Source organism: Chanodichthys erythropterus, chromosome 18, assembly GCF_024489055.1.
Source record: "Chanodichthys erythropterus isolate Z2021 chromosome 18, ASM2448905v1, whole genome shotgun sequence".
Classification (NCBI taxonomy): Eukaryota; Metazoa; Chordata; class Actinopteri; order Cypriniformes; family Xenocyprididae; genus Chanodichthys; species Chanodichthys erythropterus.
In genome coordinates, this window is record NC_090238.1 from 3235287 (window position 1) to 3379465 (window position 144179).

General features: G+C 38.8%; 5 protein-coding genes and 1 pseudogene across 8 annotated transcripts; 4 read left to right on the forward strand and 2 right to left on the reverse strand.

The window, feature by feature from the left end:
• Positions 1–22190: 22190 nt before the first annotated feature.
• Positions 22191–32185, forward strand: LOC137007127 (macrophage-expressed gene 1 protein-like; annotated as a pseudogene).
• A 14205-nt stretch (positions 32186–46390) lies between these two features.
• Positions 46391–73447, forward strand: spred1 (sprouty related EVH1 domain containing 1). Its single transcript, XM_067367760.1, has 7 exons — positions 46391–46525; positions 46655–47421; positions 59636–59816; positions 62005–62173; positions 66062–66111; positions 68285–68428; positions 70718–73447. The coding sequence occupies exons 2-7, from the start codon at positions 47393–47395 to the stop codon at positions 71348–71350; spliced, it is 1206 nt and encodes a 401-aa protein (XP_067223861.1). The 5' UTR covers positions 46391–46525; positions 46655–47392; the 3' UTR covers positions 71351–73447.
• A 7158-nt stretch (positions 73448–80605) lies between these two features.
• On the forward strand, positions 80606–87576 carry fam98b (family with sequence similarity 98 member B). The gene is made up of 8 exons (XM_067367399.1): positions 80606–80769; positions 83286–83434; positions 83546–83674; positions 83748–83920; positions 85473–85553; positions 85675–85791; positions 86850–87017; positions 87105–87576. Exons 1-8 carry the CDS (start codon positions 80732–80734, stop codon positions 87330–87332), a joined length of 1083 nt encoding a protein of 360 aa, XP_067223500.1. The 5' UTR covers positions 80606–80731; the 3' UTR covers positions 87333–87576.
• Positions 87577–93582: 6006 nt separating this feature from the next.
• LOC137006480 (gamma-aminobutyric acid receptor subunit rho-1) lies at positions 93583–110806 on the reverse strand. Its single transcript, XM_067367278.1, has 10 exons — positions 110691–110806; positions 103628–103678; positions 103230–103336; positions 102299–102366; positions 101847–102070; positions 100490–100572; positions 100194–100334; positions 97753–97905; positions 96508–96704; positions 93583–93879 (listed from the first exon to the last, which is right to left on the reverse strand). The coding sequence occupies exons 1-10, from the start codon at positions 110804–110806 to the stop codon at positions 93583–93585; spliced, it is 1437 nt and encodes a 478-aa protein (XP_067223379.1).
• A 6521-nt stretch (positions 110807–117327) lies between these two features.
• On the forward strand, positions 117328–133095 carry vash1 (vasohibin 1). 4 transcript variants are annotated; one of them, XM_067367392.1, is made up of 8 exons: positions 117328–117501; positions 118193–118570; positions 123038–123126; positions 124440–124496; positions 125367–125441; positions 126183–126564; positions 131724–131833; positions 131908–133095. In XM_067367392.1, the coding sequence occupies exons 1-8, from the start codon at positions 117466–117468 to the stop codon at positions 131969–131971; spliced, it is 1191 nt and encodes a 396-aa protein (XP_067223493.1). In that variant the 5' UTR covers positions 117328–117465; the 3' UTR covers positions 131972–133095. The 4 variants fall into 4 exon arrangements, with proteins under 4 accessions (XP_067223493.1, XP_067223494.1, XP_067223495.1 ...); XM_067367393.1 differs by having other exon boundaries at positions 118196–118570; XM_067367394.1 differs by having other exon boundaries at positions 117367–117560.
• A 1486-nt stretch (positions 133096–134581) lies between these two features.
• LOC137006545 (nuclear factor 7, ovary-like) lies at positions 134582–141112 on the reverse strand. Its single transcript, XM_067367391.1, has 6 exons — positions 140506–141112; positions 138743–138838; positions 138309–138539; positions 138209–138231; positions 138009–138127; positions 134582–136842 (listed from the first exon to the last, which is right to left on the reverse strand). Exons 1-6 carry the CDS (start codon positions 140887–140889, stop codon positions 136340–136342), a joined length of 1356 nt encoding a protein of 451 aa, XP_067223492.1. The 5' UTR covers positions 140890–141112; the 3' UTR covers positions 134582–136339.
• Between the last annotated feature and the right edge of the window lie 3067 nt (positions 141113–144179).

Sequence of the window (144179 nt, forward strand, 5' to 3'; positions counted from 1 at the left end):
GTGGACTCAAGCTAGTGGTTAGTATCCCAGCCTTATCGTCTTTTAAAGCCTCCTCTGAGAGCGTAAGATACTTTATGTGATAGCTGCTGAATTATTTCATAGGCTGGATTTAACATCACACATAATACATTCAATCTTTCCGTTTCCCAAGAACAATTTCAACAAGAAGCTTACAGTAAGCGGGCATTAAAATGAACACTTATATTTTCAGTCCGGCCATCAAGCGTCAGCATGAAGGGGGGAAAAGTTAATAATCTCATTTCATTTTCAGCGATTGCAGTGTTGACTGTGTTCGCCGTGCTCGACCAAAATTACTGTTCACAGAGAGTGCCCAACAGGCAAAGACAGTCAAAGCCATCGCTGCCTCACAAAGATGATTATTTGTTTAGTAAAGCAGCCATGTTGGACTGTTCTCCCACCGGTCCACTTTAGAGCTTCCTAGACGGAGAGCAGAAAGATGGAACTGCCAAGTGAAGCTTTATGAGGACAATTTAACATAATGGTCAAATAAATACTGGTGTTAAAAACACGCCATTCCAGCCATTACCATATATCTGACTGACGTCTTCACTGCGTTCCACTGATTTCACTATGTTTGTCTAAAATGGCTGTAAAAATGCTTTTGTCTTGCAAACAGTGATACTGAATCCTCATGTCCAGTTTTCAACACTCTAAAAAATCTTAGGTTATTTTTATAAGTCTTTTATAAGTATTTTTATAAGTCCTGGGTTGAGTTTGGGGTTTGGGTCTTTTTTTTTTTTTTTGGTAAATTTATTTTCAGTGTTTGGGCAGTTTTTGTGTAACTCAGATCCTGGGTCAGACGTAACAACCCAGCGTTTGGGTAGTTTTGTGTTACCCAGATCCTGGGTCAGCTGTAACAACCCAGTGTTTGGGTAGTTTTTGCTTTACCCAAATCCTGGGTCAGATGTAACAACCCAGCGTTTGGGTAGTTTTGTGTTACCCAGATCCTGGGTCAGCTGTAACAACCCAGTGTTTGGGCAGTTTTTGTGTAACTCAGATCCTGGGTCAGACGTAACAACCCAGTGTTTGGGCAGTTTTTGTGTAACTCAGATCCTGGGTCAGACGTAACAACCCAGTGTTATAGTAGTTTTTGCTTTACCCAAATCCTGGGTCAGCTGTAACAACCCAGTGTTTGGGTAGTTTTTGCTTTACCCACATCCTGGGTCAGACGTAACAACCCAGTGTTTGGGTAGTTTTGTGTTACCCACATCCTGGGTCAGCTGTAACAACCCAGTGTTTGGGTAGTTTTTGCTTTACCCAAATTCTGGGTCAGATGTAACAACCCAGTGTTTGGGTAGTTTTTGCATTACCCAGATCCTGGGTCAGACGTAACAACCCAGTGTTTTGGTAGTTTTTGTGTTACTCAGATCCTGGGTCAGACATAACCCAGTATTTGGGTAGTTTTTGTGTTACTCAGATCCTGGGTCAGACGTAACAACCCAGCATTTGGGTAGTTTTTGCATTACCCAGATCCTGGGTCAGACGTAACAACCCAGTGTTTTGGTAGTTTTTGTGTTACTCAGATCCTGGGTCAGACGTAACAACCCAGTGTTTTGGTAGTTTTTGTGTTACTCAGATCCTGGGACAGACGTAACAACCCAGCATTTGGGTAGTTTTGTGTTACCCAGATCCTGGGTCAGGCGTAACAACCCAGTGTTTGGGTAGTTTTGTGTTACCCACATCCTGGGTCAGACGTAACAACCCAGTGTTTGGGTAGTTTTTGCATTACCCAGATCCTGGGTCAGACGTAACAACCCAGGGGTTCAGTTATTTATCAGGGGCTTTTTGCGCCCCCTTCAGGAGACAGCAGTGCATCTCTGTCAAATTGCTGCATGTCTTCGGTAAAATACAGCTTTGTGTATGTTTTATTTGATCTAAAAAATTTTTATTGTTCTGTATATCATTTAATTTTATGCAAATCAACATATAGGGGCGCGATGTGAGTCACCTAAACGAGTGTCGCATCTTGTCTTTTCACGTGATGGAAATGCCTGATGCCTTGCATTTTATGATTTTATTCAAAAAGATACAGAATATAAATATTTAGGATGTTAAAATATGTTCTCAGAACTGTACACTGTTTGTTTATGGACAGGTTATGGAGTCAGTCACAGCATTTTTCGGCTACGAGTGAAACGCAGGATGGCAGTCTGAAGTTAGCATTTCCACCACCAAACGCGAGCCATCTCTGGCATGAGATCAAGCGCCATTATGGTGGAAACAGGACTGTATAAAAAATGATATAAAATATGCTATACTCATAAATAAAGGAATTATCATGCAAACCAGTGGTTGTTCATTAATTAATGTAAAAAATAAATAAATACATAAAAAGCTAGTATTAAAGAAAAAAATGAATCAATCCATTATGTGGGGTTAAATAAACAGCTCAATTTTCTGGGTAAAATTAACCCAACATGTGTTCTGTCCTATATTTACCCAGCCCAACTCAAATAGTGTTGTTTTTAACCTAGTGTTTTTTGAGTGAACATTCTACATAAACTATTAGATGGCATTGATATAATGTTTACACTGGGGATGTTCAGTAAAGAGATTATGAGATCGGCACTTACGCTTTTCAGATCACTGATAAAGTATGATTATCACACAAACTCTTTCTTGTTCTTATCGGGAAGTTATTTTGACTTTCTCTGCTCTCATTGGCTGCTGTGTGTGTCACCTGACAGGTGTGCTCGCTGTTCTATTGGTTGAGTAACTGAATGCTTGCCCAGTTCATAATAACATGCACCATTTCATTGTGTTTGTCTTACTAAAGGTTCTCTGAGGTTGTGTGTTTTGTGAGGCCATCATCAGACAGTCCAAACCTGAGACTGCTGAAGACATCAGAGGCTCAACCCATTCCTCAAAGCCCTCCTTTTCTAGTGGCGGGTCTAATTTACGAGTGCGAACGATGCCAACTCGCTCTCTGAGGAGGGCCAATTTTAACACCTCAAATGCTTTAATGCATCCCAGCTGACCTTAATTATAAAAACACAGAGCTCGCACACTCCGAGCGCCTGGGTACCTGCCGCAAGCTCCTCTGGAACACGCTCAATGTTAATAGCTGCATCCTGTGAAGAAATCAATAAGACTAGAAAGGGTGAAATCACAGTATCTAGACACCCTCTGCCCTTCCTCAGAGGAACGTGTCTCGTAGAGTCCGATCCAAACAGGCGCCATGTGTCGATTACACCTGCCCGAGAGGACGGATCAGCAGACCTCCAATAATCCAGCAGCAGCATCCTTCAGCGGCTAAGGACATTTGAGAATCGGCACGCTGGGCCCGTTTTAAATTGACCCATAATGTTGAGTTATTGCTCGTAAGTCCCAGGCGTGGTGTGGAACGTTCCGCCATGGCTGCGCTGATAAACTGCTCAGACAATAGATAACTTTTTATGTACCTCCTCATGCAGAGCACAAATATTATCACTAGTTCATGAATTAACTCTCATCCACTCAGCTGCAGTTAAGAGAGGCTTTAATTAAAGATCAATACTGTCGTGCCGTATATTCGGCAGGGGAGAATCCCAGGAGATCCACGCCTGTCCTTATTGAAAGGCTGCTCTACTATTTATGTATTGCAGCAAATGTTGGCATCATTATGCCAATAATGACATTGGTGTGCGCAGCTACTTCAGCGGCGCGGGTCGGCTGTATCCGTACCTGGAGAGCGGGGTGGAGCTCGATCAAAGCTCTGGCCGCTCTCCAGTCACACACCTGAGGCTTGTGTTTATGGAGCAGGAGGCAGCGAGCGCAAGTCACGGCCGCGGGCTGCTAAACTCCCCTCAGATCTGTGTAATCTGCTCGGACTGTGTTTGACAGAACAGAGATGCACCTGCTGATTCTGAAAGCCTCACTCATCTCGCCGGTACAGGGTCCCTCGCCCGCCACCCCGCAGCTAAGCTGCTTCTCCAAAGCCAAACGATTTGGTTCATGGGTTAATGAAGTCTGCTCATTGTCTTCAGTAAAGTTGCAGCCTGCTGTTGAGAAATTTGTGAGACCTGGGAAGGAAAAAAGAAAAAGCAGTGTAGTTTTGGACTGCTGTAGACGCAGCGCTCTGTATTCATGTGAAAATCGCTGACAACTAAACTTTTTTAATGGTATTACGACATGATGTTGAGATACGACTGCATCAAGTCGCTCTCATGGGATACGCTCTGTTTGTACACATTCCGGGGGTGTTTGATCCGATAGCCCACGCGACCCGCTCTTATCGACGCCGACTGGCTCCGGTTCAACCCGCCCGGGTCTCGGAGGGCCTGTTGACCGGCTCGCCCCCTCCTACCAGAGTAAGCCAGGTTAAACAGTTAAACGGCAGCAGCAAATCCCGCCTTGCCCTGTGGGAAATTTGTCTTTAATCCCAAACTTATAGGCACACAATCAAAGGCAAAAACCCTGAGCAACAAATCTGATCTCCCGACCCCCCCAAGACCGCACAATCCGCGGCCTCCTGGGAAAGCAGCGGCGGACGAGGCCGAGATGGATAAATAGCTAAATGATGAGACAGTCGGGGGACGTGGGAGCGCTGTCTGGCTACGGCCGTTCACCTCCAATTTGGCAGCCGTGCAAAGAAAGGCAATTGTGCGGCGGGTCCCGCGCGGCAGCCGGCGCGTATCATTACAGGCTCAAGTGCGGCTTCAGGAATGATTAATGACGTGTCGGGCATGAAAACAAAGCACCGAGTCCACCTGCTCCTGCAGGACAGGTAGGGAAAAGGGCACGAGCCGAATAGAAGTTCATGGAGGAACATTGAGAGAAGGTGGCATTACCTGCGTCTGTGCCATGAATAAACAATCAAACTACTTACACTGAACACATACAATGCCAGAGAGTTCACATATCTGCAGATATACACAAAGTATATCTAAGGTAAACTGCCTTTCAGATGTGTGTGTGTAGGTAATCGTCATGTGAGGTGTGAGAGTGTCTGGCCTGCAGATCTGTGTTTGTTGCATGCATGCTGCATTGCTGTGGACATGTGTGTGATGCAGTGTGAGAGGCTCTGGACTGTAATGAGGCGGTGGTGCAGACAGCTGAAGCGCAGACAGACAGCGCCATCCAGAGGACTCCTCAAGAATCACACATCTTCACGTTCATTATTCCCATTTGCCTGAGGAGCATTTGATGTGTGATGCCACAATACACACATGCACTGCAGTCTAACAGCCAATAAACCTGCTTTGCTGCAGGTTTTACACTGTTGAGACTCAACACAGTACCAAAGTCATCATACCAATGTAAACAAAATGGTTCATAAAATTAAACATGATTTTTATTAACACTACAATGAACTTTGAAGCCCCAACAATGTTCAAAATTACTAATGTGACAGACAGGAAGGGAAAACTATTTGTGCATTTTGTAAAAACAACAGCAGTCTTAACATCATATCCTGTGCAAATCACTGACTCAAACACTTCTGCGTGTAGCTTCAGTTTGCTCCATTAATGTTATATTATTTGCATTTGATTTCAGTATTTTAATATTTCTTATTTTAATTTAATTTTTATTTTGCTCTAGAAACCACTGAGAAATGACTATTTCTGATTTTAAAAAGTAATTGTATTTTGACTATTAAATGGAAGGCAAATTCATTTTTTATTTTTTTATTTTATTATTTTATTTTATATTTTTGTCTTCTTCCTCCAAGATATGTAATATCTCACTTAAAAAAATAGTGGTAGAGAAAGAAAATAAAATACAAAAACTACTTATCGAAAGATTAATAAATTACATGAAAAACTGATTTGAAAACTACATTTGTTTGATCAGAAATACAGTGAAAACAGTGAACTATTATTACAAATTAAAATAACTGTTTTCTATGTGAAAATATAGTAAAGTGTAATTTATTCCTGTTTTCAGCATCATTACTCCAGTCTTCAGTGTCACATGATCCTTCAGAAATCATTCTAATATGATGATTTGATGCTCAAGAAAGATTTCTAATAATTATCAATGTTGAAAACAGCTTTATATTTTTGTGGAAACATTGATGTTTCTTCAGGATTCTTTGATTAACAGAAAGAACAGCATTTATTTGAAATAGAAAATATTTTGTAATTCTTTACTTGATCTTTAATTGAATGCTTCCTTGCTGAATAAATTTTAATTTTATTTAAATTTTATAAATTTCATAAAAATTTTATAATTTCTAAAAAAAAAAGTTACTGACCCCAAACTTGAATAAATGTTTGTGTGAATATTTTGTGTGATCAAATCAAGGTGATTATTGATGAATCACTGACTGAAGACAGCAGCGCTTTCTTATAATCATCTCCTCCTGTGTGTTACAGTCTGCAAACATTTAAGATATATTTTGGAGACAAAACAGTTGATTCATGCAGATGCTGATACACATTTGAATAACACAATGACAGATGTTTTTTTTTTTTTTTCAGTTGAAAAGTAGTTTCAATGAAATGTCTCTTCAAAATGTGCTGTCATCTGATTCCTCAAAGTGCATCACGTGTAAACAAAAACACAACCAATGTCTTTCACCTCTTACAGTGTTTTAAAACCATAGGACACATTTTTCAATACTCATGACACTTTTTCAGAACACCTCACACAATGATCAGAGCATCAGTTTATGTGAGCTAAACTGTGAATCATTTATCATTGCTTTGGCATAAAATACATTCAATGACGATATACAAACCCGATTCCAAAAAAGTTGGGACACTGTACAAATTGTGAATAAAAACACAATGCAATGATGTGGAAGTTTCAAATTTCAATATTTTATTCAGAATACAACATAGATGACATGTCAAATGTTTAAACTGAGACAATGTATCATTTTAAGGGAAAAATAAGTTGATTTGAAATTTCATGGCATCAATACATTTAAAAAAAAGTTGGGACAAGGCCATGTTTACCACTGTGTGGCATCCCCTCTTCTTTTTATAACAGTCTGCAAACGTCTGGGGACTGAGGAGACAAGTTGCTCAAGTTTAGGAATAGGAATGTTGTCCCATTCTTGTCTAATACAGGCTTCTAGTTGCTCAACTGTCTTAGGTCTTCTTTGTCACATCTTCCTCTTTATGATGCGCCAAATGTTTTCTATGGGTGAAAGATCTGGACTGCAGGCTGGCCATTTCAGTACCCGGATCCTTCTTCTACGCAGTCATGATGTTGTAATTGATGCAGTATGTGGTCTGGCATTGTCATGTTGGAAAATGCAAGGTCTTCCCTGAAAGAGACGACGTCTGGATGGGAGCATATGTTGTTCTAGAACTTGGATATACCTTTCAGCATTGATGGTGCCTTTCCAAATGTGTAAGCTGCGCATGCCACACGCACTCATGCAACCCCATACCATCAGAGATGCAGGCTTCTGAACTGAGCGCTGATAACAACTTGGGTTGTCCTTGTCCTCTTCTGGATCATGTTTAGATATGGCTTCTTTTTTGAACTATAGAGTTTTAGCCGACAACGGTGAATGGCACGGAGGATTGTGTTCACCGACAATGTTTTCTGGAAGTATTCCTGAGCCCATGTTGTGATTTCCATTACAGTAGCATTCCTGTATGTGATGCAGTGCCGTCTAAGGGCCCGAAGATCACGGGCATCCAGTATGGTTTTCCGGCCTTGACCCTTACGCACAGAGATTGTTCCAGATTCTCTGAATCTTTGATGATATTATGCACTGTAGATGATGATAACTTCAAACTCTTTGCAATTTTTCTCTGAGAAACTCCTTTCTGATATTGCTCCACTATTTTTGGCTGCAGCATTGGGGGAATTGGTGATCCTCTGCCCATCTTGACTTCTGAGAGACACTGCCACTCTGAGAGGCTCTTTTCATTCCCAATCATGTTGCCAATTGAGCTAATAAGTTGCAAATTGGTCCTCCAGCTGTTCCTTATATGTACATTTAACTTTTCCGGCCTCTTATTGCTACCTGTCCCAACTTTTTTGGAATGTGTAACTCTCATGAAATCCAAAATGAGCCAATATTTGGCATGACATTTCAAAATGTCTCACTTTCAACATTTGATATGTTATTTATATTCTATTGTGAATAAAATATAAGTTTATGAGATTTGTAAATTATTGCATTGCTTTTTTATTCACAATTTTTACAGTGTCCCAACTTTTTTGGAATCGGGTTTATATTTTAATTTCATTTATATTAATTAATTTCTCACTTAGACACAAACACCACCAAAACTTTATGAATAGCTCTTTTCAATACTGTTAAACATAAGTTCATAACCTAACATAAAAAAATAAAAAAAAAATTTGGTTTTCATTTTCCAGGACTTTTAGTTTACATCCTGTTTCCTTTGTCCTTAGTTTCCCCCCATCATTAGTTTCCATGTTTATTCAGTGATTAGTTCACATGTTTGTATTCAGTGTGTATTTACACCCTTCAGATCCTTTTGTTTATTTGTCTGGTGTTACGTTGCTTTATCATGCCCGAATATCTGCTTTTGTTTATTTTGATTAAAGTATTACCTTATTTGTACTTTCATCATCTTCTAATATTCCCCTTTCGACTCTACATGTTACAGAACAGCAGACCCAAAGAATGAGAAGAAAGATGGAAATCGCTGCCATCAATGTGGCACCACAAATCTGCTTGGGACCACATGGAGGAGTTATTTTTGTCTTCCAAGGTGCCCGATGTTTGGAGCAGAGGTCACGTTAACCGAAAATTTTCCATCATTGACGGAATACAGGTATTTCATGCATTCTGATTTATTTACACTGTTAAAGAGTTGCATTCACATGCTAAACATGGCCAAAGTTTCAAAACACAAGTTGGACGTATGACTAACTCGGTTTAGCTTATCTATCTTGTATAAATATGATAAAACTAAAGACTTTTCAGAGATGCATTATTACTCTATATGTACTCAAGATTAACATGAGATTGGCAGAACCTGAAGAGAGGACAGTGCCAGCCATGGCCCTGGAGCCCGAGCTCCATAAGGAGTTTGACCAGGTGTGTGAGCTGGCACCACCGTGTATTGCCATGGGAAGTCTGGCAGAGTATGAGGGTATGGAGAAGGACTCTGCCCACTTCCCTCTTCAGTCCTCAGTCTCCACATCATCACCACAGTCCTCAGTCTCCTTGGCCCCACCTCCATCCCTCATCCCGTGGGCTCGCCATGGTCTCCTAAGCCATCAGAGTCATTCAGCTCCTTCAGCTCTCTGTCTACACCCTAGTCTATTCTGCCAACAGCTCCATCTCCATCTGTCATCACCATGGTCCCTTCAGCCAAGCCACCAGCATGACTCTTCCCTCCATCGACTCCGCCATGGGCTTTCACCCTGGCTGTGCTCTGGATCCCAGTTTGGCTACTCCTCCTATCAAAGCTATCTTGGATGCTTCTGCCAACGGCTTCTCCCTGGAATCTGCAACCATTTGCTCCTTCCTGGTTCCACTCATCTTCTCTCCTCATTCTCTCCTCTCCTCATTCACCATTCAGCTCATTCCTCATACTGTATGGCATAATGTGTGCAAAGAGCGCCCCCTTTATAATGACTAAAAAGCTGACATCTCAGTTCATTCTCTGTGTCATAATAAAAGTCCCGCTGTTAGTGAGGCGTTTGTTGCGCAATCGCTCCAGCGGCCTCGTTCAGCTCCCACAACACTCGCACCTGCTCTTCTTCATACTAGAGAAACGTTAATAATCGCATCCATGAACATGATTTCTGCCTGAGTCCTATCCCGATTGTTTCCAACGGCTGTGAGGTGAAGACCACATGTCCCAAGATTCCACGTGCTCAAAATTGCCGTCATCAAGCCACGCCTTTGTTTTGAATAGGCCTCCAGCGACCTCTAGCAGACATAAAATTTTACATATTGCACCTTTAAATTAGTAAGGCTTACTAATTAGTAAGGCAACTGTTGTGACATTGCACATGTAATAAGTCAAAATAAAGTGTTACCGTACATAGTACTGAACGATTTTTTATGTAAGTACATAGTAGGTACATAGACACCTGGGATTATGTATTTTATGTAAGTTGTTATATTTTTATGTCTGGTTTTGTTGATATTGTCAGAAAAAAGTAACTGCAGATGAAACATTTTAATTGTTTCTTAACAGAACATGCATTTTGTTTCTAAAACTGAAGGCCTTCCATTCTTACGACCCTTGGAGTCATCTGTGAGTCTAAGACTGCATAAGCTCACCCTTGCAAAGGTCAAAGGTCAGAGAGCTTATACTTCCACCACCCTGTGATCTGCACTGCAACTCTCAAGATGATCCAGAGCATTCAAAACACACTCCAGTCTTCCTCAGATCGCTCAAGGGCTGAAGAACTGATGGATGCTGTGACTGTTGACTCTGTGTGTGTGTGTGTGTGTGTGTGTGTGTGTGTGTGTGTGTGTGTGTGTGTGTGTGTGTGTGTGTGTGTGTGTGTGTGTGTGTGTGTGTGTGTGTGTGTGTGTGTGTGTGACTTAGCTAGAGTTTGGGGACATCTGGGGACTTACTCAGTTGGGAAAATGATTCATAAAGAAAAGTCAATCATGTTTTATGTGCTTAATTGTTTTAAAAAAGGAAGGATTAGAACTGGGTTAGTCTGTAGTCACTATCATCAGTGCACACTTCAGTGATATAATGCTGGAAAAGTACATGGAAAAGTGCTCATCAATGGCGCTTACAACCCACCAGAAACCTTCAGAGACAAACGGGACAGTCTCGGCCCACAACAACACATAAAGTACACCATTTGGCCACAAACATGCCTTGTTTTAATGTAAGAGCAGATTGATTGTGGCCATTTGTAACTTGAATGTGTTGAGGCTTCCAGTGTCATTCGCTTCAAAGTTATTTTATCTGTACAAAGTCTGTTATGCTGCTTGATACTGCAAACTGGTATTTATTATCAAATTATTTTAATTTATTACCACAATCATAAACACACTGGTTTGTAGCGCAGATGTGCAGACTGGAAGAGTTATACCTGTAGAAGTCTCGCACATTCACAGAAAAAGCTTACTGCATACACTTGCATACAAAAATATTCTCAGAACGTTTTGCTGATGTTCCCATTAAGTTATCAAAACATTATTTCAGAATGTTACCTGAACATTCAAAACATCCAGTTTTAAATGTTTTTTCTTGGATATACTGTACAAACGTTAAGGGAACATTCCATTTTACAATTATGGAAACATTATGAGAATGTTACTTTTGAGAACATTAGTAATAACATTCAAAAAACATCATGAGTGATGCATAGCCTGGTTTTGAGAACATTATTAAGATTTTGAAACAAATATTCTGTTAATGTTACTGGAGGAACCTTTGTTCGTAACTTTGAGAGAACCTTGCCAGAACATTCCCTGTTAGCTGGGTTCTGTTTTCTCAATGGTTCCATCTAATGGATAATGAGAAGATGCAGATGATCTCTGCTCCTCTAGACAGCGGCGGGACTTCCAGAAACACTGAGCGGGATCGTGGGTCTTTGAAGCGATTAGTCGCGGCAGCTTCCTTTGAGTGTAGCAACTGGAAAAATCAAACCCAAGATGACAAAGCCCAGAAGAATACCTGAAAGAGAACAATATGTGCTGCCACATGTATGTGTTGCTTTACACATCCCGGCTGTTTCATCCTCTTCCGATAGCGAGCGTGTCTTCCTGTGAAGCTGAGCGTTGCGTCTGGAGAGTCTTTCAGCGGAAAACTGGAGGGTACAGCAAACGCTCAGAGATCTCAGACGAACAGCTCAGGGACAAACGCGAGTTGTAGGTCCCGCTTCCCCTTGTAGTCCCACTCTCAGACAAGTGTGCGTTTAGCGGCGCCGCGCTCAGACGTGCGGGCCGGTGGGACGCGCGCGGGTGTGTGTTTATCAGAAGAGAAGCTTTCCTCTGGCGCTCTTCTGGGTGAAGCTCAAGTTAACAAAGCCGTCGAGTTTCTGCAAAGGAAGCCGATGAATTACGGTCCCCGAACAAGTTTTAATGAGGCTCCTGGGTCAGCGGTACGCCTTATCGTGCTCCTGTGTCGGAGACTGCTTTAGTATTTCAAATAAAACGGGTTACATTTTAGTTTGGTGTTCTGTGGAAATCAGACGAACATTGATAGTGTGGAAAAAGACAATCATTGTTCATGAACAGATTTAGTTGAGATCAGACCTGGTTAATGTGTTTCACACTGAAAGCAGAAGTAAGTTAAAGTCACTATGAAATCAAAATGGACAATTCTTGTTTATTCTAAATGATTTGCTCCCTCTTGCAGCATCTTTTCTCTTCTCTGATTATGAGGGTGGGGCAACCTGTCACTCACATGAGATCCACAAATAGCAAACCACAATCATCCAATCAATTCCCCACAGACAAAACCAAGCCCCGCCCTACATTTGTTCTTGTTCTGAAACGTTTCACACGGATATATGCCACAATAGGAAGGAAACTTTCATTTTATGACTTTAATGCTTCTTTCTCCAAATCAAGTTCATGCACAGTGTGATATGGAAGAGATCACACTGGTTTGGTGGAAATAAATAGTGAACATGGAAAGAAAATGAACTTTCAGTGATATTATTGACACTGACACTATTGGACGAAAACAAAATTTGAACTGAATTGATCTGAATAATGACTGAATAATAATTTTCTAGCTGCTTTAGCTGAATTGAACTCATTACATAACTGATGAATTTTGCATTAACAATACTTATTTTGAACAATCTGCATTGTATAAAGCACTATAGAAATAAATGCAACTTGAAAAGCCCTAAAACAAAGAAAAATCAAAACATATTTTAGCTGCATTCTATCTTCTGTTTAGATAATTATTGTTGGCATTGATGTCTTCATTTCGATTAGACAGTGAACAGGCTCAGAGAGAACTGATTCAAACTCTGATGTTACAGATATAAGAGCTCATAAGCAGCTCAGTCCTCATGAAATCCTTGGTAATATGATAATTACCAATGTATTATATGCTTATATTGTTTGCCATTTGTGTTCTTTAAATGTCTAAAATCTAATGAAAATAAATGAAATCAGCTGATAGAGAGGCTCCAAAAACAGTAGATTTGGTACTTTATTTTTCTTCCTTGCAGAAAAACAAAAATACTGTTGTGCTGGAAACGAGATGTTCCCTCTTAACTTCATGAGGTGCATTTGATAGCCATAAAGAAGCTTTCTGAAGTCATCAAATCACTTTCTGAAGTGCATGATTAAACTCATGGATGCTCAGCTCTTCTGCGCCAGTCATGTAAATGTCATCATGTGTACAATGACTCTAGATGACATCATGACAACACTCTATTTTAGAAATAGTGTTTTTTTTTTCTATGGCCGCTATAAAAAAACTTGTTGCTGCTACTTTTCTTCTTGTTCTGGATTATGGAGATATTTTACACAGGAAAAAAGTCTTTCATCACTACAGATATGCAAAAGTTGAATGGCCTGCTGTGTTTTTTGTTTTGTTTTTTTCTTGTTTGTCATTTGTGGATGTCCATTTGTGATTAGAAACACCTGGCTGTGAATATTTAAATGTCTGTTTGCTATCTATCAAGGTGTGTGTGAAGTTGTTCTGTTGTTTTTGTTCTTGCTCTTGCAGGAATGGGCACAGGTGGCAGGTGCCCTTGGTTTGGAACTTCTACACCACCAGATCCTTGCTATGTTCTTCTGTTTTGTGGTCATGGATGCGATCGTCCGCGTTTGAATGTTTCTTCTTTTTTTTTCTTTTTTTTTTTATATATATATTCTAGATATTTATAATAAAATATTTTTGCAATGTATTTCTTTTGTGATCACCTTTTTTTGCTGCAGTTATGAGCCGAACTGTAACAAAATTGGGGGCCTTTCGGTATCTGAACCTGGGACCTATCTGCCGCTGTACTGTATCTCTCTGGTTATCTGGGAGGTCTATAAGGGCTTAAAGGAACTTTTAGTTGAAGCACGAAGCTGGTCAGCGCCAAGTAGCCGTTATCTGATTGGCTGGAGTAGTCGGTGGGTGGAGTCGACCTATTTGTGGATTTGTCTGAGGTCTTGACGCTAGAATGTGTCAGAATCCACAAATGCGCAGGAAGAGATCCACAAATGCACAGGTGGTGATTCACAAATAAATGCAGGCAGAGTTGTGCTTGTGACATAAAAACATATTTGTGAATATGTTGTTTATTAGCAAATGTCATTTTATTTATTTGTGAATTTAATTAATTTTTGTGAAAGTCCTAACATATATTTGTGGATCTCATTCTATTCATTTGTGTATATGATTATTTTTTGTGAATATCTTTACATTTATTTGTGGATCATAATCTATTTATTTGGTATTTTGCTACAATTCTATCTCCATAGAAGTCTGACACACAATATATGACTTTCAAATATGCTGCGTCCCAATTCGCCTACATCTACTACGCCCTAAAAGTATGTACTCTTTCTGTGAACAAAAAGTACTTACTTTTGAGTGTGTAGCAAAAGAGTAGACAAGCTTTGGGACATACTGTCACGCCATACAATTGTGTTTTTGCTCTCTGTCGCATCCTGTCACCGTAAACTGGCCTGTCAATCATCTTACATCCTCCACATTTCATTTAGTTCATTTCCTACCGTATCGGAGAGAAATGCAGCACGTTGATCTGCTGTCGCGGGTCTTTCATGTGGAGAACTCTCCTCATATTAATGCATAATGATGCATTTAAACTCTCACCGTCAGTCGCGCATATCCGCCATGTTTTGTAGTTTTTTTTAACACTTTTTACTCGTGTTTGTAGTTCTGAACTGAATCCTCGTCATAAGCGCAATGGGTTGTGGGCAATATTAGCCTTTATAGTGTGCACGGATCCACACTTCGAGGATCTACCGGAAATAGTAGACCATCCGGGGACTTTTGACATACTATGCTTGGGACACACTTATTTTAATCTCACATACTAATTAGGATGGATAGTACGGACATTGGGACGCAGGGTGAGTCCTCTTATAAATGCCTGTGTGCATCATGCAGTGTTTTCCCTGAGCCAGCAGGTGGCACTGTGTGCTTAGGCCTGTCATCACTGCTACAGCTATAAATCATTTTTCTTCATATTTCACCAGAAATATTATTATTTTATTTTATTATATTATATTATATTATTATTTATTTTCACTAAGAAATCTTAAATTGAATTTGCACTGCTATTGCAGTTTACATATTGGAATGACAAATTCATTTGTTTATCAATCCATGTGCTGGGTTGAAAATGAAAGCATCAATGAATCAAATGAGTATAATTGCTATTTTATATTTCTGTTTACTGGGTTACTGAAATATGGTAGGGGTCAGATGGGATCTGTTATATATTTAATATGGGCTTGTTATGTCAAGATGGTGTGATAATATGTACTAAAACCTTCATATGCAGGTACTCAGCTTTCACTTGTGACTTTGGAAAATTACGGACTTGAGAATATATATATTGTGAATATCTAGAAGTGCTACGCAATGAATTGTGGGCCATGATCAGTTACCCTTTGACTGGAAACGGACTCTAATCATCATCAATCATGTTCACTTCACTACGAGCCCCAGACCTGCAAACTTGGGAATAATATCCCTCTTTTTCTTGCAATTCACTTCTTTGACTATAAGATGATATATGTTTTTGTCTCACAATACCAACTAAGATCATTTCATTGTGCAACTGACAGCAGACGGGCATTACTTTAATCGCAGTGATGTGAGAATGTCTCTGCCTAGTTCAGATGATCTTCTGGCCAACTGTAGCTCAAGTCCAGATCTGATCCCGCCTGTCCTGTGGTGGAGACACTCTCCAGTTCTTCCTTTACTGTTTACAAGTGGAAATCAGGTGGAAATTGAAGTGGATATCAAAGAACATGAGACAATAAAGTTGTGTCCTAATTTGCATTCATAATATGCACTATAAATGATGTACTTCACTGGTGATATGAAAGTAAACTGGGGTACAAAACTCAAAACGGGAAACATGTGCGATTCAAACATGGAAATAAACAACAACAAAAAAAGAGAGAACAAAGAAAGATTCTGCACTATTTGTAGTCAAATAAAAGTAAATTTGTGACACTGATCATGTCAACTTCTTTGAACAAACTTGTAGAGCTCATGAATCCCAAATGCTTATTGAACAGGACGTTAAAGGCCTGTTCACACCAAAATCACTAACTATAAAGATAACTATAATGATAAGCAGACGATATTGTTCTGTTTATTATAAGTGCAATGCGGTTTTGTCGTCTGTTGCTTTAAATGCTCAAGCTCTTTAAAGTCTGGTGGATTCTGATTGTTAATGGCCACTCAGCGACACCGATCAGGCAGTACATTATGAGCACCTTCCTAATATTGTGTTGGTTCCCTTTTGCTGCCAAAACAGCCCTGACCCGTCGAGGCATGGACTCCTCTAGACCCCTGAAGGTGTGCTGTGGTATCTGCACCAAGATCTTAGCAGCAGATCCTTTAAGTCCTGTAAGATGTGAGGTGGATCCTCCATGGATTGGACTTGTTTGTTCAGCACATCCCACAGATACTCGATTGGATTGAGATCTGGAGAATCTGGAGGCCAATTCAACACCTCAAACTCGTTGTTGTGCTCCTCAAACCATTCCTGAACCATTTTTGCTTTGTGTCAGGAGCATTATCCTGCTGAAAGAGGCCACAGCCACCAGGGAATACTGTTTCCATGAAAGTTTACATGGTCTGCAACAATGCTAAGGTAGGTGGTACGTGTCAAAGTAACATCCACATGGATGACAGGACCCAAGGTTTCCCAGCAGAACATTCCCAAAGCATCACACTGCCTCGGCTTGCCTTCTTCCCATAGTGCATCCTGGTGCCATGTGTTCCCCATGTAAGAGACGCACACGCACCCGGCCATCCATGTGATGTAAAATAAAACATGATTCATCAGACCAGGCCACCTTCTTCCATTGCTCCGTGGTCCAGTTCTGATGCTCACGTGTCACTGTTGGTGCTTTAGGCGCAGGACAGGGGTCAGCATGGTCACCCTGACTGGTCTGCAGCTCCATACGCAACAAACTGATGTACTGTGTATTCTGACACCTTTCTATCAGAACCAGCATTAACTTCTGGAGCAGTTTGAGCTACAGGAGCTCGTCTGTTGGATCGGACCACATGGACCAGCCTTCAATGAGCCTCGGCCGCCCATGACCCTGTCACCGGTTCACCACTGTTCCTTTCTTGGACAGGAATAACTAATAACATTATAACTAAAACTGCTGCACTTTTGGACATTTGTTTATTTGATATATCTCATTTGTTTATGAGATATATACAATCATATACAGTTTTACAACATAAACGCTGCTCAGGTTGCATTATTAATTCTTGAAGAACGATGTTGGAGAGCAGATCATTTGAAGAAATGTGATGCAAACAATGGACAATATATCAATATTTCATGGATTTAATGCTTTTGTAGACAAAAAGTACTGTTTTTTGTTTTTCAGTGAACACTCATGGACATTTTACCCTAGTGCCACGAATAGGATTCACCTCACGATCGCTATTTCATTATATGGTTTGAAATCCCATTATGAATTGCCTTCAGTTCCATAAATCTGTATTTTTATAACATTTAAAGCTCTTTTCATGTAGTCATGATGGTGTACTCTGTGTCATGTTTATCAAAATAAAACTGATAAAAACATAGACCCCACTACACTGGTATTTAAATATGCTTATGTTGAACTTTATTCTTGTAAAAACAAACACTATAAAGTATTAAATGAAAATGTCTCTGAAACATTAGTGTATTAGTCAAATACTGCATTTATTTCACTTAAGCTGTGATAAAGAATGCAAACGCAGCACACAAGTGTCACTACGAGAAGCAGAAATTGTCCGTTTTCACGTCTTCGTTTTCAGCTCCTCCACGCCTGTACGCGGATACTCTCGCCAATCGGTTGCATCCAGCCACAGTCAATATCAAACAATGCTGTTTTCAAAGCTTTCCATGTCTTTTCATGTATAGAAAACAAGAAATAGGTATGTCTTTACTATTTTAAAAATAAGACAAGAAACATGAACATGAGCACAAAACCAAAATTATACATGACAAAGACATTGTGCTTGTTTACTTTGAAAGTTACCCCAAGGCTTTATGTCTTTTTTTTTTCTTTTTTTTTTCTTTTTTGCAACTTATTTCAATATTGTGATAATATCATATACTGTGATAAAAGCTTAAGCAGTTAATTGCAACATGAAAATGTGATACCGTCACATGCCTACCTACCTTTCTATGTATTTTACAGCATTGGCAGAACCTTGTGAAAAAATATATTGAACATACTGAAATGGAAAGTAATTACAGATTGACAATTTCAAATGTTATCTTTTCTCAGAGAAGAGTTTTGTGCAGTTTAAGTAAAGGAATAAACTTCTTTGAACAATTTTATAAGAATTGTATTAGTATCCTACACTTTTTGTGGAGTCTTTCAAAGTAATTAATAAAATGAGATCACATCTAATCAGTCACAAGAGAGTTCCAAGTACACATATACAATAAGTTGTCGTTACTTAATTTTTTTCAAGGCAACAGGTTTCCTCAATTTAATTAAGTAGACAGCTCAGAAAAATCTATTAGTTTTAAATAGATTGACATTTAAGTAATTGCAATTTAATAAGATTAAGTTAGTCTGACTCACAGACTAATGTTATCACAACACAGTTTTCTGTTGTTTCAATAACTTTTACTTGTCAGAGTAACTTGGAGTTGTCAAGTTTACATAACTTAATTTTTTCAGTTACACATAGTTAATGAGTTCAGGGTTTTTTTTTAAGCAAAGTCAACTGATCACTTTTTACAGTGTGTAAGTTGTATATGAAATATACAGGCAAGCAGGAATAAAACACTGACTTCATCCCATGCAGCAAGAAATATGTTCTTAGAATGTTTTGCTAACTTTCCATTAATTTATGAAAACTGAAGTTTGCTGCAACACAACTGCATTTTTACTGCTGTTGAACTTCAATGTACTGCAGTTGTACTGTGATTATACTTCATTGCAAATCTATGGTTGTGCTTAATTATACTGCAGTTATACTACTTTACTGCAGTTGTTACTCTAGTTGTCAAAAGCCTCCAAGTGACATTAATTTCACACCTGTTGATAATGTTCTTATTCATTTCACAGCCACCTGTCATCTACTGGAAAAATCCCAGACTACACAAAATGTGCTTAGTGGCCAAGATAATTTCATAGATATGTTTGATCCTTGTAATCACTGTCACGAAAGCCATGAGGCCTTCTGGCTTTTATAGTAAGCAAACTAATTATACAATTGTTTTTTATAGGATAAATAAATATTTATTCACAGCCTGCAGACCAGAGCCGGGCCGCACAGGTCGCTCCGCTCCATAACTACTCTGATTGGCTTGATCGTTTTTCATTGGCATATAGAAAATGTGTTTGTAGGACGGAGCATATGTCGTTCAAATCTATATGAACTGGAAAAGCTGTGCAGTTTCACAAAGACTTCATAATACACAGAAGACAAAAAAGAACTGTGTCTCGCAATGTCCCTGAAATTATTGTTTTGCTAAATTAAGCTGGTCTTTAGGCTAATGCATGAACAACCCCACAACATTTAAAGCTGCTGTCCATAACGTTTTTGGTTAAAAATGTTCCAAAATCAGTTATTGAGCAAATACATAACAAGCCAGTGTTCAAAACTATCTCCTTATCTTAGCCCGATTCACAACGGTAAGCTTGTGATAATGTTTTATAATAAAATCGATACTTATTTGGATCAGTATTCTAAAGTGAAAAGCATAACTCTCTAGTAACTACTGAAGTCTTTGGAAACTTTTGAGGTTTTTGTAAAGTATTGGATAGTAATAACTCAAGAGTTCCTATATAACTCTAAAGTAACTACTTCTTATTTGGATCAGTATTCTAAAGTGAAGATCATAGTAACCCACTAGTAATTACTTAAGTGTTACCAAATAAATCATAAGGAATTACTGTACAAAAACATCAAAAGTTTACAGTGACTTCAGTAGTTACTAGAGAGTTATCATATTTCTCACTTTAGAATACTGATCCAAATAATTAGTAATTCCTAAGTATTTGATAATACTTCAGTCATTACTAGTGTGTTACCAAGACCTTTACTTTAGAATTAATTATACATTATGCATTATTCATGAACCTGTATATAGTAGTTCTTAGTAGTTCTCTGGGAGGAATGAAAAAACAGTTGATTAATTAATAGTGAACTACCACGTTTAACTGAGCACTATTACTTATTAATTCATTCATCAGAGTTACTTGATAGTTAATAGTAGTTACTAGAGTGTTAATAATGCATTACTCATTTGTGTGTAGTTATTCATTAATGAAGGATCAATATTTCTAAAGTGTTATCGATTAAACTTGCTGCAGTTAGCAAGCAAGTCAAGTGAACAATAAACACTTAACACATTTGGTATAATGTCTGAATGTCTTTTAAGCGCTCCTGTGAAGTTCACTTAATTTTTAGGATTTAACTTCAATTTTACTTTAGCTGCACGTTTAATCTGACTCCAATTTCAAATGATTATTACTTTTAGATTGTGTTTCTAATTAGGAATTAATCATAAATATTGGTTATGTATTCATTTACATATTTGATTATTCTGGGTATCCCGTATTTTCAATTATTGACTTAATGACGTAATTTTACTCTTATTCTTAGATTTAAGAAAAAGTGTGATTTATAAAAGTTCCTAAGTGTCAAGACTAGGTCTCAGCTCCTAAATTATTTAAGAGAGCTGTAGAGGTGTCTTAACCTAGTTAGGAGTAGCAAGATAGCAGCAAAGAAGAGGAGACACGTGCTTTCCAATGAAGATATGATGTATTGGAGTTATATGATGACATGGAGTTGATAAAATGATATAAACTTGATTGTCAATTCTTTTTGTAACTGACCTAATAAGACATGTAATAACTTTAAATAAATGTAATAAAAATTACTTAAACAATAATTAATATGTTTAATACATTTTAATACATTTAAATGTGCTGTATGTGATTTCTCAAATTTGTTGTTGAACGCTGTTGATATCTGAAATCAACCCAAACAAACACACCCCTCTCTTCATTGCGCCGCCACCAAAACTCACACTCCAATCCTAACCAGCCTGTCTCAAACCCCAGCTGAAATTTAATTTCATTATCACATATGAAACAATTGACTCCAAGCACAGCTAGTTGATGTGCTTACATCTTTTAACACATTTTTAAAAGTTGAATTAAGGTTGAAGATGTCCGTTTTCACATGGCTGGACATCACTCTATGGCAGTTCATTGACTGTCTGACTGACAATCAAACCATGCAGCAAAATCAAGCCACTTTTATGTTGACTGTGGGCTTCCCTGGAGTTGTTGGAGCGTTGATGAACTCATGACACATCATTGCTCTAACTGTAAATGAGGAGACATACATCAATAGAAAAAGATTCACACCATCAATACTAATGTGTGATAATTTTGCACAATGCAAAGCTATTGCTTTTAAATCAATTTAAATTAGATAACGTTTGCGTTTTTAAATTATTATTATTGTTATTATAGTTTTTTATAATAACATTGAATGACTGGTGTTGTGCTGCTGTGACTTCACCCTTCCAGGCTCTCTATTGGCTGATTCAGAGGTTAAGGGCGGCCATTTTGAATTGACATCATTGTAGTCCTTAGTTCACAACACTTAAGTCAGCACTTAAGAATCCGTCTTACACTTTACTAAAAGTTGCTTTTAGCTTCTTTATAAAAGTCTCGTACTCTTAGAAAACTCCTACTCTTTACTAAGAATTTTTTGACATTTAAGTCAAAACTTAAGACTATTCTTAAGAGCATTTCTGAGATGTTTTATACATACGGGCCCTGATGTTGACTTTGATCATCACACGTGTATCTCCTTGATTGTTGTCCTTCCTCAAATAGTGCAAATTAAAACAATAAAACAATCTTGGCAAAGAGAGCCTGCTACAAATTTCCCCAAATGGCTGCTCTGCCACCTTCCCTACCCAGACCAGAACAAAAGGAATGTAAATATTTACTACACAGACACCTAGTTTTGGGGAAGAAGAGAGGGTTATAAAATATTACACTTCCTATCATGTATGCCTGTGAAAGACAAGCCAATAAGAGCATGTATGGGGTGGAGGGACACGTGCCCTGCCCCATTCTCAATAAATTCTGAGGAGCACTGCCATCTCACAGAACATACATGTCAATCATGGTGTCAAGAGCATTGTTTCGGCTGATTCTCTGCTGTTTTATCGATGTCTCCTACCTTTATCAACCCATTCATCCCAGTAATGGACTTGGTGTGTGTCGTAAGAACTCAGGTTTGACAGCGCTGGAGGTTCTACCAGGTGGAGGCTGGGATAACCTGCGCAACATAGACATGGGACGGGTGATGAATCTGAGCTATTCCCAGTGTCAGACCGCAGAAAATGGTGTCTATCTCATTCCAGATGAAGTCTTTGTTATTCCACAGAAGGTGAGCGGAGTGGAGACAAACTCTGAGATCATCATGTCATGGCTGAACCAAACAAGCTCTACGTCAAGCTCCATTAACGCTGATGCTTCTTTCCTTTCTGTGCTTAACGGAAAATACTCTGAAGAAAACAAACGCATGAAAATCCACCAAGTGAGGGATAAATCTGTAACATCACGGGTTCGGGTAAGTCAAAACCACAATATTTGGCTATTGTTTACTAATTTTCTTATTAATTTGCTGAAGATAAATTTGTAATAACTTTACATTTTTTTATGCCAGCATTGTGTTTTAATTTCAAATATGCAGTATACTTAGAAACCAGTGGTGTGCAGTGGTGTTCTGAAATGAGGAGGCACTTTTTTTATGAATCAATGTAAATTCATGTGCATTACTCTTAAAATTGACACATCTTCCTTGTTAAATGAACATTACATTACAGTACATCAAAAAAGAAAAAAAGAAACCAAATACAATTCTCTTTTGAATCTCATCAATCTCATCAAGTTAGTGTTTTAACCATTTCTACATTAATTCCAAAATCATAACTAAAGGCAATAATAATTTAAACAATATATTTTATTTGTGTATTTCGGTTTTTCTTTTATTTTGGATCATCAGTCATGCTCCGTAAACACCATCTGTCACAGACACAAATTTAATTTTTAATTTCACCAAGGTCATTGCACTAAAAACCCCGCAGTCATGTTTTCAGTCCATTTCAAGTTTAATTTTGACGTGACATAAAGCAGTGATATCTAACTGTGATCTGTTTACACTGTAAAAAAAATTTTGTTCACTCAACTTATATTTTTTAGCTATCTTTTTGCTTTGACTCAGTTAAGTTTTATTGACTTAATCTACTAAGTATGTTCACCTTAAAAAATTTAGTTGACACAGTGAAAATAGTTGGCCCAACAACTTATTTCAACTAACCTGGACTTGTAAAGATTAGTTGAAATACGATAACTTAAATTTTCAAGTTATCTGTACTAAAATTTATGTTCATTCAACTAAAATTTTTTCTCAACTTGCAACAGCACATTCAACCAAATAATTAGATTTTTCCATACAAACGATTTTATTTTCCCTTAAAATTCAATAACTGTTAAGGGCAAACTCAGTTAACATTCAAAGGATTACAATGAATTTTTTTGTAAAAACTTAAAATATTGCGTAAACTTCTCTTAGTAGAAATTCGAAACAATTCTGAATATTTTCAAATACAAACTCAAAACTACATTATACATTACAGAAAAATAATTTAATTTCAAAATAAAACAATCTGTCAAATAAAAAGGTATTGCAATTTCATACATTTTAATGGTGAAAATGCATGGCAAGTGTATTCATGTATTAAAAAAAAAAAAAAAAAAAAAAGTCTCAGTTCACACAAAAAATGGTAATACCATTGTTAATTGATCACTCTCATGCCATCCAATACCCGTAAAGACTTGCCTTTGTTGGAAGAAGAATTAAGATACTTTTAATGAAATTTGTGAGCTTTCTGTCCCTCCTTTGACAGCCTACGCAACTCGCACTTTCAAGGTCCAGAAAACACATCCTTAAAGTAATCCAAGTGATTTCAGTGGTTTCAGCTCAGTTTTATGAATCATTAGTGTTTCATACCATTTTATTTATTAAATAGTTTTCTCCATCGCATGTTTACAAAAACATGACAGTACATGCTTCTTGTTAGGGCTGGGCGTTATAACGATATGATCATGCCCATCTAGTTAGTAAAGCCGCTTCCGTGATTACGAAATCGCCATCACCTGCTTTCAAATGGAGCGGCATTTAATAGACAGAGCCATAGATCACTGACAAGCGATGCAATATCGCGTTCATTATCCCAGATGAATTGCCTTCGATAATGAACGAGATATTGCGTAGCTTATCGTACTCTAGTTCAGTGAACTTACAGACTAGTTTAGATAGTAAAAACCTAACATGTTAAGTTGAACGAACAAATTCAGAAACTACAAGTTGTATCAACTTACAAAATTACATTGAACAAACTAAAATGCGGAATCATTTTTTGCAGTTACTTTTCAATTAGTCTTTCCACTGACGCGCGGAACGCGCATGTCAACAAGAGGCGGGATTTATCACACAATCCAGTTATATCCAATCATAACCAATTACATCCAATCATTGCGCGATGGAGACATTGCCTCCTCTCACGTGACTTTCCCCCATTCATTCTCAATTACCCCCCACAAAACTCACTGCACGCCGGGGGTTTGATGATTTTCTATTGTTTCTATTGTTTCTATTGCAGTGTTCCTTAAGAAATACGCATGACTTGCGCTCTTTTTAATGTCATAATTTGTAATATTTGTGTTGTTTTATATGTAATATTGATTGATAATTTCTCATCCTATTTTTTTTTTTTTTTTGAGGAGGCTCTGCCTCTGCCTACTCGGAGGAAATGCCCCTGTTAGAAACATCTTCAGCTACAAATAAACAAAATACTATTCAAAGTATACCAAAAGTTATTTTTAGTATTTTTACATACATGTACAGACATCAAAGTTGATACTGTGGCTTTATGTGATCATATAACTGCATGTGGCATTAAATTATTACCATTTTACCAAAATTTAACTTACAGGTTGCGAAGTTTATTGTCTGTAGTGGGGGATCAGTTTTGCTGTCATTTGGCTAAAATCTCACATTGTAAAAATATGATGATATATAGGCTATGACTCCTGGCTACGTCTACACGTGGGCAGCTATTTTCATAAATGGACATTTCAATCTCTCTGGTTTCAAAAATAACATTGTGCACACATGTCAGTTTTCAGAAAAGTGTTCATTTACATGTACCCGTGTATATATGCCATCAAGAGCATGCCAAACCTGTAGGTGGTGGTGTAACGAGAAGCTCAAGCCGACGTAAGTCAATCAGAATCCCGAAAATAGCAACGAATAATACACGAGAAGAGTTTGCACCAACATAAATGCATAAATAGCAATGAATAACATAAACATAAATGCGACTGCTACTCTAAACGCTTCCATGATCACATGTAAACATAGGTCGCACTTTTGACGTAGGTGCGAGCTCTGCCGCATCCTGTGACGTTGGCTGCCTAAACACCCGTTTGTCTCCGTTTACATGCAAACGTGCAAACGAAGATTTTCAAAATCTCCACTCTGGCTGGAGTTTTTAGAAAGACTCATTTTCTGGGGCGAATTCTCCATTCGCGTATAAACGAAGGGCGCAAACGAAGGGAAATGTCTCTGTTTTCAAAATAACCATGTACGTGTAAACGGGGCCTCAATGTTTTCTCCGTGAGTCATCTGTTCCACGTCTGCCCGCATCATCATTATCCTGGAGTGACGATCAAGACAAGTATCACTGCCTTGATAACCATCTGCTTAGAACTTTATCTGCATTCCTGCATACCTGCACTCTGCTTTAACTCTCTGGTTGTTCAATAAACATCATATACGATTAACCTGTGTCTCCGTCCCCTTCTGTGTGTAACAGAAGACTGGACCTACACAAACAACCAATATGAGTCACCCGGATCCATTTCAAGACCTGGTCGATGCACTTCGTTGCACGCTTATCAGCACTTCCACCACTGCACCTCCAGCGACCACTTCCACATTCACCGCTGCTTCTCCTGCACCCGTTGCAACTGCTAGATCCCTGGCCAAACCGGCGCCCTTCTCTGGCTCGGCGGAGGACTGCAACGGATTCATTCTGCAGTGTTCACTGGTCCTGGAGATGCAACCACACTTGTATCCCGACGATAATTCCAAGGTGGCTTTTATAATCTCTCAACTCGATGGAAAAGCGCTTCGCTGGGCGGAGACGCTTTGGACATTAAAAAGTCCCATTGTACAGTCTCTGTCAGGCTTCATTTCACACTTCAAGGAAGTGTTTGGAAAACCAGCGTGGGACTCACCGATCGGTGAGAGATTATGTAAGTGGTTGGAATGAACAAGCTTTGATCACAACCTATCGTCAGGGCCTCGATCCACGTGTGCAGTTGCATCTCGCTGCATACGAGGATTCCATCGGGCGGACAGGAGAGATCCTGAAGTGGGGTAACAAATGTTTCCATGAATGTTTTCCTGAGTTTCCTGTTCCTGATCTTCCAAGTTCCAAAGAATTCCAAGTCTGTACTCCTGAGTTTCCTGTTTCAAGTCATTCAAGCTCCAATGATATCCAAGTCTGTGCTACTTCCATGGAAAGCCCACTAGAGAAACATTCAACTGACATCCCCGCATGTTATTCCCACTTCAGTGATGTCTTCTGTCCGAAGAAAGCCTCCAAGCTGCCTCCTCATCGGCCATGGGACTGTGCCATCGACCTTATTCCAGGTGAGCCAGTGTCCAGAGGAAAGATATACACACTGTCAATCCCTGAGGAGAAAGCCATGGAGGAGTACATCAACGAGGCATTATCACAAGGCTACATCCGCCCGTCTACTTCCCCTGCTGCTTCCAGCTTTTTCTTCATGGCAAAGTCGGTGCCGTGACGGAGGCTTGTGGCCTTGTATCGATTACCGAGCCTTAAACAAGATCACCATCAAATTCAGGTACCCAATTCCTCTCGTTCCAGCAGCGTTGGTACAACTACGCGGCGCCACTGTGTTCACTAAGATGGACCTCAGCAGCGCCTACAATCTCGTCAGAATACGTGAGGGGGACAAGTGGAAGACAGCCTTCGTGACACCTACTGGCCACTATGAGTATCTCGTCATGCCGTATGGACTGGTCAACGCCCCCTTAGTATTCCAAGATTTCATGCATGAGGTGCTCCGGGAGTTGCTGCACAAGTTTGTCCTGGTCTACATTGATGATATTTTAATATACTCCCGGAGCATGGCCGACCATCGCCGCCACGTTGCGGAGGTCCTCCAATGCTTGAGGGCTCACCATCTATTTCTCAAAACCGAGAAGTGTACCTTCCACCAGCCCTCAGTGCAGTTCCTGGGTCACATGATTGATCGCAGTGGTGTCCACACTTAGGAAGATAACATCTGTAACAAACTGGACCATTCCCATGTTCCTGAAAGAATTGCAAAGGTTCCTGGGTTTTGCAAACGTTTATCGAAGATTCATCAAGGGTTACAGTTTCATCACCAGTTCTCTCACCATTCTGCTAAAGAACAAGCCCAACTCTCTGTCCTGGACTCCAGCCGCCACGGAGGCCTTTGACACTCTCAAGGAAGCCTCTATGACCGCTCCCCTCCTGGCCCATCCTGATCCAAACCTCCCATTCTTTGTTGAGGTGGACGTCTCCACCACAGGAGTGGGAGCGGTATTGTCACAGCAGCAGGGGAATCCACCTAAGCTCCATCCATGTGCCTTTTTCTCCTACAAGCTCAACCCGGCAGAGGTTATCTATGACATCGGGAACCGGGAGCTTCTGGGCATCAAGCTTGCCCTGGAGGAGTGGAGGCACTGGCTTGAGGGAGCTAAACACCCATTCACAGTTCTGACAGATCATAAAAACCTTGAGTATTTACGTGATGCCAAAAGACTAAATCCCCGCCAAGCTAGATGGGCTCTTTTGCTCACAAGGTTCAAGTTCACCATCTCTTATCTCCCTGGGTCAAAGAATGTAAAAGCAGATGCTCTGTCATTTATCTACAGTCCTGAAGAAAACCTCGAAGATCCAGAACCGATCATTCCTGAGAAACTCTTTGTAAGCGCCATTACTTGGTCTGCCGAAATGCTCCCCGAGCCACCAACATCCCGCTGGGTTGCCCCCAGCGATTGCAGTACATCCAATGAACACGGCGCACTCCCCTGATTCACTCCACGCACACTTCACTGGGCATTGGCCACCCAGGGGTCAATGAAACCCTTTCGCTGCTTAAACAGTGCTTCTGGTGGCCCAACATGGCATTTGGCTTCAGGAGGTACGTACAGGGGTGCCGGGAATGTGCTGTCTCCAAGAGCCTGCGACTTCCCTCTGGGAAACTTCAACATCTGCCCGTTCCAAACCACCCATGGTCACACCTAGGAGTTGATTTCATAACGGATCTTCCAGTCTCCAATGGTTGCACCTGCATTCTAGTGGTTGTGGATCGATTCTCCAAGTCCTGTCAACTAATTCCCTTGCCTGGATTACCAACAGCGATGGATACGGCAGAGCTCATGTTTAACCATGTATTCAGATATTATGGACTACACAGAGATATTGTATCTGACCGTGGTAAACAATTCACCACCACAGTATGGAAGGCCTTCTACAAGCTCCTAGGTGTGACCGTAAGTCTCTCCTCTGGCTACCATCCCCAGACAAACGGGCAGACAGAGAGGAAGATTCAGGAGACGTACCTTCTGTCACGGCCACCAGGACTCCTGGAACCAGTTTCTGGGTTGGGCCGAGTTTGCCCAGAACTCCCTCCGTCAGTCAACCACTGGTCTCACCCCATTTCAATGTGTACTCCAACCACTTCAAATGTGTTTCCAACCACCACTGTTTCCCTGGGATAGGGAACCATCGGACATCCCTGCAGTAGATTACTGGTTCCGGGAGAGCTGGGTCTGGGACTCAGCTCATCTCTAACTCCAGTGGGCCCTACGCAGGCGCAGGACAACAGCAGTCCTTTGGCGCCAATCACCCGATTACCAGCCAGGGCAGAAGGTCTGACTGTCGACCCAGGATATCAGGATGCGCCTGCCCTGTAGGAAGCTGAGTCCTAGGTTCATTGGCCCTTTCACCATTTGGAGGATCAACCCTGTCACCCGCAGGTCCCTCCTGAGTATAAAATTCATCCAGTTTTCCACGTGTCCCTGTTAAAACCTCACGATCCCTCTGTTCTTCCCTCCACAGAGCCTGGCGAAGCCGAAGAACACCCCCCCCCCCCCCTCTACTAATCGTGGACGAAGGGACGGCTTAGACCGTGAATGACATCTTGGACTCCCGGCGTCATGGTGGACACCTGGAGTACCTGGTCGACTGGGAAGTATACAGTAACAGAGAGTGGTCATGGGTCCCCAGAAATGATGTTCTAGATCCCAGTCTCCTTGATGACTTCCATGCCAGACATCTTAATCATCCTGCTCCACGCGGCCGAGGTCGACCACCATGACGTCGGGGTCCACAGTCCTCAGGAGCAGACCGTGGAGGGGGGGTAATGTCACAGACACGCCAGGCTCTTCACTCAATAAATCACATCGCACTCCCTCTCCTGAGTACTACTAGCAACACCTGACACTCATCAGCACTCATCACCACTGCAGCATAAAAGACACTTCAGAGCACTCAGTCACTGTCCGATCTCGTTAAGACATACTTCCTGTTATGCTTACCTTACGGACTACTTACCTGTCTCCATTGTCAAGATCCCTCGTGTTCTCTGTGTCTTCAGTGAGTTTCTACATGAGTCATCTGTTCCACGTCTGCCTGCATCATCATTATCCTGGAGTGAAGATCAACACAAGTATCACTGCCTTGATAGCCATCTGCTAAGAACTTTATCTGCCATCATTACATCAGGATTCAGGACTCTGTTATTCAAAAAATAACAAGGCATGAAAAGACATGTATAAGCAAAAACAATTTTTATTCACCAATCAATTTTTAGGTTTCTTTAACCAAACATTGTATAAAGATGATTCTCAACTATGAACAATATAACAGAAAGATTTTATATACTAATTGACTTTTTGCAATATGTGTGTAAAATTACCATAAATGGATAGTCCCATTCTAATTTGCATATTAATGTGTTCTTGGGGCAAAATGTAATGAAAAAACAGTGTAATAATGTAAGTAATAATTGGCAACATTTTTATAAGATTTTCTTATATAATTATATAATTTCTTTCACTATTCACTTATTGTGTCTCCCAAAATGCCTGATAAACATACTTTTAGTCCAATGTCATCTACAGTGGACATTTATGAAATCAATGTACTGTTTCATAACAGAAAGCTTGATTTGAAACCCCATAACAATTTCCTGAGATGTTGATTTATGTCAAACGATTTTAAAAATCAGTCAGGTTTAAATGGTAATTAAAAATATCATTTTCCATAACAGTGCTACATTTCATAATTCAATTAGTGTCAGTCATTTTTAAAGGCAGGGAAGAGAGATGTGTCATGGTGAAACCTGCAAATATTTGGTATCTTACAGGACATCCAGACTTAAAAATGTGTCATGAACAGTGTCCGAGAAATTTGCTGAAATATAATGTCCACTACAGTGGACAAAAGTCTATGCTTGGGTCTCAGGAGGATATACACAAACACACACAAACACACATTCCTTTTGTTATTTTTCTCAGGTCCGTAACCATCTGTACACAGTAAAGGCGTATCCTGACTTCACTCTGGACTCCCGCTTCACTCAACAGGCAGTGGAAATCGCAGATGCTATTGAGAACAATCAAATCAGCCTAGCAATTTACCTGTCAGAGAAACTCATACTTGATTATGGTACCCATGTCATTACAAGTGTTGATGCTGGTGCTACTTTGGTGCAAGAGGACTATTTAAAAAAGTCTTTTGTCTCCAGAAGTCAGTCTGATATGTCTTCTGTTTCTGCATCAGCAGCCTTGAACTTTTTCGAAAAAGTTCAATTTGATATTAGCAGCAAGGAATCCAAAGAAAGTTCACAAACTCAGGGGTATCAGAGTAACATTACATATTCTTTAATTCAGAGCCATGGTGGAGCTTTATTCTACCCAGGCATCACCCTGCAGAAGTGGCAAGAGAGTACGCTCAATAATCTGGTGGCTATTGACCGCTCTGGACTGCCGCTGCACTATTTTCTTAATCCATCCACATTCCCAGACCTCCCAGCACTAACAGTTAACAAAATGGCTTCATCAGTTCAGCAGGCTGCAGAGCGATACTACAACATAAACAAACGTCCAGGGTGTGTAAATCCAGATTCCCCACATTTTAACTTCCAGGCAAACATAGATGATGATTCCTGTGAGGGTCCAGTCGCCAATCTTAGCTTTGGTGGCATTTACCAACAATGCAATCCAATGACACCAGATGGGAATGAAATCTGTAATGGGGAATCACAGAAAAATCCAGCCACTGGTGATTATTCCTGTCCTCCACTTTACTATCCCACCTTATTACACATTGAAACATTAGCAAGTGGTTATACTCGTCAAGAGTGCTACACACATTATAAAAGTTGTGGTTTCCTTGGATTCGGACATTGTCCAGAGTTAATTTGTAATAATGTTTATCATGTCCATCATGCACAAATTTACACCTACTCCTGTTTCTCAAATGGAAAAATCCCTGAGTACTCTGGATATCTGTTTGGAGGTCTGTTTGGACCATCTTTACAAAACCCTCTGACCAAATCCAGTAGCTGTCCTCCAAACTACATTGCTCTAAACTTCTTGTCTAACGGCATGATGGTTTGTCTGAGCAAAGATTATGAAGCCGGAACAAGATTCTCTGTGCCATTTGGTGGTTTCTTCAGCTGCCAGTCTGGAAACCCTCTCTCCAATGGTCAATCTCGCTGTCCACCTCAGTTCAGCCAACATCTTGCTGCCATTATTGATGGCTGTGAGGTGCTGTACTGTGTCCAGTCTGGTGCGTTCACTGAGGGTCAGTTAAAGCCTATCCATCTCCCTCCATTCACAAGAAAACCACTGGTTGACATGAATACTGTAGCATGACAGGAGGTGATCGTTCTTGGGTGAGAGATAGAGAATATAGTGGTGTAGCTGTTGGTGTAACTGTTCTGGTTGCAGGAACTGTGTTTTTAAAAATGATTTTTTGAAAATAAAGGCTATGTTCTGGCCTCAGGGAATGCAGAAGGTATAAAGAGATTTAGAATGAGGCCAAAATTAGTTGGTACTGTAAAGTGAACTAGAGAGAACAGAATGGGGAACATTAAAGGGTTAGTTCACCCCAAAATTAAACTTCTGTCATTTATTACTCACGCTCATGCCGTTCCGTAAGACCTTCGTTCATCTTCGGATGATGAAATCCGATGGCTCAGTGAGGCCTCCATAGCCAGCAATGACATTGCCTCTCTCAAGATCCATTAATGTACTAAAAACATATTTAAATCAGTTCATGTGAGTACAGTGGTTCAATATTCATATTATAAAGCCACGAGAATATTTTTGGTGCGCCAAAAAAAAAAAAAAGACTTATTTAGTGATGGCCGATTTCAAAACACTGCTTCAGGAAGATTCGGATCGTTATGAATCAGTGTATCGAATCTGCTGTTCGGAGCGCCAAAGTCACATGATTTCAGCCGTTTGGCGGTTTGACACACGATCTGATTCATGATTCGACACACTGATTCATTTATGATCCGATGCTTCCTGAAGCAGTGTTTTGAAATCGGCCATCACTAAATAAGTCGTTATTTTGTTTTTTTGGCGCACCAAAAAGATTCTCGTGGCTTTATAATATTATTGAACCACTGTACTCACATGAACTGATTTAAATATGTTTTTAGTACATTAATGGATCTTGAGAGAGGAAATGTCACTGCTCCCTATAGTCCTCACGGAGCCATCGGATTTCAACTAAAATATCTTAATTTGTGTTCCAAAGATGAACAAAGGTAAGGCTACGTTCACACTGCAGGCTGAAACGACCCAATTCCGATTTTTTTGCCCCTATGCGACCTGTATCTGATCTTTTCATGACAGTCTGAACGACACAGATCCGATCTTTTCAAATGTGACCCAGGCCACTTGGGTATGTGGTCCTGAATCCGATACGTATCCGATCTTTTGAAATGCGACCTCCGTCTGAACGGCCTGTGTCACATGTGTCCGACCCGTACGTCATTGATACGCTACAAATGTCATAATTGTCCGTTGAAGTAGGCGGGAACGAGAAGATAAACAACAACCATGGCGGACGATGCTGCTGAGACCAGTCAATGGAAGGGAAGCGAGGTCACAGATTTAATTAATATTTGGGGTGACAGCTCTATTCAGGCCAAACTCGAGGGCTCTTATCGGAACCGGGCGGTTTACGAAAACATTTCCAGCAAAATGGCCGAGCGTGGTTACAGACGATCCTGGCTCCAATGCCAGCGAAAAATAAAAAGCCTCCGAGCCAAATACAAGGAGGTTAAAGCCTGGAACAAACGAGGTGGCCGTCTACTTCCGCAAACAACGAGTGACGTCGTTGACCGTTGCATACTCTTCTGCGCATGCGGGTCACTTTTGGGTCATTTCACGTTCACACAGGAGATCACAAAAGGTCGCATTTAATTGAAAATGTGAACGGCCTTGCAAAAAAATCAAATTTTTTCAAAAAATCGGAATTGAGCACTAAGCCCTGCAGTGTGAACGTAGCCTTACTGGTGTGAACCGGCATGAGGGTTAAGCCGAGTTCAGACTGCACGATTTTAGCCCCGATTTTGGCTCGCCGACAGGTTTTGAGAAATCGCCGACAAATGCCCGAAATCACAGGCAAATCGGTGCTCGTTCACGCGAGTGACAATCACGCAGTGTGAATGAGCAAAGACGCGATATGAGAGAATCGCCGACGAGTCGCCGACGCCCGTGAGATATTTGGCATGCTAAATATCTGGACCTGTCGGCGATTCAAAATCCTGCTGTGTGAAAAGTGTTCTGACTGAAATCTACATCGGCTATGACCGACAGCCAATGAGAGAGCAAGATACAGAGCAGCGGGGAGTTCGGGGAGGAGTTATAGACCACAATATCAGCAAGCATGACTTATCAAACAAAAACAAAGCACAAACATTTGCTTGACCATCCGCAACAGCAGCACATTGAAAAGTTATTTATTTAGTTCCAACTGTCTTTGCAGAACACACAATCCACAGTCTCTGCAAACATTTCCTCCTCCATATTCTTCTTTTATTTATGTATTTTTCGCTGCAAATCAGCGCACAGGCAATTCATATTTCAAGCTTCATGCGGGCTACTATTTTTAATAATAATCCCACCGTGTGTTTCAATCAGCTCCCTAGTTCAGTAGTCAGGGCACTGATGAGGGTATCAGCCACATTCACTTTCATATTCACTACCTAGGGAGCTGATTGAGACGCAGGGCCAGTCTCACGTGAGAACTCCGGTCTTGAACGCGTGATATCGCGTTGTTTCCTTGTCACGTCTCGCGTGTGTTTGGTTGTGAAACGTAGTTTGCGTGCCAGACAGAGTTGTCGGCGATTCTTCCTATTGTAAAGTCACGCAGTGTGAAACCTTCTGTCGCCGATCCATCGTGCAGTGCGAACACAGCAGCGACTGAATGCTGGCCGAGATAGTCATGCAGTGTGAAAAGAACAATGACTCGACTACTTTGAAAATCGTGCAGTCTGAACTCGGCTTTAGTAATAAATGACAGAATATTCATTTTTGGGTGAACTAACCCTTTAATAAATAAAACACCACTAGCATATAATCTTTTCTAAATAATAATTTTCTACTTAATGATTTGAGTATCTTTAAAAAAGTGACATTGTGATGTTTGTAATCAGCTGAATTATAATAAAAATAAACATTAAGTAAAAGTTTATTCTCATGATTATTATTCTTTAATTATTTGATGTGCGTGGTTGTATAAATATCTAAATGGTAAATTAAATAAAAAATTAAGTGTTCTGTCTCATAAATGCACTGCAATAACGGGCTTACAGCAACTGCTGTACGCTCAACGACTAGAGAATTCACCCATATTGCACTATGAGAGTCGTGCGCCGACCGAAGTCCTGCTGCTCGCCAGAAGATGGCGCCCGCGGATGAATCAAACACCTATTCATTTTCCAAACCGCTGGAGAGGCTACAGCATAATCATACAGGTATAAATACTTTTTAAGATTATCATGTTGAACAACACAGGTAAGTCATAAACATTTGTTGCTCACAGAGCTTATTTTCTGTAGTCTTCCAAAAGCCAGTAGAAATCCTTTTGTCGAGAGATGTGAACTTAAAGGTTGGAATACGGCAGACATGATTCTGTCTTTAACAGTAACAGAAATCATTATACACACACCAACACGATGTTCTTAGATCTCAGTTCTCTTGGAGAAAAAGTTTCTGACATTGTACATTTGGATTGCTAATTGCCATTACTCATTAGGCCTGTACTTATGAAACAATGCAAAACATTGATTGGAGGTTATATACAAAAAAAGCAAAATAAATAAAATAATTTTTTTTAATCAAGGTGTGGAGCTCAGCGTCACACCACCTTACATGTGTTTGTAACATCCCTGTTGATCCAGCAGGTGGCGCAAGACCCTGACAAATGTCTCAGGAAACCAACTGTTCAAAAAGTGAAATCTGGATCAGAATTATCCAGATTTGGAAATCCCAGGTTTTGCTATCCAGGATCAGGTAATCCATCTTACTCTTGTGCTGGTGTTTCAAAGCAAAATCAGATTGTATCACCCTTATCCAGATACACACTTTTTCGGTTCTCCAAATCTCCATTACCAACTCCAAATAGGGTTTCATCCACAATGTAGGCTGCTAGTAAAGTACAACAGGTACAAGTCAATGTGGGTCACTTTTAAGAAAAAGAAACAACATAAACAAACAAACATCGCCTTCCATTTTCAGTTTCCTTTCTACAGTCAAACCCCTATGGAAACACTTAAGGGACAGTGATGGAACACATGAGATGGGAGAAAAAAAGATATTTCAATGCTTTGCATCGACCCGAGAATCTTTGATTTTGCTTGCAAAGAACTGAAAAGTTTAGCAATTTCTCGGAGGAATCCAAGACATTTGCCAAAATATAATTAATTATTATTAAGCCTTAAAAGATCATTTTTCTTCCCATCTCATGTTTTTTCTCCCATCAGCATGTCCCTTTAGAGCTTCCGTAGCCCCTCATGTGACCCACAACACATACATAAAAATAAATACATGCAATAAAAGGTGCAATTGTTAGAAACTTTCGACTGGATCATCTTTGATGATTGTGCCAATGTAGTTTATATATACAGTGCTAAAAAAAAACTAGGGATGCACCAATAAAATTTTCAGAACCAGCCTGATCTGTATCAGGCAATTTTCTGTAATAAATGTAGAACTGAGTGCGGAATGATTTTATAAAATCTAAACATTCAGTGAAAAAAACATTAGTGGGGAATAAATAAAAGTGTAGCACTAAATCTGGTACAGTGTTCCACATTGCTCTTTGTTGTTGTAAAACACAAAACAAGTAAACTATACAAGTTTACTATAAAATTAAAAGTCTTTTCTTTTAAATGTATAGGGCAGCTTTTTAATGAGGCAGCAACATATGATAGATATGACAGAACAAGACAGGCTATTAATAATCTTTCATTGTGCAAAAGTATTATAATATAAAATGTGGCACAGAGCACTTATGCACATCCTGTGCACAGATTAATGCACTGTTTATTTTTATTTTTTTTAATTTTTTTTTTTCATTCATGTAATCAAATCTAGTTAGTATTATTTCTTTTAATCTCATTTTTATTGTATTTTATTTGATTTATTTTAATTTGTTTATTTAATTATTCATTTGAATGTTTTTATTATATTTGTATTATTTATTTTATATTTTATTATATTTGTATTTATTTAAATCAATTTGTATTGTTTACTTATTTCTTTTAATCATTTTTTATGTTTTTTAAACAGTTTGTTTACTTATTTATCTAATCTGTTTATCTAATTTGTATTATTTATATTATCATTTTAATATTCATGTGTATTATTCATTATAATCAATTTTTATTATTATTTTATTTCAATAGATTTATTTAATTATTTATTAATTTTATTATTTATTTATTTTTCCATTTTTACACAGTTTATCTTTGAATGTTTCCACAGAGCCAATATCATCACTCCCTTGTGGCCCCAGAGGGACCCGGATCCAGTTTGAAAAGCCCAGCTCTATCGGCCATCAGGAGAGGAGATCAGGAGTCTAGACGGAGTGTTCCGGGCCGTGTGCTCCGGTGACTCACTCCTGCAGGACGGAGGAGGAGTGACGCTCGGATCATGGCGGGAGGAGGAGCTCATTTCAATGCTCGTCTCATGCGGGCCGCTTCACTTCCATCTGCAGCACTGCAGAATGTAAAAAAGCCACAGCCGGCCCAGAACAAAAGCTCCATTCAACATGTTGAGCCGCTTCCCCTTCACACACACACACAGGCTATTGGACACGCATGGGCCTGCAGACATGAAAGGCCTGAATCAGAGCCATTCTTCTCCACCAGCTCAGCTTCACCTCTCCGTCATGCTTGGACTCCCTCTGCTTCCACCTCCACTCACATCTGCATGAAGTTCTCATGCCGTCTCCGCTCTCGTGTCCACATTGTGTCCGGCAGCGTATGAACGTCACACAGCCCTGCTGAGACGCTTGACTTCAGGAGCTTCCATCATGATCCTCCAGCGAGGCTTCCAGAGGCACAGAGCTGAGAAATCAGACAGACAGCCGTCATTCATTCATCCTTGTGCCGTTTCAAACCCGTCATTTCTTCAGCTGAATACAAAGGAAGAACTTTCAATTTTCAAGCAGGTCAATTTTCAAGCAGGTCTTTTCAATACAACGACTGACAAAAACAGCTTGAAATCACTGTAGATGTAGTCCAGTATGAGTCCTGCACTGAATTTCAGGACTTTTCAAGATTTGTGTGAGGATATAAGCCTCTTTAGATGTGTAACATCAGGTTTGAGGAGTATTGATGATCAGACACAAAAGCCCTTGACATCTGATTTCACTGACATCCAACCTGATGTGATTTATGTCTAAAGGTCATTTGTATTGAGAGGGTAATATTATTAGTAAATGCACTACAAAAATGATGTTCTTCCTCAGAATATCGTCTACACTGCCGTTTCTACAGCGTTTCAGAAACGATCTCCATCTACACTACACAAGCAAAAACGCATTTCACATTATCGTTTGTGCACACTGGGTATGCATGTACAAGTGTAAACAGTTGCCTCTTGCGCATGTAGGCAGCTGCAGTATTGTTACTAAAATGGTCCTGGACCAGCATAAACCAGCTCAAACCAGCTTCAAAACCTACCTTACCAGCATGCTGGCTTTTTCAACAGGGTTTTAAAATGAAAATGCACTAGTGTAAACAAGGCCTAAGTTAGGTGAGAAAAATATTTTCATTTTGAATTAAGTTTATTTTTCTGTCTATTGGCAGATGTTTGTTCTTTATATCTGAGGTCCAGTAAATGTTTCTTGATTCCTTGCTTCTTGAATCGGCCCCGAGTTCATCCAGATTCATTACGTCTCGCGCTGCTTCTTCAGGCGATAAAGGGATAGTTCACCCAAAAATGAAAATTCTGTCGTAATTTACTCCCCATCAAGTTGTTCCAAACCTGTATAATTTTTTTGTTGTTCTGCTGAACACAAAGGAAGATATTTGGAACAATGTTTATTAACCAAGCAGATCTTACGACTGGATGTGAAAGATACAGCTGATGTTGAAGGTGAAAGTGAAAGTGAGCACGTATTTGGAAGAGATTACAAATGTGTTTAATGCGGCCCGGTGTTTTCGGTGTGTTCTGCACCACTGGCACTAGCTGGACATCGTCAGGGTTTTTGGGCCTGTTGAATTGGCATCCGTTGGCATCATCATTGAGAGAGAGAATTCTGATTGGCTGTTCAGCTTAGCAGATGAGAGTGCCCGAGAATAAAAGTGAAAGTGATTAAAGCAAGCAAATAAAGACTTTTGGCTGGATTTTGCTGTCTCAGACACATCTCCAGGGTTTGCGACAAAACCTCTGGATTGCAGCCAAATCAATGCTCATTAATCATGAGCAGGTCAGCGATGTGATCGGAGCCTGTCTTGAGGTCACAGATGCTGCCATATGTTCAAACCTGTTTGATATTATTGCCACGTGATCTTGAAGTGTGTGTGATGCAAATACAAGGTGGAACTAATCCAGCCAATCATAAAGTGTTCATCATTTGGGTATTTAAAAGGGCTGTATGTAGAATTCAGAAAACCTTGTTATTAGCGACACCGGTGGCCGTTAAGTGAATTGCAGGAGCAACTTACTGCTCGTACTCATAACGTAAGAGACTAAATGTCATTCAAGGCCCCGATATACTCACGGCCAAGTTCTTTTTTTATTCTCTGTAACCGTTACTAGGGATGGGCATTCGATTAAATTTTCTTAGTCGATCGTCGGAAGAATTAATGATCGACTATCGATTAATCATTAATATTTTTATAATACAATTATTTAACTTTTATAATTCAAAAATGCAATGAATACAAAAACACGGCGTGTTTTTCCTCGTTGAGACCTTTATTACAAGATCAACTTGTGGCAGACAGTTAAACTATATTCAGTTAGGCAAACCGAACATATATGCGCGTGCATATGCGGTGCTCTAAAGCAGTGGAACCTGCAGCTGCGAGCCGGCGTTTCTAAACAGAGACCTCATTTGTTCCAAAATAATAATAATAATAAAAAAGAATCATGTTAAACAATAACTTAAAAAACATAATAATACTTGATCTGACAGGTCAGATCTGACAGGTTTTGTCAAAATGTAACTCAAAACTATCCAAGCCAGAAGAAAGAGCCAGATATTAGCCTTCCTAACAATTAGGCTAACTTAACAAATTAGGCTACTTAAAGCCTTGTGAAAAATAACTAACTTTAGTAACTCGCATACAACTTCTGCACCAGTCTACTGATTTTTGTTGAGAAATATAAGCATGTTGACATGATCTGGGGTCAGACGCGACCGCAACCTGGTGACCGTCAGTCCAGCCGCGGAAAACACCCGATCTGAGGGGACTGACGTTGCCGGGATGCACAGGTACCTGCGCGCTAACTTGGCCAGCCCGGGGAACCTATTTCCGTTCACTTTCCAGTCTGTAGGTGTGCAATTCAGGGGTGGGGGATTCTCCCTCAGAATCAAAACGGAAGATCACAGATAACCGAGTATGGTGTCAAATATTGCACCCTGGTGGTAAAATGTTTAATTGCTGTCACACAGTGAAATTCATTTAATTGCTTCAAGACTCACACTACGCAATGCAAAAAATGCATTAATCGATAACAAATTAACGTGATCGACGAAATTCTTAACGATCAATTATCGATCGTCGATTAATCATGCCCATCCCTAACCGTTACATTCTTTTAATAAACGGGACCTATAATGCCCCTTTCACAAGATATATGAGTCTCTGGTGTCTCCAGAATGTGTCTGTGAAGTTTCAACTCAAAATCCCCCACAGATAATTTATTTTGGGTGTGAGCAAAAACACAGCATTTTTGTGTGTGTCCCTTTAAATGCAAATGAGCTGCTGCTCCCGCCCCCTTTCCAGAAGAGGGCGGAGCTTTAACAGCTCAACAACAACAAAGCTGGAGAATCTCACGCAGCCAAAATGAGGATTGTCAGTAACGGTGTTCAGCCTTACATTGTTCAAACCGTAAATTTTAAGGTTAGTGATGTCACCAACCAGAGAAGATCATTGTAGTCCCTACCAGCTATTTGTTGTAGTCCTTAAACAGCAAATTCTTTAAAAGTAAATATCTCTCTTTGCATTGAACTTTGAGCGTCGTAACTTTGCAGATGCTGTTTATGATCAAACAGCAACATTATACACTAACTAACTAAAGTGAAATCATAATCAACAACACCTTTAAGATATGATACAAGCTGTTCAAAGAAATGCTGATTAATTCATGAAAAAAATTACATATAGCCCTTTTAAAGTGCAACTTTTCCTTTTTGGAGTTTTCACTGTAAACACTAATAACAAATCAGCATACAGATTAAGATTAGTGCATAAAGATGTGAATTGGGATGAACCTATAATGTAGTAGCCTTCAAGGGGTTAGTTCATCCAAAAATGAAATTTCTGTCATTAGTTACTCACCCTCATGTTGTTCCACACCCATAAGACCTTCGTTCATCTTCAGAAAACCTTGTTTCCAAGTATTCTCGTCTCTTCATAACATTAAGGTTGAACCACTGCAGTCACATGACTGTTTTAAAAATGTCTTTAGTACCTTTCTGGACCTAGAAAGTGTTGATTATATTGCTGTCTATATGGAGGAGTCATATACCTCTCAGATTTCATCAAAAATATCTATATTTGTGTTCTGAAGATGAACATAATTGATGACAGAAATTCCACTTTTGGGTGAACTAACCGTTTGTTTTTTGTTCTTTTCAGAGATTGACAGATGTCGTCTCTATCAACGCTGTTCTGTCAGAATAATATCACAGCTGTATTACAGCACATGACTCCCAGTATCTTGATTTCAGTCACTTTGCTATAATGATTGTTATTAGAACTTATTCTGTCATTTTATAAAATTAATGGTGTAGAGCTTTTAGTATTTATTTTTTAGCATTTTTAGCATCTATTGTTGAGATCTCCATGTATACTTTGCACATTAGTCAATCACAACAAATCCATTCATCCCAAAGACGCAGATCGGTTCCAGGTGTTGAAGAAAGAGCCGTAGAGCTTTCTGTTGTCATGTGTTTGTGCTTGAGGGGTGAAAAGCTGAATCTGACCTGTAAAGACCAAAAGGGGAACTTGTGCATTTTTATAAAAGCAACATTATAAGAAAAAAATGGATCATTTGCTATTGCATGTTTGGGTTTGATTCTGAACAATGTAACAAAGCCTGGTTACAAAACTGATGCTGGTATTTATAGCATTTATTTTTTACTGAAAATGGGCCAAAAATGATCCGCAGACAATACAAGCCTTAAAATATGATTCTCAAAACTGCTGGAAAAATAAAGATGAGTTTTCATCTGGTCAGCAGCAGATGTTGTCGGGCGGCGTGTGTCATGTGTGCAGGTTTGGGGATTTCCGTTTGACCAGTCTCAAAAGAGTCGACTTCCTCTTCAGCCGCTTCTATAAGAAAACATCCAACAGAGTATTAAAACTGAACTGAGAAGCCGTCAAGACTGAAATATTCAGGCGTCATGAACGGATCAGTGACTGAAGGTCACATGACTGACTGTCAGAGAAAAAACAACAACAAAAAAAACAAAACACTGAAATTCCCTTTCATCATCTCCAAAAAAAAAAAAAAAAAAATTCCCAGTGAATAACTACTGCCCAACCTGAAGAGACATTCACCAATCTGATACCAATGAAACATAATATGTGCCAAACAACTTATATGTTTTATATTCAGCATGAATAAGTCAACAGTTTCTGTTATGTCATTTGCAAGGTTTCAGTTCCTCACAGTCTTGTCTTTTTTCTGCTTTTCAATTACTTTTCATATTGAAAAAAAAAAAGAAAGTTTGTGAAAAATGATTCAAACTCGGATCAATTTGGATTGGCTTCTTTTAGAGAAGCAGCTGGGGCAATTTTGAATAAATCACAAATATTAGGATGTTATTATAGTGATTATTATATTACAATTATAAAGATGCACGTTTACCATTCTAGAAAGTGTGAGAAACAAATTACATCACGGACAATATATTGTTTTAAGGTATAAGGTGTCTCATTCTGATGAGCAGTTTTGGGTGAACTGTCCCTTTAAGAATCACAATAAAGTTGAAACAAATATTTTGTGAAGATTATTAGGGACTGTTATCTTAACTAGAGAAACACCTCTTAAACAACATACAGTCACTATGACAACCAAGAAAAATGAAGCTCTTTCTAAAATGAAACTTACATAATCTGCCAGCGTATGGCTTTTCCATTTGAATTTTCACTCAGATCGGTATTTGATTTCACATTCGGCTTTGACTCAAAGGCAAACAATTCAAACACTGTAAAAACACATGGCAAATAAATCCACATACAGTACCACTGATTTCATATTTAATGTGCTTTACGTCCCTTCAATCTTATCTGAAATATATTGATTAAAAAATAAACAATACATCTACAGTACACCACAGTAGTAATAGAAAATAGGTAATAATGTAACATTATAGAAATTAAATATCTTCCAAATACTATTTCACACATTATGATAGAATTATTGATTTTCACTAAATAAATTTTGTCTTGAAAATGTGTAGCTGAGTTTTAAATCTTAGGATGGGGCCCTCGCTAGGATGATATATACATCCGTGTCCGTGGCATTGAAAAGAGACAAAGATTATAGAAAGACAGTTCGCTCCTATTAGTTTTGAATGGGAGAAACTGCAACGCACAATATGGCGGAATATGTCCCGCCTTCTAAGTAAAACAGCCAATCACTGATTGATAATGTTATTTGCATCACTGCAGCTGCCGTTAGACGCTCCGATGTAGTGACAAAGGCCCGGGCTGCGTCCCACTCCAGTTTTAGACACGCACTCGCAAACTTCCCTAAGCACTTCCCCTCGGAGGAATCCCTGTCAGCATTCTGAAGTGTGCTCCACTTTGTGAAGTGGACGAGGGAAGTTTATATGGGCAGAATGAGGGGGCGAGTCTACTTCGTATGTACACTTCAGGCAGCTCCATATACCACAATGCAACACGATTGTGACGTCACCGCATATCGTGTTTAATTTACCCCACCACAAACAATGCTATGATATATATTTTTTTTTTTTAAGTATCTAAAACAACCCAAACACAGCTACATACATATGGAATGCTTCATTAAACAGTTTTGTAAGGAGAAAAATTTACATAATAAATCAACTGCTGGTGTGTGGTGGGCGTTCTGGCGCAATATGGCTGCCGTCCTTCATCCAGGTGGATGCTGCACATTGGTGGTGGCTGAGGAGATTCCCCCTTCAATATTTAAAGTGATTTGAGTGTCCAGAAAAGCGCTATATAAATGTAAGGAATTATTATTTTTTTATTTAACACCATAGCTGCTTACAAGGGCTTAGGGCGTTCCAATTCAGCCCATTGCAAGCCTTCCGCCAGTAGTGGGCTCTCATCCAACATAAGTAAGGATGTACATCCTGGGCTGAATCCCAAATGGCACACTTTTATGCACTTTCAGTTATGTGCACTTACAATGACTGCTGTGTGCACGTGTCCGTTAAGTCCACGAGACTGTAGGGTGTCTCATTCATCATTTCAGGTTTCGCGAGCACCCCCTTTGTGGCCGCTATGCGCCCTCGATGCGCACTTCAGCTGAGCCCGCAAGTTTGTGAACTACGCAGAGGACTTTATCTGTCAGTCAAAGCCGCATTACGTCACGAAAGTGCGGACTCAGAGGAAGACCGTGAAGGTTTAGGGTGCCATTTGGGATTCAGCCCGAGTCAATGAGAATGAGGGAAGTTAGCGAGGGAAGGGCATAAAAAAAGCGAACTGGAACGCAGCCTTTGAGGGGCCACAAAGGGGGCGCTTGCGAGTACCCTTTTGAAACCTGAAATGATGAATGGGACACCCTATGGCAGCCATTGTAAGTCCATAAGACCGAAAGTGCATAGAAGTGTGCTATTTGGTATTCTGCTAAATTGGGCGAAATCGGATCTTCATTAGGACCTCACGTGATCTCATTGGTTCAAATGGCTAAGCACTCTTTTTAGCACCTGTTTACAATTCCTACAAATCATGTTTTGATAAATGTTGTTTCAACTACGTTATAATTTATGTCTTTATTAGTTAGCTTATGTACTAGCATAGCATACAGATAAGCGATTAGCCTGACAACATGACCTAACTAAACGCGACGCAACGCCGTAACAAGCGATAAAAGATATCTTTTCCATGTTAATCTGAGTTTTTGTCCTAACCAGCCGCGATGGCGAAACGCGAAAATTTGCGAACGGTTTCTATTTCTCTGCGACGTCGCGGCTGGAACAGCAACACAAAGTATGACAATGATATTATCAGGTACTGTTTAGGTGCTTTATTTAATGTTAAAAGCGTCTAACATGAGTTTGAATATCATTCTGTGTTCAAAGCTTTTTAGCTGTAATGAAAAAAACACTGGCTAATTCACCTCAGATCTTGAAAATAAATAAATGGGCACAAGAACGTTTAAACTGTTAACTGAATGCGAACAAGTGTATTCTATAACAAAGATTGGTTCAGTCACTCTGTAATGTCCGTATGTACTTTAAATAATGTTTAAATTGTGTAATATTTATGAATTTTACTAAGTACTTGCCATTTCATTGTGTCCGCTGTGCTCTTGCCGAGAAAGCCCGCCCACACTCTCTTCTGATTGGCTGTGTTTTTTGATTGATTTTATCGCTTCCCATTTTCACATTGTGTCTAGTGTGGAGAGTCAAATTGCTCGTCGCTGGAATCTTATCACGTTGTGTTGTGTACTTATAATCATTAACTGACAGTTTGGGGAGACCTGATTTCGAGGGAGGATGGGGAGGACCCGATTTATCATGACACCGGTTCCCATAGAAACCTGAAGTTCGCGCTTAGGACTGCACATGCGCAATGGCTTGTCTAGCCTGAAAAATAATCTTTTAACGCTATTTGAGCTTAAGAAACAACATTTATGGGACAGTTCATATCATTTTTTTTTTTTTTTTTTTTTTTTTGCTTATTTGAAATAATGTTTTTGAGATTTCAGGATTACCCTATTCGGATGCCCAAAATAGCTGCCCAGAGGCCTTGTAAATATGGCCGCCGAATGAACAGACTTTCCTTGAAAGGGAGTATCATTGCAAAATGATTTGGAAAAAAAAGTGAAACTTAAAGGAGTAGTTTTTCACTTTTAATTGAAAATTTCCTGATAATTTACTCATCCCCATGTCATCCAAGATGTTCATGTCTTTCTTTCTTCAGTCGAAAAGAAATTAAGGTTTTTGATGAAAATATTCCAGGATTTTTCTCCATATAGTGTACTTCACTGTCCTCCAAACGGTTGAAGGTCCACTGTATGGAGAAAAATCCTGGAATGTTTTCCTCTTCATTTCTTTTCGACTGAAGAAAGAAAGACATGAACATCATGGATGACATGAGGATGAGTAAATTATCAGGAAAATTTTATTTGAAAGTGAACTAATCCTTTAAAAGTGAAGTTGCTCTAGTCCTTTCTTCCCTATTGTGCCATATATCGAGTGAAACGCTTCTCGAACAAGAACAAATGTAGGGCGGGGCTTGATTTTGTCCATGGGGAATTGATTGGATGGTTGTGGTTTGCTATTGGTGGATCTCATGTGAATGACAGCTAGGTTGCCCCACCCTCATTATCAGAGAAGAGAAGAGATGCTGCAAGTTATTTTGATAAACAACTATGAGGCACATTAATTACAATGGGCACAGGTAAATCATTTACAATAAATGCTGCAATATTCCATAAAAAATAATTGTCAATTTTGATTTCATGGTGACTTTAATGATGTTTGGTGTCTCTATTTAAGACAAGTGGCTTTCATAACTGACTCTCCTCAGATAACGTCGGTCAGGTGAAGAATATCACTGAGTGGATCATGTCAAAAACACCGTCGATCTTCTGAACTCCACACGATGCGTCTCAGGCGTCAGAAGCGGGATCTGGAATGCACGGCTGCTCTAGGAGCGGCGGAGGGATCCGTGATGCGCGCGCAGGCCGTCCGCTCTTCCGCCCAGTTTTCCAATGTGATTCGTCTGCGCTGAAAATGGAGTTCGCGTAAAGCAGATCCCCCAAACTTCCCATGAAGAATCACAATCATTCGGCACGTTCCTGTGACACTTTCCACTCCAACCCGAGACTTTCGTCCAGCTCCAGCCTCCCGGTGTGCGTCGAGCGAGCTTAAATCCCCGAGCTTTTCGTTTCATTGCTGAAATACTGCCGTGTGTGAAGTTGTCTATGATCGCTTCGTGTGGATTTTCCAAACTCGCTTTCGCTGGGATTTTGGGATTTTTGACCGACCAGGATGAGTAAGACGCCGAAGGTTTCGTCTCTGGATGTGATTTATAGTGCAGATGGATCGAAGTGTTGCTTTCATTGCTTCCACACACCGTTCCCGATCTGAATCCGCTGTTTTGGCGTCTCGTGCAGCATGATCGACTGCAGATCGGATCGCTTTCTGTCAATAATGGCCTTTCGTGGGGATTTCACGCAGAAAATGGAGATATTTGCGCTTTATTTCCCCGCTTTGAGTGCGAGCTCGATGATATTTCCAGGATTTGGATCCCCGTGAGAAAAAAATGAGCGAAGAATCAAATCCAAACAACGAGTAAGTGTGTGTACACAAACACAAATGTGCATAACACTGAATATACAGTCTCTGTGATATGTATTTCTGCTGCTGAGGAGGCCTGTATAGTCTATAGATATATGCTATAAATATGTTTATTTATTTCTAAACTCAAGATGTCTGATCACACAATCATAACACATTTATTACCATTGGAATAATAGCTTATGACCAAAATGAACAGTTGGCAAGATGTCAATTTGCGTTATTCCATCTCACATAAAAACACTTATTTGGAAATAAATATGATTTTAAAATCATGTCATGTATTTGTAGTAAATACAGCACTCGTCCTGATCTCGTCATATCTTTATATCTGTGTTTATATCGATGTGTTTAATGTTATTTACTGTGATGCCATTAGCGCAGTGTCAGGCCGCGTCTCAAACCCTAGTTAGTCACCTATCTAGACAGCATTTTTGCGCGTGACAGGCGCGAGGCGCGCGCGGAGAACGCAGGACGCGCGAGCGGGTTTGACACGCGGCCTCGGAGAGCAGGGCGCCATGTTTTCTCAATCATCGCGATCCTCATTCATAAAAATGTCCCAAACATGAGATTTGACAACGGACGCATTAAGGCTAATTGGCTGTATATTGTTCGCTGTTTTCACGTTTATGAGCAATTTTTGTGATTATGTTCCCTTTTGAAGGCCAGCGCGAGAGAGACAGAGCTGCGCTGATCACGTGACCCGCCTCCATTCATAAAGAACCCGCGTGTCCATTCACACACACGCGACATAACCTCAGTTCTGCAGTACACTGGAGATGTCAATTGTCATCGTATTATCATATAAAATATAATGATTTTTCAATGTCATAAAGCACAGATTTTCTCTAAAGCCAGTCACATTTTCGTCACTGCACAGTTTTTTTCCATTTCAACTTCCATTTTCATTATCATTATCAAGAAATTGGCCGAAATTACTGTCATTGGCCAACACTGATTAACCAATGCGTCACTAATTAACATATTTAGCCTAGAATTGCTTGATGCACTTTCAGAAAACTTAATTTATTAAACGATAATTGATCTTTGGTAAATCATAAACATCCAGGTAACACTTTACAATAAAGTCTAGTTTGTTTACATTAGTTAATGCATAGTTAACATGAAGTAACAGCGAGCTATATATATATATATTTTTTTTTTTTTTACAGCAGCTTTTGTTAATGTTAATTAAAATATTCTTCATAGTTTGTTCTTGTTAGTTTACAGTGCATTAACTTATAGTAACTAATACAACTTTTGATTTTAATAATGTAATGTTATTAGTAAGTGTCGAAATTTACATTAAGTTTAAAAAATGTTGTAGAGGAATTGTTATATCCCTAATAATTGTTATCCATTCCTAGTACACTCAATTTACAACGCTGTGAAAAATGAACTCTTTTATTTCTTCACATTGACTTTCATTTGGACAGTGTGATAAAATAACGAGATATAATGATCATTTGACATGTTTTATTCAGCAAAAGCATTTAGGATTTGGGCTGTTATCGTTGCCAAAATATTGTGAATATTATCATATCATCTATAGAAAATTGTAATAATAATAATAATAATAATAATAGTGCTATCAGTCAAGTTCATCTTTAACTTTATTGTGTTTTTTCTCTCTATTCAAATCCATCAGTTACACCCCCCCCCCCCCCCCCAATATTTCAACATGAGAATCACAGTAGATCAAATGAAAAATATGTAGAATTCATTTATTTTGTAACAATAATTTTGTTTCTAATCTAATATGAGTTTGTCAAATTAGACAAAAAAATACTCCCCCCTCCACTGAACCGATTGGTAACGGCCAACCAATGCGCGCCGCACTTTCACCAAAACAACGCGAGTGGCGCTCTACTGTTTGAATGAGAGAGCACGTGTAACACCAAAAATGAAGAGAACCGCTGCCCAGCCGACTACATTAAACTGCTGGTCAAAGAGGGACGTTAAAAAGAATAAACCATACTGAGAAGGAGGTATGAGAATGTTGTGTAATACACTCCACATATATTTTAGCTAGCTAATCCATTGCAATTTAGCCATAGTCTGTTTTGTTAGTTCACTTTTCAATATTGTCTGTAATTATCAATGACAAAAGTATTCACATCAGTGTTTTTCTTCGACTTTTTCTTTGACTTCTGAACGAATTGGCTGAATGAACGATTTAAAGGAACACTCCACTTTTTTTGAAAATAGGCTCATTTTCTAACTCCCCTAGAGTTAAACAGTCGAGTTTTACCGTTTTCGAATCCATTCAGCCAATCTGCAGGTCTGGCGGTACCACTTTTAGCATAGCTTAGCATAGTTCATTGAATCTGATTAGACCGTTAGCATCTCGCTCAAAAATGACCAAAGAGTTTACATATTTTTCCTATTTAAAACTCGACTCTTCTGTAGTTGCATCGTGTACTAAGACCGACGAAAATGAAAAGTTGTGATTTTTCTAGGTTATGGCTAGGAACTATACTCTCATTTCAGCGTAATAATCAAGGAACTTTGCTGCTGTAGCATGAGTGCAGCAGGTGTAATGATATTACGCAGCACCTGTGACGCCGTTTGTACAGGGAGCGTGCCTTGCAACCATGGAGACATTTGTGAGAGATGCTGCATATCATTGCGCCTGCTGCACCCATGGTACGGCAATATATAAATTAAATTAAATAATCCAGAAAAAAGTACAAACATGGCAGAGATGCCAAATTCAGCGGCTGGAATTAGGTAAAGTGACGGCTCACAGACGGCAGCGATAAACCACCTGTCACTCAAGAGACCACTCCCTTAATTATGCAGGACTTTTAAAGGCTTAATATAATTTAAATGGATTTATAAAAAGTTATAAAAAAAAAATCACCCCCCTCAGAGTTACCATGAAGGGGAAAATTAGCAGTATAGACCAAAACCACAATTTGATCCAGGCTGTAAACATGTTTTTTTCTGCTGTAAAGTTGGCCATTTTAACATTGGACTCAATGAGATTCTGCTCTCTTTTGGAGCCTGTCCCTAGCGGCCAGTCGATGAATCGCAGTTTAAGTTTGGCTTCAAGAGAAACTGGGGGAGGTTGGCGCTTGGTGCTAACTAGTGGTCGACCAATATATCGGTCTATATTGGCATCATCCAATAGGTTTCTCTGTTTGGCTGACGTGTTGGAAGCGGGACTTTTATTTTGATGCTGTTGTGAAAGCCAGCACACGAGCACATTCCCCGTCGTCATTAGTTTACCGTCTCGGTCTGATATGTTTTTAGATGGAACTGATAAACAAAGTAGTAATCTGTACAATTTATTATTTTTTATATATAATATTAGTAACAGTAATGTATGATTTTCATGTACCGTAGCATTCAGCAGATACTTATTTATATAATTTAAATAAACAGAAAATGGAAGCAGGCTGATACAGATCACTGAAATAAATACTATTACCCGTGGGTCTATTTGAAGCCTTCGATGTATCATGTAATATTTATTTAGCTATTCTTAACAATGCATATTTAGTAGGACTGTAACTAACGATTATATTGATAACTGATCGGTTGGCTGATTATTTCTTTGATTAATCAGATAAAAACACACCCTATTCCACATCCTGCCCAATGCTGTCCTTCAAACAAACGTGCCAGCTGAATGCTATGAAAACATATTTAGTGCATATATGATATATGCAAAAGAGCTATAAAGCAAAAAGACAGTTTAAATCCCTACATTAAAAATTAAGATAATAATAAAGATATTAAAGAAAAATAAAAAACACTAACGCAGTGTTCTGCAGAAACACAAACATTCACTCTAATAACCTATAGTCATTTTATTATCCTACTGTGGATTTAGTCAACTAAAACTAAGACAATTTCTGATGACTAAAACTAAATCAAAATTTTCGAATTTACGTTATCGTCGTTAACATCGTCAACACCAACTATCGCAGCAAGCCTAATATTTTTGTATTTTTAATGGATTACAGACACTTCTTAATAGTTAATGATTGACTGTTGTCAGTCAGGGAAAAAAAATGAAATTAACATCCCTACAGAATATGGCATTGAACAATGAATTATTTCTAAGAGCCACTATGTCTGAGGTGGAAAGAAGTTGTGTATGCACAGGTGAGATTCGCCATCTGACACCACAGATCAGCAGATGTGCGCGATATGGTAGTCGTACACGTCCATGGCGTGACACTCCATCATACCGTTACAACCCTATTGGTGCTTCATCTCCTTTTAGACTGGAGGTGTTGGTGAATGTCATTACAGCTTCACCAGTGATGTTCAGACTTTCAGCAAACGGATGAATGTTTGAGGTCTGAAACTTTCAGTAGTGTTATTTTGGACCATGACCTCAGAAGATCAAAGAAAATGTCCTGACCGCTTTAGGTGTGATTAACGCCTAGCTCTTTCTCTCTGTCAGATGGCTGGTTTCTGTTTCTCATCAGTGCTGGATAGCGAATGTGTGAACTTCTGTACGTCAGTGAGCTGCTTTTGTCTGTGACGTGGAAGCTGTTTTCTCACTTCCTTAAAGTATTTTAGGGGCTGAAAAAGTCATCAGTGTTTCAGATCTATAATATGATCATGTGAAAATTCCAGTCACTGTGTGTGTGTGTGTGTGTGTGTGTGTGTGTGTGTGTGTGTGTGTGTGTGTGTGTGTGTGTGTGTGTGTGTGTGTGTGTGTGTGTGTGTGTGTGTGTGTGTGTGTGTGTGTGTGTGTGTGTGTGTGTGATGCCAGTTCATGCTTCTCTCTACCCCAGTGTGTGATCTAACAGACACCTGGCCATACAGAGATAAAAATGAATTATTGTTCTCATTAAAATCCCAGAAAAGAGAGAGATAGAGATTTGTCAATATCGCACACACCCCTAACAGCGCCTTGTGAAAGTGTTCGTACCCTTATATTTTCTCATGTTATGTTGCAGCCTTATGATAAACTGCTTTAAATGACCTTTTTTTCTCACATCAGTCTACACTCCACACCGGATAATGACAACGCAAAACTACAAAAAACACAGATTTGTGATAACTTTAGTGAAAATAGAAACTGAAAGTATTCATACCCTTTACTGGGACACTTGATATTTAGCTCGGGAGTTTCACTGGATCATCTTTGAGATGTTTCTACACTTTGTTTGGAGTTAACCTGAGGCAGGACAGAATTGAATGGACACACCTGTCAATAAAATGCATCAAATCCTAATCATTTGACTCAATTTGTTATGTGAGATGTGATGCAAAATTAATAAGCAGTATTTTGACTAAACTGCTTCTACTTCACCTGCACAAGATAAGAACAATTTTGATAATTTCTTGGGTCAAGAAAGAATTGGAATTTGCGATGCATTTTCGAAATGCACTCATTAGATAATCTGTAATCTCACAGAAGCTCCTGAAGTCTCTGACTGTGTGCTGTAGGAGTGAAGCAAGCACACGTGGACAGCCTGAAGCGTGTGTGTGTGTGTGTGTGTGTGTGTGTGTGTGTGTGTGTGTGTGTGTGTGTGTGTGTGTGTGTGTGTGTGTGTGTGTGTGTGTGTGAGAGCTGACAAACTATGAAAGCAGGAAGGGTCGAGGCAATGTGTGTATATATAATGTATGTGTGACTAAGAAAGTTTGATGTCTCCCTTTGAGTCATTTCACTGCTGGTTTTGCATTTGAGTGACTAAATTAACAGTCATTGGTGTTTAGTTATGTAGCCTAATCTTGGCTGAATAAAACATTATTAATATTTCTGATTAGAGGATCTGAGTATCACAAGGACTGTTTTTCTGATTGAAACAAGCATCACTGCACCGGTCTTCTATCTTCTCCTCACTGCTGTTTATAATGCCGAGGATGTCTAACCATTTATGATGCTTGATCTCCTCCACTGTGCTTTAAAATACAGCATCCAGTGTAGAATATCTTCTAAATGAGAATTTTGTCATTGTTTTGGAGCTCAGTAGCATATAGAAAACCTTAACGCTCAACTTGAAGAGTTTCTGCTGGTGTTCACTTCACATGAGAAACATTCTGCTAACAAATTGAAAATATGGCAAAAAATATTTGCAAATAAAATGGCGTTTCTATCCCATGTTTTCAAGAGAACAAAATCATAACTTCCTGGGAAACTGCTGCAAAATATCAGTATTAAAAATGGAAGTTGCTGCAATTGGGCTCTTTTTTTTTTCTTCTCTCCATCATAAATGAGTTTCGTCTCGGAGCGTCAGTAAACGCTGTCATGTTCTCTTGCCTTCAGATGCTGGTGTTTGTGAACACAATCGTGTGAGACGCTTCTGGAGGGAATTAAACCAAATCATTCTGATGAGTCTTTGACTTTCAGAACCACCAAGCTAACATTTGAGATGCTGTGATGTGATTGGTCCGCTGGTTATTCCAGTAATCCAATCACAGCCTCTGATGAGGCAAAGTATTACTGAAGGATTTATTCAGTAAATGCGTTTCTATCATAATTTATGTACATGTCTTATTAGATAAAGAAATTATCCATCTCAAATTAGTGCATACTTTTTTTTATGTGCCTTTTTAGAATTTCTGCCCATTCTGTACATTTATTTTTAATACAATATCTCAGAATTCCCATAAAAATAGGTCGTCACCTTTATTTATATAGCGCTTTTTACATTGTAAATTGTGTCAAAGCAGCTTTACATTGACGACTGGTATATAATTTTGGCTGCACAACAGCTCTTAAAGAATAGTGTCAATGCAGGCAGATCAAAGCACTGTTGAATATCAGATGTCAAGTTAAATGTCAAGTGTCCCCAACTAAGCAAACCAAAGGCAACAGGAGGGAAACATAGCTAAGTGTGTATTGAAGCGAAAGCCTCGTATCCGTTCAGTTCAGTACGAACATGTCCCGCTGCAGCCTTTGTTACTACATGCCGTGAACATGTTTGAAGTTCTTCGAGTGCGTTTTGTGGTGCATTAACATTTGAGCTGCTTTTCCTTTTAATGGTGGTTGGCAAACCCACCTGAAGGTTCACATTGCCACCTGCTGTGACACTGAAGACTGGAGTAATGATGCTGAAAATTCAGCTTTGATCACAGGAATAAATTACATTTTACTATATATTCACATAGAAAACAGCTGTTTTAAATTGTAATAATATTTCACAGTTTTTACTGTATTTTTGATCAAATATATGCAGCCTTGGTGAGCAGAAGAGTTCTTTCGGGCTCAGACCTGAAGCACTCACAGAAAGCCTATTGCACTTGAATGGTCAAAAATGTCAAAATGCACATCATGTCGAGTATTCACGTTAACACAATAGTCATGCAGTGAAAAACAATGCTGTCTTTACTGAACGTAAACAGTTGAGAAAGAAAGTGGATGTGTGTCATTATATTGGATCCATGCATTCAGTCTTAAAGTGACAGCAGCTTAATAAACCTGCTGCTGTCTGTGCCATTAATGTTAATCAAACACAAAAGAAAATGGTTTTTAGAATAACTTTGGGTACGTTCACCCAAAAATTTCATTAATTACTCACCCTCATGTTGTTCTACACCCACAAGGCCTTTGTTCATCACAAATTAAGATATTTTTGATGAAATCCAATGGCTCAGTGAGGCCTCTATTGAAAGCAAAGCCATTCAAACTCTCAAGATCCATTAATGTACTAAAACATATTTAAATCAGTTCATGTGAGTACAGTGGTTCAACCTTAATATTATAAAGCGTCAAGAATACTTTTTCAACAATATCTATATGGGCCGATTTCAAAACACTGCTTCGGATCTTTACAAATAGAATCAGTGAATTGGAGCAACAAAGTCACGTGATTTCAGCAGTTTAGCCGTTTGATAGGAGATTCAAATCACTGATTCGATTCATAAAGCTCTGAAGCAGTGTTTTGAAATCGGCCCATATAGATATTGTTGAATAAGGTCTTTAGTTTGTTTTTTTGCTGCACAAAACATACTCTTGTCGCTTTATAATATTAACATAGAACCACTGAACTTTTTAGTACCTTTTATGGACCTTGAGAGTTTGAATGGCATTGCTCTCAATAGAGGCCTCTCTGAGCCATCGGATTTCATCAACAATATCTTAATTTGTGTTCTGAAGATGAACGAAGGCCTTATGGGTGTAGAACAACATGAGGGTGAGTAATTAATGACATTATTATCATTTTTGGGTGAACTAACCCTTTAATATATTTATTAAGAATATTTATATAGAATCAGTGTTCATTTATAGTGAAGACTATATATTTTTTACATTTAATTTCTCACTTGAATGCTACTGTTAAATAGACCTAGTGTAGCCTACCTGAAAAATTAACAGCACTATTTATTTAATTTGAATTTTTCTTATATTATATTTGTCATATTGTCTGTAATTTAGGGATGCTCCGACATGAACATTTTGGCCGAAATGTTAACCGATAATTCTTTATATTTGAAAGCCGATAACCGATATGTTGGCTGAAAATTTTTCACTTAGATTTATATATAATTTTTGAGAGCCTGATTACATAAACAAGTTTAATCATTAAAAACCATGTCCCAATCACACAATTATAATGTTCTTATTATAATTTTATATAGCCTATTTGACAGACTTGCGCTGCACATGTTGAACTTAACTGTATTTTCCTTTTTTGAAGTGATTTCAATCATATTTCAAGCAATTCAAAACCATCATGGTGGACAGTGCGACAATCTGATGTTTCATCTGAAGGAAATAATCCATCATTTATCGGCTTTAATATATCGGCCAAATGTTCTTATCTGGCCAATAACATTCACATTAAAAATGATCATATATCAGCCAATACCGATATGGTGGCCGATATATTGTATCCCTACCAAAATTTGCATCTTTGCTTATTTCTAATTACATCAATTAAATAAAATTGATGTAACTTAGTTTTTAGTTTCTGACATAATATTCAATTTCTCGTGTTGATTGACCATGTCCTGGGCAAATGTGGCTCACCTGACCTTCTGAAATAAGTGTTGAACTGGCTAAACTGCAGTTGACTTTAACTCTTCTTGAGCTGATAAAATATTACTCGTACAAAAGCACAGGACATATGTGGGTTGTTCTTTCAGTTTCCTCTGAAATATTCATAGCTGCTTCCCTTTCCTAACCTCCCTGGGCTTAATAAATGACCATGGTGTCCTTTGACCTCTGTTGTTTCCGGCCTCATACGGATGTGTCTGATGAAATCATTATCAGATGGATGCAACATGAATATGAGCGAGTTTTCCCTCTTTAACTGCATGACTGTACAGGTTATCATCACTGTGGCTGAATTCACGACTGCACACTAACATAGTACTCATGCTATCACTGACACAACAGTAGAGAAAACAGTAGTATGATTCTGTGAATTCAGACGGTGTGTCTGGCTAGTCAGTAACTGATTCATGAACCATAACCATAACACACTTTAGTTTCCTTTCAATAAATCAACACTTAAAAGCTGCCTCAGAGACTTTTTGCCATGGATTTGTGCATATTTTTGTGGCGATGATCTAAACAAAGTAAAATAATGTTTATTTTCTGGAAATGATGTACATCGAGTCACACTTTATATCAGGTGGCCTAAACTACTATGGATTTACTGTGTAACTACATGTTATTCTGGAAAATTCCCATATTTACTGCTGATGAGTTTGAGGTTTGGTTAGGTGTAGGAGTAAAGATGGGGTTAGGGGTAAAGTTAACAGTGTAAATACAAACGTTTATTAACTGCAAATACTTTGAATGCAATTATGACGCACATTACTTTCATAGAGTATATTGTATGAAATGGTTAGTCTCGCGTAGCCAGACATTCAGAGTGACGGCAGAAGGTCTGGACTCTGTCGCAGCTTTCAAATCCAGTGTTTATTTGATTTGGTGCTGATTGTCACAGTTGTACATACAACAGTGTTCTTCTTCCACTAGGGGGTTTGGGTCACGGCATTTGTTTCCATGCGGACTGTTAAAGAACGTGACACACACATCTCCTGGACATCCTGTAAAATTCAACCAACCAGATGACGACTTCGAAAATCCTGAAGTTTCCAGTTAAACGGATAGTTCACCCAAAAATAAAAATCATCCCATGATTTACTCACCCTCAAGCCAACCTAAGTGTATATGACTATCTTCTTTCAGACAAACACAATTGGAGATGTATTTGGAAATATCCTGGCTTTTCCAAGCATTATAATGGTAGTGAACAAGGGGCGTGTTTCGAAGCCGCCCAATAAAATGCATCCATCAATCCATCATAAATATTGGCTCCAGGGGGTTAATAATGGCCTTCTAAAATGAAACGATGGGTTTTTGTAAGAAAAATATTAAAAATTTTATAAACTAAATAACTAGCTTCTGCCAGATGACCGTACACATACTGCACAAGTTAAGACTTGCGCCTCAAGAGTAACCCAATCACGCGATGTATGACTATCGTAAGTTTAGCCTCTCACGGTTCAAACTAATGGGGCTCTGCAACTAACTCAAGCTCAAGCTTCTCTTAGATCAAAATCTTCTGACATTTCTCTTTAAAAATGATTGTTTTAGAATTCTAATTCGTGAATGGTGTTTTGTTTATCTCTATAGACTATTTGCACGGTTACTTCCTGTTACTGTTAGCTGTTCATTCTGTAGTCCCAGTACATCGACACAAAACCATCAGTGATTTAACTTTTAAATGTTGTATTCATATTTTAATGCAGTTATCACATTTACTTAATTTGCCAATAAACCAGTTTTATTGATTGCAATAAAGACAAAGCTATTGGGACCGTTTAAAAACGCTGTGTCTGTAATTAGACACGCACACGCATTTTTCCCCCCAGCACTTCAAATGTTATTTTTAATGTGATGACCACAAACATTACTTGTTCATCCTTCTGAGATTGTCCCCCTTGTAAAACCGAACGTTTAAAAATGTTGGAGATTCAACATTTGATAGAAAACACTTATTTAAAAATAAAAAAGACAATAATTACCACTTTAACCAGCAGGTGGCAGCAAAATACCATGTATTTGCGCATATATCAGCCATTTCCTCTAATTGTTTAAAAATACATTCTGTCAATGTGAAGTATGAAATACTCTCAAAATCTCATGAAAAACAATAACTTTTCTTGTGAATGAATGACACAGAGAGCGAGCGCTCTCTCTCTTTATAATCACAGCAGCCGTCAGTCACTGCAGTGCAAGATCATGATTTCAGCACACTTGTGAAAACACACATTTTATTAATCTAACTAAAGTGCACAATAAATATTTAATTTTTGAAGCTTTTTTCACATAAAAGTGTGAAAACTGATGGTCGAATTGAATTTAGCAGAGGAGGAAAAATATGTATATTTTTCTTATAAAAACCCATCGCTTCATTTTCGAAGGCCTTTATTATCCCCCTGGAGTCGTATGGATTATATTTATGATAGATGGTTGCATTTTTGGGGGCGGGGCTTCAAAACACGCCCCTTGTTCACTACCATTATAAAGCCAGGATATTTATTAATATATCTTGGATTGTGTTCGTCTGAAAGAAGATGGTCATATACACCTAGGATGGCTTGAGGGAGAGTAAATCATGGGATAATTTTCATTTTTGGCTTAACTGTCCCTTTAAGTGTGCCATTATGCATTAGATGTTCAGCCAACGGTCCGTGGGCGTTGTTCCCATTCTTGTTTTTTATGGAATATAGCAGTGTTTGTGAATGATTTATCTGTGCTCATCTTTATTTGATTTTTTTTTTTAATCCATGTGCCCTTGTAATCTTTAAGCTTCACAACAGGGAACAACAGCCAACTTTAAGGACTCCTAATATAAAGTGTGAAGCATTATTTTGTTTTTTAAGGTAAACTACACGTTTCCCTCCTTCATGGTGTTATTTGCACCACAGCCAACACAATCTGCTCTAAATGAAGTTTTTTCATGAACAAGATGTTTGCCACTGAGCTCCTTTTATGGTTCACTGTTCATGACTGTTTTTTGAGATTCACCCAAATATCAACAGGATATTTTTGTGTGTCATTCCCACTGAAGCTGTAATGGTCTCAGATTCCACAGAAAGTGTGGAGATGATGATCTCAGGCAGACAAATGAGTGGGCTTATTTATTTCAGCCTTGTCTGAAGTGTCATTACCGGCACAGAAGGGATGGTGGTTGGAGATGTGCTGGAAATGACATTTGTTAATGTGATCTTGTGTTTATGAAGTGAAGGGTCTGACGCGCGTGTTGTGCTCTTGTGTCGGCAGTGAGAGTTTCGCGCGTGTGAGAGCAGTGGTAATGACTCGCGATGACTCCAGCGGCGGATGGCTTCCTCTGGGCGCCGGCGGCCTCAGCTGCGTCACCGTACACAAGATCAGCCGGACGGAGCCTGATGGCACCAGTGCGGCGGATTTCCTCATCCACGGAGAGCGGCTCAAAGACAAATCGGTAACGGTGACATCATCGTCTTCACAGCACGCACTCTCACAGGAAGTGTGGCTGCTTGTTTTCACTCCACCAAACTCCAGTAGCAAAAATTTGGTCCCAGTGTAACTATAAATGTAATTACATGCAGGTATTTTTTTAAAATGAAAGTACAACATAAAACATGTATGTACACAATAAGTGCATTGTATCAAATGATTACTTTAAATGTAAGTATATAGTAGTTTAGGCCACCTAATATAAAGTGGGACCAAAATTTTAAATGCAGTTATGTCAACCAGTCAGGTTGAGAAAAGCCCCTAAATGAAGATCATTTGAACAGACTGAGGCATATTGAAACTAAAAACTGGAAGTCAGTGCGTCATCGAGCATCAGAGAAGTTGATCTGCAGCAGCAGCAGCTCGAGGATTACAATATAAAGTCAGCCGACAGATACTTTTTCGATGTCACTCAGAAATGCCTCACAATTTCCTCGTCATGCTGACTGTTTTATTTTCTATATCATTTTTATTAATATTTTGAAGTAGTTTTATAATGTCTTTTTTTTCTGTTTTGACTAAAACTAAAAATGTATACTTTTAGTTGTGCATTTTCATTATTATTATTTTTATGTATTAATTTTTATGTCAGTTTAGTTTTGGTTTAGTACATCAAGTTAAACTAAATGAAAATAAAAATGTTCCCTTAGCAGCTAGATGAAATAAAGTCATTATTTTTTCTTCACTTTTATTTCCTTTGATTTGTTTATTTTATTTCAAATATTTTTTTTATGATTTTAGTTTAAATTTTTTTTTTTACTTTATTTTACTAATGTCACTTTTATAAATATTTTGGATTTTTTGTATATTTACTGTTTTCATTTTTAGTTGAAGTTCTTTTTTTTTTTTTTTTTAATACTTTTTTTACATACTTTTCATTAAGGTTTTTTTTTTTTTTTTTTTTTGTACATAGTTAAACTAAATGAAAATAAGAGATGTTGCCTTGGTCTTGATTTTAAAATTATTTTATTTTTATTATTTTATTTAAAGGCACAATATGTAAGATTTTGTAAGAATAAAATATCCAAAAACCACTAGAACAGTGTTACACCGTGTCCTAACCAGACGTGATGAAATAAGATTCCAGCGACTAACAATTTGACTGTCCACACTAGACGTGACGCGAAAATGAGAAGCGATAAAATCAGTCAAAAACAGCCAATCAGAAGAGAGTGTGGGCAGGCTCTCTCGGCAAGTACATAGTAAAATTCATAAATATTACATCATTTAAACATTATTTAAAGTACATACTGAGTGACTGAACCAATCTTTGTTATAGAATACACTTATATTATCATTGCCATACTTTATGTTGCTGTTCCAGCCGCGACGTCGCAAAGAAATAGAAACCGTTCGCGAATATTCGCGTGTCGCCATCGCGGCTGTTTAGGAAAAAAACTCCAGTTAACATGGAAAAGATATCTTTTATCGTGTGTCGCGTCTGGTTAGGAAGCGGTGTTATATATTTTGTTGACTTGTGTACTTAAATTATCCCAAATGATTCCAAGAATGTTTAAATCCAGAGAAATAAGCAGTTTTTACATTTTTACATCCAGCATTTAATCTGATATTGTAAAATCGATCTATCTTACTGCAGTGTGTAACAGTGTCTCACAGCAGCCGCCGAGCGAACGCACAGAGTAACGTTATAACATCATTTCAACACTCTCAAATGTATCTAATATGATAAACAGAGCTGCGTTACCTCATACTCATGACCGGAAAAGCGGAAGCGGCAACTGTGGCATAATAAAAATTCTGCTGCTCTCAAGGCATCTCGTTAGGGTTAGGGTTATTAACGTTAAGGTAACGTTAATAATAATCTCATCCATGAACATGATTTCTGCCCGAGTCCCATCCCGATTCTATTCCACCGGCTGTGAGGTGCAGACCACATCTCCCATGATTCTGCGCTCAATCTTGGCGTCATCAAGCTACGCCTTTGTTTTCAAAAGGTGACCTCTAGTGGCGAAAAACTACATATTGTGCCTTTAATATTTATTTCCAATAATGATTTTTTTAATGGTTTTAGTTTTTGTGTTTGAGGAAGGCATCACTCATGTTGAACCACAGCGAGCTGATGTTGATTTGATAAGATGGCTCAGACATGCGTGAGGTTGATTGTGTAACGGAGACCTTCATCTCGTCCTCAGGTGCTGCTGGACTGCTGCATCAGGAGGGATCTGGTGTATAATAAAGTCAATCCCATCTTCCACCACTGGAGGATCGGAAACATGAAGTTTGGACTGACCTTCCAAAGCCCAGCGGACGCCAGGGCCTTTGACCGAGGGATACGGCGGGCGATGGAGGACATTAAACAAGGTGAGCTCCAACTGTGAGCGTTTAGTGTCGTCACTGTGTGCAAAAACAAGAAGCTTCTGTCTGAATCTGAACCATCAGTGTGACGTCAGTCTGTGCTGTGTTCACTCTCATTGGTCACAGACACATTTATCATAGATCTCACTCAGAAGGTCTGAAAACATGAATGAAAATGCTTGAAAAAAAATGTGATACGATCTGGGAAAAAGTCGCAATGAAAGTGAAAAAATAGGTAGAATTAAAAAAAAAATTGGGTTTTCATTAAATTATCAATCTATAACATCATGTCTATCAAATTCGCCTGATAAGTGCAGAAAAATAGCGATTTATAGTGTCAAGGCTGTCTTTCTCTAACGTTACTGTTTAAGAACACATCCTCCCTTAACACTACAAAGACAGTTCACCTATCAAAATAAACCACATAACATGTAGAATGAAGGTGCATTAATGCTAATTTCCCGCCAATCCTGTATAAACTACGGCACGCAAAGATTTTTTCTAATACAACGTTATGGTGAGAAGGCGGAGCACAAGAGAACAACAGAGCTATAATGAACACACATGTTCAAATTATGTTTATTAGAGGTTAAATTCATATCAAATACTGCTAAACTGCCCATACTACTTATGAATAGGATGTCTGCTTCATAAAATGTTTGAAAATATGGAAATATATGGTTCACATCCCTCAAATAAACAGAGGCGCCCTTACATGTTCAGTAATGGAGCTTTGGTGTGATCTAGTGAAAAAGTTTGGTACTGCGCCCAAAGAAAATCTTACTGAAAGCTAATTTTTAAAATATCAACCTAAAATTTGGAATGTTGACATTTTTGGCTTTTATTTTCTTGCAGTTTAAGAGTAAAACATGCTTTGTATTATATAATTATTAAATATAAACAATTATATTTTTACATTTTCATAAACTTAAAAAATAACTTAAGTAATTTATTTCACTTCTACAATAATCTGACAAGTGTCTTACTTAAAACAAGACCAACACTTGGTCTATATTTCCAAGCATTCTTGAATTACAATTATTTATGTTTAGATTTTCATGTCTGTGAGGAAAAAAATAGGATGACAGTTCTTTAAACCTGCTATTCTCAGAATTCCGTTCCTGAAAATCCGAGCAATCAGTCGACGTCAGACTTTAGTTATGGACAAGCTATGAAAGAAGTACAAACAGATTTGGAAAGGGAAATCCTCGAATCCAGCTTTCATATGGTATTGGTATTGATGGGTTTTCACAGATCACATCACAAATGTAAAATGTGTGTGATATAATATCTCGTTTAATGTTACTCTCGATAAGTTTGGATTTCTAGAAAACACTGAGCATTTTCATTCATGACATTCACGCTTTAGTCAGAAACACGGTGACAGACATATTCATAAAAACACATCACTTTATCCTTGCGTTTGCTGGATAATCAGTCTAACAATATTTTTTTTGTTTTTCTCCTCAACATTTGTACTGATTTGATGACTCTGTTGTCTTCTGAAGAGCTGCTTATAGCTAAAATTCTTTATAATTGATGAATTTTGCAACATGATTTTCTTGTTTTTTTACTGTGAAGCTGCTCTGAAGCGATCTGTATTGTATAAAGCGCTGCTTTACAGTCCAGCTAAACTATTCTCTAGTACTTGTTATGTGTTGAAAGTATTGCGGTGTGTAAAGAAGTGCGGCTTTATTGGCTCGACGCGTCTGCTGAACCGCTGCAACGGTTAAGTTCGGATCCCGCAGAAGTCCAGGTTATTGTTCTGCCGCTCATTCGGGTCTACATGATGACATCACGGGTTATCATCGCGTCATGACATCACCGCTGTCCTCGCGCTCGTTCGTTTGTGTGGAATTTTCCAGTCTCTGTTGTGTAACGCAGCGCAGGTCTTCAGTATTCCTCCCGCATGACTCCAGACCGCAGCGTGTCGGCTCTGAAGAGCCTTGTTTCTGTGGCAACCGGGCACACAGCGCTGGCGGCCCCGAGCTGCTGGAGGCGTCACGGCGACTGATGCGGCCCTCACAGAGCAAACCTCTGACCACACACACGGGTTTGTGAGGACATTCCATAGCGTAATGGTTTTTATACTGTACAAACTGTACATTCTCTCCCCTACACTACCCCTGAACCTAAACCTACCCATCACAGGAAACCGTCTGCATTTTTACACTTTCAAAAAACACCATTCTTCAGGATTTATAAGCTTGTTTCCTCATGGGGACCTCAATTTAGGTCCCCACGGTGACCCCATGAGTCAGTGTGCATTCAGGTTTAAGAGCTCATGTGCATTTATTTTGACAGCACTGAGAACCCAGAGTAAAAGTCCCATTTATGACACTTGTCACAGGGTTCCCATGGATCCTTAAAGAGTCTTAAAAAGTCTTATTTTTGCTCATGAGAGGTTTTAAATTCTAGACAACTATTTGACTCAGACATCTAAATCATTTACCAAATTAAAACTATCTAATTAGCTTACATATTATTTAAATTTTATTTTTCTTTGTAGATTTGCTTGTTCACGTGACAATTCGTGGGCCTTGTGGCATTTACTACAGTGTATAACGGAGGCTACGGTCTCCTGCATGCAAAAGGAAGAGAGCAGAGGAAAATGTGTAAATGTCAGTTCAGTAACCGTTGTAAGTTCATTCTTTATTTGCTTAGGGGGTGTGTGATAAGTATTTTCTATGATGATGTAGTAATTATGTTTTAATGATGTGACATTGAGTTTGTCGCTCACGCTTTCATTGCATGATGTATGCAGTTATATGTCCAGTTATATGTATAAATTCAAGATGCATGGGCATTTTTTTCCCAGATAAGTTTTTATCTCATAATTATATCATATGAAATGTAGTTATACAAGAGTGCCATTTTCCCCAAATTAGGAATTAGATATATATTTTATACAACAGTTAAATGAACAATAAGTTAACATTGTGAGTTACATTTTAGACACAATATTGTCAATATTATTGTTGTTGTTGTTGTTGTTTTTCGCCAACGAAAATGAACAGTTTCCGTGCAACAGACATACTACTGACTGAATCCGTGTTTTGAACGAATCAGTTTTATTAACGATTCAGTGATTCACTTGCTTTGTCCCTGAATGAATCAGTTGTTTGAACAAATCGGTTGAATGAATGACTCGCTCATTAAGACAGTGACTTCCTGCCACCTACTGGTTTCAGTATTTAAAGTACATTTTAATTAAAAAGTTAGAAATAATTTCAAATTTAAATATTTAATTAAATTTATGTAGACAAATTGTAAATGCTGTGTAAATATATTAATGCCTCATTCTGTGTCACCTCTGCATTGCAAAGATGGATTTTGTTGATAATGATTTAATTTGATTGGTAATAACAGCCCTGTACTGTGCAATTATTCTAATAATAGAATTTAATTTGAATGTTAGATTTCGACCGAAAAGGTGATGCATACATCTAATAAGTTTAGAAAAATGCCATTATGTAGGTAAAAATGCCTTTGGAAATCAATTTAAGGTAGCAAATATTGCTTTTGAAATGACTTTAAAAATATCGAGATAACATTTTTTGTCAATATTGCACACCCCTAATGTATAGTATTCATTTTTATTTCTTCAGGTCTTAAAAAGCCTTAAATTTGACTTTAAAAAATGTGCAGCAACCCCATATCAGCCCAACAGAAAAAAAAAAAAAAACATTTAAAAATAATTTAAAATCTCAAATATTGGCTGATATCGTCCTGGTCGTGCTGAAGGGCCTCGTGGAGCCGCTGCCTGAGGTCACATCGCTGCTGCTGCTGTTTAATGTGTCTCAGTGATTATCAGTTTCTGTCAACAGTGCTAGAGATGCTTGTAGAACTGCAGTTGGTGGTGTTTGATCTGAATGTGCTGATGTTCCCCTGCAGGCGGCCCGCAGAACAGCGACACGGACACACCGGAGGACGCATCATCACAGGTGAGACGCACACACACACACACACACACACACACACACACACACACACACACACACACACACACACACACACACACACACACACACACACACACGTGATGAAAAACTTAATCTAGATGAAATGTGTAACTGTTGCCTTTAGCTATATATATATATATATATATATATATATATATATATATATATATATATATAATATATATGATTAAAAATTAATAAAATTATATTAAATATATATATATAAAATTAATAGTAGTATATCAATAACATTAATAAAATTAAATTAGTATATTAATGATGATATACTGTAGAAGTATATTAATAGTAACACTGTCAGTTTCCTGTGGTTCAGTGAGTCACAGGAAGTGTGGCGATTGCCTCTCATTTGATTCATTCATAGATTGAGAGCATTGAGTGCGTTGCCGTGTAAATCAGCCGTGTTCAGCGGCCGACCCAATCACACGGCTGTTGCTAGGCAGCAGGCGAGTGTGTCACCATGGTGACTCAGAGCCATAGTCAGTCGTCATAGTGCAGCAGGTGAGCGACTGCAGCGTGAGGACGTCCGTTTCATGTATGTTACAGTGAAGCTGATGCGATGCAGGGGATGCTGGGAGTGCTGCCATGTCTATGGCTGTACATCATGCTGTTTCAGTGTGAACGTCCTCTGAGCGCCTCACTGAGTGTGTGAGAGTGTGTGTGAAGTACTGACAGGAGACTGTAGTCACAGGAAGTGTTCATTACTGGAGCAAAGCAGATATAAACAGACCTGGACACAAGCTTCCACTCATGTGACTCTCTCACACAGCATTATTCAGTGTCGGTGTGAGATTTCCTCTTTCTGTTTCTTATGATGCGGCCGGCATCTGAGCTCGACAGACGTGTGTCACGTGATCTCAGGCCACAGTGTGCTGATGTGTGAGACACCAGCGAAGAGCGTGACGCACTGCAACTCCTCTAGACGCCGCATTAATGCTTCACAGGTGTGAATGGCAGCGATCAGCGTCATGCGTGTGATAAACTTTCACTGTAAAGACGTTTGACATTTATGAAACGAAAGGATGTTACAGAATTCACATGCTCGAAATGAATGAAATGCTCTCTGAGACAACTCGTGTCTGAGTCTGGGGCTGTTTCCTTGCGGTGATTTTGAGTGGCTCAATATCACCATATTAGTTTTATTATTTTGCTATATAAATAAGCTCATTAGGCTATTACCATATTTAAAACAGTTCTGATTCTTGAATCTGACTGGACAAGAGGCTTTCCAAAAGTGCCGATATTTCAGCAGTATCTCTGTGTGTGCTTGACAGGCTGTCAGTCAGTGTTACGCCAGTAGGTGGTGAGTGAGTCATCAATAAACCATATGCTTTAAAGCACTGATTCATTTATGAATTAAAAAAGGTGTTGAAATTAATTTAAAGGGAACCTATTATGCCCCTTTTCACAAGATGTAATATAAGTCTCTGGTGTCTCCAGAATGTGTCTGTGAAGTTTCAGCTCAAAATACCCCACAGATCATTTATTATAGCTTGTCAAATTTGCCCCTATTTGGGTGTGAGCAAAAACACACTGTTTTTGTGTGTGTCCCTTTAAATGCAAATGAGGTGCTGCTCCCGCCCCCTTTCCAGAAGAGGGCGGAGCTTTAACAGCTCAACAACAACAAAGCTGGAGAATCTCACGCAGCCAAAATGAGGATTGTCAGTAACGGTGTTCAGCCTTACATTGTTCAAACCGGAGTCGACACTGATGGAGAGACTCAGGAAGAAGTTACAACTTTTACCTGTCACCTGAGAAAACAAAATATCGGCGCTGTGGGTGGAAACGTGCAGATTAAGGGACAGTAATATTATAATAAGATCCCCTTTCTACATCACTAGGGGAGGAAAATCTGAGCAGTTTCATGATTCTTAGGTATTAATCATTATGAATTTGTGTTACATCTATGCATGGACAACCATGCAATATGCAGTGTGAAATATGCAGTATTCTTTCATGAGGACTTAAAATCCAACAAACTGTAGGAATGACCCAGATATTCCATGGATCTTTCAATTAATATGAGCCCATCAAAGCTGCAAAAACTTCTGTAATCTGTAATTGTGTTTGAGGTTCACGTCATAATACCAAATGTGTTAAAGTATGTCATGCTGATGGAGTTTGCTGTGATTGACAGGACAGCGTGTCCGTCGGCACGCCCGTGAGAGACGTCTTCTGTCCTCGTGCCGTTGTGTCCAGCGAACACTTCCGTGGCTCTTATGTGCGAGTGCAGCCCTTCGACGAGGCTCTCACTGCAAACCAGCGGTTCCTGCCTCCACAGGTACAACACACACACACACACACACACACACTTACACTTTCACTTCAGACCTGCATTATGTAATCAGCTTTTTTTTATTTTTCAGTTTAATTAATTTGCTAATACATAATACTTATACTAAATTAAAATATCTTCTCCATAACAACAGTCACTTAGACATGCGCACTCTTGTATGTGCAGGAACAGACAAAAAACGCGTTACTTAAGTTAAATTAAATCAATAGAAAAAATTATAAAGTATGTTATATAAACCCTAATGTTGATATTAATGTGTATTTTATATAGGCTGTGTTGTTGAAAGCATTATTGTTTTAAAATGCGTACAAAAAAACACCTTCGAGGCCTGAAAGAGAGAGCGCCTCAACCGTAACATTTAAAATGAAAGCCAGAGAAATTAATGCGAAAGTAATACAAGGCATTACTTTCTATAAAAAGTAACTAACATAATTAGTTACTTTTTAGGGAGTAACGCACTATTATAATGCATTACTTCTAAAAGTTTTGCCAAACATTGCAGACAACCTCTGTAGCCTCATTTAGACCCTTGTTCGCCTTTTTGAAGAAAGCAAAAGCTTTAAAACAATCACAAAGGGGCTTTACTCACGTATAGAATGTCATATAATAAGACATGCACAAATTAAAAAGCAGGTGTTTAACCAACTGTAGAGGAGGTTCAGCATTTAAAAATAAAACTTTCAACTCAAGAAAAAAGTGCAATACTCTTCGAACATAAATTTAACTTAAACAGTGATGTTTCAGCCAACAGGTCTGATGAATGATCAAATGTCATTGTTTTTAAAGAAACCCAGAGCAAACATATGAATTCGGTCTCCGGGTTTTAGGACTTATTCCTGCAGTTTCAGATGGTTGACAGCAGATAATTAAAATTTTTTGGCCTTGTTGATGTGGCATTAAAGGGTTAGTTCACCCAAAAATGAAAATTCTATGAATACTCACTCACCCTCATGTTGTCCTGTAAGACATTCGTTCATCTTCGAAACACAAATGAAGATCCTTTTGATGAAGTCTGAGAGCTTTGTGTCCCTCCATTAACAGCTACACAACTACCATTCTGACACTTCAAAAGGTTCATCAAGAGATCATAAAGATAATCCATATGAATTGAGTGGTTTAGTCCAAATTTTCTGAAGAGACACGATTGCTTTATATGATGAACAGATGGAATTTAGGCTATTATTCACATAAACATTGATCAACAAACATGAACAGAAGATCAACCATACCTGTGAGAAAGAACCTCATTGGTTCTTGCAGAAGCTAAATCGTGCTGCGTAACACGAGAATGAACCTCATTGCTTCTTGCTGGAGCTCAAACGTGATGCGTAACACGAGAATGAACCTCATTGGTTCTTGCAGAAGCTAAATCGTGCTGCGTAACACGAGAATGAACCTCATTGGTTCTTGCTGAAGCTCAAACGTGCTGCGTAACACGAGAATGAACCTCATTGCTTCTTGCTGGAGCTCAAACGTGATGCGTAACACGAGAATGAACCTCATTGGTTCTTGCTGAAGCTCAAACGTGATGCGTAACACGAGAATGAACCTCATTGGTTCTTGCTGAAGCTCAAACGTGATGCGTAACACGAGAATGAACCTCATTGGTTCTTGCTGAAGCTCAAACGTGATGCGTAACACGAGAATGAACCTCATTGGTTCTTGCAGAAGCTCAAACGTGCTGCGTAACACGAGAATGAACCTTATTGGTTCTTGCTGAAGCTCAAACGTGATGCGTAACACGAGAATGAACCTCATTGGTTCTTGCTGAAGCTCAAACGTGATGCGTAACACGAGAATGAACCTCATTGGTTCTTGCTGAAGCTCAAACGTGATGCGTAACACAAGAATGAACCTTATTGGTTCTTGCACTTCAAGCGAACGTGCTTGAGCTTCTGTTTATCATAACTGATGTGTGAGCTGATGATTGTTTATATGTGAAATAAATTCATCTGGTCATATAAGCGATCAAATCTCATCAGAAAATTTGGAGTACACTGCTCAATACATATGGATTAGTTTCATGATCTCTTTATGAACTTTTTGAAACGCCAAAGTGTCAGTTGTGTAGCTGTCAGTGGAGGGAAAGAAAGCTCTCACATTTCATGAAAAAGATCTTCATTTCTGTTCCAAAGATGAATGAAAGTCTTATGGCATTGGAACGACATGAGGGTGAGTGAGTAATGACAGAATTTACATTTTTGGGTGAACTGTACTTTTAAGACAGAGAGGAACTTCCTAGTAACTTGTTTTTGTGTGTCGACACCTTTGCAGGTTTCCTTCAATACCAGACGTCACGTAAGCTTTCACATGGATGAAGAGGAGATCGTCCGCATTAACCCGCGGAAGGACGTGCTTATCCGAGGCTATGAGGACTACCGGCACCCAGTGCTGTGGAAACGGGACACGGAGCGTGAGGAACCGGACTCCTCCACCACCTTCTCCAAGCCCGATGGCAAGAAGTGCGAGTATCTGTACGCAGATGCTCCAGAGCGGCACAAAGACTCTGTGAAGACCCAGCAGCCGTCGGCCAAAGCATCCCGCAGGCGTCGCGAGGACGGTGAGCGCTCGCGCTGCATCTACTGCCGCGAGATGTTCAACCACGAGGACAACCGGCGGGGTCAGTGCCAGGACGCACCTGACCCCATCAAGCAGTGCATCTACAAGGTGAGCTGCATGCTGTGTGCCGAGAGCATGCTGTACCACTGCATGTCCGACTCGGAGGGCGACTTCTCGGACCCGTGCTCCTGCGACGCCAGCGAGGAGCAGTTCTGCGTACGCTGGCTGGCTCTGCTGGGTCTGTCTGTGCTGGCGCCCTGCATGTGCTGCTACCCGCCGCTGCGCGCCTGCCACCGCTGCGGAGAGGCGTGTCGCTGCTGCGGCGGAAAGCACAAGGCCGCAGGCTGAGCCGGCCCTTGCCGGGGTCTGATTTTCACTGGCCCTAGATGGGCGGAGCGTCGCTCAACGCTTGTGGAGAGAGCGTCCAACCGCAGGCGTTGGCGGAGCGGCATCGACGTGAGGAGGAACGTCCTCGTCGCATGGACACGGAGAGAACGCACACGCCAACAACACATCGCGTGTAACTATGTGAAGAAATAATATTGTGTCTTGTACAGTGATTCTAACACGACAATTTTCGCTTTTGGCTTTTTCGTGAGTTATTAACCGTGGCCTTTTCTTTTTGACGCTATCATTACTAGACAGACAGATGCACTAAATATGTTGTTGAGCATTAATGACAGTGGTACGGTCACTAAGACTCTTTGTGCTCTTGTTTTGCCCCTGCATCACGCAGCTGTAAAATGTATTCCAGATGTTTTCTTTGATTCTGTCAATCATTAATCAAACAGGCACTTCAAAGGTCAAAGCACTTCACTTAGAGAAGCTCCTTTCTGACGCTTCTGTTTGAGACTTTAACCGCAGACGGTTTAAAACCCTGAAGAATGAGAAAATGGAGAAAATGTCGTCCAGCCTGACATTATTCTTACAGTGGAATATAAGTGTTTATTTTACATGCATGTTTAAAGCTGTTTTCTGTTTTAAATCGACCTTGTTTTGACTAATAACCAGATGTTTTTGAAGATTTCTGCCGTATTGTGCAAAGATGATCTGTTAGTTGACAAATGTATTTGAAAAGTGTTGTGGGAAAGTAAGTCGAAAATCCTGTCACAGTTTACTTTCTATGCAAGTATTTCCACGAGACTCTCTCTGACCTCTGCACACCAGTCCCCTTGCGTCACATTAGCCGGATTTCAGGGAAATTTCGCATGAAAAAAAAGTCTATTGTCAGTAGTGTAGCGATGTATGAAGCACCGCTTACAAGTCACTTTCAAACCAATCGACTTTCTGTTGGTCTGCGCGGCGACCTTTTTCCTCCCTCACGCATGGGTTCTAATTGGAATGAAAGTATTTCAGCCGCAGAATTTCACCGAGAAACAGTAAATGCACCTTTACAAGATGGCCACAACACTCGCTGTAAATACTGAACACTATTCCTGCATTCGTGATCGCTGCTGACGGTACGTATCGTGGTTTGATTTGACAGCATTATGTACATAGATCACCTGTTAATACTGTTTCACATTGAAAAGTAGTGAAGATGATGATAATAATAAATGACGTCCGAGGTTTTAATCGAGATTCTCTCTAGTTTTGTATCGCCGAAAGATGAAAGGTTTGTGAAGCTCGTTGTATGAAGCTGCTAGAAACAATCACTAACTGCATCGCAAGAGTTTCATTCCTCTATGGATGACTGTTAAACACGATCTAGTTATATAATTTAACCTTGACCACGCTTTCTCTGAGGCGTCTGTTTGTGTTGCTTTTTCTCCTGAATCACTCGATTTACGAGAGTCGATTTGTACGATCTTGCGGAATATGCAACGGCTTTTCTTGTGTGACGCATCCGTCGCGTTTATGTGACTACCAGTTTAATCACGTGCTGCTATTGTTTTTTTTTTTGTTTGTTTGTTTGTTTTTTTTTATTCGTGTTCTTCTCTTTTCATGGAAATATAACTCTGGAATGCATAACATTTAATGTACGCTCTTGACTTTTTCTAGGTGATGAAATGCCAGTGTAAAGCAGTTCAGTGGTGTGGGCTCATGTAGTTCGCTTGCAGTAGTGCAGACATTGTGTTCTTGATTCTTGCAGTGTATCAGTGGTTTATTCTGAGCCTGTGAACTCCTTTAGTTTTAGTGCCATTGGCTTCATTCTTGACCACCCTGAAAAAGTGCCTCACATCTGTCATAGAAACCGTAATGCTCACGCTCTGGTTCTATTAGTTTATATCTATGTATAGGTATTTCTATCATGGTTTGAAAATACTAAATATATGATGTAATATTTATAGTTCAGTAACTCATGTCATAGTTGTATTTTCTGTATACAGATGTAGCTTGTTACTTTCATAAATATACAATGTAAATATGCATACAAATGTTTGTAACTGTTTTTGTTACACCATACACTTATTACATCAGTTAACATTACCATAAAAAATAAAAGGAGAATATAAAATAGTGCTCTGTGTGTGAATGTGTCTGTGAGAGTTTGTGAGTTAGTGTGTGTGTGTGTGTGTGTGTGAGAGTGAGAGAGAGAGAGAGATAGAGTGTGTGAGAGTGTGAGAGAGAGTGTGTGTGTGTGTGTGTGTGTGTGTCTTCATTGGTGAAAATTATATTTAAGTAAAGGAATATTATGGTTACTCACATAACCTTCGTTCCCTGAGATAACCGGATTGAGCATTGCATTGGTTTTTCTGATGCTTATGGGGAAACTCCTGTTTTCTCAGTATCCTGAAGCCTGTTTCAAGTCTGTGCAAATGTCATTTCAGCCTGCCAAAAAGGGTGGGGTTGACTGCCTATATAAGTCACAAAGAAATGCCAAAACAGCGCGGCTAGCATGGCAAGCCTCGCAATGCTCGTTCCTGTTAACTCAGGGAACCAGGGTTACACGTGTAATCATAATGTTCCCTTTTGATATGGTTCACTCGCATTGCATCACTTTTGCTGATGCTTATGAGGAACTTAATCCAATAGCGCTGTGCTACAAGTGCAGAGCGGAAGACGTTAAGCTGACAACTTGGGGGCGATCGATTGAAGGCCCCAAGATGAGCTGCTTAAGGAGAGGCTCAGACAGTTTCAGACTGACAACACCGGTTCTAGAAGAGCAGGGATGTCAAGGTTGTAAAATCTAATGAAAGTGGATGGTGAGGACAAGCAGGCTGGCGCACAGATATCTGTGATAGAAACTCCGCTGGATTATGCTCAAGAGGAGGCCATACTGCTAGTGAAGTAGGCCATCACTCCTAATGGGCACTACAAGTCCACAGACTTGTAAGCCAGTGCTATTGCAACGACAATCCATCTGGAATGTCTTTGCTTTGAAACCTGCAGCCCTTTAGTATGGTCGAAATTGGCCAGAGCGCTCAGTATACACACTAAGAGCCCTTAGGGGACAGAATGGATGGGGTGCTTGCTTGTTGCACCAGAAGAAGAGCTAACTGCACTATCACCGGCATTCTAAACAGGACTCAAGTCAGGAAGGTTCCACAGATAGAGCCTGCAGATTGCATACTCCTTTGACTGATGCTAATTTGACATCTAATTTCCGAGCTAAGCACCAGCATAAGAAAATAAACCATTTCTAAGTGTAAAGGTGCCTTGTAGAAGGGGCCCTTGCCTCTGAGATCATTCTCATGACCCCCTGGGGGAAGCCTGATGGCTCCCGTTGAAGGGGCCAAACAAGCAGGTCCCACAACGCCGGTTGAGGGTGCCAAATTGTCCCCTGCTCCTGAGAGAGAAGGTCTCTTCAGCAGTATGGGCCATGGAGGTGCTGACAGCAGCTGGAATCAAATCTGAGGTGCTCCATATTGTGTTGACCGCCTGGGGGTGGAGTCTTCTTTCCCCCAGGGTAGTCTGTTGTGTGACAGCATGTCTACTCCTACATTCGAGGAGCTCGGCACGTCTTACTGAGCAAGGATGGAGCAACCTTCTAACCCCTCTGAGAAACTTAACGACCAGGTCATGTTTCCCATTTAGTTGGCCAGATATTTGGGCATGGTTCGCCACGATAGCTGCCACACACACTTTGAGTGTGGAGGCACGTGAACCGCCCTGACTGAACGGAGGTTCTTCTGTCCCCATAGGAGAAGACTGTTCACTAGTCTGTGCAGAGGGCTTGACCTGATACCTCCTTTGTGTTTTATAAAAGCAACCTCCGTCCAGTTGTCCAAGCGGAACAGGACCAATTCCGCCAGGAACTCCTTGAAGGCCAGAATTACCACCAACTTTTATAGACAGTTGATGTGTTGTTTCATTATAGGAGTCGCCCATGAGCCAAAGGCTATTCTGATGTCGCACAGGGCACCCCAGTCCATCTTGGGAGGCATCTTTCATGACCATGTTCCTCTTGGAACTGTGCCCAGTGTTATCCCGTTCTGATAAAAGCGGGATGATTTCCAAGGCCTTGATGCCACCTTGGGTCACCTTGAGCGTGTGTCAGCCTGTGCGCCACACATGAGGTAGGACATGGCCTTTCAACCAAAGCTGGAGTGGTCGCATATGGAGCATGTTGCTGCCATGAAGCCCAGCAGTTTTTGAAACCTCTTGAAGGGGGAGAAGAGATGAGGCCCCTATGCACCTGATTTTCAGCTGTACGCTCTTTTGTGAGCCAAGCCTGCATTTGAGCTGAGTCAAATACATCCCTCAGAAACAAAATTTGTTGGCTGGGGAGCACCAAGCTCTTGCCAAAGTTGACCCTGAATCCCAGGCTTTCCAGATCACTGAGGAGCAGGGGTCTTTGGGCGCATAGCTCCTGTTTCGACTGAACTATAAGGAGCCAATCGTCAAGCTGAATTCTGGTCTATCTCTGAGGGAAGAGAGATGCATCTACGCAAAATTACAAGGAGCTTGAGAGAGTCCGAATGGAAGGACTGTAAAATTGTATGCCATTTTGGAGCAAGTAGTATGGCAAATTGGAGCAAGTAGCCTCTTTCTATTATCCCCAAAATCCAGCTTGATACTCCGGGAATGGCCTCCCTTGCCCTGAGTGGCAAATAGTTAAAGTACTACAGGACGCGTCTTGTGCTGAAGCCGGAGAACAGCACCTGTTACTGCATTGAGAGGAGGAGAAATGCTCTTTTCATGAGAATGTAAAAATTTTGTTTAGTTCGCTATAACAGTGAGAATGGGTTTGGGTGCGCAGACTAATGGGGCAGGCCCAGAACCAGCACTAAACATATCATCTCCACTGCCCTAAGCTGAAGAGGGACTTGAAGACGGGCACGCTTTAAGGGTGGTCCAGCCTCGGTGGGACTTGAACCCTTTTTTTCCTACATCCTGAGCCATCAGGACTGCTTCTCCTTAATCTCAGTGAGATTGAGCTATAGTGATGCTTCAGCACTACTAAGTTGGCCATCTCATGACATCTCATCCCATTCTCCTCATGCAGAAGCTTGTCCTGATAAACTTGAAGCACCACCATTTTATGTAATGCAGAGGTGGCCTTGGAGAAAATATGAAATATGCTCTGAGTTTTGCTTGATAGTCACAGGGAGAACGTCATTATCAGCTGCAATGATGTCAGTGCAGTTGTTGCTCTTGCAATGCTAGCAGCTCTTGGGAATCCCCTGGCTGCAGGAAGAGTGAAATGCGCGGCATGTGGACCGGCGTGAGCTTACTTAGTCCCGTCTGCTCATCCCTGCGACTCCATTGTTTCTTCTTCATAAGTGCAGGGCTGTCAGCGTCGATCTCATTCTCGCAGTGTGAGCAGCTGGTCTCAGTTAGTGCAGCCACAGCGTAGGTGCATCCCAGGCAAGTGATGCAGTTGGGGTGCTCGTCCGAGCTACAGTCAGGACACAACATTTTGCATCAAAAGTCACTGCTCTTTTAGATGGAAATTGCTCTTTCTGTGCTTTTGCTGGAAAGCCACAGAGGAGAGTGCAGAGTCAGGTGCAAGCTGCGAGGCGCTGATGGTCCACTGCAGAGGCTTGCTTCAACAGAGAATAGAAAGGATTATATGTTGTATTCAGAGTCATTGAGGAGATGGACTCCGTGCTGAAGGAGAATGATTCTGATGTTGTGGAATTTCTGTATATAGCAGTCAACTCCACCATTTTTGACAGGCTGAAATGCCATTTCTCTGTGCAACTGCACCACATGAAGCAATCAGGCTTTATGATTCTGAAAAAAACAGGAGTTTCCCCATAAGCATCAGCAAAACTGTCTGAATGCGAGTGAACCGCATAGAAAGGGAACTATTTTTCTTAAAGGGATAGTTTACTTTAAAATGAAAATTACCCCATGATTTACTCACCTTCAAGCCATCCTAGGTGTTTATGACTATCTTCTTTCAGATGAACACAATCAGAGATATATTTAATAATAGATATATGCGTATGGTCGTCCACTGGAAGCTAGTTATTTGAATTTATAAAGTTTTAAATATGGATATTTTTCTTACAAAAATGCATCGCTTCACTTCAGAAGACCTTTATTAACCCCCTGGAGTCATATGGATTACTTTTTTTTATGAATGGATGCATTATTTTTGGCTTCAAAACACGGGCCCCCATTCACAACCATTATAAACCTTGGAGGATTAAGGCTATTTTTAAATATCTCCAATTGTGTTCGTCTGAAAGAAGATAGTCATAAACACCTAGGATGGCTTGAGGGTGAGTAAATCATGGGATCATTTTTATTTTTGGATGAACTAACCCTTTAAAATGTTCAAGTGTGCTATTTTTCTGTTCATGTGTGCTTATAGTATTCGTAAGCCCATTCCACACCTGAAAAGTTTCTCATTACTTATTAGAATCCACTCAACATTTAAACATTATAACATTTAAACACACTTTCACTTATGTTGTTATCATAGACAGTCTCTAGATAAGGTTCTCAAAAAAATGTTTACAGTATCAGTCAAATTGAAAAGTCTTTGATCTTCAAGCTTCAGAGAAACATTCCCCTTGAACTGACAGTTTTGCCATCCTTTACTCTCATGTCATTCCAAACCTGTATGCTGGTATATGAATCCATAAATCAAATGACTGAGTATTAATGCAGCTCACGTTTCCACCCACTTTATAAACTTTGCCCATCAGAGGCTGTAATTGGATCTCAAATGTTGGTTTGGTGGTTCTGAAATGCCTGAGTCAAAGTCTGTCATCAGAATGATTTGGTTTAATTTCTTTTAGAAGCATCTCACATGATTGTGTTCCCAAACAGCATCTGAACGCAAGAGAACATGACAGCGTATATTGTTTTGTCTGCCCTAAATACATTCATTAGTAATTTTTATACTTTTTCATAATATTTATTAAATAAAAAATAAACTCTTCACAGGTAGTATTCTCTGGATTCTAGAAAAACTATTTCCAAAATGTTGACAAGACTAAGTTTTATATAACATCTGTTTAACTTATAACATGAAAGTAAGGTTAATAATATAACTTAGAGAACAAAATTTTCAGTTTTACTCAAAATAGGGTGATGCAATAATGAGTACACCCCACTGAAAGACTCTGGAGCAAAGCTACATTTTAGACTACAAATGTCTAATTTAACAAGAATTCAAGCACATGTGAGTCTAATTATTCATTACACAGGTGTACAGCAGACAGATGACTCTAAAAGGGTGTTAAAACCGCTTCCCATTTCATGCTGTCAGCAATGGCACCACATGGAAGAGAAATGTCACCAGACCTGAGAAAGAAAATAATTTCTTTACACCAGAAAGGTGAAGGCTACAAGAAGATCAGCAAAGCTTTACTTATCAGTCAGAATACTGTAGCAAAAGTGGGACAAAAATGTAAAAAAGATGGAACTGCAACCATCTCAAAGAGACGTCCAGGTCGTCCACGGAAGTTAACACCTCGACAGGAGCGTCTTCTGATGAGAAGGGTTGAAGAAAATCAGCATGCAAGTTCACTGCAGTTATCTAAAGAAGTAGAAAGCCAAACTGGAGTGACTATTTCTCGTGACACAATACGGCGTACACTGCAGAGGAATGGCATCATGGGTGCCGTCCATGAAAGAAGCCTCTCCTAAAGCCCAGACACAAAAAAGCTCCCTAGAGTTTGCCAACAAAGATGAAGACTACTGGGACTCTATACTCTGGAGTGATGAGACCAAGATTAATGTTTTTGGAACGGATGGCATCACAAAGGTGAGGAATACAAAGAAAAAAGCATGGTGCCTACAGTGAAGCATGGTGGTGTCAGTGTCCTTATGTGGGGCTGCATGAGTGCTGCTGCTGTCGAGCTGCATTTCATTAATGGCATCATGAATTCACAGATGAACTGCTCTATACTGAAAGAGAAGATGCTACCATCACTCCGTGCCCTTGGTCGTCGTGCACTTTTCCAACATGACAATGATCCTAAACACACATCTAAAGCCACTGTTGGATTTCTGAAGAAGAACAGGGTGAAAGTGATTCAGTGGCTCCTGATCTGAACCCAATCGAACACCTGTGGGGAATTCTGAAGAGACGAGTTGAGCATCACTCTCCATCCAGCATCCAGTCTCTAAAAGAGCTCATTCTTGAAGAATGGACAAAGATAGATGTTGTAAAATGTCGCCAACTTGTTCATTCCATGCCTAGAAGATTTGGTGCTGTCATTAAAATCATGGAGGCCATACAAAGTACTAGATATAGTAGTTTTTGTTGTGAGGTGTACTCATTTTTACATCACCGTAATTTGAGTAAAACTGAAAAAATGTGTAATCTAAGTTATATTATTAACCTCACTTTCATGTTAGAAGTTAAACAGATGTTATAGTAAACTTAGTCTTGTCAACATTTTGGAAATTGTTTTTGTGTTAATTGAGATATTGTTTAAAATGTAACTTTTCAAAGGGGGAGTACTCATTTATGCTGAGCATTGTATATGTTGAGATTAACAATAGGATTAATAAATGCTGTAGTGTATTGTTCATTATTTCACGTTAACTAATGTATTGAACTAATGTTGACAAATGGAACCTCGTTGTAACGTTTGACTGAAAATGTAAGTGTAATTTCCCCAATAATTGAATGGTTTGTGTTTATGTGACAAATTTTGATTAAAAAAAAAATCAAATCTACAAGGCATTTGAACAGTAGCAAAAAGAAAAAAAAATGTTTTAAATCTGTGTTTGAAAAAAAAAAAAAAAAGGCCAAAAGTTGATAAATGTCTCGGTTGTGAGCATAATTAAGGTTCCAGAAATGAATGAAGAAGATGCTGTGCTTATCATACCTATATGATGTCTATGGTGCTTATCGCCACCTAGTGGACATTTCTGCCTCAAAGTTTGCGCATGCGCAGTTTCACGAGGACCTTCCTGATGACGAAAGTTACGTCACGCCGACAGCTGAAGACTGAAATAGTACTTTGGGCTAATACATTTTTTATACATAAGTGCAATCTGTCCATAAAGCCCTTGTTTATTATATTTTGTAAATATGTTAAGTATGACTTGGATACAATATCAATCTCCAGCAATGTTAAAGCCTTAAAATTGTGCATCTTATATTTATTTTTCCAATATACAGTTGACTGTATGCTCTGTGACCTCTGTGACCATTTTTATAGTAACTATTAAACATACTTTAGAGATCTCTAGCGACCGAAGTAAGACAAGAGGACACAAAGCCGTGTTGCCATAGGAACTCTAGTTTTGTTGTCGTTTCTTCACGGTCTCGTTTGAGTGACGCACTGCAGCAGACGCGCGTGCGGATGAATTCCTCTCAGAGATTTAAATGAAATGCTAATATTCATTATTTAGTCACATCTATATGTATTTAAGATGGAAAGCGATATACTCGACATCCTGGATCAGGTTGGGTAAGCAGCAGATCGATCGCATAAAATATGATTTTTAATGATGACGATGATCAGAAACAGTGATTGATAATGTTTAATTGTCGGCTGTATTTATTTGATGGACAGTTATGAACAGTTAAGGTACATTTAGAAAGGTTATTTTTTTCTCTGATATTGTCAGAAAGTGGTTATTCAAGTGTTGTGTTTATGGGGAAAAGGAAGTAACTTAGCAATTACATATTTGTGTTTTGACTGATTTTTACATATTTCTGTGACACGATAAATATAATGGCATCATCTCCTTCAAAAATGAATTCACAAAATATCCCAAGTAACGTTAAAAATGAATAAATAATTAAAGTCATTGATATTTGCCACAAGTTATTTATTCATGTGGAGTGATTTGCTTTTACGTTTTGCTAATGAGCAGGAAGAAGATAGAAATGCATAAATAACACAAAAAAGGCCCAAATACCATTTTTTAATTTTGTTATTCCATGGTGTAAAAAAAAAAAAAAAAAAAAAACAGAATTACCAAATGTAAACTTGAGATAAAAAGTGGCAATTGCCTTTTTAATTGGTTTATTAAGCTTCCATAGTTTTTGCCAACCCATTAGAAATGAACTAATGAAGACAAGAAAGATGAATATAAATCTTGAAAGAACAGCATTAGTGAAAAATAGCCATTTTTACACATGATTTGACAGTTTATTTTAATAAATATCAAAATTATAAAAGATGTTCATCATAGCTGACATGTAGATGAACACTTTACAGCTGGATTTATGACTAAATTATTCCTTTCAAATGTTATTGAGCTTTAAATTACGGCATATTAATAAATAAATAATAAGTAATAGCAACACACACATGATTTACACATGATTTGACAGTGTATTTTAATATCAAAAATATAAAATTCCGTATTAGGACTGGGTATTGACACAATTTTCACGATTCGATTTGATTACTATTCACATACTTTCGATTTGATTACGATTATTTTGGATGTTGTATTTCAGTTTCAGTACAGTACGAATCAGTTGGTACTACTATAATAATATTGAAGGTTAAATTAACTTACTTATATACAAACATTTAAATTACACTCAATTATGTTTTTATTATAAATACAGTTCAGAATTACATAATCATATTTCTACTCCAGTTCGTCTTTTTGAAATATACACATTTAAATCGCGGCTGTCATAACTGATTATTCAAACATGCATTAAATATTGAAGAACATTAAAAATGATAATGAATATGTAACGGTACATAGCTATATTTATCAGAAAGTTGCTTTCTAGAGTTCACTTTTCTAGCTGACTAATGAGTTTATGGTCAATGAATATGTTTTTCTGAGGTAAATGTGACGTCACGTGACATTGTTTACAAGCTGTTTTATTGACGTCTTTCCGAAGTTGAAACACTGATTGAGCGATTTCACGAGACATGATACGGATTTCAGTAAGTTGTACTGTATATTTTAACATACCTTCAGATGTTCATGTTTATTTCGCTGTAACTGGTATTAAAGCGGAGGAGAGGATGATCACATGCTTCTCTTTAACTGAGGCACTAAAGCAATCCGTCACGCCACATTATACAGAGCTAAAACGAAATTTAATTTTTGAATCTCATAATAAGATGGACGTCATTTGAAATCTGAGACTTTTCTTCATATCAAAAGTAACAAAGCACAAAGATTATTATTACGATTTATTGGATGGGAGGCGCTACATATTCTGCTCATTCATCAACTGAAAACAGACTAGACTAATCAGTTCTTGGGATTTAAGAATCGATATCGGTTCGTAAAAATGAGAATCGATTCAAATCGAGAAATCTATATTTTTTTACCCAGCCCTAGTGTGCATCATAGTTAACATGTAGATGAGCACTTTACAGTTGGTTTTATGATTGTCAATTATTTCCATCAAATGTTATTGAGCTTTAAATTATGGCATATTTATGTATGATCCAATATACAGTAGTGAAAAAGCCATTTTTACACACAATTTGACAGTTTATTTTAATAAATATCAAAAATATGAAAGCTGTGCATCATAGCTGACACCTGGATGAACACTTTACAGTTGTTTGCACTAAAAAAAATGTGGTTTATGTGGTTTACGGCACTACATTGGACATTCAGTAGACATTCTGCAAGTAAGTATGCAATTAAAACAATATATGGCCATTTGTATTGTAAACAATGTATTGAAGTGATACTGCTGATTGCCATGAATATATGGCATTAAATCATAAATAAATAAATATATGGCCATTTGCTCGATTGTGAAAAATGTACAAGGTTGAGAATAGTTGGTTGTCAATATCATGCCTCTGCTTTGAAATTGCAAACATTAACTTTAATGCACATATAATTAGAAAAATCTTAAACGCAGAAGTCTGAATGTGCGAATATAAAACCGAAGTCTGACCCGTCACATCACCTACAACATGCGCCTTCCCTTCTGCAAATCTACGAAAATGTGCATAAACATGCAAATGTGGTGTGTGATGATGGGCAGGTATGAGGGGCCGCTGTCAGAGGAGGCGTGTCTGCTGGCGGCGTGTGGGCGGGGCTTCAGCTCATCTGAATATGTCAGTCTGATGATGTGGCTCTCCTCCAGACTCTCACGCATCACTGATTCGCACACACAGGAGGCGCTCATCACAGGTGACACACACACACGGCATGTGAGGAAAACAATATGCATTCGTTCAGCTTTCCAGTAACAGGAGCTGCACAGTAAACAGCAGCTGATGTGGTTGATGTTTGTGTGTGTAGAAGATCCTGACAGATGCATTCTGGACATCGGCAGGCTGCTGAAGGACTCGTGTTGTCCATATGAAGGACTGGCGTCACGATTAGTAAACGGGGATGTCAAAGACACGAAGGACCATCTGAAGATCATCTGTGAGTGGTTTGCACATTCATGTTTGTGGTGATCGTGTTCTTCTCCATGTTGACCGAGTGTTTCGTCGCTCAGTGTTCTTGGCGTCGGAGCTTCAAGCGGCCGAGATCGAGGCCAGTAAACCCAGGTGTGAGGCGGAGGAGCTGGACGCGCCTCTCCAGGATCTCAGGATCATATGTGAAACTCTGAAGCTGCCAGATCCGGCCGGACGAGACGCCAGAGACACCTTCAGTGCCGTCCAGCAGCAGGTGCGGCATTCACTTCATGTGTTTTGCTCTAATCGTACAACAGCCAGATTAAATTAATATTTCTTAACTTTGTGAATAATTCATATACACTACCATTCAAAAGTTTGGAAACATTACTATTTTTAATGTTTTTGAAAGAGGTCTCTTATGCTCATCAAGCCTGCATTTATTTGATCAAAAATAAAGAAAAAAACTGTAAAATATAATTAATAAAATATTATTACAATTTAAAATAATGGATTCTATTTTAATATACTTTAAAATATAATTATTTTTCTGTGATTAAAGCTGAATTTTCAGCATCATTACTCCAGTCTTCAGTGTCACATGATCCTTCAGAAATCATTCTAATATGCTGATTTGATACTCAGTTATTATCAAAGTTGGAAACAGTTGTGTTGCTTAATATTTTTTGGATTTTTCAGGATTCATTGATGAATAAAAAAAAGAACAGCATTTGTTCAAAATAGAAATATTTTCTAACAATATGAATCTTTACTATCAGTTTTTATCCATTTAACATATCCCTGCTGAAAAAAAATATTAATTTCTTATAAAAAAAGAAAGAAAAAAAAAATACTGAGCCCAAACTTTTGAACGGTAGTGTATATTGTTACAAAAGATTTAATTTAAATAAATGCTGCTTTTTTTTTTTTTACTTTTTATTCATCAAAAAAATCCTGAAAAAAAGTATCACATTATAAAAAAAGTATTAAGCAGCACAACATTTGTAACAAATCATCATATTAGAATGATTTCTGAAGGATCATGTGACACTGAAGACTGGAGTAATTCAGCTTTGATCACAGACCATTATAATAGAAAACCATTATTTTAAATTGTAATAACATTTTACAATATTACTGTTTTTTTTTTCCTGTTTATTTGATCAAATAAATGCAGGCTAGATGAGTAGAAGAGACTTCTTTGAAAAACATTAAAAATAGTAATGTTTCCAAACTTTTGAATGGTAGTGTAATTACTGTTAGTACTGAATATGAAACAGTTTCTTTACATTTTCTTTATACAAAGCACAAATTCAGTGCTTTTTCCTGCCCTCTTTTGATTGAGAGGATATATCGGCCCTGACTATCGACTGTTTTTAGACTATCGGCTGATAGCCCATAGTGTGAAAATTAGCTTTTATCGGCCAGTACCGATTATTGGCTGATATATCGGTGCATCTCTAATTGATATTAAACAAAGTCTCAGCTTTCATATTCAAAGCAAAAAGTTTACTGGATGGCAGGATCTACAAATAATGTTTAGTGATATTTTGTTTGCACATCAGCTGAAAACGGCACTGATTAAAATATCTATTCTTGAGATTTAAGAATCAATGTCGGTTCATCAAAGTGAGAATCAATTAAAAACGAGAAAATCGACCAGGATATGTGGAGTGGAAACAATAAACTCTCTTTATGGACTGGAAAGGAAGTTTGCAGTATATATATATATATATTTTAGCACAATGATTCCTCATGACATCGACTATTTTAGCTCTCTTTTCATATGGTTTCAACTTATATATTTCTCTGTTTTTGTGGTGCAGGTGAATGTTTTGCTGAAGCAGCTTCCAGAGACGCACATCGGAGATCCTGCATTCAAGAGCTCCCTCCATCCTGACAAATGGGTGAGAGTCATTCTTATCTCTGGAGATGAGTTTCACTAGATGTTTCATTACAGATGAGCTGTATAAAGTGTTAAAAATGTCTATGTCATTACTGAATGAAGTGTGATGTGTGTTTATTCAGAGCGAGTTGGAGAAGATCAACGGCGTTCTGTCAGCGGAGTACGAGTGTCGGCGGCGAATGCTGATCAAACGGCTGGATGTGACGGTGCAGTCCTTCAGCTGGTCTGACAGAGCCAAGGCACGTGGGAAACACTTCATTCACTGCTTTATGTTTTGACATTTTTAAAAACCATTTTACATCTTATTTTTAAACAAATTAATACATTTTATTGAAATAACATAAATTATTAACAACTGACAGAACATACAGGACACTGTGTTCACTTAAAAAGTCACAGCTTTCTGGAAGCATATTTCCACTTTGGAATATATATATATTTTTTAATTCTGAATTGCAAAGAGTTATTCGATGTAAATTCGTAATTAAGAAGAAAAAAGTCAGAATTGCGAGGAATTGCAAAGAAAAAAATCTGAATTATGAGATATAAATTCTCAATTAAGAAGAATTTATATCTCATAATTCAGAGAAGAAAAAAAATTACAAGACAAAGTTGGAATTGCAAAGAAAAAATTCAGAATTGTGAGAAATTCAGAATTGCAAACAAAAAAGTCAGAATTATGAGATGTAAATTTGGAATTAAGAAGAAAAAAGTCAGAACTGTGAAACAAATTCATAATTGCAAAGAAAATTTTTTAGAATTATGAGATATAAATTTGGAATTGCAAAGAAAAAAATCTGAATTTTGAGAGATAAATTCTCAATTAAGAGGAAAAAGTCAGAATTACCAGATATAAATTCCGAATTGAGAAGAAAAAGTGTCAATTGCGAGAACTTGGAATCACAAAGAAAAAAAGTCAGAATTGTGAGATATAAATTTGGTATTACGAAGAAAAAAGTAGTGACCAGGTCCCATTGGTCCGTGTTGATGATGTAATAGGTAGGTGTGGCTCTGAGGCTCCACCTTCTCTGAGGTGTAAATCTCCTCTGGTTCATTTGTTCTGTTTAGTCGGTCGAGGTCACATGCAATTAAAACATGAACACATTGGAGAGACACTTTATAGTAGAAACTGAAGCTGTAATTCTGATTGAAATTGACACTGACACTGTTTTTCATCCTACGGCGAGCAGCTTGCATTAATTACATCTTTTCCCTTATATAAATGGCAGACATATGCACGTGTTGTTGAGTGTTAGGAAAGCAAAGCTATGAGTTTATTTGTTTATTTACTCTTCAGGTGAAGATTGACAGAATGGCCAGGGCGTATCAGCCCAAGAGATACTCTCTGTCACTGAAGTCGTCGGTGAGCGTGGCTCATCTGCTCGCCGCACGAGAGGACATCTGCAACATGGTGAAAACAAGCAGCGGCTCGTGCCGGGAGAAAACCGCATGCGCCGTAAACAGAGTACGTACAGCTTAGGGTTATTTGGTTTGTCGGATTCTGGCTGACGTTTGATCGTTGCTGATGATTTGTGTGTCATGGCATCATCAGATCCTGATGGGAAGAGTTCCTGATCGCGGCGGACGGCCGTCTGAGATCGAAGCGCCTCTGCCCGAGATGCCCGCCTGGCAGAAGAGATCTGATGGCGGAGGCCGAGGAGGAGGATACGGCGGGAACTGGGGAGGAGGCGGATCTAGAGGTGGTTGGCGCTCCGGAGGAGATGGATGGAGAGGAGGCAGATGGAGTAAAGGAGGTCGAGGGGGGCAGTACTATCACTGACCGTGTTATGATGGACATATGAGTGACAGTGAAGCGCATTAACGTGCGCCCTGTGAGGAGATTTCATTTCCTCTCTTTTAAACTAGTGTTTCCTTGAGCTGCATGATCAGCCTGTGCAAATACCTGTGAGATTACTGAGACATCATGGTAAAGAATAAAGCCGTGAAAAACCCTTATGAAATGTACATGACATTCCGTTGTTGTTTTGTGTCTTTGATTTGATACTTTTTTCTTGTTTTGTATAAATGGACTCAAGTCAGTGTTGTTGGCCATGTGCTTTGCATTCTGGTCCCGTTGGATCTCAAACTGAAGGATCACCTTCATTCAGCTACTTTCATGTTGTTCTCGATGTTAAAGGGATAGTTCACCCAAAAATGAAAATTATCCCATGATTTACTCTCCCTCAAGCCATCCTAGGTGTATATGACTATCTTCTTTCAGACAAACACAATCAGAGATATTTAATATCCTGGCTCCTCCAAGCTTTATAATGGTAGTGAACGGGACCTGATTTTGAAGCCAAAAAAAGTGCATCCATCACAAATATAATCCATACGGACGGGTTAATAAAGGCCTTCTGAAGTGAAGCGATGCATTTTTGTAAGAAAAATATCCATATCCATGGATTGATTTTACAACAGATGGATGCGCTTTAAAATCGGGCCCCCCTTTCACTACCATTATAAAGCTTGGAGGAGACAGGATATTTTTAAATATATCTCCGATTGTGTTCGTCTGAAAGAAGTTAGTCATATACACCAAGGATGGCTTGAGAGTGAGTAAATCATGGGATAATTTTCATTTTTGGGTGAACTATCCCTTTAAGCAGCTTTTCCATTTCATCACACAGATTTTAGTAGGTAACCAGGTAAGATTAACTATAAAATAAATGGGTATAAATGATGACCAAGTACTGCCTATGAATGAGGATTTATGAACACATTGAAAGCTTCATCATCATGTAACAGCTGTATCAGAGATGAGTGTCCTAACAAGAAATGAATTTTCAGTTTCACTTTAATGATGCATTAAGGATTTCTCTTCTTTTTTTTCTGAAATAATGAAATAATGTCATTAATTACTCTCCCTCATGTCGTTCCACACCCGTAAAACCTTCGTTCATCTTCAGAACACAAATTAAGATATTTTTGTTGAAATCCGATGGCTCAGTGAGGCCTGCATAGCCAGCAATGACATTTCCTCTCTCAAAATCCATTAAAGGTGCCCTAGAACTTTAAAAAAAGATGTAATACAAGTCTAAGGTGTCCCCTGAATGTGTCTGTGAAGTTTCAGCTCAAAATACCCCTTAAGAGTTTTTTTTAATTCATTTTTTTAACTGCCTATTTTGGGGCATCATTAGAAATGAGCCAATTCAGGGTGTGTGGCCCTTTAAATCTGGTGCTCTCCACCCCAAGAGCTCGCGCTTGCCTTAAACAACATTAAAAAAGTTCACACAGCTAATATAACCCTCAAAATGGATCTTTACAAAGTGTTCGTCATGCAGCATGTCTAATCACGTAAGTACATGTTTATTTTGATGTTTACATTTGATTCTGAATGAGTTTGAGGTTGTGCTCCGTGGCTAACGGCTAATGCTACACTGTCGGAGAGATTTATAAAGAATGAAGTTGTGTTTATGCATTATACAGACTGCAAGTGTTTAAAAATGAAAACAGCGACGGCTCTTGTCTCCGTGAATACAGTAAGAAACGATGGTAACTTTAACCACATTTAACAGTACATTAGCAACATGCTAACGAAACATTTAGAAAGACAATTTACAAATATCACTTAAAATATCATGATATCATGAATCATGTCAGTTATTATCACTCCATCTGCCATTTTTCACTGTTCTTATTGCTTGCTTACCTTGTCTGTGCACAGATCCAGATGTTCTGCCCTTGTGTAATGGTGTTTGAGACTGTATGTCATTGTCATTTCTACTCTTGTTATTTAACTATGCCGAGGTAAAGTCAATTTTTGAATCTAGGGCACCTTTAATATACTAAAAACATATTTAAATCAGTTCATGTGAGTACAGTGGTTCAATATTAATATTATAAAGCCACGAGAATATTTTTGGTGCGGTAAAAAAAACAACATAACGACTTATTTAGTGATGGCCGATTTCAAAACACTGCTTCAGGAAGCTTCGGAGCGTTTTGCATCTTTTGTGCTTGAATGGTCAAATAGTTTTTCCAAAATATCGCTTGGACTGAAACGCTTCTTTTTTTAGCTTGCCAGGCTCAACTTCAGGATACGAGACTTCAAATAGTGTTTGTGCTCATCTGTGCAGCAACGACAGAACAGTTAACATGCTTTGCTCCAACTTTTGTCTTGGCGTTATAACTGGTACACCGTTGTCACTTGTGAAAACAAAATGGCGGCGCCATGGGTGGAAATGTGCAGATCAGATCTTCTTCCTATGTCACACAAGGAGGGAAATCTGAGCAGCTCTTTTTTTTTTCACATGCTTGCAGAGAAAGGCTTACCAAAACAAAGTTACTGGGTTGTGCTTTTTCACGTTTTCTGGGTTGGTAGATGCACCAGGGACCCGATTATATCACTTAAACATGGAAAATAATGCACAGCATGTCATCATATTCCACGTGTTCAAATTCAACATCTAATAATAGCATTTATATTTATAGTATTATATAAGCTGTTTCGTGACATTGCTGACACATTGATGCATCAGCTATTATTATTGTTATTAGCATTATATATTTTGATTTTATGCTCAGCATGTTTGCTCTCTTCATCAGTCTTCTCAAGCTGCTTCTTGCTGTGGAAACGTTTAATTCTTCATATTGTTCATGATCTTTTCATCCAAGTCAAGATGTTTCACACGGCTGTTTTCTTGCTGCAATTGATTCCATGGATGTTCTACGTGTAACCATCAATGCCAATAAAGAAGCTTTAAAGAGTTTAAGAAATAGCACTTACTAAACCAAAATGAAACAACTTGAAACAAGAAACCTAAGAAAATGTTGTTTATTGATGTCTAGTGTGATGAGAAGTCACATGTTTGAAATCATTTGAGTTTTAAAGAGTTATGAGAGGATACAATGAGAGAGTCTATATGACTTTTGGGTTTGTATAAAATTCTACAACAATTGTAAAAAGTGTAAACCATGAGCTACAACAGGAAATATAATCCTAAGAGTCATGACACGAATAATAAATATATCTACAGCTGGTAACACTCAGAGAGTCCAGTGAGAAGCGTCTGAAGCGCAGCGTCCATTAGCGGACCGCAGCAGATTACTAGACCATCTATAAAAAGAACAAAAGTCATGTATGTTTCAGAAGGATTAAATCAAAGGTTTAAAACCATCCATATGTTCAGAAGAGTAATGCACAATGCAGAATCAAACAACATGGATTGTTTGTCTTCTGTTGAATAAAAATAAACATAAAAATAAACTATGCTTTTTATCATACCTAATATGCAACACAGCACAGTTTGAAATAGTAAACATGAAAAATTGCATTACATTATAAAAAAACATTTATCATTTTAGTAAAGATAGATATAGTAATGTTATGTTATTAAGGTTTTATCTTCAACATGTGGTTATAAAATATCAAAATCTCGCAAAGGTTCATGTGATCACCAGCAGAGGACTGCAGCTTAAGTCCATGGAGTGTGAGGAAACTTGTTTTCTGACTGAATTATGACATTGTCTTTGTGTTACAGAGTCTCTAGTTTTGTGATGAGCTGCTGCTGTACATTTACACAGAGCATCTCCACATCAACACACACTGACATAGCCAATAATTCAAAAATATGTCATGCATTAAATTGAGTAATGTTTGCTCATTCTTGGAAACGTAGGATAGCTGTAGTACAGATGGTCCCCGGCTCGTTCTCAGAACATTCTGGCAAGGTTCTCTCAAAGTTATGAACAAAATGTTCTTAAGGTAACATTAATAGAATGTTAGTTTAAAGTTATCTGGTATTCAATTGCACTCTCAAAATATTAGCATTTTCCCCTCCAACTTAAAAATCATCCAACATCGTTGTTTTATCTTCTTTTGTAAAGGCCATTTGTCTTTGCATGTTCGCTTTGTAGACATTGGATCAGTACTTCCACCTACGTCACACGTGACCTTTCCAACATGATTACGTAATTCGGGGTGCATCGCAGAACAGTGCAAGAAGATTTGTGGTAAAAAAAAAAAAAATATATATATATATATATATATATATATATATATATTTTTTTTTATTTATTTATTTTTTTTTTTTGTAGAAAATGGCCAATGGTTTCTCTAGATCAGACTCTTATTCCTCATCTGGGATCATGTAGAGCTCTTTGAAGCTGCTCTGAAACTGACATTTGGACCTTCAACCCGTTGAACCCCAGTGAAGTCCACTATATGGAGAAAAATCCTGAATGTTTTCATCAAAAACCTACGGAAGAGGATTAGGGCCAAGCAATAATAAAAAAAATAAAACCATCTCGAGATTAAAGTTGTTAAATTTCGAAAAAAAAAGTCGAAATAAAATGTTGAGAATAAACTCATTAAATTACGGATTTGTTCTCATAATTTAACGACTTTTTTCTCATAGTTTAATGAGTTTATTATCAACATTTTATTTCGACCTTTTTCTCGAAATTTAACGAGTTTGTTCTCGTAATTTAATGACTTTTTTCTCGGAATTTAATGACTTTATTCTCAGCATTTTATCTCGACTTTTTTCTCTAAATTTAACAACATTTTTCTCATTATTCAACGAGTTTATTCTCATAATTTAACAATTTTTTTTCTCGTAATTTAATGACTTTATTCTCAACATTTTATCTCGACTTTTTTCTCGAAATTTAACGACTTTGATATTGAGATGGTTTTATTTTTTTATTAGTGCTAGGCCCTAATCCTCTTCCGTATATTCTCAACATTTTATCTTGACTTTTTTCTCGAAATTTAACGAGTTTATTCTCGTAATTTAATGAGATTATTCTCAACATTATATTTCGACTTTTTTTCTCGAAATTTAATAGTTTTTTCTCGAAATTTAACGACTTTTTTCTCGTAATTTAATGACTTTATTCTCAACATTTTATCTCAACTTTTTCAGTTTCAGTTCAGTTCAGTTCAGTTTTTTCTCTAAATTTAACAACTTTGATATTGAGATGGTTTTATTTTTTTATTATTGCTAGGCCCTAATCCTCTTCCGTATATTCTCAACATTATATTTCGACTTTTTTTCTCGAAATTTAATAGTTTTTTCTCGAAATTTAACAACTTTAATCTCGAGATGGTTTTATTTTTTTATTATTGCTTGGCCCTGATCCTCTTCTGTAAAAACCTTCATTTCTTTTTGTTTGAAGAAAGAAAGACATAAATGACATGTTTTCATAACTTAATGGAAATGTTCTTAGAACATATTTTTGTTAGCTGGGTAGTGATATTTGTGGCTTTCTAAAGGCCCCAATATACTTCAAGTGAAACTGAAGAATGAACTGTTGTGACGTCATTTCAAACAAAATCAGGCCAAAATGAATTTTGTTTGTAGTTTGAAACAGTTTGTCAAAGTGAATCTGGAAAAGTCTGCTCTAGCTGGTAAACACTTCTGAACTCCCATTGGTCCAGATGGTGATGATGTAATAGGTGGGTGTGGCTCTGAGGCTCCGCCTTCTCTGAGGTGTAAATCTTCTCTGGTTCATTTCTTCTGTTCAGTCCGTCGAGGTCAGACGTGAGTAAAACATGAACACACTGGAGAGCCGCTTTATAGTAGAAACTGATTGAAAGACACACTGACACTGTTTTTCATGTTTAATACTATAAAGCTGCTGCTTTAAATCAATCTATTGTATAAAGTGCTGTATTAATAAACATGACGTGACTGAAGCTGAAGCAAACATATCCACATCACTATGATCAGATGCTTTCTGAACTGCTGTTTTCTCACCGCTGTGGTTTTGTTGTGTTTATTTTGTTATTGAGAGGAAAGTGTGCAGCACATATTTACACATTCATCTAATCACACAGAGTATATCAGGGCCTTTAAAGGGCAGCTTTTCCCAGATCAGTTCTCTGATTGCGAGACATTTCCTTCTTTTTTTATTTGTGAAGAATAACAGATTATTTAAACAAATATATCCTCAAAAAGTTACTGTCGTAAAATAACAAAAACATACAACACACAAAAAAAGCAAAGAGTTCAAAATACTGGATCAAGAAGGCAGAGAGACACAGTCACAGTCGTTCTCGGAGCCGCTTGATTGGACTGATCCAGTTAGGAGTAGATGGACCAGTAGATGATGTTAAAGAGGGTGTACGCACCGGGAAAGATCACTCGTGAGTATTTGTCTATGGCATGAGTGTCTATCCAGATGTTGACGTATCCCCGTGAGGTTTTGACCCGACTTTGACTCTGTCCGTCGGCGAGGGTCAGCTGGGCCAGGATCCTCTCCTGCCTCCCGCCGTTCTCAGGCATCCCGTAAGTCCCCGTTGTGTTGGGATCCACGTCGCTGTAGCATGTGGTCATCATCATGTCCTCATCTGGGTTTGCTATTCCACATGTGCAAGGCAACTGCAACATTAAGAGAGACAGACATGTTAGGGGAACGCAAGAGACTCAGGTCAGTGAAATGAAGAAAAAACCCTGCAAGGTCTAGAGATGTGCAGTGGTGTAATGTAACAAAGTAATAATACTTCGTTATAATACTTAAGTATTTTTTGGGAGAATCTGTACTTTACTTGAGTTTTTATATTTCGGTCAACTTTTACTTTTACTCCACTACATTTCTTAAATAAATTGTATACTTTTACTCCGATACATTTTCCCAAAGCATTTTCGTTACTTACTACAAAATAAAGTCGGAAGAACACAGACTGCAAGCAAGCATGTGCAAACAAGTGCTCGCACAACCGCGGTTAATTTCATTTTCCGGGTTGCGTCCGTTGCTGGAGCGGCTGAAAAGAGTGCGCTGTCATTACGAGACATTACGAGAGCGACCTCTAGAGGCGAAATAAAAACTATCACTGATGCCTCGTATGGTTTCTTTTGACACGTGATGTGAGGCTTCGCGCTGCACAGAGCGGGTCACTTCAAAACGATTTAAAACGGACAACAAAACGGTATGTTATACAATGTACACTACAGTACATGTTTTCATATCACTATAAAGTAATTAGTTTGTTGACTAGATGCTGCATTAGTGGAGAACAGTATGTTTGTCGTCGAGGCTGACATTAGTAGTAACCTCAAGCGGTTAAAACAACGTGACAAAAAAACAACAACAACAACTGTATGCCACGATTGTTACCATTCATTTGCATTAGTTTATAACTATTTGTTCGCTGTTTTGCATTCATTATCCGGCGATGTTGCATATTTAAACTGTATTCTCATCATACAGTGACAGAAGTATGAAAAATCAGAAATGTTGCCTATTCAATTTCAGTTTTTATCGGCACTGTAACACATACTTTGATTAGATAATCATAAATGTTTCTAAAATAGAGCCAAATAATGTGTGAGAGTACACATATAATAGACCCATGCTATGCCTTTGTGTGTAAAGATGGTAATTTTTAAGAATGACTGTTTGGATTTATATGAAATAGTAACATTTTACAATAAAAGTACATTTGTAAAATTAAATAAGGTTAATAAAATTATTGTTCATTTTTAATTTCAACATTTACATTTTAACATTTTAAAGTTGTCTCTTACATTATAATGCACTATGAATTAACATGAACGATCAATGTATAATTAATATATTAGTATTTTTATGTATAAAAATTACAACAAACATTTAGCCATTTTTTTAATTTAAAGAAACAAAATGTAAGAGCGTTAAACCTGAACACAATCTTGCTGCTCAAACTGTGTATAGAACAATTTTTAATAATATTTTTTTTCTCCATTTGTATTTTACATTTACTTGTACTTTTACTTTCAATACTTAAGTACATTTAATTTAAAAAAAATACTTTTCGTACTTAAGCACAAAAAATATCACATACTTTAAAACTTTTACTCAAGTAACATTCTAAACAGCAACTTTAACTTCTACCAAAGTCATTTTATGGTAAGATATTTATACTTTTACTGAAGTATAGTTTTCGAGTACTTTATACACCACTGGAGATGTGTGAACTTCTTTTAACTTGAGTGTCCATTTTTAGAAATGCGTGTCATACGTGTCAAAAGACGCGGGTGCAATGGTTAAAGTCTATTGGTTTACATAGAAAAACAATGGAAAAGTTGTGCAGTGGGATGGAAAAACATGTTATGTGTGAATGACAAAGTACACAAATCAAGTACTTGAGGAAAAGTACAGATACCCTAATAAAATATTACTCTAGTAAAAGTATTAAAGCACTCATTTTCAGTATTACTTGAGTAAAAGTATAAAAGTAATTGATTTTTAATATACTTAAGCATTAAAAGTATATGAACCATGTTTATTAGCCTATTTATTATAGTCAGTACCAGTCAGTTTATTTTTTTATATGTATTATACATTATACTTATTATTATACACTTTTACAGCAGATTTAACTGAAAGTCATGATCTAAATAAGATTTATTAATACTAAAATTTGGTATTAGCAACTTGCTTTTCGTGCCATTGAAGGTCCGACAATATTCCAGTTCAATTTGTCTGGATCACTGAATCAGTGAGTCGACTCAAGAGCAGCTGCAATCAGATCAGTCTGATCCATGAATGAATCCTTCACTCCGATTTGTGAACAAATTCCACGTGTTAGTTGGAAAGAATCGGCTCGTACACGAATCGGACATCGCTATCACGTCTCTGCTTGGGCAGTTAGAAATAATGAGGAACGATATGTTTTTAGTGAAATGAAATAGAGTAAAAAGAGTGATACTATGCTTTGGAATGTAGTGACATAAACATTTCCCAACAGACAAATACTCTGATAAAGCACAGATACTACTTAATTACAGTAACTGAGTAAAACTAATTTGTTTCTGTCCACCACTGGTGTCCTAGACAGCAATATAGTGTGGCCCAGGTCCGGCCCACACCTGGTACATGTGGATTACATCTGGACTATGTTGCTGTCACGGGTTCGACCCCTTACTCTGGCTCTAAATGGGGATTTTTTTTTCTTTTCTCTGTATCACTGTCTTCTTCTCGTCATGTTTGTCTACCAGCATCAGGCAAAGCAGAGAGTGGCGTCTTACTTGATTCCTGAGTTTCCTCTCTCTGCGCTCCTGTACGGTGGTCAGGTAATTGACGGCTGCGTACTCGATAACAGAGAGGAAGACGAAGACGAAGCTGACCCACAGGTAAATGTCCACAGCTTTGATGTAGGAGACTCTGGGCATGGAGGCGTTGACTCCGGTGATGATGGTGGACATCGTAAGAACCGTCGTGATGCCTGTGTGAAAGCAGCATTCATATGATTTTCACTGCAAAAAAACGATTTTCTTCCTCAGTATTTAGTCTTGTTAGTAGGTAGCAAGTAGTCTTGTTTTCCAGCACAAATATCTAATATCTAAACATGTACCTCCATTGACAGTCTTTTCTGTGTCTATTTGCGTGACGTAGGTAGTACAGTGAAGAAAAACTCCATCTCAATCTGTTTTACCTTTATTTGTAAAAGGTGTTTGACTTAGTCTTTGCATATTCGCTTTGTAAACACTGGATCGGTACTTCCGCCTACGTCACGCATGACCTTTCCAATGTGATTACGTAATGCGTGGCGCATCACAGAGCAGTGCAAGATGTGGTTAAAAAGTTAAAAAGTATATACATTTTTATTTTATTTCTTTTAGAAAATGACAGATCGTTTCTTAAGACTCTTATTCCTCGTCTGGGATCATGTAGAGCTCCTTGAAGCTGCACTGAAACTGACATTTGGACCTTCAACCCGTTGAACCCCAGTGAAGTCCACTATATGGAGAAAAATCCTGGAATGTTTTCCTCAAAAACCTTTTTTTTTTTCTTCTTCGATTGAAGAAAGAAAGACATAAACATCTGGGATGACATGGAGGTGAGTAAATTATCAGGAAATATTAATTCTGAAGTGAACTAATCCTTTAAGTCTTGTTTACTGAAAAATTTATCAACATTTTGTGAGTTTAGTGTGAAACAAGAAAAACATTTTTTATAAAAAAGATTATTTTTCTGACCCACTGGCAGATATTTGTTCTTGTTTTAAGCATAAACTCCATTTTAATATTTTTCAGAAAGCATAACTTAATATCAGGTCATTTTGCTTAATTTAATAATCTTTAGATATTTGTACTGGAAAATAAGACAAAAGTATAAAGTAAGCAATTCATTTTTGCAGTGTTGAGGACCCAACCTGATTTTTAAGATGATCTCCATACAACTGAATAATCTCTTGCCCTCCAATAATTACTGAATGCTTAAGGAATGTCTAATCATATTTTATCATCACAGTTTGATGAGTTTCATTGTACCAAGAGGAACTCTCGCAGGCACAGCTCTGCGGTCGATCCAGAACGACACCCAGGACAGCATGACCATCAGCGTTGCCGGGAAGTACGTTTGCAGCAGGAAGAAGAAGATGTGTCGACGAAGAGTGAAGTGAATGTAGAGGCGATTATACCAGCCTGGAAAAGACAAATCTGGATTAAAGTGCTGCGATGATACGGCAGTGCTCGCAGGTGAGTTATGTTGTTATTGCATTTTTACAATATCATTAATGTACTGTTACTGAAAGAAACAGCCAGATCATTTCAAACATCTCTACAAGACTTGCAATTGCTGTAGAAGTCGTTATGCCAGACATTTAAGTATATAACAACATAACATGGGAAACGTTAAAGCATATGGAAAGAGGGCTTTGATGTAAAGTGTAGCTGGTATTGGATCCACATACAATTGTTTTGTAGACTTCTTTTCATTTGCTAGTGTCTGTTTATGGCTCAAAAACACATTAGAACTACAGCTTGGACAGTTTCTGAGATGTTGCTGGATATATTTCAATAAACTTCAGGTTAAAGAGCCCCTATTATGCTATTTTAAAGGTTCCTAGTTTTGTTTTGGAGACTCCTACAACAGGTTAACATGCGTCCAAGGTAAAAAAAAAAAAAAAACACTTTAATCTTCTCATAATATCCATTGCAGCATCAGCTTTTTTCTAACAGTGTGAAAAGGATTCGGTCTCTCTAAACCCAGCTTTTCCAAAAACCTGCTCTGATTGGTCAGATGGCCCAGTCTGTCATGATTGGAGTAACTTACATTTTAGACACAATATTATTGGTTTGTGTTTGCAACGCCAATTAAAATAGTTCCAAATGAATGATTCAGTGAGTCACTGTTAAATCCTCAGCACTAATGCACAGGCTGACCATCTGTCCAGCTGCAGGGCCAGCAATCTCAGACCAGAAGTTAGGATAGGGCTGATGAACGCTGAACCTCCACTCTGAAACTGCCGGAGTGATAATAACCCAGTGCTATTGAACCGTTACTGTACGCTGCTCGAGGACCGGAACTAACTGTAGTGTAACAGCAAACGCAATGTCAAAGAGCACTAAATACAATTGAGAAAAGCACAGTGATAAGTTTGCCAACAAAAGCACTAGTTCTGAAAACATGCGTATTTTACAATATACGGTTTAATATGCCAAAAATATGTTCTAAAAAGATTTTATTAACGTTTCCATTATGTTATGAAAACTTTAAAAAACACATTTTTTTTATTTGAATGATGTTTTCTTAAAGTTCAGGAGGAGCAGGTTCAGATAATCAAACTAATTAACACGAGTGTTATGTAACGTGTAACATAGTCATGATGAGGAATAATTCTTTAATCATCAAACACTCAGGAACCAGGAAAAACACAGAAGAAAACCACATTACAATCAACGAGAACCGACAGAGACTGAGGGAGAACACGGTATATATACATGAGACAAACAAAGGACCTTAACGAGATAATTAACAAGACACAGGTGAGGAAAATGATTACTAATTACACATACTGGGGAAAACTAGGTCACAGGGAAACTAACCAAACACTCAATGAAACATGAGGAAAATAACACAAAAAAAACTCAAACCGTGATATTACTCCCCCCTCCCTGAAAGGCATGTCTGGAGGCTGACTAGGAGAATCTTTGGCAGGACAGGAAGACTTCAGGGCAGTACCGGTGGTACAGGGATCTATCTCTCTTTATGTAATTATATGTAAGTGTTAACTCGTGAAATGATTTAAAACATATTTTCTTGGTTATGCAAATGTTTTATCGTTTTGCAAGTATTATGAGAACAATGGGTCTCATTCAATAAGCTTGCCTACGCACAAATTTGTGCATGAAATGTGCGCAACAGAGGGGCTGCTTTAGAGAAGAGGAAGAGTTGTTGTAGTAGAGTGTTGTTGCCGTCATTTTACACCGGACTGCTTCACAAACGAGAGTCAATTGAACACAAAAGATGAACATGACGGCACATGCTAGTGGATGAGTTGAATCAACTCCACAGCAACTACATCAATTTATCCACTAACCATTCAGAAACGTCTAAAAGTTGTAACTTCTTCCTGAGTCTCTCCATCAGTGTCGACTCCGGTTTGAACAATGTAAGGCTGAACACCGTTACTGACAATCCTCATTTTGGCTGCGTGAGATTCTCCAGCTTTGTTGTTGTTGAGCTGTTAAAGCTCCGCCCTCTTCTGGAGCAGCTCATTTGCATTTAAAGGGACACACACAAAAACGGTGTGTTTTTGCTCATACCCAAATAGGGGCAAATTTGACAAGCTATAATAAATGATCTGTGGGTATTTTGAGCTGAAACTTCACAGACACATTCTGGGGACACCAGAGATTTACATTACATCTTGTGAAAGGGGCATTATAGGTCCCCTTTAAAACATTTCAGACATCGTGAAAGCTGTCACCTGTGCTGCTGTAGAAAGCAAGCTTAGTTGTGGTGTGGAACTTCTGGATGAGAAACTGAGACAGAGAAATCCTGTCATCGGTGTTCAGGGACTCGTTGCCCTTCTTCCAGTAAAGCATGAGATCATCGTCAGTGTATGCATCTGAGAAAACAACACATGCAATCCACATCATCACATAAACAGGGTTTTGTCTCGGCACATTTTCAATGACATGCATCTTAATTCTTCAGTTCAACAAATCCACATTCACATGGACGTAAGTGAAGATGACATGTGTGATGTGTTTGTGTACTTACAGCTCTCGATCTCTAGTGAGCATGTCTGTGTGTCCAGTGGAAATCGACTCAGGTCCATGTTACACATGGCAGTGACGGTCACTCTACAACAACACATAAGACATCAAACGTTAGTTCAGACAGGTTAGTTCAGGATGATCCATGACTTGAGCTGACATGCATCAGAAGTGGATTGCAGAGCAGACTGGAATGGACTAGTTTATCTTCTGTTATTTGCATGTTGTTTAATGTTGAAGTATCATGTTATGGAAGAGTTTTGCTGCTGTTATTCATTCAGCCTGATCTATTGTGTTTTTAGTCTGGTCTCGATGGATAGGGGTTTGCCCACAACAAAACCAGATCACTAACAATAATGTGTTAACAATTTATTTTGTTATTAAGAGGAAAGCGTGCAGCACATATTTACATATTCATCTAAACGGGTATGTCACTGCAAAGGTATTTAAAACTTTTTTTACCCTTTAGCAAAGAATGAAAAGAAAGAAAAAAACTTCAATGAGCATACTGGGCCTTAATTATTGCTTTTTAAGAGTTTTGAGCTACTTAAAATGGGAACGCAAAAGTTTTGCGAGGGAATGCAAAAGATTTGGAAAAAAAAAAAAAAGATTCCTCCCTTCCCAATTTTTTTTTTCCACCACCACGTCCATTTAGTTGCTCCGTACTATAGAAATCTATTTTGTGTTTTTTATGGTCTTTGCAGATTGAATAGTTGGAGCTGATTTGCCAGTTGTCATAGGATTGTCATGTTTCCAACCACCTATTTTGAATTTTGGGATATAAAAATGCTGGATGGAAACTTCAGGATGTTCAAAATTTCTAAAAATATGCATAAAAAAAATGCACTTAACTGACGCAGATCATTGTTTTATCTGATAAGAAGACATGCACATAAACTTCAATGGAAACACATTTTCCGAAGAAACCCCTTAAAACCTCACGTGACTTTGCCTCAGCACAGGCTGTGATTGGATAGCTGGACTAACCAGCGGACCAATTGCATTGCAGCATCTCAAATGTTCTGAAATGCCTAATTTGGTTTAATTTCCTCCAGAAGTATCTCACATGATTATATTCCCAAACACCAGCATCTGAATGCAAGAGAACATGACAGCGTTTATTGTGTTTCGTCTGACGCTCTGAGACGCAACTTACTTATGATGGGGAAAGAAAGAGCCAGATTGTAGCAACTTCCATTTTTAATACTGATATTTTGCACTAATTTCCCAGAAAGTGACAATTTTGTTCTTTTGAACACATGGGATGGAAACGCTGATTTATTTGCAAATGTTTTATGCCATATTCCAATTTGAAGTTAAATTTAGGAATGAGATGATTAGAGGGTTTCTAACAGGTTCACCTCAGACTGTAGAGGACGTTGCCATCTGGATACACTCGTAACATCACATTGTCTGTCGTTGTGTCATGGATGAAAGATCTTTTGGAATGAACAAAGAACATGTCGGGTACCCAAATCTTCTTCACCAGCCGGCTGTCGAATGTCATGCTTTGATTGTTGGTGCTTGGAAAAGATAAGCGCTCATCTTTCCAGTAATGCCTCAAATACAGTGTCATCGTAAAATCCTGATGGGAAACATCAGATGTACTGAGCTATTTGCAAAGAATTGAAAACATTAAAACCAACAGTTCAAGGTTGTGCTTTACAGTGATTTGCCACAGGCGAAAGTGCGATCTTATGTACGACACATTATCGGTGTTACATTTAATGATTAATAACCAAAAAGCAACACAGTACTGTAGGAAACATTCATCAGCATTTTCAACATGATTGCTCATCACTCAAACACTCACCATATCAACCTCAGAGATAGTGTCGAGACTTTCAACCTGAACATCCACACCTACTGGAATTGGGGGTCCTGTTGAAGAGAAAACTGTTTTCACTTCTCACTTGTGCTAGTATCATTTTTTTATAGATTAAAATGAAAGCATTATCATAAAATATTTCATTCTAGAAAATATATCCATTGTGCCTACAGTAATGCAGTTTCTGTGAGCAGACAGGATTTAACACCGCAGTGTTTGTGGCCTATTTTAGCTCAGTGACACAAGCACTCAAATGCAAGTGGGTCACGAGCGATCACGGTGCTGCTGACTGACTGTCTCACATCTGGACACTTTCCACGTCTGTTTTCCTTTTCCCTAGTGCCAGAATATTCTACACATGGCAAAGCCAAAAAGTTAATGAAAGTGGTGTAATGGTATCAACCATTATAACTGAGTCGAGTTATGAAACAGATGCTCTTCTCTGCAGTAGAAAGTGGTATTTTAACATGTTCCTCAAACAGCACCAGTGCTGTGGGTTTGATTCCCAGGGGATGAAAAATGGATAAAAATTAACTGAAGGTTCTGCCAATTGCATACATGTGTGTCCAGTGTTTTGCACTAAAAAAAATATTCTCTTTATTTGTATTTTTGTCTTGTTTTCCAGTACAAATATCTAAACATTATATCTACACTGGGAAATATATCCTTTACTGGGAAAACAAGACAAAAATACTGAGTAAGAATAATTTTTTGCAACATAGATAGGATTGGACTGTATAACATGGACTAAATAATTAAAACCATCCATAAATATAAAACATATTAAGTGTTAACCACAAATCCATGTGCAACACAAATTCAAGCATGACCAATACAGCGTGCAGCGTTCCAGCATCCAGTGTTTGTGTGCAGATATCTCATTTCAGTCTGGATATTATAAGCAGCTCATGCTCACCTCCAAACGCTGGTCTCATTGTAAAATCATGGTCATCTATCCTCAACAGCTGCTCTGATTTGGTCATAGGAGACTTTGTCATGTCTGGACTTCTTCTGAAGATCGGGCTAAAATGATAAGAGTAAAACTATTAGACAAAGCTGTGAGCTGAAGCTCTGTGCGGACGAGGGACTAAATGAAATGCTTCAAAAGCAACATCCCAGCTGACAGGAAACGTACTCAGAACTTTGGCAAGGTTCAAGTTATGAACAAACATTCTTCTGTAACATTAATAGAATGTTTGTTCAAAGTTAACTGGTCTTTAATAATGTTCTTAAAACGTTAGCACAAAAATGATACATTATAGTTGTTGATTCCTAAAGATCACTATAAAAAATCGATATTGAATGATATTGCACCTGCCAGACTTGTGGCTTCCTCCATCCACTCGTGTTGTTTCTCTCCGTAATCTGTGAGGGAAGAGAATTAAATGAAATTCTGCTATATCAACAGAATCTGCTCATCTGCAGTGATTCAGCAGCATGGATGTAAACAACATGACCAAATGTGTTAAATGGAGTTGAGAGCACTGCACTCATATTGGTCTCATTTGACAAAATACTTGGATGTAAAAATACTGCCTTACTGTACTTAAGTATCTACATTTTCAAGTGTCTGTTAGAGTATTTTTATTTTGGGAAACTTTTAACTTTCCTTCACTACATTCCAAAGCACAACATCATACTTTTTATTTCACTATATTTCATAAAAACACATCATATGTCATTATAAATGTGTGCAGGGAAGACCAGCCCACAGCATCATCACAGACTTTTTGAAGGGAGACCCCCGACAATAAAGCTTTCGAAGTGGTCATACTCCTGGGAGAATGGGCTCTTACCCACAGATGCTAGGGCATGTCGCACGCCTCATAGGCAACAGAAACTGCTTCCACAATTCATTTACTAATGGCCTGCTTAGAAGCTGAGGACCCTTTCTTGGGGAACCTGAAGCATACCAATAACTGGTCAGACTTCCACCATCGGGAGGTTCTTTGAACATAAATCTCAGGAGCCCTCAGAGGGCAAAGTGAGTGTAGCCTCTCTTGGTCCATCAACACAAAAGAAGGAGGACGGAAGGCCTGCAGAACTGTACAGTGTATCGTATTCAATAGTACCTTAGGCACCTAGTCTGGTCTAGGGTGAAGAATATCCTTCACCCTACCCGGAGCAAACTCTAAGCAGGACGAGGCAACTGATTGGGCCTGCAAACCTCCTACCCTCTTAAAGTCCCCCTGTTATCAATAATTTTATCCTTTAAAACTCATCTTTGTTCACCTAAATTACATATTTAATTATTTTTCATGTAAAAAAAAATACTTCATGCCTTAAAATAGCCTGAATGTAACTACACGCTTGTACACACTTGCCCTTATCAAACAGCTAATAATGTGTTGGTAATGTTACACAAACCGTGTTCCCATTTGCCATCTCAGTCTGACTTCTAAAAATCAGTATCCTTAGAAACGCTTTGAACAACTTGGAATGTCAGTGGAGAAAAGCATATAGTTCTTTATAACATTGTAATATAGATCATATACATAATTCACCCAATATAATGCTAAATGTGCACAAATTTTCATATCAACAGAAAAATATACTGTGATTACATGACTTCTCTGACTCCTGTGCTTCAGAGCATAGTTAATGATATGCTAAAGTCCGCCCACAAGACGATGTGATTGCACTTGCAATTTCAAATTGTGTTTTTGAGAATGTTCACTGCCGTTTTAAGGAGAAAATACACAGCAATGGTGTTGACTTATGAATTTACACATGATTTTTCTAAATACATATTAAAAACACACATAGACATATAAACAACATTAAAAACTTTTCACCACTGAGTCTTTAAGAGAAGTGATAGCCAACAAAAATGTCATCTTCAAAGAGAGAGATTTCTCAGAGACAGAGTCTATATGTTCGAAGTGTGCCAGGGACAGCCCCTGTAAAACCACAGCCAAATCCCAGGCTGGAACTCTCTCATGAGGCAGGCCTCATCCTCAGAATGCCATGAAGGAAACGAGTTACCAACTGGTGTCTTCCCAAAGACCCATCGCTTAATGGTGCTTGGAAGGCAGCTATTACTGCCACATGGACCTTAAGCGTGGAGGGGGATAGACCAGCAGAGAAACGATCCTGAAGGAACTCCAGCACTGGCCAGACCCACAGTTTCCACATCTGTGGCTGGGGGTGTTATATTGTGCCCTCGGCTTGTGACAGAAGGTCCCTCCTGATGGGAATCTCCCAAGAAGAACCACACTCGAGCTGGCCAGAAAGGGACTACTAGGAGTAGGCTGATGCAGTTCTGGTGAATTCTGTTTAAAAAAAAAGTGTACAGATGTTGCCTTGGACTGGGTGGCATAGTTCAGACGTTGCCGAGAGAACCTGGATGTGTGAGGGAAAACCAGAGCAGACAGTGGGTCGACTCTTGTGATGCAGATCCACTTGGCCTGGCCGAACTTTCTCCATATAAACTTCACCATTTCAGGTGAAGTCTCCACTCCCCGAGCCTCAGCCCCTGCCTCAACAGAATATCTGTTCCCACATTGAGGTGCCCAGGGATGTAAACTGCTCTGAAGGAAAGCAGGACCACAGGAGAGGGTGCAACCACATACCCCCCTGATGATTTTCAATATGAAACTACTGAAGTATTGGCTGTTTGAACAGGAACATGGAAGCCCCTGAGGTCTGGGAGGAAGTATTTCAGAGCTAGAAAAACAGCCATCATCTCCAGGCTATTTGTGTGCCACAAGAGATGATGCCCTCTCCACAGACCCTATACAGGTCCCTGGGACAGAAACCAAGGTTTCTTCCACATCACCAAAGTACAAAGGAATCTGCACATAACCTTGGTCATGTGGAAAGCATTACCTTTCGGAAAAAAACCCTTTGTTCTGAGCCACCACTATAATAGTCACATGTACAGCAGGCAAAAACTTATCATGTTAGACGCAACTGCCATGAGCCCCAGCAGTCTCTGAAACTGCTTTACTCTGATGGCCTGGCCTAGCTTGATTCTGGACACTGCCACTAGAATCGACTCGATACGAGCAGGAGACTGTCGTGTATGCATCTTAACCGAGACCCAAATTACTCCCATAAAAGTTGTCCACTGAACTGGGGATTGCATACTTTTCTTGGAGTTTAGTCCCTACCTCAACTGCCTTATATGGGCAATGACAACATCTTGAGGCCAAAAAACGGCATCTCCTGAGATTGCACTAGATTCAGCCATTCATCAATATAATTGAGTACATGGATACCCTGGGGTCACAGAGCAGCCTGTGCTGCATCCATGTAATTCGTAAATGTTCGAGGGGATAATGCTGGGCAAAATTGAAGAACACAATACTAATACGCTTGGTTTAACTAACGCAGATCTATAATGGGACGCAACCGCTATGAACTATGAAATACCAGCTGTAAAATCTGTACTCTCTCTCGGAAGTAAGAATATTTTTTATGGCCTCCTTCGCCAAGAGAGATTGCACTTCCATTACCTGAGCCTGCTAAGGGCCCATCATATTAGTCAACTCTCCGTTGAACCTTGTTGGGTGAGAACCAAACTACATTCTATACCCTTTTCCCACTGTATGACGGTCCCACTATAACGCATTTGCCTGATGCTTCCAGACTGACAGATAATCTACTAGGGGAACTAGGTAAAGGTAAAGGCCTCAAGTAAAGCCTTTCCAGAGAGAATGATGCTCCTCAGATCAGTCTTCTCTTAGGAAGGCTTCAGCCAAGAGTGGGCCCAACATCTGCGCAGGGTGGGGGTGGTTTAGAGAGGCAAAACTCTCCTTTTGCTGTTGACAATGTGAGGAGCCTGATATTGATGGCTGCCAGCCATCAATATCAGGCTCCTCACAGAACAGCAGGGAATAAAGTCTGCCAAATGTCTCTTTGTCTGCTGAAGCCTCTCGACAACTGAGCTTACAGCCTCACCAAAGTGGCAAGGAGGAGACAGCAGAGCATCAAGGAGGAATGTTTTGTCCCTCCCCTTGATGCCAGATAGACTGCATGGGCTGTCTCCTTAATGGCATGAAGACACAGGTCCGTGGCCTGATATAGCTTTTTAATAGAGTTGGGCCCGACCCCTTCACCTTCGTCCAGTTCCCTAAGCAGGTCGGCTTGGTGGGCTTGCAAGATTGCCATCGTATTCAAGCAAGCACCCGCTTGACCTGCCGTCATACAATCCTTGCCTACCAGGGACGATGTAATCCTGCACAGTTTGGTGGGCAAGGTTGGGGACTTTAGGGATGATGTAGCATCACTGTGGGAGATAGTATCCTAGTGTCTCTTCAACCCAAGGTATCGTCCCATAGCCATTTTCTCTCACCCCCACAATCAATGTGTAATATGAAATAGTGGGGCTGAAACTCGAGAGGAGAATGGCTTGTTCCAGGATCTTGACAACTCTATTGCAGGCCCAAAGTGGAGGCTGTGATTTGCTCTGCAGGAAGCACTAGTCTAGCTTGCTCCTTCGATGCACTTCCTGCTTCTCGGTCGTCCATTCGATATTCAACTTGGCCACAGCATGATTCACAACCTCTTAGAGATCCTCATAACATGGGGACAGGAGTGGCAAATCTTCCAAATCCCCTGCCTCGATGCTGATCACATCTACCTCCTCAGAGCTAGACAGTGCCAACATTCGAACTCTTGCCTGGGGCAGGAGAAGTTGCAAGAGCAGGCTTCCGGATCCAGAGCAAAGGCACTGAAGTAAGCAAGTGAGAGCTGAGAAAGGGATCAATCTCAAAGTCCTCCACAGCTCCATTTGAGACCCCCATGATCAGAAACGCCATGTTGTCTCCGTATATGCGGGACCAGAAGTGTGAGTGTGGCCATTTTCATAAAAAATGGCTAGACGGGAGCGGAGCATCCTTAGCAGAAGCTGTTTACAGTGTGCACAGCCAGCCCCCTTGAGAGCTGACCATGCATGCTCCGCTCCCAAGCAGCTCACACAGAGATCATGTGTGTCCCCGCCTATGATGTTACGAAGGCAAGGAGGCACACGCAAACTAAACTGCTTATCACTTGCCGTTTTCTTATTTTAAAGGGGAGAAACAACACCAAATAAGACCAACAGTTTACACAGAGTACTTGCTAAAGCACAGAAGCTGATCCTACTTTGTTCCAGGTAACCTTTATAGCTTCTGCGAGATGCTGTCATGTGACGCAGCACCAATCAAGATTGGAGTTGTTGCACACATGCTTCAGATGCAGTCACTCAGAGGTGTTCCCCATAGCATCTTTGGATGCAGCACAAGTTCCTTCGAAAGGGAACGTCACCCACTCAGAGATGCAACAGCAATGTATGATTCATGAACAAGCTAATTCTTTTTAATGAATCTGCTAAATCGGTTTGCAAATCGGACTGAACGATTCATTCATAATTGGACTGATCCGACTGCATCTGTTCTCGAGTCAACAAATCACTGATTCAAAATAACTATTCTGAGTGAATCTTCAGTTAACGATTCATTGAATTCACAAGTCTGACTCAAAATGAGCCGAGAACAGGAGATTCTCGGAGCTTGAGTGCGTGTGCGATTACTGGTGTAAAAAGTAAGTTACTAATGGAGAATTTTAAGATTTTTTTATTGTAAATGGAAGTGTGGGTCATGACTATTAGTTGTGGGTGAACTGTTTAAGCCCATTGTATGAAATATTCTAATGTGGATGTCCATGTTTGTGTATTTCCATCTGAATGGGGAAGGTTTTAGGTAAAAACTAAACATATTGTTAAAAAATACAGCAAATTAATGCACATGAATCTTTTCTGCAACTGTAGCCGTTTCAAATGATGTGAAACTAGTATGTTTGCATAGCGTTTTTCTATATGTGTGTTTATATTTGTCAACACACATTTACACATTATGTTTTTCCTCATTTCTATATAATATATGGTATATTTTGTTACTTTCAGTTGTATGCACACTTGAATTAGCAGTAGTAGTTATCAGTGTATGACAAGTTTTGGAAAAAAAATAAAAGGTTCTTACAATACATATTAATTGTCTTTATCGTAAGTTTATGATAGCAGTCATTTGTGCTTTTTCAATCAATTCCAGCTTGTGTTGTACAGGCATAATTTCCTTCTATGCATCATATGCATCTGAACTATTTTTGAAGCATCTTTGTTTTTCAGCTTAAATCAAGCGCATCATCCTCATTGTCATGTGCAAATGACAGCTGAAGAATAGAGCAGCAGAAACAGGCCGTGATGTTTGACGTGATGTTACTGTTTGAGAGCGAGCGGCTGCGGTCCCTCACCAGCAGCTGGTTAATAATCCGCTCAGTAGAAATCCTCTCTGTTCCACAGAACAAACCAGCAGCATCTCCTCCACTGCCACGACACAACACTGATCTGCCATCATCTGTTCCTGCTTGAAATGGTGCAGGGAGATCACACACTTCATAAAAATAAGGGTTTTATGCTTAAAACAAGAACACATATCTTTCAAATAATCTTGTTTTTCCTTTGAATTATGTTGATTTTTCAGACCTCATTGGCAGATGTTTGTTTGTTGAACTTTTTAGAATCTATAAAACCTTTTCCCATCATGTAAACATTGGATTTAGTTTTAATTAATTAATTTTTTTATTTTAATTAAATTTTATGACTTAAACAGCTCGTAAACATACTTTATCATTAGAAAAAAAAAAATTAAATTACCTGTTAAACATGGAAGTATTATGAATCAATTTAGACATTTCTCTTTATATAAAAACTTTTTGACATGAAGGGATTTTTAAAATTTAGTCAAGAAACCTAGAGTTCTATATAGAACCCCACTGACCCTGTTCCATTGCACAAAAGGTTCTATAGAATATCAAAATGTTCTTCACATTAAGAAAAAAAACTATTCTTTAAGAACAGGTCACTGAAAGGCTCTTCGTGTAGCCAAAATGCTTCTGTCACATTGCTGTGAAAACCCTCTTTTGGAACCTGTGTGTGTAAAACGAGACATGTTTAACTGAGATGAGGATGATTGAAAGTAAGATGCTCAAAGCTTCAGTGGTGATGAAAGCTGCTTTCCCATCAAGCCAAATTAAAAGGTTTACAGCCACTGAGCTTGATGATGATCGCTGATAAGAAACTCACAGGAAATCTCCATATGCTGTCTGATTACATCTTAAGGGATGATGCCTTTCTAGTGCCTTCTGTCCACACAAGGGTGAAACTCAAGCTTCAGGCACTGATATGAAATCCTGCATTGCACTGGCAGAATATTTCACACACACAACGATAAAAGTACAGGGGGGGGAACAACATCAGCACTTCCTGAGAAAGTTCTGCATTTAAAACAACAATAGAACATCATTTTCTATGTTACACCTTATGATGGGTGAAAGTACAAAGCAATCCATCAGAGTTCATTTCCTTCCTTTGCACGATTGACAACAGGATTATTACCTGCTTTGCTTGTAGGTCTCCAGTTTGTGACCTCTTTTGTGGGCCGATCTCCCGGCGGCGCCCAGCTGACAGACGCAGATGAACACGAGCACAGTATCCAGCTGCATGCTGCACATACTCAACGCTCACATTCCCAGCGCTCTGCAAGCCCGGCCAGCCTCAGCGCTTCGCCTGCGGACATCGGTTCTTCAGTGCTGCAGCCTGAGCCAACATGGAGGTCTGTGCTGTCAACATCACACACGGCTTAATCTCCACACTGGGAAAAGCAATTTCGACTAAACCTATAAATCCTTGAGCGTCAGATGGCACAGATTTGATCCCTGCAGTGGCGGACGCGCTCTGCTTGCCATGCGCCGCCCCAAACCAATTCTCCTAATGATACTGTGCTCTGCATTTCTCTGGCGGGGTCAGTCGTGAGGAGGCTGCGCAGACAGACAGACAGATACAGAGAGAGACAGTTGAGCCTCATCCAGTCTGTGTACATCTGCATCTGAACAACACGCACAGCTAACAATGCCTGGATCCCTAAACATTCCCAGAACAGACATCCTAAAAAAGTTTTGTTATACAACTGTAAAGGGTTCCATCAGGCGCTTCATATTTAGAACCTATTTTTTTTTAAATTATTTTATTTAACAGGAACAATGGACAGTCAATGACAGCCCCAGAATTAGCTACAGAGCAAAATTTCATCTGCAGCCCCCAGGTAGGAGAAACTAAAACTAAGAAAGTCATCAACAAGAGCATATACAATAAAATTCCTAATTTAACAATTGTAAAAGAGATCCAAATAATATAGCACAAAAAATATATATAACAGCTCTTACAGAAAAGGCTGAACAACCAAAATCAGTAACTCTAAAATGCACTTCACAATCTTGAAGAAGCTATTGTTATTGTCTTGGGTTTTCAGCACACAAAAAGACAAATTCTTTAGGGGTGGTGGTGCAAGATTATTAATCTTGTACATTAAACAACAAATGTATATAACAAAATTGTCAAAAGTTTTTAATTATATGACAATGATGATATCTATTTGGCAAAAACACTCTCACGGCTTCTGTTGGAAGATGACTCTGTATAAATTTGAAATGTCTAAGATGGCTAATGTCTAAGGCTGCGTCCGAAATCGCATACTACATGAGTAGGTACTACATTTGAATTTGAACGTACTTCCCGACCGTTAAAACAGTACGTTCTATATAGTATGAATATGGGTAGTATGAATGGAATTCGGACGTACTACATCCGCCATGTTAATGTTGTCACTTGTCATGCGTCGTCACAACAGCGCGCAAATTTAAATATGTCAAAGTATAATCACCTATTTAGCTAGGAAATTTTTACCTCAGAATAAAAATACATCTGTGAATATCACGACAGAGGCTGATTTGAAGCAACGAAATTAAGCAATTTATTGTTAAAATGAATGCATATAAAAATACACGAGAAACAAAAGACATGAATCAATAAACAAACTTGAATACATTATATATAAATAGTGTGTAGATAGACAGAGAGGGCGAGAGAAATGCACAACATGGCCTAAATATTATATACAATATATACAAATAAATACAATGATAATAAAAACTACAAACTGTGAGCCCTATAAACTACTGCTGCCTGAATGTTGCTGTCCGTTAAGTTTTCTAATCTCATTAAACTGCTTAACAACGAACGTCTCCGTTAAATAAAACAGTGTTAACAAGCGGATGTAACGTTATCTCGACCTGTTGGTTAGCTTGATGTGCTGTCAGTAATAATGATTAAACATCTTTTTACAACCGACTCTTAATCTTCTCATTACATTGTTTAAACTTTCAATAAGTCAGCCGTTTACTTACATTATGTTAAACAAGTGCAATTTAACCACAATAAACAGTTTTTCCCTGAGGTACTGAAGGACTTGAATGAGCTGCATATCGCCGCTTTCCGCCATTTTTGAATTATGAAGAATCCTCTCTCCTGTGGCATCACGGGATAGCGCAGCGTCCATCGAATGCCTACTACAGAATTCGGGCGGAAGCAGTAGGTCATCTGGGTACTTCTCGCCTACTGTTTTTCGAATACTATGAATTCGGACATACTACTCGCCTCGCATACTGTTTTTCGCATTCTATATAATAGGGAAGTATGCGATTTCGGACGCAGCATAAGTGTCACTGCACAATTTATTTTTAACATGCTTTTTTCCATCATTAACTAGGATATCTGGTTGGACCTCTTCCTTCTTTTTAATTTAAATACATGCATGCAGTTTTCTGAATGTTTAATGTTAAGTAGCACTGAGTAAGCCAACCAGAAATTTCAGACATTGCAAATGATTATTTATATGCAACCTGTTCTTTCGTTTTGTCATGTACATAAATCGTGTACATGACATAAATACATAAATCATAAATACTGTCATCTGCGTACATTTAAATGTGGTCATTCAAGTACAAACTAAAAAGTAGAGGCCAGAATGTAGACCCCTGAGGAACCTCTGTGGAATAATCTCTTGGGGAAGATATATGTGTTTCAATCCGAGCGCACTGTTTACTAGATGTAAGATTCAATCCATTTCACTGTATTGGCTGAAAATTGAAATAAGATAATTTAGATAAAACTATGTAATGATTTACTGTATCAAATGCCTTCTGTAGATCAAGGAACACAACACCTACAACCTTGTCTAGTTTTGACCTTACTGGCTCAATAAAATAACATACAGCAGTTTCCATTGAATGTTTTTCAGAACCCATATCGCTTGAACCCATATCATCTGTTCCTGCTTGAAATGGTGCAGGGAGATCACACACTTCATAAAAATAAGGGTTTTATGCTTAAAACAAGAACACATATCTTTCAAATAATCTTGTTTTTCCTTTGAATTATGTTGATTTTTCAGACCTCATTGGCAGATGTTTGTTTGTTGTTTCTTTTTAGAATCTATATAACCTCATCATGTAAACATTGGATTTAGTTTTAATTAATTAATTTTTTTTATTTTGATTAAATTTTATGACTTAAACAGCTCGTAAACATACTTTATCACTAGAAAAAAAAAATTACCTGTTAAACATGAAAATATTATGAATCAATTTAGACATTTCTCTTTATATGAAACCTTTTTGGCATAAAGGGATCTAAAATTTAGTCAAGAACCCTAGAGTTCTATATAGAACCCCACTGACCCTGTTCCATTGCACAAAAGGTTCTTTAGAATATCAAAATGTTCTTCACACTAAGAAAAAAAACTATTCTTTAAGAACAGGTCAATGAAAGGCTCTTTGTGGGGCCAAAATGCTTCTGTCACATTGCTGTGAAAAACCCCTTTTGAAATGCTACTTTTTTAGCAATCAAGCTGGCTAGTGTCAACTTCAGGCTATCCAAGCTAACGAGACTCTAAATAGTGTTCAGTGCATGTCTGTGCAGCAACGACAGAACAGATAGCATGCTTTGTTTCAGCTTTTGCCATGGCGTTAGAACTGGTACACCGTTCTCGCCTGTGTTTACCTCCCCAAGTGGAAGTATTACCATACCCCGTCCTTTCTCCATGACCCCTGCACCCCTGATGAAAGTCCTGACATCAGTTTTGGCTACTCACTCAACATCACAGTCCCCAGAGAAAAGAGAATCAGAGAATGGGTTTTTACATTACATCAAAGTTGTCTATAAAGCCTGCCAGACAACAAGGCGAAGGAGCTGAAATGGCAGATAATTTAGTTGGCTCACACTGTCCATGAGGAGTAGTATGTATATCTGTAATTTAAAATTAATAGTAATTTAAATTATTTTATTGTGTATTTTATATTTTGCATTTGCCAGGGTGGCTGATCTGACAATTAAAAACAAAACAAAATTTATTTTAATTTAGCATTTAATTTATTATCATCTTTTTGTATCCTGCATCTTAAAGGATTAGTTCACTTTCAAATAAAATGTTCCTGATAATTTACTCACCCCCATGTCATCCAAGATGTTCATATCTTTTTTTCTTCAGTGGAAAAGAAATGAAGGTTTTTGATGAAAACATTCCAGGATTTTTCTCCATATAGTGGACTTCACTAGACGTTTGAAGGTCAAAATTACAGTTTCAGTGCAGCTTCAAAGGGCTTTAAGCGATACCAGATGAGGAATAAGAGTCTTATCTAGAGAAACCATCGCTCATTTTAGAAAAAAAATTAAAAATTTTAGTATAATTTAGTATATGCTCTGTATAAACAAATGATCTGCCAAAACTGCGCTTTTGTATTCTTTAAAACTCTTACGCTGTACTTCCTACACCTTCGGAAGTACGGCATGAGCGCCAGTTCCATTTTTTCCGTAAGTGTAGGGAAGGCGTATGACAGCATAAGCTTTTTGACGAATACGGAAAGCGGAAGGACCTGCAAGGCGATCATTTGTTTAAAAACATATACAAAAATGTCCAAAAATGAGCGATGGTTTCTCTAGATAAGACTCTTATTTCTCGTTTGGTATCGTTTAAAGCCCTTTGAAGCTGCACTGAAACTGTAATTCTGACCTTCATCCGTTTGGAGGCCACTGAAGTCCACTATAAGGAGAATTATCCTGGAATGTTTTCATCAAAAACCTTCATTTCTTTTCGTCTGAAGATTCTTTCAGCATGTCTTTCTTAGACATGAACATCTTGGATGACATGGGAGTGAATACATTTTATTTGAAAGTGAACTAATCCTTTAAACAGATTGGTAGAGGGTATGGCAGTGTGAAGGATGAATAAGAAGTCAAGATATTACTTTCTTTTGCCAGCTTACTGCTCCATTTGTGTTGAAGTAGCTGCAGTACTCCTCTCTCACTTGTTTTGCCTGCAAAGATGAATTTCTGTCTGAGGAATTCTGGTTCTTCCCACCAAGCTCCATGAATTAGTCGACCAGTGTCTGTGTCGTCCTGATCCACCAGACTTGGAGACATGTAGGTGTAACAGAGGGATTCAGTTCTCAGGTATTGTGAAGGACACAAGCTGCCTTTGTCCTTGTCAAAAAACTATTTGCCAAGACTCCAAAAACATTGTCAACACAACGACGTACGCGAGAGAGACTGTAGTTAAAGATTCGCTTGTGTCCTTGGGTATGGTGTCAACATCCATGGCTTCAAACCATTTTTCTGTGGGGCGACAAACTCAGAACACATATATAATATTGCTTTACACAGAGTGTAAATTAAAAGGTTACCTGATTATTTTGAGAACGTTATGGCACAGTGATATACATGTGACATTTCTATAACAACATCATTTAATTTAGCTTCATTTGATAAAAACTCTTAAGTCATAAGTTATATGCTATATATAGGCTACTAGCGTTTTGAAAGCTGACACATTAAAAAAATATTTGAAATGTATGCAATATGAATTAATGTATGTAATAATTATGGCAAATTACATTTTAAACAGAGTATCTATTCAGTTTTGTGCTATATGTGATACTTAATTAAAAGAAAGACTAAAAGCATTGTTAAAGCAAGGACAACAGTGACAGCTGTAAAAGTTTAAGCATCCATCTTTGCGGTGTCCGTTTCACTAGCAATAGATTTGCTCCTCTCTGATAGAAATTTCATTTTGGGGTGAACTAACTCTTTAACTGATCTCTAACTTCTTTAATTTAAGCAAATGCTGTTAATACACTTATCACTAACAAAATGAAACCATACACATTTTAATGGTAGTGAATAAAAGGAAACGATCAACCTGCACGCCTCTGCTCAGCCATGGTGCGTCTCAAGATGATGATGTAATTTCGAGGGAGGCGTGGCCAGGTCTGCTGTTCACGCCCCAGTCCCTTGACTCCACCCCCATGTCAAAACAATGCCAAAAGTGAAACGCACAGAAAAGTAAAGCACAAAGTGAAAACGGTATCGCGAGCTCACACTTGACTGAAACGCAGAAAAAAGGAGTCTTGCAAATGTACTAGCATGTCACCATGGAAAATGTGTTGCATAATAATACATTTGTTGCAGATAAAATAGGATCAAAGATGCATTTACAGCATTCATTGATTTTTGCAATTAATTATATCTTCATTTTTGCTCTATTTTATTATTAATTTTGCAATTCTTTATTTTTGTCTGAAAAAAACCTACTTGTTTTGCTCGATACTTTATTTTTCTTTTGCAAAACGTTATTGTTTTGCAGGTATGTGGCATGGAATTGACTCCATACCAGATATTATCTTTGTGCGCATGCGCATCAAACAGGGCTTGGGGAGAGTCGATCACGTCTTCAGCGCTGGAAAATCCGAATCATTTTAGCCAATCGGTTCGCTCGGACGGTTCGTTTCAATGAACCGGTTTACAACCGAGTCATCACTCTAAACAGTTCACAGAAGTTTCCGCGTCCAATTTTACTTTCGTGTTGATGTAAATTTGTTGTTTAACACTACGTGTTCATTCTTGTGTTATAATGAAGCGCCCACTGTTGTGTTATCCAACAACATTATTATTAAAAACAACATTATGAACATCAATAATAATTCATAACCAATTAAACATATGTTAATTATTAACAGTATTTTTTCCAAATGTAACAATAATATTTTAATCTCAGTTTTACTTTAACCTACACAAATTGATATCTACAAACGATTCTCGAATCGGTTCGCTCGAATCATTCAAAGGAAACGGTTCTAAACGAGTCGTTCAAGAATCGGCCATCACAATCAGTGCCGTATAACGGGATCTGTGATCTGACAGGGCGATGGCTCGGACAGCAAACCGAAAAAGAATGAAGCTGAACATGGAAAACGATTGTACTGCATCGTGTTGTGTTTAAATGCCTGAAGGACAGAGACTGACGCCCCGGACAGCGGTATAGTGACGTCAGAGGAGCGTCTGTAGCCTCATTGTCTGTAATGCTGCTCAATGCCGGTATTTAACGCATCCACGAGACTTGTGTTCTCCGTATTACAATTAATTCTTGAATTTCTTGTGAAATGCTGTTTATTTCTCTTCTAACACGATGTTTTCTGTACAAGATCAGTCTGTGATCAGCAAATAGTCAGTATAATGGGATTTCAGAACTGATTAACAGCAAAAGGTTTCGCATTTGTAGGTTAATCGAACTAGTATGCTGGTTGATATATGTTGACAGAGTTTTGGCTGGGGGTCAGTGTTTGTTCGGACACCCCAGCCATCCCGGTGAGGTGAGGAGGTTCTCAGAACGTTCTCTAAAGGTTCTCTCACGTTCTTCCAGTAACGTTAATAGAACGTTCAGAGTAATAACGTTCTGAAAACATTAGCACAAAAGTGTTATTTATATCATTCATGCAACCTTTTTTCTAAAATGTTTTTAAATGCTACTACTTGTTTCAGAACATTCACAGAACATTCAAAAGCAACATTGTTTGCATTATAGAAAGTAATGTTTGTAAAACATTCAGAGAACATTCAGATACAATGTTTTCATTATATAATGTAATGCGAATGTTAGCAAAACGTTCTTAGAATCTATTTTGTTAGCCTGGTCGGGCCTCCAACCGTTTCTAAACTGTACTTTTAAGAAGGTGAGGGTTACGACCGTGTGCCATTGCCTGTCCATGCCGGTGTCCTGCTGCGGGGCGCTCCATCACGGCTCCTCTCCGAGGAGAATCGTCCACAGCCAGGCAGGAATCAGGACTTGTTTGAGCCAACCGCGTGCTTCTGTTGGACTGAAGATGCTGCGGACTGCTTTCAGTTTGGAGGGAGTCGAGGAGCGGGACGAGGAACAAGAGGATGATGGAGAAGATCAGAGGGATGGTGGGATCCCGTTCATCATTAATAGGGGTGGTCTGCCCGTGAATGAGGAGACCTGGGAGAAGATGTGGCAGCACGTGGCCCGCATCCACCCGGATGGAGAAGCGCTGGGCAGGAGGATACGGGGAACCAGCGACCTGCCCAAGGTAGAGCTTTCACAGCCACCAAAACAATGTCAAAACATCCTGTCAATTTGCTTCTGAATCAGCAAAACACACGTCTAGGGTTAAGGCCACAGAATAAAAAAAAAAGTGAATTATCTCACAATTCAGAATTATGAGAATAAAAGTAAGAATTGTGAGATATAAACTTGAAAAAAAGTAACATTAGTGCTGCCCACTTGGTTCCAGAAGTATTTTCTTCCACTCATTTCTCCCATAGGAATTTTAAAAAGTCTTTGTTAAAGAGTTATAATCCATGAACCAAACCAAGCAGCTATGAGGAGAATCAACAATACAAACTTAGATTTGAAGCCAAAAAATATTTGAAAATCAGACAAAAATACAAGACTGTGAACTTGACAGCTTTAGTGAAGGAAAGAACTACAATCCCATGAAGCATTGCAAACAGCATAATCAAATTAAAAATACAACTACTCATGTAAAAATGTTGATTATATATAAAACAATATGTTTTAAGTTTAATGCAAAATGCATATGCAAACATAAGTATTTTGAGAGTGTAGGGAGACTGACTTGACTACATCATTACATCTCTTTTGGCGTGTTTTTCTTGTTCCAACTCTCTGATTTGTGTAACTTTCTGTACAGCATCATTATTAACACAATTAACACAATTATTTTAAAAATAAGCTGAAATAATGTGGGCTGACAGTTTCAACAGAAGCAAATACTATTGAATAAAATACTAAAAATATTGAATTAAATTAAATACAATTAAATACTAAAAATACAATTTACAACCTTGTGTAGGGCTCTTCTTAAAGGTGCCATCGAATGTTTTTTTACAAGATGTAATATAAGTCTAAGGTGTCCCCTGAATGTGTCTGTGAAGTTTCAGCTCAAAATACCCCATAGATTTTTTTTTATTAATTTTTTTAACTGCCTATTTTGGGGCATAATTAGAAATGCACCGATTCAGGTTGCGGCCCCTTTAAATCTCGTGCTCTCCGCCCCCGGAGCTCGCGCTTGCCTTAAACAGTGCATAAACAAAGTTTACACAGCTTAAATGCATACCTTCATTCACTACCCTCCTCCTCATTCGTTTTTTAAAGTTAGACATCAACCTTCTTGGTATTCCTCAATCAATTCATTATAAAGAATATAACAAGAAAAATATCATAAAATTATAAAAGAATGCCTATTTTTGTATTCATTCCTTTGTAAAAATTGTATAGGGTCGCAAACGACCCGAGATGTGTATGAGTGTATGTATATTTTTTCTGCACAACAATAATTGAATCTTAGATGACGGAAAAAGTGCAACTCACCTTTATTCCACAAGGTGGCAATGTCTGATATACAATGATGAAGTGACGATTCATTCAGACAAAAAACGAAATAATAAGAAAAACATGAAATGGTTCAGCGATTTACTGAAGAGCAAGTACTGGACGCAATCAAATATGACTGTAACTGTTACTGGATGGATCTGGTGAAGCTGTTAGCGATTGAAATATTGATTTTGAAGATGTTGAAAATTATATAGTTTTGAGAATACGTTTGAGATCGCGAATGGGCTCATATTCGTGACCTCAAACATTAAACTAGCCTATTATTTGCTGAATTTACTGGGAAATGAGGAAAGTGATGATGGCATAAAACGTCTGCTCAAACGGAGCCCTTTCCAGCTCCAAAAGGTAACAAAATATGCTTTATTTATTCTTCTGCAATTGTTACTGTAATATCAGAGGAGTTTTATATTATTGCGACAGGTAGAGATCCTTCCATGGTAGATATAGATCCGGGTCGATAAAGACCCGAATATGTAAGAATGATTGGCGAAACAGTCATGCATTTAAGGAATAACCCTCAAAATGGATCTTTACAAAGTGTTCGTCATGCATACTGCATGCATGCGTCGGATTATGTGAGTATTGTATACTGTTATATTGTTTACATTTGATTCTGAATGAATTTGAGGTTGTGCTCCGTGGCTAACGGCTAATGCTACACTGTTGGAGAGATTTATAAAGAATGAAGTTGTGTTTATGAATTATACAGACTGCAAGTGTTTAATAATGAAAATAGCGACGGCTCTTGTCTCCGTGAATACAGTAAGAAACGATGGTAACATTAACCACATTTAACAGTACATTAGCAACATGCTAACGAAACATTTAGAAAGACAATTTACAAATATCACTAAACATATCATGTAATCATGGATCATGTCAGTTATTATTGCTCCATCTGCCATTTTTGGCTGTTTTCCTTGCTTGCTTACCTAGTCTGATGATTCAGCTGTGCACATCTAGACGTTCTGCCCTTGTCTAATGCCTCGGTCATGGGCTGGCATATGCAAATATTGGGGTCGTACATATTAATGATCCCGACTGTTACGCAACAGTCGGTGTTATGTTGAGATTCGCCTGTTCTTCGGAGGTCTTTTAAACAAATTAGATTTATATAAGAAGGAGGAAACAATGGAGTTTGAGACTCACTGTATGTCATTTCCATGTACTGAACTCTTGTTATTCAACTATGCCAAGATAAATTCAATTTTTAATTCTAGGTAGGGTTGGGTATCGGTTGGGTTTTATCCGATACCAGTACCTACTCGGTATTTTTTAAACGGTTCCGGTGCTTAAACGGTTCTTGAACCGGTACTTAAGAAAACAAAACCACACACACTTTGTCAAAAAATAATACCCTTTTATTTACAGGGCCAAACTGGACACAATATTAACTTAAATCTTTAAACAAATAACATGGTAATAATAAATAAACCAATATAAAATTAAAATTCACATTTACATAATATCACATAAAACAATATTGTATCAAACAAAATAATAATACTGGAGATTTAATAGAGATTACAACCAGGGTAATCTAATCTCCATTTTCTCTTCCTAATGACCTGAACTGAACAGTGCAACAACTTAAATATTAGAATATAAACAAATAAAACACAAATATAGAACAAGATATAAGTATTGTTTTCATGGCATATTTATTTGTGAATGTCCACTGAATGTCCAATGTAGTGTGATTAACAAGGCTATTGAATACGGATGTCCGAATGTGCGAATATAAAACCAACTTTACCCAAGTTGGCAGGGCTGGGACTCTCTTCAATGAGTCCGGCGGCGAGGCCAACACTAGCTGCTGATGTTGTTGACATGCTTGGCTCTGCGTCTAGTAGGTTGTCAAACACGGTGCATTGTTCGGCTTTTAAGTACACTCCATGTGTCGCCATATGTTTAATTAAATTTGAAGTGTTACCTCCCTTGCATGATATTGCTTTATGGCATTTGTTGCATGTCGCAGAGTCTGCATTATTACACGTAAAATGCAGCCAAACCTTGGAGCGTTTTGCCTTCGGCATCTTCATTAATCCTCTCGCTATCAGTTCAACAAGTGTGCCGAGTAGCGGCACTGACGTCACGCAAGTTGACGCCGGAACACCAGGGGGCGGTAAAAAAAAAAAAAAATCAGCACCGAAATCAGGCACCGAAATTTTCTTTCTTATTCGGTCTCGTTACTACCGTTTACGTCGGAACCGGTTCCCTATTGGCACCGCGTTTCGGTACCCAACCCTAATTCTAGGGCACCTTTAAAGGCTTACAAGTTATCATTAAAAATCTATTTCCCTATGGAGAAAATGAATGTTTTTTGAGTTTTTCTTCTGGAACCGACTGCTGCACTCTATTACTTTTTTTTTTTTCATGGCGTGAAAAAAACACAATTATGAAATATAAACTTCTGATAAAAAAGTCAAAATTGCATGATAAACTCACCATCATTAAGCTTTCAGTCTTCAGTCTTCGGTCTTACTCTTTCAGTCTTTATTTAAAAACAATTTCCCTGAAACTTTGAGTAAAAATAGTTTGGCTAGAGCTTGATTATTAACTGTTAAAGCGACTAATGAGTAGATGAGTTTCGGTTGACGTTTAATGTCCTTCACAACCTCTAGTCCCATTTAGACTTTTTCAAGACAAGTAAAAGCTTTAAAACAATCACAAGGGGGTATCAGTTATGTATTTTTTGTCATAGAGTAAAACGTGAGAAAACGTTTTCACCACAGACCTTATTTCAGGGGTTTAACCAAAATTGAAATTTGCAACTTGTTCATGTGTTTTGGCCGGCAGAAACACACCATTCCTGCAGCACTGTATGGTGGTATCAGTAACATATCAGCAGTTTGTAGACTGGTTTCCATTTGTCTTTGTGACTTTATTCCTTTAATTCATCCCTTGTGGATTGATCGAATCCTACGCATCTAATCAGTATCCAGTGAGTGGAGCTGCACAGTCACACTGTTACTGATTCAGTGCCGGATATAAACAGCACAACAGTAAATACTGAAAACGCTAAATGTTTATTATCTATTGACATTGACTGATCAGCCTGGCCTGCGGTCTCTTATTAGTCACAGTGATGTGATATCGTTCTCCAGATGATTGCTTTTACTCTTCCGTGACTCTGTAGATTCCAGTACCAAGTGTGCCTACATTCCCGGCCAGCAGCAGCATTCCTCATCGCCTGGAAGCCATTCAGAGATACATCAGGGACTTGCAGTATCCTTTCACACTTACTGCCATACACTGCTGGAAATCATGCTCTAACTCTGTATTTTTGCCAAATTTAAGTGAGTTTGTACTTAAAACAAGAACAAATATTTGTCAATGGGTCAGAAAAATAAACTTTATTCAAAGGGTTTATTTTTGGAGATTATTTTTCAGACCCCATTGGCAGATATTTGTTCTCGTTTTAAGCACAAACTGACATGTAAGTGAAGAGTTCCCTGATACCTGACCAACATGCATGATATAGTCTGGATCAGAAGTTGTAGCTAGATTCATTTAAAGGAATAGGGTTTATGCTTGCAAACTCCAAAAGGGACAAAAATCATAGAGCAAATAAGTATTAAAGTATAACTTTCCTTCATAGTCCAAGTGTTTTGTGTGAGAAACAGACTGAAATGTAATCATAGTTGTCCTTGATTAATGTGTTCAGTTCAAACTCTTGTCAGACCAGATATGATGCCTATAGCAAAATGTTTCCATCCACATATTTGCATGTGAATGTAGGGATAATGCATAAAAATACTGAATGGAAATGCTAAGATGCACTTCTATAAAATGCACATAAAAATATGATTCATTTACTGAATAAATCCCTCAATGATCAACAATAAACCCATGTGACTTTGCCTCAACAGAGGCTGTTATTGAATAACTGGACTTATCCAGCGGACCAATCGCATCACAGCATCTCAAATGTTGGTTTGGTGGTTCTGAAACATCAATTGACTGAAACAATCAAAGTCTGTCATCAGAATGGAGGGAAAAAGATCCCAATTGCAGAAACTTCCATTTTTATTACTGATATTTTACACCAATTTCCCAGGAAGTGATGATTTTGTTCTCTTGAACACATGGGATGAAATGCTGCTTTACACACAAGTTAAATTTGGATGCAGCTAAAGATGCCTAAACACTATTGGTTCTCTTTTATCATGTGCTTCAATATACAAATTCCCCATTGCTCCATGTTTTCAGTTCTGCTCCTGATGTTCCATGTTTCTCTGATATTTTAAGTTAGTTTGTGTTTTTGTAAATAAATAACACGCTGTATTTGGATCCAGCTCTCCCTCATTTCTGACTCTGCTCAGCGTTACAGGCAGTCTGTGATTGAATGTGATTTTGACCCAATGTATGTCACATCTATTTGTCATATGATTATTAATATGTTATTTTGTCAAAAGATCATGTTTAGTTAAGCAATAGATACACTTTTATGATACATTGTTTTTGTCTATTAATATAGGCTATTCCCTGTAAACTGGTGATACAGCAGATTGTGTTCTGTGCTTAACATTGTCTGTCAGATACAATCACACTGGAACACAGTTCTTTGAGATCAAGAAGAGCAGGCCGCTCACAGCGTAAGTCCAGTTCACACATCTGCTTCCTCCTTTGATAATTTCATCCTTGAAATAAAAGCCGTGAGAGTCATGCCGCTGGCTTGCAGCATTGTGCGCCATTCAGAATTTAACTGAGAGAGACGGTTACATTTCAATTCAATTGAATTTGAATTTCGGTAGCCAAAAGGATGCATCATTGGAATTTAAATTTAAGAAAATAGAAATAAAGTGGAATGATATTCCAAAAATATATGTAATTTTCCATATAATTTACCCATAAACATACACAAAACTTATATTGCCAGAAACACAGTATTAATAATCAATATTTGAAATGCCACACATAGACATTTGTGTTTAATTCTATTAAGTACATTTGACAATTTAACTTTTGTTAATAAACCTAGAAGAGCATGTCAATTTCTAGAATACTCTAACTGACAAAATAAATTATATAACCAGTAGATGTGGTGGAAAAATTAAAATCAGTTTCAGTGACTGTTGATTGTTGATTGTATTGACAGTGTTGAACGTAGTCTAGAGGAATACGTTAAAACAAATGCATTATACATATCAGGGCATAATTAGTCAAAAATAATAAAGTAATTATGATTTGATGAGAAACTCATAGCTCTGAGCAGCAGGATGCACCAGAAGATATGGCTTTAATAATGATATCAGATGAAGAAAATCTTATTTCACTATGAAAGTGATAGGAACGTGACAGCTAATTGTAAATAAGCCTGTTAGACTATATTTCTGTACCTGCACAATATTCATTATGATTTTGAATGTTTGTAAACTAAAAATGCCATCATCAGATGCTTTAAAAATAGTTATTTACTTGCATTCAGACTCTTATTACATTATTACCTTCAATTTGTTCCTCAGATTAATGGACATTGCCAAGGAAATGACAAGAGAATCTCTACCAATCAAATGTTTGGAAGCCGTTATCCTCGGAATGTATCCTTCACTTTGGAATTCACTGAAACATGGATTGAATATATTAAGCATATACAATGAAAACAACAGAGGACCTAATACAGAGCCTTGTGGCACTCCATAATCCATACATCATTTGTGATTTGACTTCCACTTTAACACAAACAAAGTGGTAGCAGCCAGACAGATCCAAACCATCTTAATGCTTATCCACAAATCTAATCTGTCCAAGGGAATGCCATGATCTTTGGTGTCAAAGGAGGCACTACAATCTAATAGTACTAGAAAAAAGCAACTTGTAACTCTGACAAGCGCAGTCTTTGTGCCATGGCCTAAATACTGATTTAAACTATACATTTCTGGCATAAATTAAGGATTTGAGAAGGGTCTATAATTATTTTATCCTGCTGAATGCTCAAAATAAATTCAGAATCCAGTTTAGTCTTCCAGTAATGTTCAAAGTAATGTTTAAACAATTTAGTGACAGAAAGGAATGTAGGCAACAAGAGGATGGAGTAATGGATGTAGGATACATTAATGATGCACAAAATTCAGATTTGATCATATTTTTGAAGTTACATTTTACTATTTATTCATATAGAAAACAGCTGTTTTAAATTATCATTAACATAAAAAGTAATTATTGTAGTATAGTAGTATATGCACGGACAAATCATGCATTTAGAACAAAAATGAATTTTCATTTCATTAATGTACGAAGCTGTCTGTTGAATATAACACTTAACGCAGCTGACCTGTCAGTTACCTCACCAACAGCATGCCGAGCATCGAGCGGTTTCCTCTCAGCTTTAAAACACAGTTCTCAGGGAGTCATTTCCGTCACATTGTGCTGGGCGTACACAGCGGGGGCCGCTTCGGTGCTCTGGGCATCAGCCGCCGTGAGGACCTGATGTACAAACCGCTGGAGTACAAAACCCTCAGCGACCTCCTGCAAGAGTTTCAGGCGGCCTATCAGGGCTACTGGCACACGCTGTGCAAGGTCAAGATTGGTCATTATGTGTCACATGATCCCCACAGTGTGGAGCAGATAGAGTGGAAGCATTCGATACTGGATGTGGACAAGCTGTCCAAAGAAGAGCTGAGGAAAGAGCTGGAGAGACACACCCGGGATATGAGGCTGAAGGTATGATACGCTTACAGTTAAAGCATATTACTAATACACTGTTTTGCAAAATTTAAAAGTTAAAGTCTGTGTAAATCAATATTAAAATGTGTTCTGAGTTTGTCACACCACAAAAAAAAAAAGTGTTATTAACCACCCAGCCAAATTTGAATGATTAAAAAAATGGCAAGTAAATGAAATAAGTTATCAAAATCTTGAAAAAATAAGCAGTATTCTCTGCTCTCAAACGCTGGGGGCGTGTCCGCTGTCTGCTCTGAAACCACGCCCACTCGAGACAAAGATGCCGTCTCTCTCAACTCACTTGTCTAATGAGTCAAACATACTGATGCATATAAACAAAAGAATCACGTTAGAGGAAAATTTAATTTTTGCAAAATTTAGTAGAGTTTAGGCCTTTGCACACTGAGTCCGAAATTTTCGCGTGCGTTTTTTCATATTCGAAAACCTAAAAAATTCACGCACAGAGACCTTGCACACTGAGTCCGATTCGTAAAAATTAATGCGTTGCGAAAAAAATCGCAAAACAATACAAAATGAAGTCTTCAAGCAGTGACCACGATTTAGTTGTCTCCTCTTCTTAAAAAGAGAAAAAGAAAGAGGAAATATTGGGTCCATTCAATCCCGAGATTGCATAGAGAGAAAGTAGAGTTCACGTCATCAAGGAGCTGCGGGATTATCCCGAGCGTTTCAAAGTTTACTTGAGGATGTCAGTGCCCCAGTTTGATGCTTTGACGAAAGTTTCGGATGCAGTGTGAAAACGCGATTGACATAACGTGAGGTCGAATTAATTTTTTAACGTGCGAAAGTTTCGCATGCGAATTTCGAACTCAGTGTGCAAAGGCCTTTACTGTGGACTTCCTACTTATTATAACAAGATGGTGGGAGGAAGAAGGAGAAGGAGAAGAAGGAGAAGCCCGGAGCAGGGGAAGCCAGGTGGAATGCGAGGCTGGGGGTAGGGCGGAGATAGACAGAGCCGTAGCGGTGGAGAGATGGAACTCATTAGATGTCTCGTAGGTCTGTGGCATAGTCACAGAGAGGCTGACCAAGGTGAAGCCGGCAGGCCGAGGGAGCCCAGTGGAGCCTTAACCCTAATGGTCCCTGTTGAAGACAAGGAAGCGAGGAAGACAAGACAAGACAAGGAGGAAGAAGCGAAGTTGGAGGAGTTAGGGCAATGGGCAGAGGTGGAGTGATGGGATCAGTGGCTGGGAGCAGAGCCAGGGGATCCACATGCCCAGTGCTAGCTGGCTCATGGAAGACCAGAGGAGGCTGAGGCACTGTGAGGAGGCTGGGGAACAGAGGGGCTGAGTGGAGACAGGGTAGAAGAACAGGCTGAGGTCTGGAGAGGGGGCGGGAGAGGGTTTGTTTGGGGCAAAATCGAAATAACAGTCGAGTCCAACAACAACTCACTCACAGTGGGGGGTGTATGGGCGGGGCTCAACTCTATTCCCTCGATCAATACTAAAACTCCCACAACAATGCACGATATGGCTGGCTCACACACCTGGTCAAACGTGTACTCAGTCGCTCCTTCTGGCACTGGCTTTCTGTCTGCGGTGGGCTCAGGCGTCATTTCCATCTCACGCGGTGGTGTATAGCTGAACTCTGGGATAGGAGTGGGGCTGGTGTCCTCCTCGGGGCCAATGATGAAATCCAGTACATTATGCACAAGCACCCACTCCACATAGGCAGCGAAGTCCTCACGGGGACCAATCGCTTAGGCCGGTGTGGTAGAAGACACTGAGTGAGTGATCATCATAGTGTGTAAGGCACGCCAGATCTAAAAAGTCCTGGGTACATTCCCCCAGGACTCCATCTGCTACTGGCCCAGGAGTTGTATGGAGGCCAGGTACATAGTGAGAGGAACAATAAAACAAGAAATAACAAATAAAAATTCTGCAAAAAATTAATTTAATCTTTTCAGTCCGGTGTTCAGTAATGCTTAGTCGAAGGGAAAAAGAAGGTAGATGAGGTAATTCCAAAATAAAAGTTCTTTGTTAATCCACGAGGCAAAACCTAAACAAACAAACAAACAAACAAACAAAAAAAACATACAAACAGTACCAACGTGACTGAAGACAAACAACTAAGAGTTCATGAAAATTAAACTAACTGAACATAAATGTGACAGTGATTTAGGGTAAAACAAAAACATAGTTTGGAACAGGGGCGCAGGAGACATTTTCAAAGTGAGGGGGACCAAATTGCTTTCCGGGGGGTGGGGGGGTGTTGTTATGACAACGGGCGCTCTAAATTGTAATGGACTGGAGCTCACGTTCACATCGGGAACACGGGAGCACCGCGATGCGACCGCAAAAGGCACTTTCACGATCAAAGTGCACGCCACTGATAAGCAAGTATTACAGTATACGCATACTAGTTAAACGCACAGATCTCATCTCGTGCGTCCTCCACTGGATGAGGCAATATCACTTCGTTTCTATTTCAGATATCTCTTTTATAGATGCCATCAATGCTTTTGCCTTTCAAGATGTAATTACCGAAATCAAAACAATCCATAAACTATAAATCCTCACGAAAACTTCAGTCAAGCCAGCTCGCGCGTCAACCTGAGAGATCAGCCTCCTTACCTTAAAGTGTCAAATTTCTCTGTTTCTGAATGGACGGTTTGGTTTGATTGACATACGCTAACGTTCGGGCATGATTTATATACCATCGACCTGTCCTAAAACGTCAGCATGCTTTGATCGATGGTTTGGAGATCTTGTGTTTCTCCGTTCGAGAGCGCATTTCCTGTTCACATCCGCGACAAAACAGCTGATTATTTACGATCGGATCGCTTACAGAAACGTGAAAATGGTCTCATTTGAAAGAAAATATCCTAAGCTAAAAGATGATATAGTGTGACTAATTGAAGCAGCCCTTATCAAAAGTGCTGGGGTCGACTTCTATCTTTTCAAAACTGCGGGGGTCCTGACCCCCCTGTCCCCCGTGCCAACGGTGCCCCTGGTTTGGAAGATGGTTTTATGATGTACTTGCTCAATATTTATATTTTGTTATTTTCAAATAATAAAAAAGTCACAGAGTAGCATTAAATCTGAAGCTTGTAATTGTAATTCCTGCACCCAATGGAATTTTTTGGAAAAGTTTTGTTTCCCAAACAATTCTATCACTCTGCCTTATGAAAGCTTGTTTCCCCCAGGGGATAAAACATGAAAAAGATAATTGCGACTTCTTCTCACAATTGCAAATCTCATAGTTCTGCCTGGTGGAAACAAGGTGTCTTGACTAGACTTATCTGTTGAGAAGCAAATGTTTGATGCCTGTGAAAAACTGTAACAAACGCACCAATTAATTTTTTTTTAATCACAATAATATGCTGTTTTACAAACCGTGGTAATAATGTGTGCTCTTTGTGAACTTCAAAAGGTTGGCAATAGGTTTCTGGGCAAGTAAAAGTCTTTTAGTATAATTGTACAAACGTCCACCTTCAGCTTGAGCTTCACGTGTCTTTTTGCTGTGAAATCTTTACTCATTTTTATCAAGTAAACATAAGAATAACTTTGGTGTTGTTAGTAATAAGATGAACACTTACTGGACTAAAGCAGCTTCAGTTTACTTGATTATCCAGACATCATTTTATAGAAAAATCATGAGAATCAAATATGATCATCAGGCTTTTGAGGAAGGTTTATTTGTTTATCTCTCAATCATCATTGTATTGCATTGCATTATACACCGATCAGGCATAACATTATGAGCACCTTCCTAATATTGTGTTGGTCCCCCTTTTGCTGCCAAAACAGCCCTGACCCATCGAGGCATGGACTCCTCTAGACCCCTGAAGGTGTGCTGTGGTATCTGCACCAAGATGTTAGCAGCAGATCTTTTAAGTCCTGTAAGTTGTGAGGTGGATCCTCCATGGATTGGACTTGGTTGTTCAGCACATCCCACAGACACTCAATTGGATTAAGATCTGGGGAATTTGGAGGCCAAGTCAACACCTCAAACTCGTTATTGTGCTCCTCAAACCATTCCTGAACCATTTTTGCTTTGTGGCAGGAGCATTATCCTGCTGAAAGAGACCACAGCCACCAGGGAATACCGTTTCCATGAAAGGGAGTACATGGTCTGCAACAATGTTTAGGTAGGTGGTACATGTCAAAGTAACATCCACATGGATGGCAGGACCCAAGGTTTCCCAGCAGAACATTGCCCAAAGCATCACAATGCCTCCGCCGGCTCACCTTCTTCCCATATTGCATCCTGGTGCCATGTGTTCCCCAGTAAGTGACGCACATGGACCCGGCCATCCACGTGATGTAAAAGAAAACGCGATTCATCAGACCAGGCCACCTTCTTCCATTGCTCCGTGGTCCAGTTCTGGTGCTCACGTGCCCACTGTTGGCACTTTTGGCGGTGGACAGGGGTCAGCATGGGCACCCTGACTGGTCTGCAGCTATGCAGCCCTTCTTGAGCGACAACTTCTTGAGCAATCTGAGCTACAGTAGCTCATCTGTTGGATCGGACCACACGGGCCAGCCATCAATGAGCCTCGGCCGCCCATGACCCTGTCGCCAGTTCACCTCTGTTCCTTCCCTGGAACACTTTTGATAGATACTGAACACTGCAGACCGGGAACACCCCACAAGAGCTGCAGTTTTGGAGATGATCTGATCCAGTCGTCTAGCATCACAATCTGGTCCTTGTCAAACTCGCTCAAATCCTTATGCTTGCCCATTTTTCCTGCTTCTAACATCAACTTTGAGGACAAAATGTTCACTTGCTGCCTAATATATCCACCCACTAACAGGTGCCGTGATGAAGAGATGATCAGTGTTATTCACTTCACCTGTCAGTGATCATAATGTCATGCCTGATCAGTGTATGTTTTAAAACTACAGAGCTTAGATCAAACTGTTATAAAGATCTCATTGATTTGCATTACAAAGAATTCCATCTTACTTTTTGTCCATATAAATATCAGCTTCTGCACCAAATTTCATATTCTTGCTCAGTTTGAGATTCAAATTGAGCTATTTTTCCTTCATATTCTCACAATATCAGACTGTATGAGCTAGAAAGGCTGGATGTATCAAATATTATACTTAATAAAATAATTTTTAGTGTCAATAGACTGTTCGATTTCTGAGACTGTTCTATTTCTGCCTGTGATGTGAGATGTAACTGTTGTGTTTCAGATCGGTAAAGCTGCTCCTCCGTCGCCCTCTAGAGACCGGAGGAAGGATATGGGATCTCCTCTGAGGAACCCGGGCAGCCCGATGCGCAAGAACAGCCACAGCGACAGACGGTACCTACAGATCTCTCACTACACACCATCAGAAACTCTAGCTTTTCTAACACTAGGTGGCGCTGTTTCCACAGGCTGTCAGTGGAGAAGAGAGCGGGGCCGGCAGCGGATCTGAACGGATACCAGATCAGGGTGTGAGAGATTCAACATGAAGAGGATCCTCTGCTCACTAACACCTCAAACCATTAGAAACATGCATCATATTTATATTCATTTCACATTTATTCTGTAAATACAGTGCAGTTAGCCTTTAACTCTACTAGTAGACTAATGTACAGGCTCGTCTGTAGTGCCTTTGATCAGAAAAATGATTCTCCTCGTTTTCCAGCACAAATACCTAAACATTCCTAAATTAAGATACATTTACTGAAGCAAAATTACTTCAAATATTAAGTCTTGTTTGTATCAAAATGAAGTGAGTTTGTTTGTAAAAAAAAAAAAAGAAAGAATAAGAATTATCTGCCAGTAAGGTCAGAAAAATAAACTTGTTCTTCTCCAGTAAATGTATCTTAATTTAGATATTTGTGCTGAAATCAAGACACACATTCAGAGGAAGAAGATGATTTTTTGCAGTGTGCTTATACAGTCTATGATAATATGAGCATGTAAATCAGCAGACAGGGTTCAGTGGTTCTTCAGTGAATGCAGCACTCGCCCCTTTGGGTTTTTAGGTTTTATATATTTTTAACTCTTGAAAGACAGTTACACATTACAAGCAACATTTGAAGTCAACATGAAATGATAACTGACTAAATTCACATTGCTGCTCTTATTAAGAACGTTTCATCAGTGCACAATATGCTACAGAAATTAATGTTTGTTCATCAAAATATAACTTGCTCCACTTCTGAAACGTCTTTCTCTTTTAGCTGATGTCATCAGATCACCTGTCAATCACCTGTTTTCTCTGTTAAACGAGGCATTTGACTGGAGACATAATGAGTTGTGGATGTGAAGATCATTTCATGTTGACTTTAAGAGGATTGTGATGCAGTTTGAGCGACAGTCTGTTTCATCAGATGAGATTCTCCGACAGAACATGAACATGAACACACACCTTTACACACTGAAGCCAAACTGAAGCGCACTGATATCTGAAGGAGACACTGATGATGATGGTGCTGTTAAATCATCTTCTCGTCATCTGTCTCATGTTCCCATGATGCATTAAAAACACTCGATTCCTGCCACATGATTAATTACCTGCGTGTGATTAACAGATGTTTCCTCACCACTGGAATGTCATTCATACACTTTTGTGACACTTGAAATTGAAATGTACAATAAATTCTTTTGTCAAATTAAATGTTTCCATCACATGTGACATGATGATACGCTGATGATTTACAGTGTCAGATGAGAACTCAATCAATAATAAGAACTAGTATATGTATACACATGTATAAGCTGCTCATAATTATATATAGTTAAAGTTATTAAAAGCGAGAGAAGTAGTGAGGTCAGAGGTCGTGACTCGTGTGTCTGATCTGACAGATTGTGTGACGCTTCATCCTGAAACCATCAAGAACTCTAGACCGGTTTACTACAGAAAACACTGAACATGGTTTACTTCACTTTTACACTGAGTGACATTCACTTGATTCTCAGTTGCATTTTTTAACTTTTATGACATTTTTTTCTAACTGTATTAAATGTAAATCAGAAGCACAAAGAGTTTAATGTTCTTCATCAGATCTGAGCGTATATAGAGAACATTAGAGCGGTTCAGAAACCTTCTTCTCTAGTGCCAGAAATCTCACTTATTTTCTCACAGAACTGTGACATCGGGTGAACTCAGGAACGGAAATTAAGCCCAAAGTATACTTCACATTTTACGTGTACTCGAGGGTCAGCATACAGTGCACACGACACACATTTCATCATCAGAATAGTGTGCTTGTACTGTACGCGCAACACTGGATTTTTGTAACCACAAGTACTTTTCGATTCACAACGTAGTTGCATAAAAGACAAGAGATTGTGTGAAGAGTTTAGAAAGTACCCTCATGTGTAAAACTCTAGCATGAAAGAACATAGAGACATGTACATGGGTTGTAACTTGAACACCTGTGTACTGTATGTATACAAGTCAAATTAAGCATGGCTGTGCGTTCGACTGTGTTCACGTACACTCACATTTACCACTGATTCACTCTAGCCTTCCCCAAGCCTCATTTCACTGGTGAAAGTGTCATATGTTCACTGCTATTAATATGTTGTGCTGTTTTTCATTGGAATGACCACAATGTTTAGAGCTCATGTGATGGATGGAAAATATGAGGTCTTTATAGGCCTCTGAAGTGTAATGATGTGACATTTCTCCAAAACGCTGCAGTAAAATTATTTCACATGAGGTGAGCATATAGCATGGGACGTCCCCTATAAGAACTGGCCATTGATTTTTTTTCTTCTACTTATTAGTAATAATTTTTTTCATAGGTGAATGAAGTGGAACAATTTCATAAATCTCAAAAAAGCTGAAGTAAAATTAATTAATGTGGGTCGTTTTACTGCAAATAATTCTAACATTTACTTGGTAAGAAATAGCTTGAATTGTAATGTGGGTTCATGTTCAATTCAAGCTATTTCTAAGCATGTAAATGCAAACACAGCTTACACAAAGACAGATTTTATTGCACTAAAGAACCAGGGAGAAGTTTAACTCTGAGACAGTATAACTTCAGCTTTATATCCAAAGATAAGTATTCATTCTTTTGAACAAACTTGTGTATTGTTACAGAAAGAGACTGAAGGAGAAACAGATTGAGATCTGAACAGATCAGAATATTTATGACTCTCATTCACTGCATTAACTGGTTCAAAGACTAATTATTCAAAATAAACAATAATGAAATTCAGGTTCTGTGAAATGGTAATAAATAAATAAATAAAAATAAGTTTAATCAGAAAACTTAATCGCATGAGCACTATTAGTTAAATAGAGTTTATTTCTCAAATGAAATGCTGAAATGTTTTTAATGCAGGAATTTTCAACTAGGCGTTGAGACACTTAGACATAAACCACACAAGCCACACCAGTCCAGAAAAGTGAAGCCAAAGCGTCTTGATCGCCCCCAGGTGGTTAGTCCCAGTATAGGTCATAAACCCTGCTCTCTATATGTCATTAAATGGGATGTGGGACAAACTAAACAATTAAATTAAACTTAAAAAAAATTCCCAAGATGGTTTCTGTCATTTCATGTATATCACACTGAAATTCAAGTGTCTATTTTTTTTTTTCTTTTTTTTTTGAAAGTTATTTGATGCTATAAAACAGGGATGTGACGTCATGATTGACAGCTTCTCTGAGTGAAGTACTCACTGAGGCACCAGCTGACTTTTTTCAGAATGAGACTGGAGCTTTAACTTTTCCATACTTTCCATAACTGTTAATTTTACACCGACATAACGAGTTGTTCTGCAGTAAAATATACAAAATGATTCTGTGGGAGTGTGATCGGGGCCTTTATAGCGCACGACTCCACTTCATGCTCACTACTGCACAGAATCAGCACAAGATGTCATCGTCATATTGGGACATTGGCAGCTTCTCTTTTCTACAATGGAAGAGAGTGAGGAGCATCTTCCATGTTTTTTACAGTCTGAAATAAACACTCAACATACAAACATCAACAACGCTGACAATCAACAGAATATTCAGATAAACAGATCAACTCTGAACATCACAGAACAAGCTACGACAGTCAACAAAACAACAGCAAAAAATAAAAGAGGAAAGAGGAAGAATAAAAGAAAATAGTGGGACATTCCAGCTGCATAATTAGTTAACACCACAATGCATGCTGGGAGTAATGGGTGAGTTTTGCTCTAGCTCGTACCCAGCATGCACTGCAGTATGAAGTGTTGTGTTGATCAACATTGTTCATATTCATATGCTGATTCTTGATGTCTGTGTGTAACTCAAAAATGTTAAAACTTTTTAAAATATGGATTATCAAACTCAGTCTTTGTCAGAGATTTCAGTGAATCCCAGAAACATTGACTTTTAGTTAAGGATCAGATCCGTAAACAGCAAGATCAAGAGTTTGTAAGTGTTCATCATTTACATCCATGAAATTAAATGAACAAACAATCATTTAAACTGGAATAAACATTTATTCATTTACAAATTCACTGAAACTGTGTAGAATTAAGTTCAGTTTAAAACAAAATATATTATGTAATTATGTGAATATTAGCAAAGTGACAAACTTCACTGAAATAATAATCAGGTAAATGTTTATTATCCTAAAATGGTCTAATAATTGTTCTAATTGTGTAAAGTGTTTTTTAAACTTCTTCTAAACTCTAATGAAATAAACTTGTTGTTTATTGATCTGTTGATATGAAATATGAGAGTGTGAGTGTTGCTGTAGTGCTGATATCAGTCATGTGATCATCACGGCCCAATCACAGCCACCGTACTGATATTCAGATCAACAGCACTCTTACTCATGTGATCTGGATTAAATATTGGAAACATGATGAAAGCAGGAAGATCCAGACCTACAGGAGTAACGATTCCTGACTATTGACCGGTAAGATCCTCAGAGAGTCAGAACACCAGAAGAATGGAAAGAGTGTGTGAGTGAAGGTGTGTGTGAATGTGTGTAGATGTGTGTTAGTTACAGGATCAGAGAATGACACCGTTCCTCTGTCATAGTCCAGATTCACTCTCACACGATCAAGATCCTGTTTGACACGAAAACTAGAACCTGCAGTAAATCCGTACCACACACTCCAGACATCAGTGCTGAAGAAACTATATCCCTTCCTCTGGTTTGATGCTGTAGTTACTCCAAGAATCCAGGAATAACTCTCTTTAACCTCCACATCCCAGCAGTGTGTATCTGAGTTAAAACCCTCTGATCCCAGAACACAGAGACACCGGTCAAATCTCTCTGGATTATCAGGAAGAGGTTGATCGATCCCGCTGTTTCTCACACTGGTCAGATCATCAGACAGGACGAGACGTGGATTCGCAGTGTTTGGATCCAGAATCACAGGAGCTGATGAGACACAATCAACAGATGCTTTTATTGTTCATATAATGATCAAGAGTGAACCAACACAGATTATTATGAATTATGACACTGTTGATCACATGTTCCTCCTCCTAGTTTCACTCACTGTTGGTCTGAAAGCTGAAGCACACGATCACTATTCTGTGGATTATTATCTGTATATTATTTATATATTATATCATTATTTTTATATAAGGGATTTTGTATTGAACATAACTCTGGATCACAATGTCACAGAGATATGGGGAGGGGCTTATTTTACTCAAGCAACCAATCAGTGTCTCAGGATCATTGTGAAGCTATCAAGCCATGCCCTAGCAACCATTTACAACACCCTAGCAACAAGGTCCATAAACTTCCACTCAAAAAGATCAAAGGGAATATTTTTAGATAGAAGTGTCATAGAAACATGAGGTCTTGTTTGACTCGGGGCAGAAAACAGCCAAAGAGAGATATCTTCAAATCTGAAAGTCAGAAGTTTTATGTTATTCATACTGACAAGCAGACTTTGAATTATCATGATTGGCAGCTGCCAAGCCACTCCCTGGCAACCAAACAGAGTACCCTAGCAACCGTTTTGCAAGACCTATATCTCTGTATCAGAACATCGTATAGAGATGAGGTTTGGCTCTTTTGACTCATGCTAGCAAACAGCACTTCCAACATGCTACACATGCTAGCAGTGAATAGCTACATGCTAATAGCGATTAGTTAAGTGTTAAATCATGCCAAGATCATGCTAAGAACTCTATAAAAACTCCATAGTAACCATCTGTGACAACTACCAACCACCTAGCAACACCATAGCAACCACCCAGAACACCCTAGCAACCACCCACGATGTCCTAGAAACTGCCAAATAACACCATAGCAACCACTCAGGACAAAAATTCAAATCTAAACAGTCAGAAGCAATCATCAGTCAGACTCAATTAAACTGACATTATCTCTAGTATCTATCTATCTATCTATCTATCTATCTATCTATCTATCTATCTATCTATCTATCTATCTATCTATCTATCTATCTATCTATCTATCTATCTATCTATCTATCTATCAGTTTGTGTCATGAAGCACGTTTATCTCTCCACTCATCCATGATTTCCAGTGTGTGTGTGAGAGCTCAGATCTTCAGCAGTCAGACTCACTGTTTTGGACGATGTCCTGCATCTTCTTCCAGACTCTGAACGGCAGGTTGCCCAAGTAACGCGGCACATGAATCAAAGCTCCAGAATCCATCTGTGGATCCGGCTGTGAGCTCTGGACTCTGGAAGAACATTCAGGAGTCAGAACTGCGGTGGCTTTGGATCAGAACCAGAGAGACCAGAGACAGGAGCAGATCACTCACCTTTCCTTTGAGACTGGAAACTCCTGCAGAACAAACACACCATTTATCATCAAGAACTCAATCAATGAACCAATGATCAAACAATGATCTGAAATCAGACCTTCAGAAAGCAGACGTCACTGGCTTTCATCATCTCCTCAATGTCTTTGATTGTGTGTGAAAGAGCTGAGATGTGTCTGTTCATCTCCTCCAGCTTCTCCTTCATCATCTGCTTCTTCTGCTCCTCTTCCTCCCTCAGTGCAGTGATTGTAGCTTCTTCTTCATCTCTGAGAAACTGATGAAGCTTCTCAAACTGCTGTTTAATCTGACGCTCTGTGTGCTCAGCTTGAGACTGAAATCAAATCACATTCACTTCAATCATCTCATTCATATCTGAGATAAACTCGATACCGACATATAACGGATCCAGAAGCAGATCGCTGCTCGTCATTTACAGAAATAATAAACTGGAATCCATTATATTAAATATATCAGATCATAACTGTATATGATCCTACAGCTGTAATGAAAATGACTCTGATTCTGTTTCCTTACCTTGATGTGTTGAACTGTTTTCTCAAACTCTCCTTTCATTTCTTCATTGTGTTGAAGTTTCTTCTGTAAGGACTTCAGTGCTGTATTGAGCTCCTCCTAGAATTGAACAGAAACACATAAAACACCAGATTACAGTGAAGAGAAGAAGACAATACAGTGATATCATATAATGCTGTGAATGCCCTCATCCTGATTTCTTCTGTTTTTGTGAACATCTCATACTAAATTAATTCAGAAATTAAAACAAAGGCAGCCTGAGAAAACAAAAAGTACAGTTTGTAAAAGACAATGTCATTTATTTAATCAAAAAAGATATCCAATATTATCTGCACCAGCGTGAAAATGTGTTTTCCCCCATAATTACTAACTGGTTAAAATTACCACAGCGATACAACATCAGTATAAGTTTTTGACGATTGCTTCTCAAATCTCAGTGAGGTCTAAATGGGATTTACAAAACACCATTAAAGATGGGACAGTACCCAATTTATTTGGACCAACTTGCTCCTCAGAATCAGGTATGATGAATTATAGATGTATATATTTTTTACTGGGTGTTCAAAATACATAGTTTTGTGATTTATATGGTGTACGTCTCTCTAACTCACGTTATTACTGTCTTAATGAAATACTTCTGCTAATCATCTGTGTCGCACTATTATCTAAAACTGTCCATTAATGCAGGTTGTCTGTTCTTACTACTCTGAGTAATGATGAAGGATGGAGCAAGATTTACAAACTTTAATGTTACATCAGTCGTTATTGATACAGTTATTGATACAGTATCACTGAGAAACGTCCTGCTCAAGTCGTCCTTACGATGGAGGTTCAGGCTGAATAACTAGTTCTTGTAATGTTTCATCATTGGACTCGCACTCGGATTGATATGGTAAAATCAATGCCATCATTACTATCTTTACAGTGTGTACAATCACTGAGCTTTAGGCAGCCTCTGGAGCTGAATCAGTTATGGTGATGGGCGTTTAGTTTCTGACATGCGCTGTAAGCGGTCGACCAATCATAACAGACTAGGCCATCTGGCCAATCAGAGCAGAGTAGCCCAGAGATCTCTAAAATTGGGTGTAAACTCCAAAAGGGGGCAGGGTCTCCAAGTACAAAGACTTTTGCTATTGGCTCTGGCTTCATCTAATTGTCATTGACTTACATTTCAAAATAAATGCTGTTATATTAAACATTGTTTGTAGTTTTTGGTAGTAGAAAAAAAATTATAAAATATACTATATAAATAAATATGCTCCATGAGAGAGGAGCCCAGAGTGACCAGTGACATTCAGAGTTTTAACCTCTGCTCAATGATGGGATGGCCCAGTTCAGCGAAGATTATATCTTATTAACTGCTTTTCTCCTGAGCTGCCATTTTCATTATCACGCTATTCAGTCAATTTCACTGAAATTCACTATAGAGTTTAATTCACTGATTAAGGGTAAATGTTATATGAAGTTGAGTAAAATATTGAGTGCATGAATGTGATATCTGTTTTTATGATAATTACTGTTCTTTACAAGTCAAAATAAAGGGAAGTCATGGCCTAATGTTTAGAGAGTCAGATTGGTAACCCAAAGGTTGTGGGTTCGATTCTCAATACAGGCAGGAAATGACTGAGGTGCCCTTGAGCAAGATACTGAACCCCTAATCACTCCCTGTGTGCCACAGTGAATCTCTAACTTGCACTAACTTGAACAGGTGAAATGCAGAGGACAAATTCTTCACTTACATGTGAAACAAGAGTCATTTGTCTTACCTTATATGATGAAACCACTTCACTGATGGGTCTGAATGTGTGACTGACGTGTTTCTGTGAATTAATACACATTAAACACACAGGCTGTTTGTCCTCCAGACAGAAGAGTTTGAGTTTCTCACTGTGTAAACTGCAGATCTCCTCAGACCTTCTCTCCGTCAGGACCAACTCACACAAGTTTTTTAACACAAGATTAATTGGAGGATGATCTTTTGAGGATCTTCTCCTGCAGACAGGACACTCCTGAGTTTTCTTGGTTCTCCAGAACTGTTGAAGACACTCTTTACAGACACTGTGACTGCATGATAAAAGAACAGGAGTCTTGAAGATTTCACAGCACACGGGACAAGAAAGCTCTTCAGCAGAAACATTTAGTGAAGCCATTTTCACTGTTTGAGCTCCAGCAATAGAAACTTTACTTTCACTTTCTGAACAATGGTTTTAAAAATGAATCATCTTGAGAATCACAACGATCTGCTGTCTGTTCAGAAACAAATGTCTCAAAAATCCTTCTTGAAAGTGTTTCTCTTCATTCTCCACTGATCGCTGATTCTTTATTGCTTTTGTCAAGAGAGAAGAGAGTCAGTATGACAGAAAAGAGAAATAATAAGTCAGTCTCTTCCTGGTAAGTGTTGGAAGAGGGTGGAGTTTATGATCACGTGTGGTTCAAAGAACAAGATCAGGATTTCCTCAGGGTAAAGTTTGAAGTAAAAAACATGCATTGAAATTTTCTTAAATATAATATAAATCATTGAATCAAACACTAATGAACAATGAAAAAAAATGCAAATATTGACAATAAAAATACTTTATTTGCACATAATTTATTTGTTCAAATATCCAGTGAAAACGCTAATCTGAGTTTTGCTTGTTTAATAAATCCTTTTGTTATTTAAAATGTTTTGAAACTCTTCATCCTCATCATTGGACTAAAGTGTTACATGTAAATTCAGTTGCTCTTGTTTTGCAGTTTTTACAGTACGGGGACAGTAAGGGTCGAACAGTTAGTCTGCCGGGTGGGTGTGATCCTTCATAATTCAGGACGCTCTGCTTCTGCTCCTGCTGGTGTAAATGTCCTCAATGGAGGGGAGGCTGCTGGGAATCATTTTTTTCAGTAGCCCCTCACTGCAGAACACTCGAGATCCAGGGGGTGGAGTCGGGTAGGTTAAGGTATACATAAAGTGGGAGGAGTTGGATCTAGATACAACCCCACCCCCTGGATCTTGTGTTCTGCAGTGAGGACAATCTCCATATTTTGGGCAGATTTGACCACCCTCTGCAGCTCCTTCTTGTCAGCAGCAGAACAGTTCCTGTACCAGACAGTGATGGAAAAGGAGAGTGTCTCTCCAACACACACTGGTAAAATGTTAACAGAGTGCTGAGACCAGCCCACTTCAACCTCCTGAGAAAAAACAGGTGTTGGTGGGCCTTTTTTATAATGCTGGATGTGTTAATGACCCACGTGAAGTCATTGGAAATGTGTACCTCGAGATACTTGAAACTGGAGATCTTTTCCACAGCTTCTCCTTTGATGAAGAGGGGGTGTAACCTCTTCTCCTAAAGTCCACAACCATCTCCTCCATCTTACACACATTAATGCTGAGGTTGTTTATTCTACACCCGTCCACAAGTTCTGCCATATCCTGTCTGTAGAAGGACTCATTGTTGTGGGATATCAATCCCTCCACAGCCGTGTCATCAGAAAACTACACAATATGATTCACTGGATATTTAGCCGAGCAGTCGTGTGTTAATTGCGTGTACAGCAGGGGATCCGGACACATCCCTGGGGGAAGCCGCACATCCTGATATTGCTGAGTTAGATGCGTTCCTGGGTCAACATATTTTGTTGATCCTGGAACAACATTCTAGTCTGAAAATTTAACCTTCACCCTATTTCTACCCCTAAACCTAACCCTACCCAAAAGTTATCCCAAAAATCTGAGGGAAATGATAGATGAAAACACTGGTGTAGAAGCACCAATTCATGATTTTAAGCCTAAACTTGACATAATCTGTAAACTTGTCCCTGAAATCTGATTGGTTGATTTGAATGTTGTTCCAGGATCAACAAAAATGTTGACCCAGGAACATGTTGAACTCAGCAATATCAGGTTATGTGGGGAAGCGGGTGTTGAGGATGATAGACGAAGATGAAATGCCATGGACTTTAACAGTCTGTGGCCTGTTCATTAACAGTCCAGGATCCAGTTACAAAGTGAGGGTTTCAATCTAGCAGCAGCAGTTTATTGACTAGAGTCTGCGGGACAATCGTATTAAAGGCAGAGCTGAAGTCCAGGAAGATCATCCTGACATAAGAGTCCCTGTTCTCCAGATGAGTGAGAGCAGAGAGGATGACCGATGAAACTGCATCCGATGCAGACCGGTTCTCCCTGTAAGGATACTGATGGGGTCCACATTAATGTCAACGGTCTCCTTCATGTGGGCCATAACCAGCCCTTCAAAGCATTTCATGATTATCGGAGTGAGAGACACTGGATGGTAATCATTCCTGCACGTCACGGCCGAGCTTTTGGGAATGAGGATGACAGTAGATGTCTTGAGACACACTGACACCACAGCCTGGGAGAGTGAGGTGTTAAAGATGTCAGTCAGCACCCCAGCAAGTTCATACGCACAGTCTCTCAGGACTCTTCCCGGGATATTATCTGGGTCTGCAGCTTTACGTGTGTTAATCCTCATCACTGTCCTTCTCACATCCTCAGAGGACACACTGAAAGGCAGCTCACCTGGATGGAGTGTGAGTCCGGAGCAGGGAGAGGAAATGTATTCAGGGAATCAGGAAGAGTTGGATCCTGAGGGCATACAACATCTTTCCTGCTGTAGTCGATGATGCTCCTGATGCCTTCAGAGGACACCGCACCTCTCCATTCAGCAGGGTTTCTGATACGGCCCTCTTCCCCCTCTTCTGTCTGCATGCGCATCACTTCCTGTGCTCAGAAGCCTTATCCTGCCCAACGCTGCTTTAAGCTCCAGTTTAATCACTGTGTAGAGATGATTGAGTTTAAGAAGTCCAGATAAACTGTACTTTAACACACAGTTTCTCATGTTGTTGTTAATAACAGGGATTTGTAGCACACGAGCCGGTAACTGAGAAGCCGCTGCACTGCTGCACACCGCCATCACCTGCTGTTTCTGTACATCTGAACACTTACTGGACTGAAGCAGCTCAGCTTTACTTGATTATCTAGACATCATTTTATAGGAAAATCATGAGAATCAAATATGATCATCAGGCTTTTGAGGAAGGTTTATTTGTTCATTTTCAATCATCATTGTATTGTATTGCATTATATATTTGAAAACTGCAGAGCTTTGATCATAAAACTGTAGCAATATTAACTCAAAGGGGAAATATTAATAATTATTCATAACTCACTATGATTGTTAATTATGATTAATTATGAATATCTGAATCAGTTAATTAGATGAACTTGAAGTAGATACATTAAAATTACAATCAATAACTCAGTTCATCCTGTGAACACTCTGTATTGATTATTAATTAATTAAGAGAATGGTATTTTTCATGGCCACAGAAAAATGATTCTTTCTTAGGTGTTACAGTGCTTTGTAATAAGCATTTTCAGAGCTGGTAATCAGATCTGATCATTTAAGAGGCAATCTACTGCAGACAGAGAGTCAGAACCAAA

Bases quoted from the DNA above. Each gene is read 5' to 3' on its own strand.
- LOC137006480 (XM_067367278.1), bottom strand. From the start codon at position 110,806: ATGTGCAGCATGCAGCTGGATACTGTGCTCGTGTTCATCTGCGTCTGT. The intron at 103,679-110,690 runs GTAATAATCCTG...CTTCCCTCACAG, and splicing joins GAGACCTACAAGCAAAGCAG to ATTACGGAGAGAAACAACAC. The intron at 97,906-100,193 runs GTGACAGCTTTC...TGTCTTTTCCAG, and splicing joins TGCTTTCTACAGCAGCACAG to GCTGGTATAATCGCCTCTAC.
- LOC137006545 (XM_067367391.1), bottom strand. From the start codon at position 140,889: ATGGCTTCACTAAATGTTTCTGCTGAAGAGCTTTCTTGTCCCGTGTGC. The intron at 138,540-138,742 runs GTAAGGAAACAG...ATTTGATTTCAG, and splicing joins AAACAGTTCAACACATCAAG to TCTCAAGCTGAGCACACAGA. The intron at 138,128-138,208 runs GTGAGTGATCTG...ATGTTCTTCCAG, and splicing joins TTTCCAGTCTCAAAGGAAAG to AGTCCAGAGCTCACAGCCGG.
- vash1 (XM_067367392.1), top strand. From the start codon at position 117,466: ATGCCTGAAGGACAGAGACTGACGCCCCGGACAGCG. The intron at 124,497-125,366 runs GTAAGTCCAGTT...TTTGTTCCTCAG, and splicing joins AAGAGCAGGCCGCTCACAGC to ATTAATGGACATTGCCAAGG. The intron at 125,442-126,182 runs GTATCCTTCACT...CTGACCTGTCAG, and splicing joins GAAGCCGTTATCCTCGGAAT to TTACCTCACCAACAGCATGC.
- spred1 (XM_067367760.1), top strand. From the start codon at position 47,393: ATGAGCGAAGAATCAAATCCAAACAACGA. The intron at 59,817-62,004 runs GTAACGGTGACA...TCTCGTCCTCAG, and splicing joins AGCGGCTCAAAGACAAATCG to GTGCTGCTGGACTGCTGCAT. The intron at 68,429-70,717 runs GTACAACACACA...ACACCTTTGCAG, and splicing joins AGCGGTTCCTGCCTCCACAG to GTTTCCTTCAATACCAGACG.
- fam98b (XM_067367399.1), top strand. From the start codon at position 80,732: ATGGAAAGCGATATACTCGACATCCTGGATCAGGTTGG. The intron at 83,675-83,747 runs GTGAGTGGTTTG...TTCGTCGCTCAG, and splicing joins GGACCATCTGAAGATCATCT to TGTTCTTGGCGTCGGAGCTT. The intron at 83,921-85,472 runs GTGCGGCATTCA...TTTGTGGTGCAG, and splicing joins TCAGTGCCGTCCAGCAGCAG to GTGAATGTTTTGCTGAAGCA.